The 102,430-nt window shown below is 55.3% G+C and overlaps 4 protein-coding genes across 8 annotated transcripts; 1 reads left to right on the top strand and 3 right to left on the bottom strand.

Moving 5' to 3' along the window:
• Positions 1 to 1,804: 1,804 nt before the first annotated feature.
• Positions 1,805 to 11,241, bottom strand: EEF2 (eukaryotic translation elongation factor 2). Of its 2 annotated transcripts, none has more exons than XM_081077496.1 (15): positions 11,121 to 11,241; positions 9,935 to 10,149; positions 8,875 to 9,056; positions 8,577 to 8,788; positions 7,904 to 8,082; positions 7,643 to 7,748; positions 7,106 to 7,219; positions 6,732 to 6,870; positions 6,387 to 6,582; positions 5,393 to 5,651; positions 4,888 to 4,995; positions 3,624 to 3,977; positions 3,243 to 3,425; positions 3,033 to 3,165; positions 1,805 to 2,512 (listed from the first exon to the last, which is right to left on the bottom strand). In XM_081077496.1, exons 1-15 carry the CDS (start codon positions 11,121 to 11,123, stop codon positions 2,319 to 2,321), a joined length of 2,577 nt encoding a protein of 858 aa, XP_080933622.1. In that variant the 5' UTR covers positions 11,124 to 11,241; the 3' UTR covers positions 1,805 to 2,318. The 2 variants fall into 2 exon arrangements, with proteins under 2 accessions (XP_080933622.1, XP_080933623.1); XM_081077497.1 differs by lacking the exon at positions 11,121 to 11,241 and adding an exon at positions 10,668 to 10,871.
• A 6,518-nt stretch (positions 11,242 to 17,759) lies between these two features.
• Positions 17,760 to 40,022, top strand: PIAS4 (protein inhibitor of activated STAT 4). Its single transcript, XM_081077495.1, has 11 exons — positions 17,760 to 17,866; positions 23,153 to 23,579; positions 30,898 to 30,982; positions 31,781 to 31,822; positions 32,124 to 32,214; positions 32,325 to 32,453; positions 32,582 to 32,687; positions 34,840 to 34,913; positions 35,014 to 35,174; positions 37,777 to 37,907; positions 38,277 to 40,022. The coding sequence occupies exons 1-11, from the start codon at positions 17,840 to 17,842 to the stop codon at positions 38,540 to 38,542; spliced, it is 1,539 nt and encodes a 512-aa protein (XP_080933621.1). The 5' UTR covers positions 17,760 to 17,839; the 3' UTR covers positions 38,543 to 40,022.
• Positions 40,023 to 42,640: 2,618 nt separating this feature from the next.
• Positions 42,641 to 60,452, bottom strand: ZBTB7A (zinc finger and BTB domain containing 7A). 4 transcript variants are annotated; one of them, XM_081076941.1, is made up of 4 exons: positions 53,605 to 58,684; positions 51,947 to 53,484; positions 49,138 to 50,423; positions 42,641 to 47,006 (listed from the first exon to the last, which is right to left on the bottom strand). In XM_081076941.1, exons 3-4 carry the CDS (start codon positions 50,406 to 50,408, stop codon positions 46,508 to 46,510), a joined length of 1,770 nt encoding a protein of 589 aa, XP_080933067.1. In that variant the 5' UTR covers positions 50,409 to 50,423; positions 51,947 to 53,484; positions 53,605 to 58,684; the 3' UTR covers positions 42,641 to 46,507. The 4 variants fall into 4 exon arrangements, with proteins under 4 accessions (XP_080933067.1, XP_080933065.1, XP_080933066.1 ...); XM_081076939.1 differs by lacking the exons at positions 51,947 to 53,484; positions 53,605 to 58,684 and adding an exon at positions 60,058 to 60,452; XM_081076940.1 differs by lacking the exons at positions 51,947 to 53,484; positions 53,605 to 58,684 and adding an exon at positions 58,809 to 59,233.
• A 13,033-nt stretch (positions 60,453 to 73,485) lies between these two features.
• Positions 73,486 to 98,805, bottom strand: MAP2K2 (mitogen-activated protein kinase kinase 2). The gene is made up of 11 exons (XM_081075643.1): positions 98,376 to 98,805; positions 94,943 to 95,153; positions 89,136 to 89,282; positions 84,614 to 84,691; positions 83,800 to 83,851; positions 83,590 to 83,714; positions 82,753 to 82,966; positions 80,819 to 80,883; positions 79,307 to 79,368; positions 78,063 to 78,108; positions 73,486 to 76,186 (listed from the first exon to the last, which is right to left on the bottom strand). Exons 1-11 carry the CDS (start codon positions 98,465 to 98,467, stop codon positions 76,076 to 76,078), a joined length of 1,203 nt encoding a protein of 400 aa, XP_080931769.1. The 5' UTR covers positions 98,468 to 98,805; the 3' UTR covers positions 73,486 to 76,075.
• Between the last annotated feature and the right edge of the window lie 3,625 nt (positions 98,806 to 102,430).

The raw sequence follows: 102,430 nt of genomic DNA, 5'->3' as shown, positions 1-102,430 counted from the left end.
AGTTGGTATTAAAATTGTGCAAAATTCTACTTGGCCCTAAGAAATGAAATCTTACCTTTTGCAACGATATGGATGGACCTAGAGAACTTTAAGCTGAGTGAAATAAATCAGATGGAGAAAGACAAATACCTTATGATCTCACTTATATGTGGAATCTGAAGAATAGAATAAATGAGCAAACCAATCAGAAACAGTCTCACAGATATAGGGAAAACTTGAGGGTTACTAGATGGGAGGGGGGTGGGTGAGGAAGGTGAGGGGATTAGAAAGCACAATCGGTAACCACAAGATTGCTACGGACATACGAAAGACAGTTTAGGGAATATAATCAATCATGTAAAGATTTTGTAGGGTATTTGACGGACACTTGTCTTATTAGGGAGACCAGTTCAGGGACAGTGTACAGGCCTGACCACTGCACCATACACCCGAAGCAGAAGCTGAGTAACAATGTCAACTATAATTTAACATACATATATGGTCCTACAATGTGGAGTAGAGTAGGGAATAGTCAATGGAATTGTGTAACAGCTATATACAATGTCAGAGGGGTAGTAGATTGGGGGAGGGGAGTTATCACTTTGTGAGGGGTGTAAATGTCCAACTATTACATCGCTTTCTACACCTGAAACTAATTTTTAAAAAATGTGCAAAATGAAATGCAATGTGGTATCCTGGATTGGATCCTGAGAGAAAAGGACATTAGTGGAAAACCAAATAAACTGGATCCTGAGAGAAAAGGACATTAGTGGAAAACCAAATAAACTGTTAACAGTCATGTCAAGTGTTTCTGAGGTTTGACATAGTGGTTACGTAGGATGTTAACATCTTTGTAACAGCTTTGCAACTTCTCTGCATGAAATTAGTGTTTTATGTGTGAAACATCAAGATGACAAAAAATTACCAACACGGAACATCTGGTGGGACTGTTGGAGGGTGCTGGGTGTCTGGACAGACTGCACAGGTCAATTCTTGGATGGGCAGGGATTCCACATATTTGGGACATCCAACCGCTCGTGTTTTACCTTTTGTTTTTCCAGGACCCATCTGCTCCAACTCTAGTTGTTCCAGTGTAATTGTGGAGAGTGCAGGCCATTGGCCCATGTGGGAATCGAACAGACAACCTTCTTAAGAGAACCGTGCTCTAACCGAGCTAACCGGCCACCACCCTGTTCCTCTCTAAATGCCAATGGGGACTTTCCTGTTTGAGAATACAAAATGGCACCCAAGGGGCACTGTCATTGTTTCAGCTGTCTCAGGGTTGCATTTGTGATGCTTATCAAAGATGAAAAAAAAAGGTCTTGGACCCACATTACTTGGTCTAGAATTTCTCAATAACCAATCTGGTTGGGCAAGAGAACGTGTATCATGCGTGGTTTATTTGTGGTTTGTCCTCATCGTACCGTGAACTTTGAGAGCAGGGACAATTTAATTGCCCAAGCCTGCGCTGACCAATAAGGCAGCCCCAGCACCACGAGACTATGGAAATTTAGAGTCAAAGAATTCAGTTCCTTGGCTTCGCAGGTCTCATTTCAAGTGTTCTTGTAGCCACACGGGGCCAGTGGCTGACCCTCTGCACAGCACCTGCGTAGGACAGTTCCATTACAATATGTTCCATTGGGTGGAAGGGCTGTTCAATTGCCTTGGGTCATGTGTCTGAGCCCAAGCCTGACATTTGAAATGACAATTTGAAGTTACACTGAGTTTTCTGTATCGCAGTGTCACAGATGCCATGTGTGCTGGCATGGGGCAAACCCACCCCAGCCTGAGTGGACTGAAGAGGAAGTTGCGTGGACACACACGGTCACCACCATAATCAAATTTATTATTCCAATGGCACTAATACAGCTGGAGGTGCTCATGGTGACACTGCACAATTATTTCCTGCCTTCTAGCTTCTGTCCGATGAGAAATGTCTACTGCTTGTTCCCTCCCCCTTTCTGGGGGAAAATCCACTAGGGGCCATTTTACCCAAATAAACCTCTTAATGCATTTACTTAAAATTTTTTGACATGAATTTCTCTCTGAAATGGAAAAAAAAAAGTGTTGGGTTTCCCATCCCGCCTCCCCACCAGCCAAATAAGTCCCTGCGACTAGGGCATGTCTGTTGCCTCTTAAATCTTGAAATAAATATCGAAAGAGACGGCATCAAGTGGTCATGTTGAGCGATGGCACGGAGTGGCCCCAGAACCTGCCGGGCGCGCGGCACTAGGTCTGGACAGTCTCGAGGTGTCATGAGAATGTGAGGGCTTGCTGTTGTGGTCGATTGTGGGCTGGTGAGGGGCTGTGCCCGGGTGGCAGGCTGCAGGAAGGGCAGTCTACAATTTGTCCAGGAAGTTGTCCAGGGCAGGGATGCCTTCCTTCAGGCCTTTGCGCTTGCGCGTCTCGGCCACCACCTGGCTGGGGCGACTGGTGCTGTCGAAAGGGTCTCCAGGCAGGATCTGCCAGTGGTCAAACACGCACTGCGGGAAGGCCTGGCCACCCGTGTTGGACCTCAGGTCAGCGGTGAAGCCTGCAGGAAGAGGCAGGTACAGGGCTCACTGGGCAGCCCAGACTTGGTGCCTGCCAGCTCCCTGGCCAAGCCCCAGAGGTGGGGACACTTGGGCACACATCAGAGATCACCGAGTCTAGACAACCCAGGTTGGGTCAGACATTGAACCCTTAAGCCTGCTCCTTCCCGGAGCCGCGCTCAAAGACCACTCCTTACTTCCCAAGTGAGGCAGTGCTGGCTGAGCTGGGCCGCCATCTGCTTGCCCTCAGCACAGCTGCTTTGCTGGCCTTGACCTTAAGATCTTACTGAGTTACATACCCGAGGGCCTTCTGCACCCAACTCAGCGATTCAGGGGGCCCACAGGAGTGAGCTACCTCCTCTTTCACAACTATGCTGTCCCCACCTTCTCAAATTGGCGGGGGAGAGCACAGCAATCTGCAGATCACATGACGGCTCCCATCAGGGCCACTCTGGGTCTGTCCTGTACCAGGCTGGCTGCGGGCCAGTGGGTGTCTGAAGGCCACCCTAGACGGGCACTTACCAAAGGACTCATTGACGGGCAGGTAAGCCTTCACAACAAACATGGGGGTGCCGGCCACCTGGGACTCCTCGAAGACATGGCCCCGCTTCCTGTTCAGAACACCGTAGATGCCACCGACCACTTGTTCTGGACACTGTCAGGCAATGAAAGGCTATTAACAACTATTAGACAGGACAGAATAGAGACAAACGGAGGACCAGGCCTCCCTACCTGAATCTCCACAAGGTAGATGGGCTCCATAAGCCGGGGCTGGGCGGTCAGCACACTGGCATAGAGGCAGCGCCGGGCTGTGGGGATGATCTGGCCACCCCCGCGGTGGATGGCGTCAGCATGCAGCGTTACGTCATGGACATCGAAGCGCACAGCCCGCATGTTCTCCTCACACAGTGCCCCCTGCAAAGGGAGGGGCCGAGTGTACCGTCAAGCTCCTACAGGGACCTCGCAGCCTCACCCTGCTGGGTCCCTCCAGGGGCCCCTTCCCAGGAGAAAGGACCATTGGCTCTACCTCGCTAACACAGAACTGGACAGGTAACCCCGAGCTCTCCCACAAGGGTGCAAAAGTGTGACCAGTGGGCCTGTGCCAGGACCCACCTCTTTCGTGGCCCACTGGAAGCCAGCCACCACGCTGTCCTTGATCTCGTTGAGGTACTGCACACCCTTGGTGATATCCGTGAGGATGTTGGGCCCGGTGCCATCGGGTCCAAAGCACCAGATCTTGCGGGCCTCGGCCACGTCCCACTCATACTTCTCAGCCAGGTAACGGGCCCGCTGCTTGAGCTCCTGGCGGGAGGACACCTCGCCCTTGTCGATGTCCTCGGCCAGGCCGTCGGGGAAGGGCCGTGCCTTCATGTACAGTCGGTTGTGCTTGTTGGGGGACTTGGACAGGCAGAGCACGTTTGACTCCTCGCTGACTGTCTCTCGGTAGGAGACGACTGGGTCCGATTTCTGCAAAAGGAGCATGAGGGTCAGGCCTGCCCTCAGGAGACAGTGACCGCACAGGAAAGGCGTCTCCTAATAAGGCTCAGGAAACAGCCTGGCAGTGGGCACTGGCTTGGTGGCACAGAACCATGCACACCTCACTTCTGAGTAAGTACAAGGTGTGCAGCTCTCCCCCTGTAGGAGGCTGCCCGTGCCAATAGGACCGGCTATAAAAATCACTTGTCTTACGAAATCCTACACAGTGTTCACTGGAAAAAAGCAATGTGCAAAAGGTAGGCACTGGCCTACTCCCAATTTAGTATTTATGCAAGATTTTTTACATGGGAGTTGACGTGGAAAAGCAGATCATTAGGTAACCAAAGAAAGAACAAACTTGGAGCAGCCGGGTGGCTCAGTTGGTTAGAGAGGGAGCTCAACAACGAAGGTGCCAGTTCAATTCTAGCATGGGATGGTAGGCTGTGCCCCCTGCATCTAAAGATTGAAAACGGCGACTGGACTTGGAGCTGATGGATGGGTCCTGGAAAAAACTACTCACTGTTCCCCAATATAAAAATTGGAAAAAAAAACCACACCTTGTTTCTATAAGAAAAATAAAAACCTTATGGGGCTTAACAAGGAGAAAAGCACATAATAAAGCACATAGTAAGATCTAAGACCATACAGATCTGAGCTCAGTTCTGTCAAACAGCAGAAAACGAAAGCCAGCACGCGGGCAGCAGAGCCTGAGGCTGCCTGCTAGTCTGAGCTCCTCACAAGCTCGTGTTTAGATGGGAAAGCAGACTCCCCCCGCTCCAACCTCCAAGCCTGAGGATGTGTGAACTGTGAAGTCACCTCATCTGGCAGAAGTGGATGGGAGGAAGGCGGGATCCTTGAAGCCCTGCCTGGACCACTTCGTAAGGGGGACAGAGGGCCTCACCTTGATGGGGATGCAGGCGTGGTCCTCCTCCAGGTCCTTCAGGCAGATCTCCAAGTGCAGCTCACCAGCCCCGGCAATGATGTGCTCCCCCGACTCCTCGATGATGCACTGGAAAGGTGCAGCATGTCAGCCACTGGGGACCAAACCTGGACAACTGCTCAGGGAACCGAGGGGATCTGGGGGTGATATTGCGGAGCAGGCTCCAAGCCTCCCTCCAGCTGGCGGTCTATAGGGAGTTGTCAGGGCCGATCGGAGGCAGCAAGGAGCCCCTTGAGCCTTTGCTAGTTCTTAGCATTAACCTAAAGCCCTAGTCTACAACTGGCCTGTAGAGATCCGAGGCCTGGTTAAACGGCAGCAGCTCTGCCAGGGAAGGTGTGTGTCCCACACACACCTGACTTTCCAAACGGGCAAGCCTGCTTTTATGAGAAGTCACCCCATCTTTCAAACTCAAGTACCAAGAAATGAGCCCACAGGGCTGGTGCTGCCTGCCAGGGTGCCTACCCACCTGCACCATGGGGTCTGACTTGGCCAGCCGCTTCAGACCCTCTACCAGCTTGGGCAGGTCGGCCGGATTCTTGGCCTCCACAGCGACCCTGACGACGGGGCTCACGCTGAACTTCATCACCCGCATGTTGTGGGCGTGCTCGAAGGTGGTGATGGTGCCAGTCTTCACCAGGAACTGGTCCACTCCCACCAGCCCCACGATGTTCCCACAAGGCACGTCTTCGATGGGCTCCACGTAACGGCCCATCATCAGGATCGTTCTGGGAGAGACACAAAAGTAGTCAATGCGCTAACATTGCAGTGCCAGGTCCTCAAATAACAAAACGAGCCTCCTTCCTTTTAGAGCCTGTGGCCATCCTTCTTCCTGGAGTGGCGGGGCCAAGCCCCCAAGGCCTCAAACTTTGGCTCTACTGTAACCCAGGTGACCTCAGTGACAACCTTAGCTACTATGGTCCAAGACAGAGCACCACTTGCCTTTCCTACACCCCCCATGCAGCACTCCACACCTCACCCAGGGCTGCGGCGAGGGCACCCAATAGTCCCTGAGCAGTTGGGACCCTGAGGAGGAGGAGGGGATGGGAGTTCCGTTTTCTCAAGACCGATGCCTAGAGCAGGGTAGGGACTACCAGACACATCTCTGGGGTCAGTAACTATCCTCTGGGTACTTGACAACAAATAAACTGCTGCCACCACCCTGAGAACACAAACATCTGCATCCAACTCAGAGCTGGGACTTTAGCCCGAGTATCACTAGTGTGGGGACCCTGCCCCCACTGCGTCCCGCTGTGCCTCACCCAGAGTAGCCCCACACCTTTCCTATTGAGTTGACACATCGTTCCCAAGTTGTCAGGACAAAGAGGTGGCCAAAAGGCTCAGTACTACATCCTGGTAGCACTTCACATGCCTCCCTGAACTCCAACTCCTCCTACTACTTGGAGCAGGGAGGGAGGGCTGGGATCAGCCCTGGGTCACAGGTGACCAGCCAAGCACCTCACCTCTGGATGGGCTTCAGGTATAGGTCCTCCTTCTTCCCAGGTGTGTAGTTGGGCCCCATGATCCTGACCTTCAGGCCAGTGGATACCAGCCCCGAGAAGACCCGGCCGAAGGCGTAGAACCGACCTTTGTCAGAGGTCGGCACCATTTTGGAAATGTACATCATAAGGGGCCCTTTGGGATCACAGCTTTTAATGCCTGAGGGGTGAGAAGAATCCCCCAAAGGGGAAAGCGTGATGCCCTTGCAACTCAGCCTTCCAGAATCCTGCTCAGAAATAAGCAGCCTTCAACCGCAGCCACTGGCTGCTCTGGGGCCCCCACCCAGCATCCAGGTGCACCCCATGTACCCATGGCTGCCTCATCATCGGGGGGCCCCTCATATAGGAGCTCGCAGCGGTACTTCTGGGCTGTCACGGGGGAGGGCAGGTGGATGGTGATCATCTGCAGCAGGGCGTCCCCGGCGGGCAGCCAGCGACGCATCACAGCCTGCAGGAGGGGACACGAGGTTCAGGACAGAGTCTGGGGGAAGCCCACACCCCCGGCTCTCGGCATCCCATCCTCAGCAAGGTGATTGAGATGTGTGGTTCCTTGCAGAAGGGTCGTGCAAACGCCTGAGGTCTCCTGACTACCCTGGTGAGGGCACTAAAGCAGGCGCGGCTTCCAACAGCAGGGCCAGGGCAAGCCTGCAGCCCTGACGGGGACTCGAATGCTGCGAGCTCACCTTCAGAAGCGGTTTGCCTTCTTTGTCCTTATCTTCACTGTCCAACTTGATGTCCAGTTTCTCAATCAGTTTTGCTGTCTCCTCTTTCTTGAAACTCATGATTGCGTCAAACACCTAACGTGGAGAGGAGAGGAGAATGTGTGGCAAAGTGGGTTTGGGAATGTACTGGGTAGCCTGTAGCTGCTTCCTGCTGAGGAAACTAACGCCACTGACAGAGAAGGGGTAGGGCTGCAAAAATCCTCGCTTTTCCACAGAAGACCCCACACCGACTAAGTATATCTTGGGGGAACCCTCCAGTATTCGGAGACCCATCATCCCCATTGTGTGGTCTTGCCTAGCTTGTCAGGGTGGAGCCCTGGGGACCAATCCCTCACTGTGGTGTTTCCTCACTCTCCTGCTTGCAGCCACTTTGAACCTTGCCCCGCCCAGCCCCAATGCATCTTGCCACAGAGCAGTGAGATAATGGGTCTTCCAGGAGCCGCAGGACCAAGGGCAGCCGCAGGGATGTGTATCCATCACGCATACGCAGCAGCTCACCTTGAAGATGGGGTCCAGGATAAGCTGGCAGAATGTCCGCGGCAGCTTCTTGCCATCAGGACTAGTGGCGGACTTGCTGAATTTGCCGTTGGCTGGATCAAAATACCTGGCAGGAAAGGCCCAACCAGGTTAGGGGGCTGCCGGGTGGAACCAAGGCAGGATTTCCGGTATGTGGTCCCAAACCCCATCACCACCACCAGATCCCTGCCCATCCTGCATGTTTGTGGCAAAAACGCCCTGGTCTTCCCCCACTGCACTCACCGGTCGCCCCACAGCTTCTTCATCATGTCCTCTACTTTCTTGGCCCGCTCAGCAGGCCCCAGCTGGCCCTCGCCCTTGGCTGCAAACTTGGCCACATACATCTCTGCAAACTGCTTAAGGGTGAAGGCCCAGCCGTGGAGACCAGAACCAAAACCGACAGTGCCGAGGACAGGATCAATCTGAGACGACAAAAAAAAGCTATGAAAGGGGATAGATGAACAGAAACCACAGCTACCAAGTCCTTGGGCACCGTTGGCCTCAGACATCAGATTTTCTTCAATAGCCATCAGGTCAAAGTGAAGAAGTTTTAGTCATCATGTACAGGGTGCCCAACTCTGCTTCCCTTCCCTCCACCAGTGAGGCAGGAAATGTAAGCAGTAACCCGAAGGGCACTGCTCCACAAGCCTGTGCCAGCAAACAGGGTGCCTCCACCCCCAGCCTCCCCAATTAATTGCAGCTCCTCCTTTGTCACCGCAACATTCCTAGAAACCCCACTAAGGCCCAGGGAGCCAGACTCACAACGATAGTTCCCCCAGACAGCCCCCAGTGAGGGAGGTCACAGCCCTTCCAGTCCGTGGGAAGAATGCAGCCCCCCAGTGGAGAGGATGTGGGTAACGCAGTGGGGAAGACAAGCTTGCCAAGGGACCCTGACTTTGGCAGGCAGGCAACCTACCATGATGTTGCCCATGGGGCCACTCTCGCCCTCCCCATAGGTGGAGATGATGACGTTGACATTCTCCACGATGCGCTGGAAGGTCTGATAGAGCTCCTCGGGCTCCAGCTGCAGCTCAAGCAGAGCCCGGTCCATCTTGTTCATCATCAGCACAGGCTTGATGCGCTCGGCGATGGCCTGCCTCAGCACAGTCTCTGTCTGCACACACACACCTAGGGACAGGGGAGGGACAGGGCGTCCCCGTCAGCCAAGGGGGGACAGCCCCGGGTTCCAAGCCACGAGGAAATCTGCTGCTTACCAGATACACAGTCCACTACCACCAAGGCACCATCGGTGACACGGAGGGCAGCTGTCACCTCTGAGGAGAAGTCCACATGCCCAGGGGAGTCAATGAGGTTGATAAGGAAACCGGAGCCGTCCTTGCTTTGCTTGATGAAGTTCAAGTCATTCTCTGAGAGCTCATAGAAGAGGGAGATGGCCCTGAGGAGATTGACACAGCTTGGCTGGATGGAAGGCGTGTGTCAGCCTAGCTCTCAACTGTCCTCCCCAGACTTAGCCTGAGGCTCCTGCCCAAAGAGAGTCAGGGCAGATGCCTTTAATCCCTCAGTGAGGCTGCGATGCAGTAAAACGCCAAGCCCACAGCCGAGTGGACACTGCAGTGTCTTCTCCCCCGGCATTCCTCACCCCTAGGAACAGACCTCTGACTTCCCAAGAACCATCCCACCCAGGGGACTCTGCCCACCTCCCAAATACCAACTGCAGAGATCAGCTCCCCGGGGTCCACCCAGCCAGCCTCCCAGGCTCGACACACCTGACTCCAAATAGCAACTCATGACCAGGCAAGACCCAGAATTCCCCAAGACTACTTTACACCCTTCCCTCCCTCCCCAGCCCTACTGAGTCAGAGCATATGACCAAAGAGCTCACAAATTCCCGACAAAGAGAGTTAGCAATTTCACTTTGCTTTGGTCTCTCACCCCACCGACATCTGGGCTCAGGAAACTGTCATGGGGGTGGGAGAACCGTGTGCAGGTTTAGTAGCAGCCTTAGATGCCAGTGGCATCCTTCCAGAGGCCTGGAAACGTTGCCAAGAGCCCCTTTGCCCCAGGAAGGGGGAATCGCTGGGTTAAGCCTAATAACACCTCCCGTCACGGTGCCTCTCCCACTGGCTGCAGAGCTTCCTGTCTCACGAGGGTAAACCTTACTCTCAGTTCACAAATCCAGCCCTCCGTTCAAGAATAGAGCACCGACTGTACCCCAGAAGCCTCAGGAAACTGCCGGTGCCTGCTGCGTGTGCACACCCAGCTCCAGGAGCGCACCCCCCTGCCCCGGTCCAGAAGGCACCAGAGCTTGCTCACGTTGACTTGATGGTGATGCAGCGCTCCTGCTCATCCTTCCGGGTGTCAGTGAAGCGCGTCTCTCCAGCTCGAGCAGAGGCGATGATACCAGCCTTGCACACCAGGGAGTCCGTCAGCGTGGACTTGCCGTGGTCCACGTGGGCGATGACAGACATGTTCCGGATGTTGGCCTTCTTGTCCATGATGGCCCGGATCTGATCCACTGTGAAGTTCACCTGAGCCAGGGGAGGGGCAGGCTCAGGCCGGTCCAGGATTCCCGGAACCCGGGAATTGACCCCAGACGTCAATGGATAGACGCACTGCCAGGCACAGCCAGGGGGGGGCTAATCCCACCTACAGCCCCCCTCTCGGCGGACACCCTTTTAGAAACGCCACTCGCCCCGTCTCTAAAAACCCCGATTCCAGTGGCCATTTACAAGTGACAACACAGAACCTGGGACTGGGCAGTATGTCTCCGAGAATGACGACCCGTTTCCTGTAGCTTGTAGGTGCCACGGGCACCCGACTCAAGGATGTCCGCGTGAAGCCCCCCCCAGCTGTCACCGGGGCCCCCCCACCGCCACCCCGGCTTTTCCCAACCCGACGGCCTCTTTTACACCCAAGGTCATGTCTCTGCCCGAGGCTCAGGCGGGGCCGCCCCCCATGAGCTTCCTAAACACCTGCAGCCGGCCCGGGGGGCTCGCGCACCACCGGCCTCCACGCCTCGTGGTTCCAAAACCGGCTTTTCACCCACCAAAGGCCAAGGTTACACCGCGTTCGTAACGGGTGGGGACGCTTTCTGGGCCTGCTTTGCCTCATTCTGCTATTTCCCTGCCGCCCACGGCCCCCGACAGAAAATCCAACTCCGGGCTGGCGACGCGGGTTACATAAGACGGCTCCCCGCTCCCCGCTGCCATCGCGGCGCCCGCCATTACGGCATCTGCCACATCATCACACCGCCCCCCCGCCCCGCCTTCGCTCAAGCCAGGCTCCGGGTTCCGCGAGGTGGCGGCGCCCCCGGAAGCGGAGAAGGAGCTCGGCAGGGCTGCACGGCGCAGACATGGCGGCCGCCGCTTTCCCAGGCCCGCCAGCCTCGCCGCCATAGTTCCTCCCGGTCCCGGTGGCCCCAACACTCCAGGTTCCGCAGCGCCGGCCGCGCAGGGGCCCCGCTACCGTTCCAGGCAGCCAGTTGGACGATGTTGCTCACCATGGTGGCGGATGGCGATGGATTCTCCCAGGCAGATCCGAGCGAAGCAGGTCGCGCCGAGGATGGCGGCGACGAGGGCGGAAGAGATCGCTGACGTCAACACCCGACTTTTTATAGGGCGACGCCGGTTGGGCGGATCAGCTGACCCAGTTGCGGAGGTGGGGCCAAGCAACACCTTGCGCAGGCGCGTGCACGCGCTCTCTCCGTTAACCCATTAGGTGCCGGCGCAACTGCCTTAGGGTACAGGTTCTGCGCCTGATTTCCCGGGGGCGGTGGTCAGCCCGGAGCCGGGTGCACGCCTCCGAGATTCAATACTCGGGTGCACAAACCGAGGAGCGCCGTTTTAAACGAGAATATTAATCATAGCAACTATATTATCTGGAAGAATGCCAAACACCTCCATTAAAAGAACATTACAATGGGGATTGTACCAGTTTTCTGGGTTTGATACCTCTGGGAGAAGCCGGGGGAAGAGTACTCGGGATCTCTCTATACTATTTTTGAAACTACCTGTCTATAATTACTCCAAATAAAAAGCGTTTTTAAAAGCAGGTATTCATCACTTATTTCCACAAAGACAGATTGAGCGTCCACTGTGTACCAGGATGTTGGTACATACATGCCTCTGTTGTGAACAAAACATCGTAGCAGTTCCGCCACTTTACGTGTTCTTACACTAGTTACTCTGATTTACCTGTGCCTCAGTTTCCTCATCTGCACAATGGGGATAGTAATCAGTACTACTTCACTCGGGGAGACTAAAATTAAATCCATATAAAGGGATTAGTTCCACGCCTGATACAGTGCTCAATACAACTATTTTAATTAAGTATCATTGCTATCAATAAGACATTTATTTCAAAGGTTGGTTTACCATGTCTCAGGCACCCGGCTAAGCGCTTCTTTTCCGGTGCGACCTCACTTTCTATTTCATTTCCTCCCCAGGAGGAGGCGCAGGAAGACTATTTTGCATTTGTGTCCTAGTCTGACCCTAAGAAACAGTTGTAGTTCTTTGGCTCCAGGGAACCAATTGGTGTTCAATTCAGTTATCCTTATTCTTTATAAAGAGCCCAGCTCAACTCCTGGTAGGCGCTCCTTAAGTATTTCTTACATTAATTAATGATACTCTCATTATCTCATGTGAACCCCCTTGGGTGAATCTTACCCAAAATTCACTCCGTCAAAAGGAGAGGAATTGCAGTACTTTTCCTGAGCTGGGAAAAGTGAACACCTGCAACATACGATGTAAACTTGAGTATGGACCCTAAAATAAACCAGTGCATTCCTTCCACTCCCCCACCCTCCACAAATGCTTTGAGCATTTTGTAAAGTGCTGTGCCAGCCCTGATTTCGTTTAATCAGATTGCTATCACCATCCCGCGTTTAAACCAGGGGGAAACCAAAACAGGCAGGAACTGCTCAATAAACATCTATTTTTTGAGGCTCAGAGACGTAGAGGCATTGACAGGCAGCAGAAGTCAGTTTCACAGGCTCAATGGGGGGGGGGGCGAGCGGTCTTCAAACACCTACACTTGTGTTAATTTTACAAGGCAAGCACATGCGCCATTTGAAAGACGAGTTTTCAGCAGATAAGCATCCGGTTTTCCATTCTTAATAAATTTTCCTTTAATCTTAGTTTTTGGAAAGTCTCTGAATGCACTGAGCACCTACTGTGTGCTGGGCTCCGTACTGGGCACATCACAGCACTTCCTTGCAAAGGCGGGTATTTCAGAGAAGAAAATCAAAGGCTTCCATTAAGAATAGGTTGAATTTGCTCTCAAGTGAATAGATTGCTTATTCAGAAAATTTAATTTAGTGTAAGTTGAAGAAGCGGGAGAAAGTTTAAGGGGAACAGGGAAATTTTAAGTCCTGCGCGCCCTCCTTCCCCTTCCCCTTCATGGAGAGGTGTTCAGCCGCACAGCTGAAGGGATGTGGCAGGTGTTGCCTGGAAATCTCTTCCCATCACCATCCCCAGACCTACATTTAGCAGATGCCTGAGGAAGAAGCGGGGCTTCAGCCCAGAGCAAAAGCACACACAGCTAGGTTCAGGGTCTGCAGTAATAAACACGAGCAGGGGGAAAAACACGGGGAAGAACCAGGAGAAAAAAGTGACCTCTGCAGGGAGGCGCGACTGCGCATGCGCCCGCTGCGGGCGCAGGGAGGGCGCAGAAACGGCCAAAGCGGCCCCTGCTGACATACAGCCGCCAGTGCAGCCCCTTGGATCTGCCTTTTGATGATTCTTTTTTCAAAAAAAGATTTTATTGGGGAAGGGGAACAGGACTTCACTGGAGAACAGTGTGTGCTTCCAGGATTTTTTCCAAGTCAAGTTGTTCTTTCAATTTTAGTTGTGGAGGGCGCAGCTCAGCTCCAGATCCAGTTACCGTTGTTAGTTGCAGGGGGCGCAGCCCACCATCCCTTGCAGGAGTCGAGGAATCGAAGGGGCAACCTTGTTGATGATTCTTGAGTGCTTTTTAGAAGCTGCCAAATGCTCTAAATCAATTAATTCACTTAATCCTTCCTACACCGTTGGCTTTGGGTGGGCTTGTTTATGCAGGAGCAAACTGAGGATCAGAGAAGTTAAGTGATTTACCCAAGGTCACCAGCTAATAAGAGGTGGAAACCGGTGACTCAAAAAGGCCTGGTTTAGAGGTATATACATACAATGGAATGTTACTGAGTCTTGAAAGGTAAGGAAAGTCTGACACATTATAACAGGGAAGAACCTGGACATTGCACTCAGTGAAATATTATATGATTCCACTTAGAAGTCCCTAGAAGAGTCAAATTCAGAGACAAAGTAGAATGGTGGGAGTCGGGGGAGGGGAAATGGAAAATTAGTCTTTAATGGGGACAAAGTTTCAGTTTGGGAAGATGAGAAAGTTCTGAAGATGAATAGTAGACATGGTTGCACAAAAATGTACTTAACACACTAAAATGTCAATGTACTTAACACACTAAAACTGTACAATTAAAAATGGAAAAGTTTATGTTATATATATTTTACCACAATTTTAAAAAGGTATGGTTTAACCAAGGAGCAACTCTTCCCCGCTATTTCCTAGGAGTATTTCTGATTTGGTTGACCCAAGCCAGACATCCTGAGTTTAAATTCTAGTTCTGCCCTCACTGGCTGTGCGACTTTGGGCAAGTTATATAACATTTCTGAGCCTCAGATTCTATATGTAAAATGTTAAAGAGAAAATCACTGGCCCAAAAGACATCACTCATACTAAAAGCCTATGATACCAAACCTAAATTTAACACTTGATCTGAGTTTCAACCCCTCCCAGAAATGTAATCTTAATCAACCATTCTAGAATATTTTGGTCAAGCACCAGTAAGGTAATCTGTCATATGGGCTTTCTCCATCCCTCATAGAAAGAAGAGGCAATCTGTGATTTAAAAAAAAAAGAATGCTTTCCCTTCTGTTCCCAAAAGCAAAGATGTCCCAGGCCAAAAATAATCCTCTTTTCTTTGGTCCATACCCCTTGCTCCACCCTTCTCATAGAAACCTTCCATTTTGTACATCCCCCTCAAAACACTCTTCTTGCTTGATGGGATTCTACGTGATTCATGAATCGCTTGATAAAGCCAATTAGATCTTCAAATTTACTCAGTTGAACTTTTTAAACAAAAATATTGAATATTTTCCCGTGTATAAGGCAGCATATGAATAGAGACCCCAATGAGATGAACCCCTGATACATCCTGCTATAAGCCTTGCCCTACATCACTGGATCACAGCTGGGAGCAATTCTGCCCCCAGGGGACACTGGGTGATGTCTGGGGAAATCTGTGGTTGCCACCACTGGGGTGTTCCTGGCATGGAGTGGGTGGAGGCCAGGGACCCTGCTCAGTACCCCATGGTGCCCAGAACAACCCCCACCCAGAGAATGATCCTGCCTTGAATGTCCACAGTGCTGAGGTTGAGAAAAACCCCGTAGGTGATTCTCTTTAAAAATAATATGCTCTAAACTTTTAGAGTTCGGATGGTATTCATTCATCCCACACATATTTAGTGAGCACCGCCTGTCTTCCAGACATTGACTGAGGTGCTGGGGACACAGGACAAGCATCTCTCTCCTGGTGGGGCAGACAATAAGGAAATGAGTAAAAAACATTTGGGATGTCAGATGGTGAGGAGTGCTGTGGAGGGAAATGAAATAGCATTACGAGGATGAGACTACGGGGTCAGACGGTAGTATAAGGAGATATCAGAGCAGAGACTTGAAGCTGGCCAGGGAGGAGCAATGTGGGCGTCCAGGGGAAGGGCATTCCAGGTGGGAGAGACAGCATGGCATTAGGGCCATGCCTGGAGTGTTAGAGGAACAGGAAGGAAGCCCCTGTGGTTGCAATAGAGTGTTGGGGGTGGGTGGCGGGGAGAGAGGGGGACAGGTCTTGCAGGACCCTATGTGTCTCGGGGAGGACTTGGGCTTTTACCCAGAGGGAGGTGGGTGCCCTGGAGGGCTGTGGGCAGAGAGACGGGATCCGACTCAGGTGCTCACAGGCGCCCTCTGGTGGCCATTTATAGGACACCCTGTAGGGGGCAACGGCAGAGGGGACTGTGCTAGTCCAGGCAGGAAAGATGATGGGGGCTGGACACAGGTGGCCCTCACGGAGGGCGTGAGAAGTGGGCAGATTTAGACGACGGAGCAGTTTTGGTTGACATATTGAATGTGAAAGATGAGAGGAGAGGAGTCCAGGCTGACTTCAGATTTTGGCCCAGTGAAGTGACAGGATGGAGCTTCCATCAGCTGAGAAGGGAGGTGGCAAAAGGAGCAGATTGGGTGGGGAAATGGAAAGCTTAGCGTGGGCATGGTGTGTGTGAGACATCGTGAGATCCCACGTGCAGACTCAAGGGTAGCTGGTCACTGAGTCCAGAGCTCAGGGGTAGGCAGGAGGTTGGAAGTATTGATTTCTCAGTCATGTTAAGGTTGCAGGAGATAGAACACACGTTGCAAAATTCCATTTACATGAAATGTGCAGAACAGGCAAATCTGTAGAGACAGAGAGTGGACTCGTGGTTGCCAGGGGCTGGGGGTGGGGGTTAGTGAGTGACTGATAAGGGGGAAAGGGGTTTCTTTCTGGGGTGAAACGTTTTCAAATTAAAATGTGGTGATAACAAAACTCTTCATGTATTGTACACTTAAACTTCTTGGTTCTGTCCATTTCTCTCCATTCCCTCTGCCCTCCACCCCTTCAACCAGGTCCAGGATCCTATCATCACTTGCCTGGGTTACACAAATCCTATCTTACCATGTGTGCTGGTTAATTTTATGTGTCCACTTGGCTGGACCACGGTGCCAGATATTTAGTCAAACATCATACTGGATGTTTCTGCGAAGATTTTTTTTTTTCATGAGATTGATATTTAAATCGGTGGACTGTTAAGTAAAACAGATTGTTCTCCATAATGTGTGTGGGCCTCATCCCATCAGTTGAAGGCCTCGACAGAACAAAAAGACTGACTGACCTCTTTGAGCAAGAAGGAATTCTGTCAGCGGATGGCCTTCGGACTTGAACTGCAACATCAGCTCGTCTCTGGGTCTGCATATTCAGGTGCTTATCTGTTTATACAATTGTGTCCTTGTAAAGTGGTTAAACTCAGACCTCACTTATCTCATTGGTAAATTGGAACGGATAATAATAGGACCTATTTCATGGGATTGGCTGGCATGAGGGTGAAATAGCACATTAAATGCTTAAAAACAGTGCTTGACACTTAGTATTAGCTAGAATTATTACCATTATCACCATTATTGTTATTTCCTAGGGAAGTGGAATTGGTGGGCTAAAGGTTAATTGACATTCTTTTTCTAGAAGGCAATTAACCCAGCCATTTTCCACAATGGCTCCTTTAAATGGTCTCAGCTTCTCCTTTTCATTATTTAAAAAAGAAAAACTAATCACCTGGAACGGGAAGAAAGTTTGAGCTCCGCTGCCGGCGGGCACTGGGGAGCCACGGAAAGCTCTAAAGCTGGGGGAGGTCCCAGTTAGTGCAGATTCCAAAGGTTTCTTGGGGATGAGGAGGCGGGACTAGCGGGGTGGGGGGGGTCACCCGCAGAAGTGAGGGATGGTGGAGCTCCAGGGACTGGGGGAGAGAGTCCAACACTTCACCGCCCGAGGCCAGACAGTGGGTGCAGATCCCGCTCCCCCTATGTCGCGCCAGGACCCGGATGTGCAGCGCGCGGAGCTCTCGGGCCGCTGAGGCTGCACCGCGCTGCGCTACAAGACGCCGCATTGCACGCACTGGCGGCCACTGCGCTGGGGTAATCGTCTCTTCCCCAACACCGCCCATGGAGGGCGTCTTTGCACGCACCTGGAGGCCTCCTTACATGGAAGGCCTTGGCACCTGGCTGCATTGTGCTCGCCATCTCCTAACCTTCCCTCCCGAGACAGGACTCAGCACCCGCCCCAACCTGTGCCGGGCTCGTGCCCCTTTAAGAAGCCAGACGCCGCCAGGGCTGGGAATGGTTGCCGCGAGCGGGGAGGGGGGGGGGACAGAGGAGGGGGCGGGAGGGGCGGTGTCGGGCCGCCGATTGGCCGAGGCCCGGGCGGCGGCCACGCGCGCCTGCGCGGCGCGCATCAGCGCGCGACGTCGGGGGGAGGTGGGCGCGTGGGTGCTAATTGGCCGCGGCGGCGGCCCCGCCTACGAGTGGAGGGCGGTCACGTGACGCGACGGCTGGGGGCTCCCGGCGCGGGGGACGCTGGTGGCCAAGATGGCGGCGGAGCTGGTGGAGGCCAAAGTGAGTGAGCCGCGGCGGCGCCGGCCGGGGCGGGCGGGCGAGGGGGCGGGGGCCAGGCGGCCGGCCGAGGTCTGCGCCTTCCGCCCGGGGCCCCACAGCGCAGCCCGCCCGCGGTTCGCCGCCCGGTCCCCTCGCCTGCCCCCGGGGCTCCGAGTGCGGGCGGGGGGCGGGGAGGCCGGGGGCGGGGTCCCCAAACCTCACCCCAGTCTTTGCTCCGGAGGTCGGCTCCTGGAGTTGAGGCGGGGTTCCCCCACCAGCCGGAGCAGTTGGGGTCTGGAGCTCCCTAAACACGGGCCGAGCCTCCCAGCTCTCGGACAGTGTGATGGGCTGGACGGTCGTCTCCTCCTCCCGAGCTGGGGTCTGTGCTCTTTGGCCCGGGGGAGTGTCTTCGCCTCCCTGCCCCCCATGGCTCAGAGAGCTGGCATCTGAGTCTCAGCCTCTCCGCCCGCGGGCCAGGCTGCGGTGGGCGACTCCCTGCTCAGACCCTTCTGCCACCGCTTCCACAATCCGGGGTGATGAACCGGGATCCTGAACCGCCCGCAGACATAGCGTGTCCTCTCGGCGTGTGCGCCTCAGGCTGGAGTTAGGGGCCCAGGCGGGCTCCCGCGTGGGTCCCGGAGCCCCGCCCCCTCCCGACGCCCTCTCTCCCCCCGAGTGTGCGCGGTGTTAATTGAGCTTGCTCTCCCCCCTGGGATGGCGCCCTGACCCCTGTTCTCGGTCCACAGCCTTCCTACCACCCTTCTCTCCGTCTTGAACCCCTCAGGACAGCATCTGTGAGGCTTTGGACTCTGCCTCTGGGGGCTCTAAACTCTACCCTTGCAGTTATCAGCCCTGTTTCCAAACCTTCGCGGCTTCCCTGTACTCCTAGTATAGCATGAGAATAGCATAGCATCAGATCAGGCGCCCTCCCCACACAGCCCCCAGAACCCCTACTTTACGTCCATTTATGCACCCAGTTCTGGCTCCTGAACCTGCACCCCGCTTCTGCTGTTCTCCTTTGTTGATCTTGGGAGGGTCCCAAGTGGTTCCGGGGTAGGTCTCTTTTTGTAGGGTCGCTCCTGTTGCTTCTCCCCATATTCCAGTTTGGGGTCCAGGTTCCACATCCCATAGATGCCATCCCCTCTCTTAGCTTGGGGCCCCTTTGCCTCTCTTGGGACTGAGCTGGAGCATTCCCATCCCAGGGAGGTACCTTCTCGCCGATACCTCCCAGGTCAGACTCCAGAACCCTTGCCTAGGCAAGACTAGGGTTCTCCCCTTCCTGCCTAAGAGGTTTACTAAAAGCTGATGATCCCAGGGAAGTGGGGCCTTGGTTCTTCACAGAACCGGGGCACTGTCCCCTTCCCTGCTTCTGGTCTCTGCTCCCCAAGGTTCTGACCTGTACATGTTTTCTTTCTCTGGCTCCTCCCTCTTCTTACGTCTCCATTCCCTTACCGCTGGGACCTAAGATGCAGCCTTCTAGGTTCTGTGGTTGTAGGATATTACCCTCCCTTCACTCCAGAGTGCTCCCCCTGCCCCATACCTATACGACACACACTGGTGCCTTTCTCCAGGGTTTGGAGAACTTGAGACTTGCCCTAGAGATGTGGAAGTCTGGACTCTGCAAGCCCAAGGTGACAGCCTGCAGGCCTGAAGTCCCTGGAGCCCTGAAATTTAAGCTCCTCCTGGGGCCATCAATGTGATTCTGGGTCCCCGCCCCCACCCCAGCCAGAGGGTAGGGTCTGAAGTCTTTTATACCTTCCAGGGCTTTGAAATATGATCTGATGAACTCTACTTGACCCTCCGATGGCTGCCCCCCTCACTCCCATTAAATCAAGTGGACCCTTTTTTCAAATTCTCTAAAACCAGAGCCAAACTTCCTTTTAGGTGAGCTTGAGACTTAGCACCACTTGCTCCATCCCAGGGAGCCTTCTTTTTCCTTCAGTCTTTTGCTGTCACCATGGAGTGCCTGCCATGTAATTGAAATGTTTGTCTCTTTTAGGCGCTTTCCCACCCTCTCATATTAACAGCTGGAGATTTTCCTTTTGGGGTGCAAAGTGGCCTGATCTGGGGGGAAATGAGGGGGGCTTGTTGATAAACTTGGAAAACTGAGACCCTTCACCGGAGTCCCCTGAGAGGTGTTGGGGAGGAGGGGTTGGCCGGTCAACTGCTGAGACACTGTGTAGCATTTGTGGCGATCTCCTATTTCCTGGAGAGAAGGGCCTTAACTTTTCTCTGTGCTCATGCTGGAGAGAGGTTAAATTAAGCTAAACTAAGCCCAGCTTCTCTATCCAAGTTGATGCTCCTCCATCCAGGGTGATGTCTCTCCACTGGGCTCCCCACAAGCCTGGAGTTGCAGACTCTGGAAGCCGTTGGGGCCTGGTGCTGTTTATAAACACAGATCTGAGGGGTAGGCGGGTCAGGATGAAGCCTCGCAGCAGGAAGTGATCTGCCGAGCAAGTGCTTGGGGTTTCTTCCTGAGTGCTGGTGCCCCCCTCACCCCCCTTCCCCAGTGTCAAGGGCAGGCTCCTCAGTGGTGGCAGCTGCTGGGAAATCTGAGTCGTGAGCATATGGCAGCTTGAGGGGTGTGCCCCAGGATGCGGGTGTAGCAGCTTGGGCTGTCCAGCCTGGTGGACAGGGCTAGGCCTGGCAGGAGCAGGGGGCTCCCAGGGAGGGGATGAAGTGTCATGGGCAGACTCGAAAAGGCCAAGCCCACCTGCCTGTGTCTCCATGGCGTGTAGTCAGCTTCCACATGACAGCGCCTCTCCCCTCACAGGCCTTGGGCCTCTTCCAGAAGAAACATCTTGTCTGCAAGCCTTTTTTCTCTGCTCAAGGTGGGAAGTCAGGCCGAGGGAGGTTAAGCCTCTCTGTTTTCAAAGCATTCCAGACTCTTTGAGGGCTAGCAGACTGCTTAGGTCCCTAGGCAGGGGGTGTGCTGGGGAGTGAGAGCCCTCCAGGCCCCCAGGCAGCTGGATGTGAGTGGAAGATGCCCTTAGGAGCCTGATGGACCCAGGTCCAAATGCCAGCCCTGCTACTGACACACAGAGAGGCCTTCTGGCAGCCATTTCCCTCTCAGAGCCTCAGTTTTCTTACCTGCATAATGGGCACGTGTGCTTGTGAGCTTGGTGACTGTGAAATACCCTTGTGGTGCTTGGCACATGGTAGACACCCCATGTCTGTAGTGCACGAGCTGGAAAAGGCTCCCCCTTGGGGTTTTGCAGGCAGGACTGAACAGTCCCTTCTGCCGTCTGCAGGCGTCTGGTGTTGCACAGCTAGAAGGAATCGTAGAGAGTATCCACCTTGCTCCTAAAGTGCAGAGAGGCCTCACAGCGGGCCCGGGGTCATCTGGGACACCAGGACAGAATTTGGATTTGAACCCAGGTCCTCCTGAGTCACCGGGCCGCTGTCAGACTCCACGCCTCACCCCTAAACAGCTAGGAAACGGGAAACACCAGAACCTCCTGGCATTAAGGCTGCTACGTAAACCCTGGCAGGGTTCCCACCCACCTCCGACCGTCAGACTTTCTCAAGCTGAGTTGAAGCGATTTATAGGTTTCGTTGGGTGCTGTCCTGCCCCACACTCGCCAGCTTTCCATTGCCACTCTTGTCACTTGCACTGTGTTTCCCCCATTTCCCCTGGAAGTGTCTTTCCCACCACATTTCATTCATCCCAGGCCAGCTCAGGGATCAGTGTGGGTGGCCCCGAACCCCTGCTGGCCCATCCTTCAAGGATAACTTCGCTTATGAAGCACATTGGGGAGCCCTCACTCCCCTTGGTGTCCCAGAGTTTCACGGAAGGCAGGCCACCGCCAGTCAGCCCCAAAGAAAACATCGGGATCAACTGAGCTCTTGTGTTTGGTTTGATTTAGTTGGAAGGACCCTGCCAGACCTCATTCATCACTTTGCCACAGCTCAATTAACAGCCTCTCCAGCTGTCGGATTCCCAGAGCCTTCCCCTCAGACCCATGGTTCTTAATTGGGGCTGATCCTGCCCCCAGGGGACACGGGGGGGATGTCTGGGGACATTTGTGATTTTCACGACTGCAATTTGGGGATGCTCCTGACATCAGTGGGCAGGGGCCAGGCTTGCTGCTCAGCCCCCCACAGTGCCCCAGACAGCCGCACTAATCCAGCCCCCATGTCCACAGTGCCCTGGTGAAGAAAGTCTGCTGGAATGGTCAGCGGGCATTTTGATGGCCCCCACAGTGTGCAGCTCCAGGTCGATGCCAAGGGCAGTGTAGTAAAGAGCAACCGCCCGGCGTCAGATGCGAGCCTGGGTTTAAATGGTGGCTGTAACGTGGAGCTCACACCACCCAGACAGGCGTGTTTTAAGGGTCCGTTAAGTATATAATCACACGTCCAGCTCGGTTTCCGGCAGGTGATTTGTATTAAGTAAGTTGTGGCTACCATTCTCTCGAGCAGGGGTGTCCAAACTGCGGCCCGCGGGCCAACTGCGGCCCACGATCCATTGTTAATTGGCCCGCAGCAAATTCCAAAAAAAATATATTTAGTTTACTTAAATAAACCCGGTGAGGCAATACGTACTTCACCTCGAGTGAGTGGCCCGGCTGTTTGTGTATTTTACTGCGTATGGCCCTTGGTAAAAAACGTTGAAAAAAGTTTGGACACCCCTGCTCTAGACCGAAGGGAAAACATGTCCGTGGCTGACGTTGGTTGAGCACTCACTCTGCTTTACATGAGTTACTTCATCTGGTTCTTCCCATGTCCCGATGAGGTAGATCCTGTCATCCTCCCCGATGAAGAGACTGAGGGTCAGAGAGGCCATCGGTGTCCTCTGTTAGGGAGTGGCTGAAGTTGTGTATGGGTAAAGCAAGATTCCCAGTTCCTACTCTGGGGATGCTTTCAGGCTTGAAGATGGGAAAATAGAACCTAAAATAGAAGGTGCGTGTGGGGGGAGGTAGTCAGAGGAACTTTTGCTGCGTTGGCGATGCTGAGGAAGGTTGGAGGAGGAGGAGGGCAGCCCGGCTGAGCTGGGAGGGAGCTTCACATAAATGGCGAGCCGGCAGTGGAGGTGGCACCAATCCCAGGCCAATGGGACTGGTGCTGAAGCTACATTCTCCTGGGTCCCCCCACCACCCGCCAGCCAGAATGAAGGGGGCTTCAGGGTGGGACTGGGTGGTGGCTGATGGGGCCTCATTTCACTGACTCTGATGTTTCAGAGTCCAGAATGATCTTTGTAATAGGGAGACCAGCTTCCTGGTCCAGCTTTCCAGGAAGCTTTAGGAAAGCTCCACACCCCATTTGCCGCCTCTCCCTCTGAGCCCATGTGTCTGGGGTTGCTCTTCACAGAACATGGTGATGAGTTTCCGAGTCTCCGATCTTCAGATGCTCTTGGGTTTTGTGGGCCGGAGTAAGAGCGGACTTAAACACGAACTTGTCACCCGGGCCCTCCAGCTGGTCCAATTTGACTGTAGCCCTGAGCTGTTCAAGAAGATCAAGGAGCTCTACGAGACGCGTTACGCCAAGAAGAGCTCGGAGCCTGTCCCCCAGCCCCACCGGCCCCTGGACCCCCTGACCATGCACTCGACCTATGACCGGGCCGGCACGGTGCCCAGGACTCCTCTCACAGGCCCCAACATTGACTACCCCGTGCTCTATGGAAAGTACTTAAATGGACTCGGACGGTTGCCCGCCAAGACCCTCAAGCCAGAAGTGCGCCTCGTGAAGCTGCCCTTCTTTAACATGCTGGATGAGCTGCTGAAGCCCACTGAGCTGGGTGAGTGCCGCCTTCCCCGGGGCCCCACCTTCCATGTTTTCCTCCTGCCTACGGCTGGCCATGCAACTGACCCGGAACACTTTCTGGGGAGCAGCAAGGTCCCAGGGGTAGCAGAGGTCTTATCCCCCCCAGAAACGACAGGGGCTCCCTTTGGGTCTTTAGCTTAATGACCTGGTGCCGTGTAATAAATTGCCCCAAATTCCAGCAGCTTAAAACAACCGAGGGGCTCAGTTTCCAAGGATTACAAGTCTGGAATGACCTAGCTGGGTGGTTGTGACTCCGTCTTTCATAAGGTCACAGTCAAGGTGTCAGCCGGGGCTCATCTGAAGTCTGGACTGGGGCTGGAGGGGCTGCTTACGCATGTGGTTGCTGGCCGTTGACCAGAAACCCCAGTTCTTACCACGTGGGCCTCATAGACTACTTGAGTGTTCTCACAGGGTGGCAGCCTGGCTCGCTTCCCCTGGAACCAGGGACTCAGGTGGGGTGGAAGCCTTGGGCCTTTTTATAACCTGAGCTTGTAAGTGGCATATCTTTGCTTCCGCCATAATCCACTGGTTACACAGACCATCTTTGGCACAGTGTGGCTGGACCACCAGGAAAAGGGTTTACGGGGGGCTACCTGAGAGGCTGGCTGTTATGTTCACTCCCTGGGACAAAGGGCTAGAAGGTGGATCTCATCTGCCCTCTTCCCCCACCCCCTCCGCCAAAAGGCTCGCTTTCTAGTCGGCGGCCCTCAAGAGGAACCTTCGGCAGCGGGTTCCGGCCAGTCCACGTGGGCCACTGGACAGGGCTGGAGGGGATAATGCCAGGGCCCTGTGGCTCCTCTCTGTGCTCGTTGTTCTGTCCCCCATGTTGATGGTGTGCCTGCTGTGTGACAGGCCTGCCTAGTCCTTGGTCCTTGATGACAGGGCTGGGGGTGGGTGGCAGCCTGGTGGCAGTCTCAGATGGTGCCCGAGCTCAGGCTGGGAAAGGCTGAGCAGCCTCGGCTTCCTGGGCCTCCAGGGCTCTAAGTGGAAGGCCACAGGCCTCTTGTCCCTGAGCTCCTGGAGACCCCTCCGGTTGTCTCCCTGTCTCTTAAATCTCCCTTCCCCCATTCATTCATTCAGTTTATTCTTTCACTCACTCATTCACTTGCTCGCTCATTTCACAGTATGTATTTGAGCGCCTGCTGGGTGGGAGCCCCCGACCCCAGGACCTAGCAGAGAGCAGCCAAAGCCCGCACCGCCCTGTGGAGGTTTCCTTCTCAGCGTGCCCAGCCACCTGCGTCCCATCATCTGCATCTCCTGCTCAACACCCTCCCCCAACACACACATTTTTACCCAGCCCCTGCTGCACGCTGGGCTCGGGCCCTGGTCAGGAGTTGGTCCCTGTGTGCTGTGGCAGACGTCGCGGTCCCTCCACACCCTCGCCCATCATGCCCCTGGCTGCGCTTTTCACTCCCTCCCATCCTGCTGACCCAGCGTCCTGCCTTGCTCAGCCAGGGGGCCCCTCTCTGCATGCAGACTTGAGCTTGCGCCTCGTGCCAGCCGCCCCCCTTTGTCCTGCCTTAAGTAGGGGAAGAAGAGTGGGGGTGCAGCTGCCTCTCTCCTCCTATATAGCCCTTGGGCTTTGTGAAGTTGGGCCGAAGGGGCTGTGATTCTAGGGGAGGCTGCAGGAGATGAGGAAGGAGTTGCTGGTGGTGCCAGGCCTGAATCTGAGGCCCTCCCCTGCTTTCTCCCTGGCTAGCCCCCAGGTGGAGAGCAGGTGGGTCCAGCAGTACCTGTCGTGGGGTTGACCTGGCAGTACTGGAGACCCAAGGCCCCTTCCTGAGTTCCGCCGGGATGACTTCCTGTCTCTGCTCCCCCAACCTCTTTCCAGATACTGGAACCCATCTCCCTCCACACCGTTGGGTTCTCTAGGAGGCTTTGGGCGGGAGGGGCCCCAGGACTGGCTGGCTCACTGGTTCTGAAGGTCAAGCTGACGTTTCAGAGTCCAGAATGATCTTTGTAATAGGGAGGCCAAGTTTTCACTGGGAAGCCACAGGCAGGCTTGTCACAGGGCGGGAGACGGGGCTGGAGGTGACTTTGAACTCAGGGACGGCGGGTGGCCTCCCTTCCCCTGCCTGGACCATGGGTTTCCTTCCTGCACAGTGAGCGTGCAGTCGCTTCCACCCCACAATGCATCGCTTTGCCCAGAGCCCCCAGGGACCCTGGTCACCTGATCTCCGGGAGTCTGCTCCCCTGTCTACACCAGGAATTACTCTGCTGGCGGCTCAGAACAAAGAGGCTGACCCCGCCCTGCCCCCACTCCCATCCACTTGTCGCCCTTGCTCCAGGGTGTACCTCTTCTCTGGGACTCCTGTTCTCTTGGGGACCCCTGAGGGCTGCCCAGCTTTCTAGGGAGAGGCCTTACCAAGCACAGGCCCTGACCCTGAAGCTGTCTGGGCCGCTGTGTTCCAGGACCAGCGGTTCTGTCTGCCTACCTTGAACCCTGGGTGCCTTTTCATGTGAATTCTGTGAATTCTGCCACCCTGGCCTTGCCCAAGAGCCACGTCAGGAGGCTGTGGCTTGGCCAGCTTCCCTTTCCCCCTTGCCATGACCCGCCGACCATACCGAGGCTCAGACACTCTGGTCTGTTCCCCCAGAAGAGCCGCTGGCTGGCTCTCGGATGGAGCCTGCGCCACAAGGACAGGGGACATAAATCACACGGAGTGGAGTGTCGGGTGGGGGAGGGGAGGGGAATAATAGAGCCACAGACCAGAGCTGGAAGGACCCTAGGAGACAGATGATCTGCTCCGGTGGCGTGGGGGCTGGCACCCAGAAAGGTCAGAAAACTGGCCCAAGGTCATACAGCATCCTGAGGAAGAGGCTCTGGGACCCCATGCTCAGCCGCCTTCCCCATTTTGAACTCTCCCCGCACCGTGGGTGCCTGTACCCCTGCAGGGAGACACCTGTTCTCAACCACACAAAGGTTCTGGGCCCCAGGCCTCCTTTCTGCGTGAGGAGCCTGGCCATGCTCCCCTTCCCAGCGAGGACGGGGGCTGGCAGTCAGGCATGCCCGGGCCAGGGGCACTTGCTTCTAGACTGCAGCAGAGTTCAGTGGGGCCAGGAAAATGGTCCTGGGTCAAGCTGCTTTAGCTTGGGGTTCACTGGGCATCTTATGGCCTGAGGGTCCTCCAGCTCAGCCACGTGGGGTGTCAGTGGCCAGAGTCCGACTAGGGAGGCCCAGGCCTCCTCGTCAGTGTTGGAGGAGTGGCCATCATGAGACTTGTGGGCGGAAGGAAGGAAACGGGTTGACCTGGTACAGCGCTGCTTCGAGAGGCATCCTGTGGTCAGTGCCTTGTGGTGTGGGGTCACTCAGCCTGTCCCCACTGCTGCCCTGTGTCTTGACAACTCCAGAAACCTACCCCCCCCCCCCACTTCTCCACATGCTTCCTAGAGGTGGGCAGCACCGAGGGGGTTGAGAGCTGCTGGTCTGGTGCCTGCCACGTTGTTCAGGGCACACAGATGTCCTTCACTCAGTCTCTGAACCCTTTGGCTGGCATTGCCTGAGCAACAAGCTAGGTAGTGCGATCCCTGGCCTGGCACATTTTGCCAGGAAGCTGCCCTGGAGGTGATTAAACAGTGCCAGGTGAGGAATACTCTCATCGGAGAATGCAGGTTTTTAGGGAGGCTGGTCAGTACCAGGAGCCCCTTATTATGCATTTGTGGGGAGGTTGCAGTCAGGAAAGCTTCGTGGAGGTGGCATTCCCATCCAGACCTGAGGGCTGAGAAGCAATAAACTGGACAAAGAAGAGTGAGAAAGGGAGTGTGTTCTAGCCAGAGGCTGAGCAGTGAGAGAGGGCTTGTGAATGGAGGCCATTGTGACCAGAGTGTGGTGTGGCACGGGGGAGGGAGGGAGGGAAGGAGAGCAGAGGCCAGAAAGTGTGAGAAGATTGAGTGGGGACTGACTGGACTGTCCTGAGGGCTTTGGAGCAGCTGAAGGTCCGTGAGCTTTTCCAGGTCTTGTTTTCTCAAGTGCGTTCTGAGGCAGGTGTGATCCCTCAGGTGCAGTAGCCTGCTGTCGCCCCACCAGGTGTGGTACATACCCCGGCCCATCCCGTGTCCTGGGAGCCCAGATAGTCATAGGACATCCCGAGTCCCAGGCTGCCAGCAGACAGGCTCAGGCCAGGGGGCAGGGAGACCAGTCCCATCCAGTGGACTTCTTCATAGTACCTTTTCTTTTCATTTAAACTCTTGTAAAATCACGTGTTCATCATAGAAGATACAGGGTAATAGCTGAGAAACCAGCTGTGCCCGCCTCCCCCCACGGCCCCACCATCAGTTTGGGCTTGTTGTTGCCGCCTTTGTTTTCTGGTGGTGCGATCCTACAGAGGCGGGGCTGTACCTGACTGCTGTTTTATCCCCTCCCCAGCTTCTTGTGAGCAGCTGCTCAGGTCCTTAAACGTTCTTTGCTGGTGGCAGTTTGCAAGGTTGCCTGGCAGCCCGGGATGGGGATGTGCAGGCCCTCTTTGTCGGCAGTGTATCCGATCTAGCTCGGACGGTTCCCAGAATTCCCGCTCCCTGGAGGACCCTGGAGCAGGGGCTCCCCTGCCTTTAGTCCCGAGGGGCTTGGAGGCCCGTGGGTGTACGCGGGGGCTGGAGAGCCGTGTATCCATGGGCCACCCAGCTTACAGCATTGCAGGTGATGACAGAAGTACTTTTTGGTTATGTTGGTGTCTGCAACGACCTAAAGACACCGGACATTACATTGATTCTTAGGAGGTAAAGTTTTGGAAAAGAAATGGAATAGGAAAGAGGTGGGGAGCATCAGAATTGCTGGGGTGGCGGATATAGTTTTTAAATCAAGATGCTCAGGGAAGGCTTATCATTCTGATGGCATTTGCACAGACTTAAAAGATACCAGGGCGGTAGAGTTCCTTGGGGGAGGAATGTTCCGGAAGAGGGGGTGGCACATGCAAAGGCCCCAAAGCAGGATGGACTTGGTAGGTGGAGAGCATGATGTGGAGGCCAGGATGGCTGCTGTGGAATGAAGGCCACAGGAATGAGGACAGAGTGTCCCCTGAGTCTGGATTCGGCAGACGGTGAGCCCTGGAAGCCTAGAGACCAGCAGATCTGTGTACTGACCACATGGGCCGTGGGAGAGGGGCTGCATTAGGTGCCAGCGGAATTGGCCAAGGGCAAATATATGGTGATGGAAGGAGAACTGGCTGGGTGGTGAGCACATACTGTGAGATACAGATAACATATTACAGAATTGTACACCTGAAACCTGTATAAATTTACTAATAATTATCATCCCAATAAACTTTAATTAAAAAAAAAAAAAGTTGGCCAAGGGCGTGGCTAGAGGTGGGTTCTGCAAGAGTCATGGATGCTGCTCACGTGCGAGCCCTGAACAGCTGAAGGTGGAGCTGGCGAAGGCTCAGGTGTAGGAGACCCCCACCCCCAGCCCCCAATGGTATGGGTGTGCCTTGTGCCAGCTGAGGTGACAGCTCGCCTCCCGCTGGCCACCTGGCTTCCTGGAAGATCCCTCAGCTCCCCTGGGCCAATGACAGTGGAGAATGGGAATGGGAAATGCATCTCCTCCCCGCGGCTGCCTCGCCTAGAAGGAGAAGCCCTCCAGGGGACGGACCCTCGCTTTTGGGCCCACACCTGCTTGCCCGCCTTTCTAGCACTGTTTCTGTTGGCAGTGGGTAGCTCTGGAGCAAACTGCTGCAGTCCCTTCCCGTGCTGCCCGGGGGACACTGTGGGGTTGGGGGGGGGCTGTTACCTTTGACCTCCCACCCAGCTGAGATACCGTGAGGCCCCCTCTCCCCATAAATAATTGTTCCCAGGCTCTTTGCGCAGGTTTGGGTGTGTCTGCAGGTGGCCTGCGAGCCTTCCCCTCCCCAATTAGGTGGCCCTCCTCAGGGGCCCAGCCAGGACTCTGCAGGGACCGACCAGCTGGGTCCTCAGCAAACAAGCATGAATCGGCAGTAGTGAGGCGATCCCAGCAAGCACCTTAGTGAGCCCCAGCAACAGACCTGGCTGTATACCCCAAAAAGTGGGTTCTGTGCACAGAAGGCACCCAGGCTTGGGCCAGGATGGGGGTACGTGGCCCCTCAAAGCTGGGGTGCAAACCCAGGCAGTCTTGCTTCTGAGCCAGAAGTGGTTTTAAATTCAAATCTCATTTTCTTATTAAATAGGTTACCTGTTGTGGAAGTTTGGAATTCAGAAGGTTCTAAGGCAGGGCTTGGCCAACTTGGGTGGGGACCAACCCCCACTGACGGCCTGTTCTAAACTAAGTTTTACTGGTGTGTGGCCACACCCATCTGCGCACTTACTGTCTCTGATATAAGGCAGAGTGGGGACATCAAGGCAGAGACCATGTGGCTCAAAACCAAAAATATTTACACTCCGGCCCTTTATAGGAACAGTCTGCCCACTGCTGCTCTAAGGGGTTCGCAGTGTAAATAAAGCAAGCTCTTTCTTCTCTCCCAACAACTCTGAGGCTGCGACTGTGGCCGATTCTCGCACCCCATCCCCCAGAGTCCTTTGTACAGATAAGCAAAAGTGCACTTGCACAGACCCCCTTTCTCCACTTAGTTGCACAAGTAGCAGCGTGTTAAACACACTACTCTGCACCTGCTGTTTTCACTTAACCAAAACAGCTTGCGAATCACTCCTTATCAGAATGCAAGGAGCTTTTCGTTCTTCGTGATCTGTTTTCACAGTTACATAGTATTCCTTTGTGCAGGGTCCTGGAGCATATCTTAACCAGACCACAGTGGCGGGCATTAGATGGTTAATGGTCTTTCTGCTGATCGAAAGCGTTCTGAGTAGAATATGCTCCTGGGCGTTCGTCAGCCTGTATGTGTGCGCATGTCTGCACTGATGGGCACATGCTCACCGGCTGCCCCAGAACAGCTGTGCGAGGTGGGGCCGGAGTTCTGGCTGGTGTGTTACAGACCTGGAGAAGGCAGGCTCGCCTGAGGGCACACAGCCTCTCCCTGCTGCATCCTCCCCGCCCAGCGCAGCTCCTCTCCCCTAGCTGAGCAGTTCTGTCTTCCTGAATAAACCCCTGAACCACGCAGGGATGAGAAGGCTACTGCTCTGAGAGTTGCCCTCAGTGGCGGGTATTGGGGGGGGTAAGTGGATAGTGGTCCCTGAACCACAGGCTCAGAAGGGGCGGCTCCTCCCTCACCTCATCCCTGGTGGCTCCACCTGGGTGGCACCCAGCCTGCCATTTCCTGCTTCCCAACCTGTAGAGCGCTGGCTGGGCAGTAGAAATGACCATGACCATGGTCGGTGCCCTCGCCGGGAACCAGACGTGACCCTGACCCCATGTTTGTCTTCAGTTCCACAGAATAACGAGAAGCTTCAGGAGAGCCCGTGCATCTTTGCGTTGACGCCCAGACAGGTGGAGCTGATCCGGAACTCCAGGTGTGCTGGGTGCTACCCTCTGCTGACCTCCATGGCCAGGGAGAGGGCGGGGGTGGGGTCCAACCGCCTAAGAGAGCCTTCAGCCAGGTCCAGTGTAGACCCTGCACTTGTCAGGGGCACCCCCACCCCACCCCGCACAGGGGGCCATGTGCACAGTCTGAACACTCACCACTTTTGACCTGCAGCTCTGAGAGGAGGCCGTGTTCCCCTTTACCAGGGTCTACGCACCTTAGCACTGTGGACGTCAGGGCTGGGCCGTTCTCTGTGGGAGGCCGTCCCGGGCACTGGGGGGTGTGGGGCAGCATTCCGGGTCCCCAACCCCTCAGTGCCAGGAGCACCCCTAGTTGTGACAAGTACAGATGTCCCCAGACGTGGCTAGTGTCCCCTGGGGCAGAGTCGCCTGTGTGGGGACACTGGGCTGTGTCCAGGGCTCTGACTACTCTCTGAGGCTCTCCATGTCCGGGAGAAATGGCAGTTAACCCCTGGAGCAGCTGCTTATTGTGGCACTTGGCACATGCCAGCCCTGTACCTATCAGCTCACTTAATGTCCACACCAAACCCCCACTGTCCGCAGAAGGGAGGTCATTGGCCTGAGTCACCAAGTAAATGGCAGGAGAATGTTCTTGGTGGCACCTAGTGGCCTTCGGTTGCCGAGGGAGGTAGCAGGTTAGGCCGTCTGGCCGGCCCAGGAGAGACGAGTGTCACCCTGGCTGAAGGGCCTGCGTGGCAGCTGGGTGTGCTTTTTCCACCTCGTTGACATCACTTCCTTTCCTTCCCTGTGGTTCCCTTGGCGCACAGAGAACTGCAGCCTGGGGTCAAGGCCGTGCAGGTCGTCCTAAGGTAAGCCCAGGTGTGCCTGGACCCCACGGGGCCCTTTGGCTCCTCCTCCCACCCTGAGTGGCTACAGCCCTGCCATACCCCACCCAAGGGCGTCACAGGCCCCTCCCTTCTGACAGCCCCTCTCAGGTTCCCAGCTATAGGTGGACTGCCCCTCTCTTCTTTTTGCTGGCTGTCTTTGGCTGTGCACGTACTATGTCCATCCCCACCAGGGCCAGACACCGGGTCCCTGAGGCCCCCATGTACAGCCCAGCATTGGCCAGAAATGACCAGAAATGGCCCATGGTTACCATTGTCATTGCAGAATCTGCTACTCAGACACCAGCGGCCCTCAGGAGGACCAGTACCCACCCAATATCGCTGTGAAAGTCAACCACAGCTACTGTTCGGTCCCGGTGAGCAGGGTCCCCGGGCAGCTTTGGACCTGTTTGGGGGGGTGTGGGGTGTGGAGGGAGGAGCAGGGACGCGGATCATCTGCAGTGGCTGAGCCGCTCTCTGCTCCCAGGGTTACTACCCCTCAAATAAACCTGGAGTGGAGCCCAAGAGGCCCTGCCGCCCCATCAACCTCACCCACCTCATGTACCTGTCCTCGGCCACCAACCGCATCACTGTCACCTGGGGGAACTATGGCAAGGTGAGTGGGGCGGTGCTGCCTGCTTGCCCGCCATGTTGGCCATGCTGCCTGCTCCCCAGCTCTGCTCACCCTGCCCAGCCCCTGCTGGGCCCTGACACCTCTCCCCCCTCTGCCCCCTCTGCCCCCAGAGTTACTCGGTGGCCTTGTACTTGGTGCGGCAGCTGACCTCCTCAGAGCTGCTGCAGAGGTTGAAAACCATCGGGGTCAAGCATCCGGAGCTGTGCAAGGCGCTGGGTGAGCACTGTGGGGCCTTCCCTGGACTTACAGGGCTGGCGCCAGCTCTCACTGCTGACCTGCCTCTGCGGGGGCCTTGTCGCCTGTGGGGGACACCCACACGGAACCTGTCAGCTTGAGGTGGTCTCTAGGGGACGCTAACGGAGCGGGGAGCCAGAGGCAGGGCGCTGAGGTGCGCTCAGGCTCACAGACGTGCTGCGGGTCACAGCAGGGGGTGCTGAGCATGGGGGGCTTGTTTGGAGCCTCGGAGAGGAAGACCCCAGGTGATGGATGAGTGTTCTAGGCAGAGGCTTCTGGCTGCTGTGCAGGGAAAGGGACAGGCAGGGTCAGGGGCACGGAGGGCGGGAGCAGAGGGCAGGTTCGTGAGTGGAGGCTCGTGGTGATGGATGACAACGGTCTGACCAGAAATGGTCATTTTTTTTCTTTTTTGTACTTTTTAACAGTCAAAAAAGGGAGCGGAGGGGGGACGTAGAGCATTAAAACACACCACCAAGACTGGCAGACAGAGCCAGTCGTGTCTCTTCCAGTGCCCTCGCACCAGGGCCACGCAGCTGTTCCTCAGGAATTCCTCTACTTGGCGGCTGTGTGGCCTCGGGCAAGTTGATGGCTCTCTCTGGTCATTGGGAGGCCTTCATGGGGTGACTTCTGACCCTGTCTGACCAGTGGGACACTGAAGTGCAGAATGGCCGAGTTAGGGCTCTGGTGACCCCAGGGCCTCGGCCTGTGTACCACGCCCCACTGCCTCTCTTTTTCCTCAAAGAGCCCTTTCTTCACCACCACCCCCCGCCCCCGCCACCTGCCTGTCTCCCTGTAGAGACAATGGCCAACTTGACCAGAGTGTCTGTTGAGCAGGGCCAGGGCTTGGCATGGGGACTGGGCAGGGCTCATCCAGGCACCAGCAGCCCACAGGGTGGGGGGAGGGCACCTGGAGGCCTGGCCTGACCCCTCAGTGGTGAGCCAGGGGCCCTGCAGTGCTGTGAGCTATAGGGGTATATGTGGCAGCCAGGGCCCCTGCTGGGGCAGGTGGCCAGGTTTCCTCTCTGAAGGAAGCCCCTGCCTTCCTTTCCACAGCCAGCCCCAGGCTGGGCAGCATCACCACTGGGACTTCTGGTAACAACCTCAAAGTCCTGTTCTTTGTCTCACTTGAACCCTTCCTGTTGCACATGCCTTGTTTCTGTCAGGGGAGGAGCCAGGTCTTGCTTCAAAACCCAATGCACACCACATCCATTCTTTTTGATGCCATGGCTTCTGCGCCCTTCATTAGCACTTGTTAGCTAGAGAGGGGAAGCATGGGGTGGAAATTCATACTAAGACGTGAATGGCTAGGGTGGGGACAAACCTGCATGCTCACCCTCACCGCCAGCCCAGTGGGAAAAGAGAGGAGGCTTCCTGGAGGAAGGGATGCAGGAGTCGGGGTCGGGGGGGGGGGGCAATTCCGGCTCCAAGCAGGGCGGCCTCCACTCTGCAGGGCCCAGGGTCAGTTTGTCCTGAGAGGGGGTTTAACTGCCTGTACCTCTGAGCTTTGTCTGCCGGTCTCCCTGCCTTGAACAAAACAACCTATGGGAACCGGGAAGGCGGGACACTGAGCGCCCCCTGCGGGCCGTCCCAGGGCTGCGCTGGGTTCATTTCCTTCCAGACTTTCTTCCAGCGTTGAGTTCAGTTGAGAAGGGAGCCTTGCGTGTTGTGAGCAAGTTTCCATGTTGCGGGTGGCTTTGGTAGGCCCTGCCGCCTTATCTTAATTAAGAAGTAACGCTTGATTGTGTAAGGGGAGCCATACTGGTGGGTTTGCTCCTTCCCTTGCAGGGTTTGTGGTGGGCGTGTTGGTGCTTCCTCGTGGGGACTGTCTCAGAGCAGGGCTGTGCCTCACTGCCCGCCGAAGCTTCGGGGCGGTTTCCATCAGAATTAACAGGCACATTGAATAGCCCTGTTGGATCTGTGTGTTGCCTGGATGTTTCCAAAAAGTCCTGTGGGTTGGGAAAAGTCCCCGCAGGGTGGGCTTGCTGGGGGTTTGGCCCGCCTAGTGGGTGCACCCAGGTTATTGTCAGAAATGCCTGTGGCCACTGCCCAGGGCTTTTTTTCCAGGCGGGTGATGAAGAAAACCCGCCTCTCAGTGCAGCCCTGCAGCACCTCTCTTCTCCCCACTTCTCCACAGTCAAAGAGAAGCTGCGCCTAGACCCCGACAGTGAGATCGCCACCACCGGCGTGCGGGTCTCCCTCATCTGCCCAGTGAGTTGGTGTGCCAGCCCCCCTCACTTTCGCATTAGTGGGGTCCCCCTGGGGTGGGCAGCACCGGGCCAGAGGCCTGCTCATGCCCTGTCCCCTGCAGCTGGTGAAGATGCGGCTGTCGGTACCCTGCCGGGCGGAGACCTGCGCCCATCTGCAGTGCTTCGACGCCGTCTTCTACCTCCAGATGAATGAGAAGAAGCCCACCTGGCTATGCCCGGTGTGCGACAAGCCAGCCCCCTACGACCAGCTGATCATTGATGGGTGAGCGGTCAGGACATGGGGACCGCACCGCCTTCTAGGCTGCGCTGGGCTCCGCCTCTCACCTCTCTTGGCCTCTGTGGGATGAGCAGCAGAGCCATGCAACTGCCAGGCCTCTGTGCCTTTGGCAGCACTGAAAATCCGGGTGATAACCGGGCAGATGTCCCTGTAGGACTTCTCAGGGCCTTTGCTGTGTGGGTGGCCCAGGAAGGCCACTGCTCCTTTGTGACCTTGTGTTCTTAGTCTGTTCTTTCCCACATAACACGGGGACCTGAGAACCCCTGGCCTCGAGGCCGTTGCACAATTCAGGGTGTTACTTTCTCAGTTGCATTCAGCACAACCTTAGTGATGCCCTCCGTGTGGAAAGGTGAAAAGTACACAGGTGTCCCCCAAATTCTGCTCATGTCCCACTTCTCCCTTTCTAGGTGGCACTGGTGTGTGGCCAGGCTGTCCTCTGGCCTAACCAGCAGGCCCTCCCCACGCCCCGGGGACAAGGGGAAAAAGGCCATTCTCCCCAAAAGGGAAACTTTGCTCAGGTCTTAGGTTTCCAGAAACCGAGCCCAGCACCTGACTGAGCAGCTCCTGCCAGGCGCCAGCCACACCCACTCGTGTCCCCAGAGCTGGGCGGGGGCAGGGAGAGGCAGTGGCCCAGGCAGGAGCTGGTGTGCAGGCGGCCACCTCTGGACCCGCCAGCCCTTGAAGGCCAAGTTGCGCAGCTTGCGGCGGGGTGGGGGGGTGTGTGCATGATGAGGACAGGAACGACCCCCGGCCTACGTGCTGGGCGCAGATTTGTTCCCACGTTCCAGTGAGTGTCTCTGGGCACCGTGCTCAGGGTCTTGCCAAGCCCTCCCTCCCCACTATATCGGGAGGTGGGCCTTGATCGTCCCCACCTAACAGATGAGGAAACTGAGGCTCAGAGGGGACAGCTGCCTGCCCTGGGACCTTCCCCCCATCCCTCAGGTAGCCAGGCCAGGACTTAAATCCAGGTCTGGCCAACTCTGAACCTGGGTGCCCTCCCTGGAGGGGCCGAGCCACAACCCCCTACGCTTTCCAGCCTCCGGGTGGTGTGAGGAGGCCCCTGGGGCCGGGCATGAGGGCTGGGCCTGAATGGCCGCTCTGTTCCCAGCCTGGCAGCTGTGCTGCCCAGCGCCAGCCTCCCCTCACCCCTCCCCACCCCAATAGGCCTAGAGTGGGTCACTCAGTCTCAAGTGGTGGTAACTCTGAGAGCACCAGGGACAAATGGGAATGGGGATGGGAATGGTGGCGCTACCCCACACAGACCACGATCCCAGCAAACCCGTGGGGCCTGGATGTAGCCAGGCAGACTTTCTGGAGGAAGTGTGCTTTGATTTGTATATTTATTTCTCAAGGCTCTGCCACCTTGTCCCGAGCCCTGAGCGGGGTCATCCATAGATCTGTAAAAGTACTGTGTCCCAGACCCTACCTTCAGGGAACTCCCACCTGAACACGATGGGGGAGGGCGACTGAGCCAGACCCATATATTCTATTGCTCAGGCTCCACCTGGAGGAGGAAGAGGAGCTGTAGGGTGGGGCTTTGGAGGGTGAGTAGGAGTTTCCAGGTAGAGAAGTGCGTGGCAGTCAAAGCTGTGTTCACACCAGGGTGACCCTGGGGTGGTGGGTCTGTGAGCATGACAATGGAGGGGAGGCCTTCGGGTGGGGGCCCGTCAGCCCCAGAAGGTGTCTTGGGCAAGACAGCCTCTGTCCTGTGTGACTGTGACCAAAGTGGTCAAAGTGACCTGCAGGCAGGTCCATCTTTGACACTGAACAAATGCTGGGGGCCATGGTGGCCCCATCGCCACTGCAGCACGTGTGTTCCCTACACCAGGCGTGGCCTGGCCTGGGCATTAGTTATTCCTCCGGTCCTCCCGGCTGCTGGAGATGGTGGGTGCTGTGCCACCTCATCCTACGATGGGGAGACCGAGGCCTGTGGTCAGGAAGTGACAGGGGGCAGGACTGGAACCCAGACCTGCTACTTCCTGGCTTTGTGGCCTCAAGGAGCTCACTCCGCCTCCCTGAGCTAAGTTCCTTCGTTTCTAAAATGGGCCTGGCTGGCAGTACCTCAGTAGAATGGTGCCAGGGCCAGAGCAGGCCGCATGGGGCCTGGCTTGCCACGGGCATGCTCTGGGAGATGCTGTTTTCTGTATGGGAGTCAGGAGGCCCCACTTCTCTCTACTCTACCCCTCGGGGGCTTTGAGTAGCATGCACCTGCCCTTGAGCCTCAGTTTCTCATCTGTAAAAATGGGGGCAGCACAGAATCGGGCTGGATAGGCAGGACTGTCCTACTGCCCCCCAAGCCCTGTGCTCTCAGGCTGTTGGAGGGAGGACTACCCACTGTGCCATGAGTGGGCAGCTGCAGCTCCTCACAGCAACTTGGCAGAGCCTCTTGGGGGCCATGTGTGCAGGCCCCGTACAGCAGAGACCGGGCCACCCCCTCCAGGACCTCAGGCCACCAGGCCCTGGCTGCTGCTGTCCTGAAGCCACTTTTGCCAAGAAGGGAATGGCCTAGTGACCATCCCATTGGAGTCCAAGGGAGCGGGGAGGGGAGCTTGCCTAGGAATCAGCCCCCCTGCTCCCCCCACCCCAGGCTCCTCTCCAAGATCCTGAGTGAGTGTGAGGACGCCGATGAGATTGAGTACCTGGTGGACGGTTCATGGTGCCCGATCCGTGCGGAGAAGGAGCGCAGCTGCAGCCCCCAGTGCCCTATCCTCGTGCTCGGTGAGTCCCGACCCAGGCCCCCGACTGCCCATGGTATGGCCCAATCCCTGTTCTGGCGGCTTGGCAATTTCTGAGTTTGACTCTGTCCTGCTGTGTGGCATTATTATGTAAAACACAGCCATCCCGGTGGAGCCCATCCCCCCCACACCCCGCCCCCCAGGTGGGGCAGGCTGGGGCTCAAGACTGCGCTAGAGGCGGCATGCAGTTATTGAGTGCCTGCTGTGTGCAGGGCCCTGCATCGCGTGCTCCCAGCGTCAGGGTGCCTACGCACTACCAGGCAGACGTGACGTCGCCGGGTTCCCCCTGCCACCTCGATTTCCCCCCTCTAGGCCAGCAGCCTTCCTGAGCATCTGTCCCTGTCACCCTCAGGTACCTCGGACACCAACGGGCTCCTATCCACTCCTAATGTCAATGGCGGCGGTAGCAGTGTGCTTGGGGGCTCCGGCAGCGGGGGCGGCACGGTGGGCAGTGTGGAAAATGGGAAGCCAGGAGCTGACGTGGTGGACCTCACACTGGACAGCTCTTCATCGTCAGAGGAAGAGGAGGAGGAGGATGACGAAGAGGAGGAGGATGACGAGGGCCCCAGGCCCAAGCGCCGCTGCCCCTTCCCAAAGGGCCTGGTGTCGGCCTGCTGACCGCTTGCCACCACCCACCGGCCGGACACTCGACTTTCCTGGTGCTCACCACGCGGAGGGGCGCAGGCGGGCCTAGGGGTGCAGAGGGAGGAGTGAGTTTTCTTTTTGTTTTTATTGTTCATATGGTTTTTCCACCCCTTTTCCTGGCTCCTGGCACCTGTACCTCTGGACTCTCCTATCGGAGGATTAAAAAGTAAAATGACAAAAAAAAAAAAGGGTACAAAAAAAGAAAATTGAAACAAACAAAAAAATCAGACTCAAAAAAAATGAGGCAAGCCACCCACCCACACAGCTGCTCCTCCCTCCAGAGTCGAAGCCCTGAAGAGGGGCGGGCGGGACCCAGGACACTGCCCCCTCCCTGACGCCCCGCCTCTTCCGATGACCATTCCAGCTGGTGCAGAGGGACCTGGGGTTGGTGGGGGTGGCAGGGAGGACTGACCCACAGGCTCCCTGGTGGCAGCCATGACTTGGACATTCGTCTGTTCCTTTGCTTTTCTTCTCTTTTGCGAACGTGTCCTCTCGCCCAGAGACCCTGGAGCGTGCCGCTGAGCAGCGAGCGTTTTAGCCAAGAAGCCATGGAGTGGGTTGGGGCAGGGAGGGGGGCGGGGGGGGGGGCGCAGCGGTCGGTCGGGGTGTGGGCGGGCTGGGGAGGGTTTAGCCACAGATGTGTTGTATTTTTTGAAAGTGCAATAACTTGGTATTTTGAAGACCCAGCATGTGGCCAGGACCCCCAGCGGCAGGTGGGGTCCCAGGGTGCTGCACCGTGTGGCGTGGGGGGGTTCTCAGTTTTCTAGCCAGCTACCTCGGTAACTCCAATTCAGGTTAACTTCCCTACGGAACAGCGCAGATGTCCACAGGTGCCGCCACCGCTGGGAGGACGGCCACCTCCGAGGGGCAGCAGGGACTTTCACCCCTTCCTCTTGATTTGAGGTGGTTCCTTCTCCCTCTTCTTGCTCTTGGGTTTCCCAACGGGTACGAGGCCTGCCCGGCACCCCTCCCCTGGGAGCCTCACTCTCGTCTTCCAACAGGACTGGGCTGGGGACAGCCCTTAAGCTGCCCCCTTGGCCTCGGAGGTCCAGCAGCCATGGGGGCTTCCACAGCCGCCCCACATGCCTCCAGGGACTCGCAGCTGGGTGCCCAGCCCTCCAGAGGCCACGCTGGCTTCTCCAGACCACCTCTGCCCGCCCTTCTGTCTTGCTTTTTTCCTTCCTCGTCCTTCCCCGCCTCCCCCACAGCTCCAGAATAATTTTCCTTTGTATAAACAGAACTCTTGTTAGTCAGGAAGCAATATCATTTCAGGTCTAAAGACTAAAGGGACGTAAATCTGGTTGAGGGCAAATTCAGTTTTACTGTATAAACTTGGTTGCGCAGTCCGGCACCCCTCCATCTGCACTGGCAGCTGAGGGCCGCTGTTTTCTAATATTTGTATTCTAATTTAATTGTTTTTAAAAAACACAAATAAAATGGTCAAGGTGAAGCCACTACGGCGTCAGCTTCTCTGTATGTCAGGGTGTCAGCTGGGGGTGAGGGGACCAAAGGACCACTACTTTGCCCTATCCACAGTTCTCTTTCCCTTTTGTTGTGTGACATTCAGGATTCAAAAGGTGCTGCATTTGGTCAAATGAGGAACATTTAACTTTGAACTGCCAGGCCCAGTGTCCATCTGCTGGGCTATACAAGGCATTCCAGCTCCTAAAAAGATGCTCAATACCAGGTCACCATGGAAATGCAAATCACGACCACTAGGAGGGCTAGAATCCAAAAGACAGTGAGTGACAAGTGCTGGCAAGGATGGGGAGGAGCTGGGACCCTCCTGCACACCGGGTGGGAATGGAAGATGGGGCACTGCTGTGGAAGCAGTCTGGCAGTTTCAAACAGTTAAGCACGGAGTTACCACGTGACCCACAATTCCACGCTAGGTATCTCCCCCAAGGGAAATGAAAACCTACATTCACATGAAATATTCATGTACAAATATTCACAGCAGCATTACAGTAGCCAAAAGGCGGGAACAGGCCCAGTGTCCATCAACTGAAGAATGTGTAAAACGTGGTTCATCCATGCACCGGAATATTACTCAGCCGTGAAAAGGAATGAAGCACCGACACGCTACGTGGGAGGACCTTGAGCTCAGTGACAGAAGCCAGACACAAGGCCACACGGTGTGATTCCATTTATATGACATATCCAGAACAAGCAAATCCACAGAGATACAAAGGGCATTTGTGGTGTCAGGCTGGGGGAGAGAGATGGGGAATGACTACTGATGGGGATGGGGCTTCTTTTGGGGGTGATGGAATATTCTGGAAATAGTGATGACAGCTGCACAGCTCTTCCAATATGCTAACACCATTGGTTTTGCAAAGGTGAATTCTGTATGAATGATAGATATCTCACTTAAAAAACAAAGCCTCTCCCTCATTTGAGGACGTGGGAGCGTGAGTGAAGAGACTGCGTGCATGAGCTGAGAGGCTGCCGAACCTGGTTCCATCGCTGTCCTGATCAGAAAACTCTGGTCTCCCTTGTGGCTGGTTCAGGTCCCCTTGGTGTCTGGCTGTGGAACTGCTGGCCCCCAACCTCCACCCAGCCTGAATTGGAGGCCTGGGTTCCCGTGTCTGCAGCCATGTGACAACATGAGCAGACAGGTGAGTGACCTTGCCGCTTAGGGAGGACGCCCAGAGCTGTCACCCCAAATCCCCACCACTTGGTGGTGTTTCCTGCCAGGGGCTGGGCCAGGCCCAATTCCCTGTGGCTGCCAAGAGCCCACTTCACAGAGCCCGCCTGTCCTCTCCCAGGCTGTGACCACTGGTCATCCTCGGACACCCACCTACTCCGGACCCTGCTGACTGGACTCCGAATGGAGGACAGGAGGGAGGACTCTCCCCAGGTTCCTGGAAGTGGTTGTTTGGTGACCCCAACCCAGAGACGGGGGCTGCAGCCCACGACCCCCTCCCCAGTGAGTAGGCCCCAGCCTGACGTCCTGGGGATGAGGGGAGCAGTCAGCTCAGATCCTTGATCATGTCACTGGAGCCCAATGTGGGGCTGTCTGGCAGACTTGGGGTTCCCTGGCACAGGACACCCCACAGGGCCTCCAGAAACCTTGTAGTTGGAGGTGACCAAGGAGCCCGCCTGGCCGGTTCTGCCTGCCCGCCCCCACCATCCCTTGGGCCCCTTCCTGGAGCCACCGGCCGAGCCTGGGGGTGTCACCTCCTCTTTAAGGGCCTAGGCCCTGGTACTGCCAGCGACACCCACTCCACCCACCCCACCCTGGAGCCCAGAGGCGGGGTCTCTGCATCCAAGCCCCTGCCTCTCCTACTCCACCTCCCAGGCCTGGCAGGAAGGGTAAGACTGAGCCTGGGGTCCTCTCGCTGGAACCCAAGTTGGGGACTCCTAAGTGGTGTGGGTGAGGGGCCCAACCCACAGGTAAGGGACCCACCAAACCCTCCATCCCCACTTCCCAGCCTCCCCCAACAAAACACAAAGAACATCAAAATCAGGCAAATGAGGCGGCAGCGGTCGTAACAGGCTGCGTTTAGTGGTTTTTTATGTACAAGAAAAATGATTTTTTGTCCGGTTTTTCATCATCTTTCGTCTTTTTGCTTTTGTTTTTATTACTTTTAAAGCTTCTCCCCCCACCCCCAAAAAGTGCATTTTTATCAATTGACTTTTTTAAATCTCCCACATTTTATAAAGACTCTCAAATACAGTCTATGGAATGTCTGTGCTCTATGCCCCCAGGGGCACCGCCCCGACCCCCCATTCACCAGACCTGGCCCCCCAAAGTCCAAGGCACCTTGTGTCTGGGCCTGGGAGGAGTTGGGGGGCATCTGGGCATCAGGACCCCTGGCCGTGGCCTCCAGGCAACCCCGGCTGTGAGATGGGGGTCTCCCCAGCCCCCTCATCTCCTGGCCCTGCTCCCCAACCCCCATGTAAATCTATATATTTAGTGCGAGCTAGTCTTAACTCTGAGGTTATGACTCCTGGGCGCTCGAGCCCCCAGGCCCCGACCCGTCCTGCACCAGCCAACACCCCCATTTCAGGAAGGCTGCTTCCTCAGCTTAAATAACTTTTTAAAATAAAACTGCAAATATAAATATCTTTCTTTCTCAAAAAATAGGATTTTTGCTTTTTTTGTTGGTTTTTAATTTTTTTTTTTTCCTTTCACTCTGTCTCGCCTCCTACAATCCTGGCTGCCTGGATGGCCTCGGTCCTAGGGGGGCCCTGGCCCATGTGCGACATGGCCACTCCTGTCACGGCAGATGGGTCTCAGTAGTGCAGACTCCCCAGAAGACCTGGGAGGGGGCTGGGGGACACTCCCCTCCACCCAAGACCCCCCTCAAAAGGAAGCAAAGGGACAGCCCTGTATAAACAGGGTGACAAGACGGGATGGCCACATAGGGTCTCCTGGGTGGGCCACCCGAGGGGGCAGACTTTGGTACGGCCCACTGGAGCCCAGCTGGGCACAGACCCACACCGTGCCAGGCTGGGCCTGGTCCGGCACTTTACATTCACTGGTTTTTAATTTTTTTTTTTTTTGCCTTTTTTTTTTCTCTTAATCTCAAAAGGCGGGGTTGGGCTTGGGGTGGGGGGCTAGGCAGGGAGCAGCAGCAAGGGTGTTAATCTCTCTCTCCCAGTCCCCAAGGCTGGAGACCACTCCAGGTGGGGGCTCCGAGCCCCCCATCCCGCCAGGCCCACTGCCCCCGGCCCAGAGCCCCTGCCTGAAGTCCCCAGCCTGGACCTCACTCTCGCACACACACGCATACACACATCCACGCAACTTCACCAAGATGATGGAAATAACAATTTCGCTTTGTCTTTTTTCTTGTTTTTTTTTTTTTTTGTACCAGGCAGTTAAAAAAAAAACAACACCCCAAAAAAGAAAACACAAAAAAAAACCCAAACAACCAAACAAAAAAACTTTTTGCTGTGTCCTTTCCAACCAGTCAGCACGTTCCCCCTCAAATATTTTTTGTTTCCTGAAACGCGAGAATTCAGCAGTATCTTTGGCAACACTTTATCACGACCTTAATTTAAAGAATAAAAATAAAATTGATCCACGTCTATATACAGTATGTGACTGCGCGGAGTTGGGGGTGCTGGGCTGGGTGGGCGGGGGTCCCGGCTCTGGGCCCATGCAAACGCTGTGGCCCCCGGGACAGGCTGGCGGGCAGAAGAGGGGTTAAGGCGGAGTGGGTGGGCAGGGCTGGCGAAAGCTGGGCGCAGAGCTGGGGCAGGGGTTTAGTGCAATTCCCAAGGAGCTTTGTGTTAAAGTGTGCTCGGCGAGGGTCAGCCCTTACCCCCGCCATAGTCCCAGAGGCCTCAATTCCCCCAAGTCCAGTCGCCCCTACTGGTCAGGACGACAGCTGTAATTTTTCAGTTGGTTTTATTGCAAGGAGGTGTGTGGGTAGAGGGAGAGGGTTGTCCCCTCAGGGAACCTCTCTGGGAGCTGGGGCGGGGTGAGGGGTGGGGGTCCCTGGCCTGGGTGCTCTAACTCTCTGCTCGGCCTCCACAGGTGGTTCTGTGAAAGAGCTCGCCACGTGACTCTGGGGTGTGAACGAGGCCACCCGGCCCTGGGCTCCCCTGCCACCCCCCTCAGGAGGGGGTGTCCTGAGACATTTGGGGGGCTGACGGGCTGGGGGGAAACCAGGAGATGAAAACTATCCTATAGAAATAATGATGAAAGTTGCCTTCTGAAAAAGTTTCCCTTTAAAAAAAAGAAAATGAAAAAGATGAGAAGACGGGGTTTGTCACAGAGCAAAGGGGTACCAGATGGGCCAGCAGCAGGACAGGGGAGCAGGGGCACCCCCTACCTCGGGCTATGACAAGGAAGGAACTCAGCTCAGCAGTGTTTATATACAGGGTCCCACACTAGGCATTGCATATGCAAGAGGGAGTTGGGGTGAAGGGTGCCCTGGCCTCTGGCAACATGGTCTCCCCTGCCCTGGCCTGTCTGTGGCCTGTGGCTCGGTCAACACTGGGCCTTTGGGGAGCCAGAGGCTGGGGGAGGCTGGTGCCAGCCCCCAGATGACAGTCAGTGCCTTTGAGTAAAAAGAGGGGTGCCTGGGGGGTGTAAGGCCCTCGAGGTGGGGCCCCCGTCACCCACCTCAACAGGGATGGCATATCCAAGATGGCAGCTCCTCAGTGGCCACAAGGAAGGGCGGCCATGTTGGAGGGTGGGAAGCCCTGAAATGGGCAAGGGTGGGGGTGACAGGATAGGGGATCAGGTCGGGGGGACTGGATTGCTCTGGCTGGTTGAAAGGCCAGCCCTCTCTTGGGCCCATCCCTGAGCTGGGGAGTCAGTAAAGAGGGTCCCCACAGACATGGGTGGCCATTGTATGGCTAGTGGGTGATGAGACATCTCTAAATCAGAATTAAAAAAGGGACAGAATGGGAGTAGGGGACATGGCAGAAACACAAAAATCCCACAGTCCTGCCTGCCAGGCAAAGCCCCAGTGGTGAAGCACAAATTCCCTCAGCAGGCCCTGCCCTCACCCGTGGCCTTCCTGACCCCCTTCTCACCTCCGGGAACAGAAGTGGATTCTACGTCTGGTGGTGGGTTTTTTTTTTTATTATTTTGTACAAAAATAAATCGACTTTTAGGAATTTCTTTTTGCTCTCTCTCTCTCGCTCGCTCGCTCTCGCTCGTCTCTCGCTCTTTTGTTTTTTTTTTTTGTCTTTTCGACTTTTCATAGAAGTTGCAACTTGTAAACATGTTTTTAAATTAAGATAAAGTATAGTACCCGTTCTGTTACAAAGTGCCAAGACTTCTATTTGTGGTTGGTTGTCTTTTTTGTTTTTTTCCTTTCGTTTTGTAAAATCTTGTTTTTATTGCTTTTGTGACACTGGAACTTCTGGACTCCTCTCCCCGTCATCCCTGCCACCATGAGACCCTGGGTTCCCTCTGCCCTTGGCCATTACACCCCACACTATTGTCTGCTCCTCTGAGGAAAAATATTTTCTGTATATATATATATATATATAAATATATATATATTTTTCTGTTTTTAAGGAGGGAAAAACAATCTAAAAAGTGCTTTAAAAAATTGGGACAGGGCTAAGGGGAGAGGTGAAGAGAGAGGGTGAAGACAAGTTTTGAATCTCCAAATGTCTCGTAGGGGTCTGGGTGGCCTGAGTCAAGGGACACAGACTGGAGTGGCGGGGGTGCTCTGAGCAGTGGCCCTTGGGTGCCCCGCCAGGTTGTTTAAGTGCCATGAAGGAAGGCGGAGGGAACCCCTGGGAGTCATCCTAGTCCCCCTCTTCCCCTGTCTTCTCCCCTTTCTCCACACCTAGAAATCAACAGATTTGTGTAGCAATGGTCAGGAGATACAGGGGACCACAGGCAGGGACGGGAGGCGGGAGGCCATTGGGGAGATCGAGTGGGGAGACCCCCACTTAATAAGTGCCCTGAGGAAGGAGGGTGGGGTGGGGAGGGGGGCCATTTTAATGTCCACTCACGGTGGACAGAAATCATTTAAGGTCTTATCTAAAAGACTCATAGAAACCAGCGAGGGAAGGAAAACTAAAGCCTACCCCAGTCCCGAGTCCCCCTCAGCCGCCTTCACCCCTGCCTGGGGTCTGGGGCCCTGACCACGCCTTGGATGGGACCCCAGACCCCATGCCGGGGTCACCTGGGGGGGGGCTCAGAATCCTTGTGTCCCACAAAAACCTCAAACAAGGCCCCGAAACCCATCAACGGGGTGCGGGGAAGGGGAGTTGGGTGAGGGCGTTGCAAGGGTCCCTGTGGAGGGAGAGAACATCATGAAAGAGAAAAATCTGAGAAAAGCACTATCCTAGATTCTGTGACACTTCATATATATATATATATATATATATATATATCTGTATATATATATATCGATATAGATATCTGTATATAGATAGATTTTCTTTTTTTGTGTTTTTGGGGGGTGGTGGGTGATTTTTTCTCTCTCTTTCTCTCGGGTTTCTGTTTTCTCTTTTTGGTTTTCAGGCGAGTCCGGCCGCGAAGCTGCCGTCAGCAGGGGCCCCAGTGGCCCCATCGCCACCCCCTCCGCCAGCACCCGCTACATTCAACCTGCTCAGGCCATCGGGGCTGGTCTCCTCCTCGTCCTCGTCCTCGTCCTTAAAGTGCTTCTCCTGGCCATTACGCCGGGCCTCAGGGGAGCCGGGCGGGGCAGGGGTGCAGGGCGGCGCAGTGGCCCCGGGGCCGGGGTCAGGTCCCCCGAGCCCCCCGCCCCGGACACGGGGCTTGCGGCCACGGCGCGAGGGGACGCCGTTGCAGCCGTCCTTCTTGAGGTGTCTGTGCAGGTGGTCAGAGCGGACGAAGGTCTTGCAGCAGCTGTCGCACTGGTAGGGCCGCAGGCCAGTGTGCACACGCATGTGGTTTTTCAGGTCGTAGTTATGAGCGAAGGCCGCCCCGCACTGCTGGCACAGGTACGGCTTCTCACCTGTGTGCTTCCTCATGTGCACCTTGAGCTTGTCCTGCCTGTGGACGGGGCGAGGGTCAGTGGGCGCTGGGCCAGGCCCCCTCCTGGGACAGCCCTCAGACCCCTGCTGGCCTTAAGGCTGAAACCTTAACCCTTTCAGAAAGGCGGGCTGTGGCTAGGCACGGTCCCAGGCAAAATGGGAAAAGGGGGTACACCAAGGGCTCCAACAGTCTGAAAAGGGCCTTGGACCCCGCTTACGGTATGGCCTTGGGCAAACAGCTGAACCTCTCTGAATCCCCTTCTTATCCATATAAGGAGGAGGATAACAGGCTCTGCCAAGTCTCCCAGTTGCCCTGCCCAGGTCCCTGCACAGGGCCGCGTCACACATGGGATAGCAGTACTCAGACTGTTCTAGCACTATATTAAGATTTCCCCAGCTGAGGCTCAGAGGCTCAGAGAGGGGAAGTGACTTGCACGGAGTTGCACAGTGGGTCGGGGGCTACGCTGAGGTGGGGTGGCGGTGGAGGCAGCTCCGGTTTCGTCACCCCAAGCCCAGGCCTGGGTAATTATAGCCCCAGCCGCCACAGGCCCTGCTTACTCAACTCTCTAGTGTGACTCAGAGGGGCCCCTGGGCTCCTGGGCCTGGAGGGAGGAGGTGGGGGCTGGGGCCCTGGGTCAGGGACAGAGAAGAGCGGTGGGCATGTGAAGGGAAGAAGGCCTGGCGTAGTGCCCCTCTCTGTGCCCCAGTTTCCCTAACTGGCAAAGAGGATCAGTCCTGGGTTGGGATGGCCAAGAGAACTCCAGGACAGAATGAAACTGAGCCTCAGGCCTGTGGTTAGGGTCACAGGTCATCCTGGCCAGACCCTGGCTTGCTGGGGCCTCACCAAGTTACTCCCTCCCCGGGCCCAGAGAACCCTTAGGGCAGGGCCCACAGCCATCTCCACGCCGTCTGGAAGATGAGGGAGCCCCCAAGACTACTAGCACCACAATCACACCAAAGGTGGGGGGCAGGCCACCAACTAGACTGCCCGCCTCTCCCACAATGTCCTTTGCCCCCTGCCTGGCACTCCTGGGCCCTGGAGTCCAGGCCACACCCTCCTCTCCTGGCCTGCTGGGGAGGGGACCAGGGGTTAGCCCCCAGGTCCTATCCCAATGGGACAGGTCTGGGAAGCTGGGACAATGGCTTCTTTCTTCAGCCTGGTGGGTGTGGCTGGGGGAACCCCAGGGCGGGTGGGGGTAGGGGCGGTGCTGAGTCACCCAGCCTGGCCAGGGCCCTGCACGCCAGCCCCCTGCCTCCACCAGGCTGCCCCACAAAGCCCAGCCAGCTACCTCTGGACTCTTAAGACCGAATCACAAATTTCCCCCAGCCCAGTCTCAAACTCCTGTCCAGGGACTAAGCCCAGAGGCTCCCGTGCCAATATCCCTCCAATGACTGTAGTGATCCTCAAAGCTGAACTGGCCTCAGGGCCTTTGCACTGGCTATTCCCTCTGCCTTTCCCTTTCCCCACTACTCCCTCCCTCCCCTCCTTCAGGTCTCAGCTCTCTGTTTAATGCAGCACCAATAGCCATTCCCTACCTCACACCTTGTTCTCTGCTCTCTTTTCCTCCCTAGCGTGTTCCACCAACTAGTGTTATCAATTCTGTAGTTTTATCTCATACATGCTCCATGGCCCCATGAGGATTTTGGCCACTTTTGCGTCCCCAGTGCCTAGAACAGGGCCTGGCACCCAGCAGGTGCTGCATAAATGCTGGTGGAATTCACCAAGTTCCTCAGGCTCATGGGAGACTCAAAGTGGCTCATCAACCAGAGCTCCCTGCTCCCTGCAGGGCTGTTGGCCTCTCCCAAGGCAAAAATTCTCCTCCAGTCCAGAGAACCATCCCTGAGAAAAAGAAGAGCAACTCAGGGCACTCTTCCTGCCAGCCTCACCGAGCACGCTCTATAGTCTATGGCGCTATCTGGTTTAGTGCCTCCACGCCCCACCCGAAGGCTGCTATCAAGGGGCACACGGGGGGATCCCGAAACACAAAAGGCACCATTCCAAGCAAGGCAGCACTGCCACTGCCTATGGAGGTGACGTGTGTGTGTGTGTGTGTGTGTGTGTGTGTGTGTGTGTGTAGGGGAGGCGGTCCGAGTGTGGCTGTTTGGGCACAGGCTCCAGGAAGCCCCCTGCCACAGCGGTGCTGGCTTACCTGGTGAATCGGACCTTGCAGATGTTGCATTCGTAGGGCTTCTCGCCAGTATGGGTCCGGATGTGCCGCGGTAGCTTGCCGGCGCCCTGAATGACCTTCTCGCAGATGGGACACTTCTGGAAGGCCTTGGCCCGGATCTTCTTCTCCACCTTCTGTGACCAGGCCGGGTAGAAGTCACCGTCATGGGTGCTGCTGAAGTACTTCAGGTAGTAGTCCACGACGCCCTTGTCATCCGCCCGCGACTCCTCGTCGCTGTCCCCCGCTGCCGCTGCCCCTGCCCGGCCCACTGACGACATCATCTGTTGGAGCAGCGTGCTGGCTGCCAGCCCATCGGCATCAGTGCCGTCCGCGTCCTCACCCTCGGCCGTGCCTGACAGGAAGCCCGGAGAGTCGCCTGGCTCCGGGGCTGCCTCTGACAGTGACGCCACCTCCTCCTCCCCACCCCGGCCATAGTGGCCATTCTGTGTGGTGGCGGTCGATGAGGCCACAGGGGGTGGAAAGAGGCCCCCGGCAGGGGCATCCTCGTCCCGCTCTGGCCACAGGCCTGGGTTGCTGTCGCCCTCATCCCCATCCCCAGTTGAGGGCCGCTCAGCCGGAGGGCCTGGCCCATAGAAGTCCAAGCCATTGCAGTCGCCTGCGGCCACGGCAGCCACAGCAGCAGCCACTGCCTCCTTGGTGGCGTCCAGGTCCTCCTCAGATGTGCCAAAGGCAGACCACGGGAAATTGGCGGCAGCGGCAGCAGCAGCCGCGGGGGGCAAGCTATTCATGGGGTTGCTCTGGAAGAATTCGAGGTACTCCTTGGCGCGGAGAAGGTTTCGCTGATCAATTTGATCTACGAGGTCCAGCTGCCCGGCATCGGCGCCCGCGTCGGCTGCCAGGATCTGCCGGTCCAGGAGGTCGGCGCAGACGTGGCTCACAGCGGGGATCTCAAGCAGGCGGGCGGCACTGAGGATGTCGCCCACGTTGGCCGTGCTGACAGTGAGTGTGGCTGTGTAGGCGAAGTCCATGAGGGCCGTGAGCGCCTCGGCGCTGACAAAGTCGATCTCGTACACGTTCTGCTGGTCCACCACAGCGCCCGACGTGAACAGCTTCTTGAAGTACTGGCTGCAGGCCGCCAGCACTGAGCGGTGCGTGGGGAACTCGCGGCCTTCCACCAGGATCACCACGTCGCACAGCAGGCCTTGCGTCCTCTGCTCATTGAGCCCACTCAGGATGTCACTGCTGTGGTCAGGGAACGGGATCCCGATGGGGCCGTCCACGCCGCCGGCCATCTTCCGCGCCGAGACCTGCAGTGCCAGGAAGGAAGGCATGGTTGTGAGGATGGGGAGGAGCAGGCCCACCGACCAGGGCTTGAGACCCTCAGAAGGTAGTGCCGCACCCTGCCCTCCCAGACTCACTTTTCCCCAGAGCGGTCCATGTCTGGTTCTACATTAGACTGCAGAACATGAGATTATGCTGGCAAAACCCACCCTGGGTACTTGAGAGACAAAGACTGGCACCTGCCCCTCCATTAGAGGGCTCATAGGAGTGCCCGTCCAAGGGGCAATCTGAGGTGGTGCGGGAGCACACAGTAGGTGCTTAATAAATGCTCTCATGCAAGGTGTTTCCCGATGAATGTGAGCACAAGCTTCTGCCCACACCCTCTCTAGGCCACAGTGGTGACACTCATGAGGCTCCCACTATTCACTGCCATGCCCAAGATCCTGGCAGCACCATCTCCACTGCAGAAGCCAGAAGACAGGGCTCAGGGAGAGGAGGCCATGTGCCCCAACTCAAACCTGGGGAATCGGACCCGAGAGCCAATATTCGATTGGCCTCACCATCCATCCGTTAGGCCCCTTGGCCTCCCCGACCCTCACTCCTGCCTCTTGGGAGACCCAGTTCTTTTGGGGTGGGGGCTCTGAGTCAGCAGGAAAGGGCAAGGCCAAGACCCAGGGACCCAGCCAAGGTCACTGGGGCCATGGGCATGCCCTGGCGGGGTAATGTTGTGAGTCTGTAGGACAAACCTCTTCCTGCCCCATGGAGTCCACAGGACTCAGCTCGGCCCTAGCAATGAGTAATGGGGGAAACCAGGCCACTGCCTGACACTCTTTTCCTTGCTGCCCTGGGCAATCCCACCAAGGAGGAGTAAGGGGCCAGGGCCTCTTGTCCACCTCCTGCCTGCCCAGGCCCTCTCCAACTTTCAGCCCCCCGTCTGCACTATGCAGCTGGGACAAGCCCTGCCACTTTCTAGGCCTCAATCTCCTCATCTGTCAAATGGGCAGAGGCCTTTGGGAGAGCCAAGCCGTTGAGAGGACTCATCCCACCTCTCTTCCCACCCCTCCTTTTTTCCGCCCTCCCCTGGGCTGTGACTCATCCACCCACTTGGGCGCTTGTGCAACCCTCTGGCTCCTGTCCCCACCCCTCCACCCTCTCTGGGGAGCCCCCAGCTGCCCCAAGCCACCCAACACAATCCACATTCCTCCAGGCCTGGCCAGGCGGCTCTTGGGCCAGAGCCCCTGGACAGCAGGGAGAGGGCCAAGCTGGGCCTTCCTCAGCCTCCTAAGGACCCTGCGACACCCGGCCCCCACTGCTGTGCTGTGAGCGAGACACAGGCAGCTGGCCCGGCAAGGGTGCCCGGGGTTGGTCCGCCTGGACTCAAGGCCAGGATGGGACTGTCCCCACCCAAGGCCGCACTGGGATCGGGGTTCAGCCCTCGAGACTGACACAGAGGCCTTTGTGTGGCACTCAGGCAGGCACTACACTTCCCAGGACGCCTCTCTCCGTGGCCCGCCCTCTTTCCCTCCAACTACACCAGCTGCTCAGTTACCTCCTCTGTTCTGTCAGCCCGTGGTGGTGCGGGGGGAAGGCTCAGATGTGGCTGCTGCGCTCAGCAGGATGGGTGGGGGACGACCCCATCTGAGGCTCAGCCATGAGAAGTTTTGGAGGAACCCCTGCGGCGAAGCCGCCATCTGCCGTCTGGCCCCGGGCCCCAGGGAGGGAGCAGGCAGATGGAGCTCCGGATCAGAATGGCCATGGCCCCTCCTCGCCTTTCCCCTTTCAGGCCACCAAAGCCCCAATATGGCCACCTCGGTCTAGCTTGTTGTCCCCCTGGGACCCTAGGGTCCCCTTGGACCTCGAGGTGTCTCCAGGGGCCTCTAGGTCGAGACCTGAAATAGTCCAGGTGACTCACCTTTACCCATGGTTGCTCCAACCTCCCTTCCCACAGGCACTGAGCCCGTCGGGCCAGGGGGCTGGCACAGCCCTACTTCAAGTGTTAAGATGCCCAGGCTCCCACTTTGCTGGAAGCCACCTGGCTGGAAAGGAGCAAGCTTGGGCTGTAAACATGGCCGAAAGAGCTGGTCTCTACTGCTGGATGAGTAGGGCCACATGGAAAGGGCCTGTCCCTGTGTCCATGTCCCTGTTTTCTCCTAGCTGGGGCCTCTATTTCCTCAGATAATCACCACAGAACCTCCCCTCAAAGGTTGGGGTCTGGGGAGGTGCCAGCCAAGGAAAAGCCCCCGTGAGTAGCATGATCCCCATTTTACAGATGGGGAAACTAAGGCTCACAAACTTATAGAATCATGGCCAAGTGTGCCCAGTATGGCTGATCCATAGGGCCTGGAGTCCAGGAGCTGATGGAGGGGAGAGGCTGGCCTCTGACTTCCCTACCACCCCCCCACACACACACTCAACACTCTATTGCCTCCTCCCTCGCCCTGAAAACTAAACTGGCTCTGCAGACACCTGACCCACACCCTCTCTCCAGGAACACATGCCACCTGCCTGCCACACCCAGGGCCACTGCCCCCACCTGGGCCTCTTAGAGCCCTTTCTCTAATAAAGAGGAGGAAGACCCTGTGAAATGGGAGAGGAAGATCGACCGAGCCCCTTCTCTGGGTCAGGTAGGGCCTGGCAGTAAAATACCCACTATGTGTCTCAGTATCTTCTCACCAGGAGCTTCTGTTTCCCTTTGATCTCAGAGGCCCGCCTGGCACCTGAAAACCTAGTAGGTACCCCCCACATGTGGTGGCTTCCTTGGTGGTAATAACCCAGTGAAACTTCTCTCCTCCAGGAAGCCTACCCCCACGCCGGCCAGGTCCCCACCCTCAATGGCCAGGGCCAGGGTCAGGGTCCCCGGAGCTCAGGCCCACACCCACCAGGGCTGTCTTTCATCACAGCTCCACCCCCATGCTCGCCTGCCTCCATGGGATTTCCGGGCCTTGGTGCTGACTCGACGGTGGAGGGGCAGGCCTCAGCAGGCTTCTCCTAGGCTGGAGGTGGGGTGCCCTCCTCCCTCTGGCTGCTCCCAGGCCCCTGCGCTAGGGCACTCCTTGGGGCGGCACACAGTAGGGACACAGCATTCAACTAGATGAACCAAAGGCCAAACAGCTATGGGCTCAAGAAAGCCCACACCCAGCCCCACCCACTCGGCAGTCGGGCACACCCAGGACCAGGGGATGGTGCTCGTCCCACCTCCCATCTAACCTTAAGGTCACTTGCTACAGCTTCTTTTGAAGGCAGCAGGACCCAGATCGGCTTTTAGCTGTCCTTAGGGGGGCCGCCTCTGTGCCTCAGGACTTTCAGGAACCAGGCACCTTCATTTCATCCTCTCCACTGTAAAGCCCTGGGCTTTACAGACGACGAGAGGCTCAGGGAGACGACAAGACCAGTGAGAGGTAGCAGAGCAGACCAGCCACCACTCAACCGCTGAGACAAGCACGGGGTGAGGTCAGGAAAGTCCTGACCTGGTCCCAGGAGCAGCAGGTGTCACCCAGGAAGGACCCCAAGATTTTAGGAAGGGTGTTCTGGGCATGGGAAACAGCAGAGAAAAAGGCCTAGATGTGGCTGCTTAGGAGAGGGGACCAGGGAAGGAGGCGGCCGGGTTACCAGGAGGCTTCCCAAGGTCAGGCACAACGTGAGGTTTGGGGCCAGGCCTTCTCCTCCGACCCACACTCCTCAGGATGGAGAGGGGGTGGCCAGCAGAGGGGTGGGCAGGTAATCACCACCCAAGGCCTTCCTGCAGGAATGTCTGGGGCGGGTGGCAGCTTCATGAAGGGTCAAGGTCCCTACACCCCCCCATGGAGAATATGAAAGGAAACCAGAGAAGGGACATTTAATACCTACTATGTGCCATGCATGGCAGCCAGGATCCAAATCCTAGCTCCTCCACTTTTAAGCTAGGTGACCTTGGGCAAGAGGCAGCACCTCTCTGTGCCTCAGTTTCCTCAGGGGTTGTGACAGTGGCAAGGGGACTGGGAGTGCTCTAGGTCCAGAGTCCCACCCTCGTCCATTCAGTTGCCCAGGGACCTACTGTGCACCAAAGGCCCAATGAGACTGTTCACTGCCCCTGTAGATGAGGAGCTTTTTGAACTTCACTTCTGAATGCTATCCCAGCCCCCTCCACACCTACTATATGCCAAAGAAACGGGTCGTGGTGATCGAGGAAGAAGCCAGGGGAGTGAAACCAGGCCCAGAGAGGGTAGGCGCCGGTCCAAGGTCACACAGCAAGTCTAGTACCCAGGTGCGGCTGCCAGGCCCACACCCAGCCACCCCGCCCCCTCCCAGGCAGGCAGCTTGTGTTGCAAGGTTGGTCCCGACGGGTTACCCCGCCCTGACCTGGTGCCAATCCCTGCCTGGCCCAGTCCCTGGCTGGGGTTTAATGGGACAGGAATTTATTGTCCTGATATGGTGGTGAGGGGCACCAAAGGCCCAGGGTGGCTGCTGGCTGCCCACTGCCACCCCACCCCCTGCTCTGACAGGCCTCCCTCCGGCTAGTCACCAGCAAACCGGCTAGTCACCAGCAAACAGGCCCTCGGCCATTTTATGTGTCCATTTATTGCCCTAAATGGGGAGGGGCTTCCTGCCCGGGCCTTAAAGGGCCAGAGGCAGGAAGGCTGCAGGCCCAGTGGGAAGTGTATGTGTGTGGGAGGGGTGAGAGTGGGGGGATGAAGAGGTCATGGGGATCCCATCTAACCCCCAGCTCATGGGTGGGGCTCAGGCCCACCCTGTTCCCACGCTCTGCGTGCTGTCATGGGCCAGGAAGTATAGCCCTGACACTAAGAGTGGGTTCCAAGAGGAAGCTCCAGGAAGACAACTATTCACAGTGATGTGGAAGGAATGAGCTTCCCGTCACCAGGGTAAGCAAAGCCAGGCTTCGCAGAATGGCATCACTGTCTACCCCACCCTCGCTCACGCTGCACCTGCTTATCCAAGATGCCCAGAAGAGGCCAGGTGACCTCTAGAAGCCCTGCTCTTCTCTGCCTCCAGACCTCTCCCTCCCTCCCCTGAGGGCCAGCTTGTCACCTGGAGGCACCTGCACACACAGCCCCCACCCCAACCTCCCGCCTGAGCAGGTGGATGGCTCAGCCTGAAAGCTCCAGACAAAGGGGCACTTAGCCTGTTGGGGCCCTAGTGTTCTGTGCCCACAAAGCAGGCCAGTTCCCTCCCACCAAACACATCCTAATAGGAGGTGGGACCCGGCCTTGTTTTCCAGTTAAACCAGAAAGGCGTGGGTGGGAGCACTTCCACCAAGTGGCAGTCCACGGCCTGCTGGGGGGACAGATGGAGGGGCTGGCCCTTTGGCCACACTCCTCAGGTGCGCCAGATTCTCCACAGGGTACCTTCTGTGCTTTGGTGCTCCAAACTTGGGCCTCAGGACCCAAGGGCAGTAGCTGCCCCTCAATGGGGCTGAGGGGGAAGTCAGGCCTGGGCTTGATCATCTCAACATCCATTCGCACAGCTCTGGAAACTGAAGCTCAGAGACAGAGCAACTTTTGCCCAGGTTCACACAGCAGAGCTGAATTTGAATACAGGCCACCTGGCTCTAGCCTGCCTAACTAGTCCTCCCAGGGCTTCTTTGCCCTCCCCACACACACTGCCTCAGGTACCAGCAGGTGACTTAATCCCCCACCCTGGGGGCCTTGGGGCTAAGGATGGCTTATTCTCACGCCTCCTCAGAGCTGCCTTATGATGGCCCAGAAAAGGGAGAGGCTTGCCAGAGGTCACACAGGGCAACTGGGGTTAAGGCTGGAGTCCAGCTGACATCTGTGAACCTAGGGCATGGGCCCTGACCCCACAGATCATCACCAAAGGCATGCAGGAGGGGCTTCCCCAGTCCTTGATACTACATAGCAGTCACTCAACAAATCCTCACGATGACACTTGGGCTGAAGGTAATCTCCCCATTGTACTGATGGGAAAAGTGAGGCTGACAGATGGAAGTGACCTCCCTTAGTGGACCACAAGATTGGACCACACTGGCCCCCACTCAAGCCTATTCCTCTGGTCCCCACTGTTCAGGGCTATTGCAGGGCAATTTATGGTCTCTCAGATGCCTGGAGCACAAGGTGACAGGTAGGGGTATTGCTGAGTGTGTCAGTCTCAGGCATCCAGCCGGTGCAAACTCCAGTAGAATCCTTGCCATGCCCCAAGCTGACCCGGGTGCTTCCTCCAAGAGGGAGGGAAGAGAACACAGGTCTGCAGGCACCACCTGGGGGGACCCTACAACAACCCTGTGTTACGGGGGGCATGTTCAGGCTCTGAGAGGCCAAGAGTCATGTCCCAAGGTCACAGAGCAAGTGCACTGGCACTGGAAGCCCCAGCAGAACCCCTCCTTGGGCAGGCTCTGCATCAGAGGGACTGGCCCTGAGTCTTGGCTCTTATGAGGTGACCGCCTTGAGTGTAATGGGTCGTAAAACCCAGAGCCCTGCCCATGTCCGGGGGCCAAGGTGCCAAGGTGCGGAACTGTGGCTTGGAAGGGGCAGGAAAGGGCCTTGCAAACCTTAAAATCGCCTACCAGGGAAGGCTGGGAGGCAGGAGGACTGGGACTCATGCTGTGTAAGCTTGGACACCTCAGGCCCTCTCTGACGCCTCACTAGCCTCTTTGGACAAAGAGTTTAATAAGCCCTGGGGAGGCTCCATTTGGCCAACAGGTACCTGCTGTCAACCTCCTGGCCCTCTGGAAGACAGGGGGGCAGGTGCCCCTCAGCTGTGACACAGGGAAGACTTTGGATAAATCCCGAGCCGGAAGGCAGACTACAGGGGTCAGACTCAGCTTTGGCTGGGTGACCTTGGGCTGCTCTCTGCTTTCCTCTGGGCCTCAGTCTCCCCTACCCAACACCAGCACCGGTTCTGAGACTTGCTCTAAGTCCCTGGGTTCCCACACTCATGTTTGGCTTCCCTTCTGGGCCTCAGTTTCCTCATATGTCGATGGGGACCGCCACCAGCCAGACCCAGCTGTGGGTCATAGGGCCCCAAGGAAAAGAAAGGAAGTAAAAAAGCAAACACAGGACTTGCTACTGCCCTAGAACCTTCTCTGCTGGGCAAAGGCTGAGCTCTGCCAAGCCTCAGTCTCCCTCACAGAGAAAGGGGCACGTCAGCTCCCTGCAGCCACCCAGGCAGCTTTTCCAAGGGCCTCTGCTGAGAGTTGCAGTGGCTCTAGGCCCGGCCAGGGTGCTGAATGGCCACCCTGCAGCCAATCAGAACTGAATAATAAATACCCCCCCAAAGTGACCCACGAATTAAAATTTCAGTGTCCCCGATGGCTCCTCTTTCTTCATTAGGCATGCGGATCCCAGGGCTTCGCTCTTCCAGCCACTGGCTCCTGTCCTCCCCCCCCCAGGCTCTGGTCTCCACAGCAATGGCTGGCGGTAAACAGAGCCCCGAGCCCAGCTGATAAGTGCCAGGCCCAGGGTGCTCTAGGGGCCCCACCAGGGGTGGTCCTAGGGGAAAATGCCCCCAACCTGGAGCCCTCCGGCCCAGGAAGCAGCAGGGCCCAGTCTAGACTCCTCCGACCTCTCCCAAAACCAGCTCTGCCAATAGGAAGTGATCGGCTCGTCGTGGGGAGGGCCCCCTCAGTGTGGGAGCGGCACACTCAGGGTTACGCCCTAGCCCTGTTGGGGGGGGGTGACATGGAATCCCGGACGCCCTCTCCGGCCAGCCCTGCTCCCGGAGGCAGCTGGCATAAACGGGGGGAACAAACCAGGCCTGCCACCCATGGGTGAGCCAGGTGGGCACGCCCGGGAAAGGGGCACCAACACCTCTCTCACTTCCGCTGCCTGGCTGGGGGAGAGGAGTTGCCTGCCTACCCCTGCCACTCTGCCAACTGCGTTCCTCAAACGTTTGGTGGGCGTCCACTGGGTGCCCGGGCCTGGCTGGACACCAGTCTATTGCTGCGGTGCACCGAGCTTCCCCCAGCCAGCACCGGTAGTGTCTCCCAGAACCCGCAAAGGCCTGAGCCCTGGGGTGCACCGGCACCAGAACTCGGCTCAGGCTCCTGCTTGGTTCCCAGGCCCCGCGCTGGGTGAGGAGGCCGGTTCCAGGCCCGGGAAGGAGGTAGAGCGAGGGAGGGAGCCGGATCCCACCAGCTCACCCTCTCCCCTCTGCCTGGGCTCAGGGTTCGCACGTGGTGGTGGCGTCAAGGGGAAGGAGGGGGGTCCGGGCCAAAGGAGACGGGGTCACGCGCTTGGGGGCACGGGCGGGGGAGAGGGGTGCTCTCTGCCCCCTCCCCGGGAGAGGGGGCCGGCAGGCCGCGCGGCCAGAGCAAGGGGCCAGTCGGGTCCCCCCACCCAGGGCTGAGTCAGGCCAGGGCGGGGGCAGGAAGCGGCCCCCTCCTCCGCACCAGCCGCAGCGCACAGCCCCCGCCCCGGCCCGCGGGGCCCCGCCGCACAACCAGCGCAGGGGGTTCCTACCTCCTTCCCGGGGCAGCGGCGAGGGGGCCCAGCCCCGGCGGCGGCGGTGGCGGCGGCGGCTGCGGCTGGGCTGGCTCCCTCCGAGGGGCCGGGAGGCGGCAGTGAGCCTGGCCCCGCGCCACCCCCCGCCGCCGGCGGCCAATCCCCACCCGGGCTGGGGGGAGGGCGATGCAAATTACCCCGGATCTGGGTCCGCCCGCCCGCCTCCCCCACGCCCGGGCCCGGCCTGCACTAGGCCGTGCATCCCCGGGCTCGCCTGTGCTGCCAGGCCGTCCCGGCCGCCGCCCTTCCCGGGGAGCACCCAGAGGGTGACCCCCCCCCGGGCAGGGGGCCACGGAGAGGGGGGGCTGGGGACGGTTACACAACCAGGCGGGGAGGGGCCCCGGGGCGGGGAGGGGGCCGGCCCGCGGGCCGCACAGCCGGAAGCTGGGGACCGCCACCGGCCCCCGGCAAGGGGAGCCTAGCTTTAGGCTCCGCCCCTAGGCCAACTGGGCCCGCCCCCGCGCCGCGCCGCGCGATCATCCCGCGCCCATTGGCTCCCAGGCCCGCCGCTCACCGCCCCTCCTCCGCACCGCCCCTAACCGCGGGCCGCAGCGAGCCGCTGGCGCGGAGCACTGTGGGACTTGTAGTTCGAGCCGCCTGCCACCTGCCAGTCTCAAGCTGCGGGAGGACTACAAGACCCAGCGGCCCCCGTGGACGCGGCCGCCCACCCGGACACCCCACCCCTTCCCCTCCTTTGCAAAGCCCCCCTCCCTGTTTTTTCAGCCCCCTCCCCCCCATCCCCCATGGAGCTCAATCCTGGCCAACTCCAACGTATACACGCAGCACCGATTAGGCCCCCGGGGGGCGAGAGCGCCCCTAGTACCCCGCTGCAAACTTAGCACGCGACGCGCCCCCCTAGCTCCCCACGCCGGCTCCCCCCACTCTCAATGCAGCCCCGCTTCCCCTCCCCCGCTACCCGCGCGCTTGGGAGCCCCGAAAAGCCATGCACCCGAGGGGGGGGGCTGGCGCACAAGCCCCTACACTTCGCCCCCAACCCCCCATCCCGAGTGGCGCCCCGTGCCCGCGCTCGGGATCCAGGGAGCCTCCAGCCTCCTGGCAGCTGCCAACCACCCCCTCCTCTGAAACTTGCGGAACGTCCCTGGCTCCCCAGATCTCCCCTTCCCGAGAGCGCAGGGGTGGGCGCAGCACCCCCGGCCCGTCCCCGCCCTACACCCTGTGCTGGGGGCCGCGCCGGGCGCTGACTTACCTCGTGGGGCCGGGCCAGAGCCGGGCCGGTCCGTGGCGCGCGGGGCCGGGGCCCGGAGTTGGAACTGGGCTCCTCGGCCGCTTGCCTCCGGGGTCCGCGTCTCGTTCTCCCCCTCGCTCCCTCTCCCCTCGCAGCTCCCTCGCTCCGGCGGCGGCGGCGTCACTGCCCCTACAGTAACTGTACAGTACAGCCAAAGCCCCGTATGATGCTCGCGACTCCCTTCCTGGTTTCTCCGAGGGCAAGAGGGGTCCTCCCTTGTCTTAAAGGTGCCGCAGCCGCCGTCCCCCCCCACGCCCAGCCCGCCCCCCCCACCCCGGCCTCGGAGGCCAGAACAGGCTCGGCAGGTCCCCTCTTGCCACGTCTCTGCCCTCCCGTGGGGCTTCGCCCGCTGCGCCGGGGAGACCGGGCTGTTATTAGGTTTTGTCAAGTTGGGGGGGGTCCAGCCCGCCCCCGGCGCGCCCCCCCTCCTCTGACCTCTCCGCCCCGCTGCGCGGCGCCGTGCCAGCTTGCCAGCTTATCTGGCCCCAGAGCTCCCCGGGGCGCGGGGGGAGCGGGCCCCCCGGGGTGGAGGGGGGTGGGGGCCTCCAGATAAACAGGCCCCCAGCCTCTGCGCAGGGGCGGGTGCGGGGGGGGCGCGGGCTTTGCCCCCGACGCCTGGGGCGTGGCAGGATGGCAGCGGGGGCGGGGAGGGCTGTGCGCACTGCGAGGACCGACGCGGGCGTGGGTCGCGGCTGCCCGGGCAGCGGGAGGTGGGTGGGAGCCACGGGTTGGGGCCCCCGGGCCAGCCGCCGGTCCTCCTGGGGCCTCAGTTTGCCCAGCCGCAGAAGGGACTCGGGGGCGGGCTTTCGGATGCCCGCGCGGGTCCGCTGGGCTTCTGGGTCCCTAAATGAAACAGCCAACCTGCCCGCCCGCGATTATATAAAGCAGTCGCCTCCGCCCGCTGCGCCAGGGGCGTAGCGGGGGAAGGGGTTGGCGAGGGGCGGGCTGGGCGGTTGTTTTCCCGGCTTTCCGAGTTCCCCCACCCAACTGCGGGCCTCTGGGCGGGACGGGGACCCGGCCCCGGACGCCTGGGTCCTGCGGGCCGCTCCCGCAAGGATCTGCGTGGCTGCAGAGGGGTGGAGGTGGGGAGTGGGGAGGCGTTGGCTCAGCCCAACTTTTTTTTCCCTGTCCATTTCTCCCACTTCCTCCCTGGTCGTGGGAGAGGTCCGGCGGGGGACGGGGGAGGGGAAGGAGGGGACAGCGGTGAGAACAGCCTGGCCCGGCCCGGTCCGCTGCCCGCTGCACACAGTAGGCGCCCAGGGAAGGGATGGCTGGTGCAGTCAGCTGCCTGGGGGGCTTCGGGCGTCAGTTTCCCCTTCCTCATTCCTTAGGGCGAGGAGGGTTGGCACCTGCTTTATAGCTGCGGTTTACTGAGCGCTTCTCAAGTGTCTGGCTCTGTCCGGGGTCCTGTTTACCTCCATTCTAATATCTAACACAGTATTAGTATTAGGAAGAGTACTAGTAGTAGTATCACCATTACTTTACAGGCAGGAAACTTCCACTGCCATAGGTGAAATGGACCCAGTCTTCTCTGACTTCAAAGCTTTCCTCCCCCCGACCCCCCCCCGCACTTTATTGCCTCTTCACGCAAAATATTAAAAGTGCCTGCAACTCCCAAACAGATTGAATCGGCTTTTGTAATAATAATTTGGCTTCAAGGGGAAACCTGGGAGGCCCCCAAAGGGGAAGTGACAGCCCAGGACTTGCAGCCTAAACCCAGCCCCAGTTAAGTGGGAAGGGACTGAGGGAGGGGCCACTGGGTACAAGGCAAGGGTGGAATTCGGGGACTTTGCTCTAACGACCCTGCCTGACATATAAGTCCTGCTTCCTTCCTTAAACCACCCTACTATCAGCCTTGGGACTAGAAGTGCCAAGTAGAAACACCATTTGCAGGTCTCAGGATTGTGCTTGGACTCCTGCAGGTAACCCAAGCTCAGGCCTTAGTCCCATGGTCTTACTCCTACCACCAAGCTCCCAGGGGTGACTCAGTTTCTCTACCACCACCATCCAGCCTCAAATATCCTTCATTGTTTCTCCACAATTGATAACCTGACTCAGAAGTCTCAGGGAACTCCTATGTGAAATTGGCTTTGAATCAGATCCTGATTACACCGTGGGACAAAGCAGGGTTTCTATGATTTCCACCTTACATTTGAGGAAACTGAGGCCCAGAGGAGAACCATGAGCAAGGATGTTGAATCCAGCATTCACCTGGCTCTGGACCTTGCCAGAGGGGCTAGGGGTGGATCCTTCAGGGAATGCCAGGATGGCATACCCTTGACCCATATGCACTTCTGTCCCTGACATGAAAACAGAATGAGGGAGGGAGACAAAGATTTGTCCTGACCCCCACACTTCAGCCCCTACTCGTTTACCCTCCCCCACAAAAATACTCAAGTAGATATTATTGTAAAACCTAATAAAGTGAAAAATATTGATTTACTGTGTGACCTTGGGCAGGCTACTTAATCTCTCTGATTCTCAGAGTCCTTTGGAAAGAAAAATGGTAGAGACTTCCGAGGGTTGTGACAAGGAAAAAACAAGGTGGTACATGTAACATGCTTAAACAGTACAGTTCCTGCAGCCTGCAGGAGAGAAGTTCTCAATCCATAATAGATGTGATCGTGTTGTTATTGTATCATCATCATCATCTGGGCAGGGATAAAACCCCCATTTCCAAAGGTGAGAGAGAAATCCACACACACTCAAGACATTTTTTACCTCATCAGCAGACCCCATGAGCTGCTTGGCTAAAGACTTCTTGGACTGTATCAGGACCAGCTCCATCTTAGCAATAAAGTGATACAAAAAATGACAAATGCTTGACACTTGTCTCCAAACAGATTTTTTTTCAGGGTGAGTAGTAACTCCAGCTCTTATTTGCAGAGTTCCACTTTTGTGTGTAATTTGAGTTCATCTGTGTAGCAGGGGTTATCATCCCTGATGTACGAAAACACGGAGACTCAGGAGAACTTGCCAAAGACACATAACATGCAAGAGGAAGGACTTGAATTCGAGTTATGTTGGCTAGGCTGCAAAGTTATATAATATTTTAAACAGGTAATTCTTGTCACCATAAACAGGTATTGCTTCTGGGTTAGGGAAAAGGAGGTATGGGAGCAGGGAGAGAAAGCGTCTGTCCACCCTCTACTCTTTGATCTTTTGAATTTTGTATTATGCATACATTACTTATGATAAATTTTTAAAAAATCTTTAAAGTAGCATTCCTTAACTTTTCTGCTTCAAAGGACACCATCGAGAAAAATGAAAGAAAACCCTACAGAATGGGAGAAAATATTTGCAAATCATAGCACTGATAAGGGTCTACTACCTAGAATATATAAAGAAACCTTAAACTCAACAATAAAAATACAGCCACATTTTTTAAATAGGCAAATAATTTGAATAGACATTTCTTCCAAAAAAGATACACAAATGGCCAATAAAGCTCATGAAAAGTTGCCCAACATCCCTAGTCGTTAGGGAAATGCGAATCAAAACCACGAGCAAGCACTTCACCCCTGCTAAGACGGCTAGAATAAAAAAGATAGACACTACCAAGTGTTGGTGAGAACAGCCCTAATGTACGGCTGGTGAGAATGGAAAATAGTGCAGCTGCTGTGGAAAACAGTCTGGTGGTCCCTCAAAAGGTGAAAAAACAGAGTGACCATTTGACCCCACTATTCCATTACTAGTATCTACCCAAGAGAAATGAAAACATCTGTCCGCACAACACCTTGTATATGATTATGTATCCATAACAGCACTATTCACATAGCCAAAAATTAGAAACAGTGCAAATGTCTGTCCATGAATGGATGAATGGATAAACAAAATATGGTCCATCCACACAGTGGAATATTATTCAGACATGAAAAGAAGGGAGGCGCTGACACTCGCCACAACTTGGATGGACCTTGAACACATGATGTTCACAAAGAAAAGCCAGACACACAGGGACACACTGTGTGTGATTCCACTTATGTGAAATATCAGAATAGACACACCCATAGAGACAGAAAGTTGATTAATGGTTTCCTGAAAGCTGGGAGGTGTTGGGGTTGGGGGGGAAATGAGACTGACGGCTATTGGTCATAAAGTTTCTTTTTGGGGTGATGAAAATGTTCTGGAATTAGTGGTGATGGTTGCACAACCTTGTGAATACACTACACCACTAAATTATATACTTTTAAAGGGTGAATTGTATAGCATGTGAATAATATCTCGATTAAAATTTATATATAAATATCGTTACTTTTTTTTTTTCAAGGAGTGCACAGCTCACAGTGACCCAGGTGGGGATTGAACCGGCAACTTTGGTGGTATTAGCACCGCGCTCTAACCAACTGAGCTAACTGGCTACCCCCTAAACATCATTACTTTTTGATTGGGGAAGATTTTGCAGCTTACAAAACTCTTCTATCTTCATTGCCTCATTTAATCTTCAAAATACGTGAGCTATTTTAAGAGGTTGTGTCTCAGTTGCTACAGAATATCATATAGGTGCTCAGTGATGAAGGTAGGACTGGAACCCAGGTCTCCTGAGGTTGGTGTGTTCACCATGCATGACTCTCCCCACCCCACCCCACCCCCACATACCACAGAGTCCTGCTTCTATCACCTGCCCACCCTCAGAACCCAGAGGATGGGGTGAGTTGGAAAGGTTTCAAGCTTCTTGGAGGGTCAGATTGACTTTCTGAGAGTTACCTCCCTCTCGGGGGATGACCTGGGAAGAGAATCTCAGTAAGTTCTGGGCATGAGGGAACCCACATTTCTCCAGACCTGAGACTCCCAGCTGAGTTTGCCAGGGGTACGTACCCTGCCACTCTCCATCCCAGACCCCAGCTCCCCCACAGCCTGTAGGGGCAGCTTTCTGAACTCTTACTGCTCCCATGCATGAAGCTGGTGTTTCTTAAAACCAACCTTTTTGTTCTCAGGTTACCCTCTGGCTCTAGGCCTCAGTTTACCAATGGCAGCAAGTGCCATATCTCTTTTGCATGCTTAAGAAGCAGCCACAGAACAAGGGTGAAGTGTCCTTGGGTGCTTGGATCCAATGTCTTTAGGTTTTTCAATGAGTATTGACTGTTCTCTCAACCACAACCAGAGAGGAGATAAGGGGTTTCTTCTGGCTGCTGTGGATTAATTTGGCACTACAGGTCCAGGAGGTTCACAGCTCAAGGTGTTAAAAGCGTTTGCACACGCCACTGGGAATCCTGGTTTATTGGTATTCCTGGAGGAAGTTTTGAGAAAGGGAGCCGGGGGTAAGTGTTCCAGTTTTGAAAAAGGGAGGGATGCAGGCAGAGACACAGGTAAATTCTAGAACCCAGGGGTCACTGAGCTTGATGTGGACCCCATGAACATTCTAGAACATTCTGTTCAGCAGTTGATCTGCCTAGAAACCCACATAGCCAGCCCTGGATGCCTCCCATGGGCCATGTCCCTGATCTCCAGCTTACATTCTAGTGGAGGATAAAGATAATAAGCAAATAGACAAATAAATAAAAGAATTTCAGACAATTATCAGTTCCTCTGGCAGAACCAGAGGAACTGAATAGACAGTGATCAGGACCTGGAGCCTTTCTTTTTCTTTTTCTTTTTTTTTTTTAAATGAAAATGTGTCAACAGATTTCATATCACTGATTAATTAATGAAGAAACCAGTAAGATATTACAAGGGGTTCAGAGGAAAATTCTAAGAACATTCATATATAGGCAAATAAGAAATGCTGAAATGAATTTACAAACAGAAGCAAAATGTGACTATGCACAGTTAATTTGTATTTCTACGTACAAGAATCATGGCCACAGCAAAGGAAAGTCCAAGGTGGCGGAATAGCAAATTTAGTAAATGCATATCATGGCCCAACTACTATTTTTAGGTTTTTATTTTTTCTGTTAACTTCACTGCACCTAAAATGGGAATAAGTATAACACTGATACCAAATAAATTATTATTCGTTGCTTGCCAAAAATAAAAATAAAATAAAATAAAGAATCATGGCCATTATTATCAGTTTTCTACAGGTTATACAGTTGTAAAATAGCTCAAAGACAGAAAAAGATTCAGGACCCCATATAATCAGACATCTAGTTTTGTCTGGGTGCTAGTTCTTTTTTTTTTTTTAATGGTCATCAGGGAGAATTCTTCAAGGAAGTGGTATTTGAGCAAAGACCTGAATGGGGATCTGGAGACAGGTTCACAGGTGTGAGGAACTGGGAAGGTAAAGGCCTGGAGGTGGGACTGAGCTTAGTGATGGAAAATCAGCCGGGAGAGAGTGTGGCTGGAGCAGATCATTTACAGGGCAGTGAATGGGCACCTGTAGGCCAGACAAGTCCTTTGGACTTTATATGAAGTGTCATGGATTCAGCCATAAAAAGAAGGACATTTTGACATCAGCTACAACATGGATGAACCTGGAGGACGTGATGCTCAGTGAGATAAGCCAGTCACACAAGGACAAACACTGTGTGATCCCACTCACAGGAGGTCCCAGAGGAGTCAGATTCATAGAGACAGAGAGTGGGTAGTGGGAGGGGGGGGGTAGGGGCTGGGGGAGGGGAGGGAGTGAGTATTTAATGGAAACAGAGTTTCAGTTTGGGGAGATGGAAAGTTCTGGAGATGGATGGTGGGGACGGCTGCACAGCAGGGTGGATGTGCTTAGTGTGTTAACGTGCACTTAAAACTGGTTCAGATGGCCAATTTCATGCATGTTGTACCATAATAAAAAAAGAGTCAGAGTTCTGATTGTCTTTTCAAAAAGACTGAAAAAAAGAAAAGAAAAGAAACTGTATTGGGGTCTAACTTAAGAGGGGCCAGTCTTTTTTACTTGGCAAGTGAAGACATTAGGAAGAAAGGAACATTCAAACTACCACCTGCAGCTACAGAAACAAGTGGCTACCAGCTCAGCTTCTGGCGTCAGACCCTTGAAATCCTGCTGTGACCGCTTGTAGGCGCATCGCTGATTTGTGGGCAGAGTCTATGCAGGCGGTAGGTGCCTAATAAACAAGGAATTCGTGCACAGGTACAAAGGAGGCCAGGTTAGTTGCCAGAAACCCCTCTGATTTTCCTTTTCTTAGAAATCTCCTCCCATTCAGGCCCCTCCCAGGTCCTGGGGCCCCTCCCAAATAGTGCTCTTAGGCAGAGCTAACATTTAACCAGCACACCTCAGGGTGGCCAAACCAGGTGTGCAAGTATTGAAATACTTCAGTACTCCTTGGCAAATCGCTGCCGCATAGAGCACTGGAGTGCCCCCCTGAGCCCTCTCCTGGGACACCCCCAGAGTATCCCAGGAGAAATAGTCTCTGAGCTGCAGACACTTCCTGCAGCCTCTGAACTCATAACATTGGGGAGATGCCTGGTCTATTTGCACTCGAGGGCTGGTGCACCTCACTTCAGGGGTTACTTAGACTGAGTCCCGAAGGTGGAAGAAGGCGGAGTTACCCTGGTGCTGCTGCTGCTGCCCCTGCCTCCACCCACAGTTCAGTATTCCCACCTGTGCAATGGGCCCTTTCAGCCTGAAGTTCCCAGTTTCCATTTAGTTCCAATCCCTCTCTTCACCTTCAAGCTGGTCTCCTAGATGCCCCCTCACTTCCAGGCTGGACCACAGTTCCCAGGGGCCTTTCAGAACCTCGGTGAAGTGCTCCAAAGCTGGGGGACCAGCCTGCCTACTTTTGAGGCCTGGTCAGAGCTTTGTCTCTGCCACTTTCTTCATGGCCTGGCCGCACACTATGGGAATTTGTTTAGGGCAGAGGTTTTGTCATGACTGGAGGTGCTCCTGGCATTGAGTGAATGGAGGTCAGGCATGCTGCTCAATGCCCCACAGTGCCCAGGATGTTCCCCCCCAACCCCATCCCCCAGAGAATGACCTGTTCCAAATGTCTACAGTGCTGAGAGGGAGAAACTCCGGTCTGGCCTGGGTCTAATTTTTTTTTCTTTAAAGTTTATTGGGGTGACAATTGTTAGTAAAGTTGCATAGATTTCAGGTGTACAATTTTGTACATTATCTGCATCTCACATTGTGTGTTGACCACCCAGAGTCAGTTCTCTTTCCATCACCATATATTAGTACCTAGGTCTAATTTTAATCCTGCCTGCTGCAATCCTTGCCTACTTGCTTCTCCCTGTCTGTGCTCCGCTGCCTAGCTGCCTAGAGGCCTCCGGACAACTCAGCACTTGAGCCATCCCGCTGCCCTCCACTCCCACCCCTCAATAGCCTGTCTCCACTCTCAGGGGGCCTTGGCTTTCCATCTGTGCAATGGACCCTTCCAGCCTGAAGCTGGGTAACCAGCAGAGATGGCTCCTGGGTCAGCTTCACCCAGAGAGACCCCTAGTGAACAAGGCCAGTCCCGTCCCTGCTCTCCCCCCACCATTGCCATACACAAGATGGCATTTCCTGGGGCAGTCAGAACAGTGGGTACCCATAACCAGGGAACGTGGAGGGTGGGAATGGAAGGGAGAACGTGGCAGCATTTCTGGTCGGCCAGATCTCCCCTCGGTTCTTTCTTTTTATAAAATCACCGCAATTTATAAAACGACTCCTCCCTCCCTCCATCCCACTGTCTGCCACGTGGGCTGGCCAAAGGAATCACCCTCTCTCCTTCTCTCTCCCCCTCGTCAGGGGCAGGCAGGATTGGCTGCCAGGCAGTAGCTTCAGTTTCACTTTGGTGTCACTGGTTTCACTTTCAGGCCCTGGAGAGAAAAGAGGGAGAGGGAGAGGGAGACGGAGATGAGGGAGAGAGAGATGAGGGAGAGGGAAATAAGGGAGAGGGAAAGGGAGAGGGAGAGGGAGAGGGAGAGGGAGAGGGAGAGGGAGAGGGAGAGGGAGAGGGAGAGGGAGAGGGAGAGGGAGAGGGAGAGGGAGAGAGGGAGAGGGAGGGGGAGAGAAAGGTTGTATCAGGTGCAGCCTCTGCCCCAATCCCCTCAGGGCCACTCACTCCTTTTCCTGACCTTCTGGTCTGGGAAATCTTGGAGTCAAGGTCAAGGGGTCAAGGTCAATGTCAAGTTCTTTCATTGTGCCCTTGGGCAGAGCAAGTAACTTCTTCGCTCTGGGCTCCTTTCCCTGAGCTCCCTGCCCCTTGTGAAAGTGGGGCTGAGAATCACATCCCCCCCACAGAAATCCCACTGACCAGGGCCAGCTAATGTCAAGGACAGTCCCACAATGTCCCCAGTGGAAGGGGGCGGGGCAAGGTCCAAGGCAGAACAGGATGTCGGTTGCCTTTACCCAGGGAGGGACCCTTGGCCCAGAAACCACTAGGAAGGAGGCTTCATGTAGCCTGAGTCTGGGGCCCAGGTGCTGGTGAGTGTCCCCGGAGGCTGCCTGCAGTGGCTTGAGGCTCCATGGTCTGGCAAAGCAGGGCTGGAAGTCCAGCTGCTCTACTTACTTTCCAGCTTGCCTGCCTGTCTCTGGGACTTGAGTGTTTTCATCTGTGAAATGGTTGGGCCTGTTCCCCTGTCCCACCCCACCGGGTCCCTGGCAGACAGATTGTCTCCCATCTAAGCCTGCCTGAGAGCCAGGAACCAGGCCCATTGACCTCTCTCCCCAGCGCTCCACTCAGGGCCTGGTTAAGGACTCGCTAGACAGGACAGGGGAGTCACCCTGGGCATGTCAATAACATTGTTCCTGCAAGACAGTGGCTATGTGTACACACGCAAGAGGGCAGTTTGTTTTCTTAATAACAGCTTTAGTGAGATATCATTCACACATCATACAGTTCACCCACTTAATTTCACTGCGCTGTTCGACTTTTGTGGATTTTTGACACATTTAGGAGAAAAAACTTGAAATCCATTCACGCAGTGAAAGGGTTAAAGTGTGCAATTCAATGGCATTTAGTACCTTCACAATACTGTGTAACCATCACCACTAGTTCCAGAACATTCTCATCACCCCAAAAGAAGAAGCGCCATCGCCATCAGCAGTCACTCCTCATCCCCCTCCCCCGCCCCTGACAACGTTGGAACCCTACTTCCTGTCTCTGTGGACGTGCCTGTTTGGACACTTCACATAGATGGAATCACACACCGTGTGGCCTTGTGTGTCTGGCTTCTCTCATGAGCACCGTGTGTTCAGGGTCCATCCACGCTGTGGCGCGTGTCAGCGCCTCCCTCCTTTTCACGGCCCAGTAATCATTCATTGTGCATTTATCCATTCACCAGTCGATGGACATTTGGGTTTCCACCTTTGGCTGCCGTGAATCATGCTGCTGTGGAGGGCAGGTGTTAAGGCAACCAAAACGGGTAGATCAGTGCATGTCCACCCACAATAAATAATGTATGGGGACCTTGCGTTTTCCGGGGGCAAGAAGCACACCCTAAAATGCACAAGAGAAGGAGCACCCAGCAGAGGCAGCCGGGCACCAGGTTCTCTGGGTCTCTACTGGGCTCTGCGGAAACCCTGTCCCCACTTCCACCCAGGTTGGCCCGATTGTGAACCCGGGACTTCCAAACAGAAGGCGCTGAGAGGCTTCCAGAACCTCAGACACGGAAGGGCCAGGCGGGCTGGGACGTCAGCCCTGGAAAATGGCCCCTCCCCTTTAAAGAGGAGGATCGTTGGGTTGGGGGTGAACAAGCCAAAGGGCGAGGAGGGGAGGGGAGAGGAAAGGGAAGGAGAAAGGAGCGGAGAGATGGAGAAATAGGGGAGGGGAGAAGAGAGGCGGGGAGGGGCCTCCGCAACGTCGCAGGTGGGCAGGCGGCTTCTCCGCACCTGTGCCTCGCCTCCCGCCTCCCCTTGGGCAGGGGCAGAGGAGGGGGAGTCACACAGGATCCGATTCCTGTCACCCCAGAGCCACTTCCTGCTCTTTAATGTGGGGTGAAGACAAGAGGCAGCGCTCCTCCGGGTTTAGGCATCCCTCCCGCCCGTGGGAGGTGGGGCCACCCCAGCCCCACTCCTCCCCGCCTGCAGCGCTCCTCCCACCCCGTCCTGGGACCTCGCGCCACATCCCTGCTAACTCACCTCCCTGTCCCCGGCGCTGAGCATCCGGGCCGCGTCTCCTCCCCTCTGGGGGCCTGCCGGGCCCCAGGAATTCTGATCCCAACCGTCGGTCCCCAGCCCAGCTGCAGGTGCCGGTCCAGCCCTTGGGGAGACTAAGTCCGGGACGCCCCCTGTGCTCACTGGCCACTTGTGCGTCGTCTTTTGGGAGACGTCCATTTACATCCAATTCGCGAGCTTGTCTCTTGATCGGCCGGGTTCTAAGGATTCTTTATATATTCTGGCACCAGACCTGTCTCACAGCTAGGATGTCCAAGTCTTTTTCTCCCACTTTGTGGGGTGTCTTTTCACTTTCTTGTTGCATCCGAGTTTTAAATTTTGACCAGTGCAAGTTCACCTTTTTGCTTTTGCTGCTGGGGCGTATGTGCCATGTTGAAGAACCACTGCCAAGTCCAAGGCCAGGAGACTAGGGCTGGCTGGGGGCTGGAGTTTAAGCAGCAGCGGTGCTTTGGTTTACTGTGGAGGTCTGGCAGGGCCCTTGGCAGTCCAAGGGGAAGGACGTTTGTCCGGAGCCTGACGTGTGAGCAGGAGTTAGGGTTGGGGATGGAAGAGTGAAACTTCCAGAACGGGGAACAGCAGGTGCAAAGACAAGGACGGGCAAGAGTAAGTGAAAGACGTGTACCTCCCCTTCTCTCTTGCTCCCCTACAGCTCCTGGGCAGCCCCTACCCCAGTACTTTGGGTCCTGGGGTGGGGTAGGGGGTTCTGAGTAAGCGGGGAGGTCATTCCTGGGGGTACATGAGACACCAGCCGCCTCCTTTAGTCTGTGATGACCCCCTTTGCAGACAAGGGAACTAAGGCCCCCAGGGGCCTACCTTCCCTGAGGCTGCAGAACCCGGGGTGGCTGCGATGCCAGTCCAGGCGGTGAAGCTCCTGCTACGACAGGGTGGGTGACACCGGGGAGGAGACAGGACTCATGGCCTGAGTCCCTCCCTCACCTGAGGCCTCTCTCATTCTCCAGGTGCTTCTCTGTAGGCCTCCCTCCGTCCCCTGGGAATCCTAAGCAGAAACCGGAGACTGGAGCCTCGGGCCTCCCTTCAGGCTGCCATGGGGCCCAGCCCTCTCCCTCCCGCCCTCTCTCCTGGAGAGCCACCCCATCGTTGCCAGGGGGCCTGCAGAATAGGCAGGTCCTCCACCCACCTGGCCTGCGGTGCAAGGTGCAGCCTCCAGCCTTGGGGCGGCCTGCCTGGGGCTCACACACCTGGTCAGCTCAGAGCCCCCAGAGGAGTGGGTGGGGCTTGAAGGCCCTGGTGGTTTCATTTTAAGCGAGGTCTCTTCCCCTTCCTAACCCCCACTTCACCTCGGACCCAGCTTTCTGGGAAACCCTGCAGCAGCTTCTCTGAACTCTGCTAACCCAGAGTCCATGGCAGGAGAGGGAGGCTTCCTGCCCTGTGAGGCACACCCTCTGTCCCTGGTGACTTCTCTGGATTGCCCACCTCCCAGAAAATTCTGGACCAGCCCTCCCCCCCGCCACACTACATCCCAGGTTCTAGATACCAGAAGCCTCATGGCTTCAAGAAGGGCAACCCCAAGACATAGACAAGTCGGTGTCTGACCTCTGCTGCTGGGTGACAGCGTCCAAGTCGGGGAGGGGTATGGGCTAACTCAGGCTTTCTCCCCTATGCGTCATGGACGTTGGGGCCAGGTCATTCTCTGTGGGGCCGTCCTGGGCACTGTGGGAAGTTGAGCAGCGTCCTGGCCCCCACCCACTTGATGCCAGGAGCACTCGCAGTTGTGACCATCACAGATGTCCCCAGACATCACCCAGATTCCCTGGATTGAGGGTGTGATAGGACTGTCCCCACTGAGCCCTAGTGGGTTAATGACAGCTGGGAGAGGACAGAATGCAGGAAAGATTTAGACGCGGCCCCGTGTGTGTGCCATGGAGCACCTGAGACGTAGTGGGTCTGAATTGAAACGCGCTGTGAAGGCAAAAGATCCCATATGATGATGTCATACAAAAGGGACAAAAAGAATGTAAAACACAATACTGATTTTTCATATTGATTACAAGGTGGAAATGGTAATATCTGGGCTCTACTGGGTTAAACAAAACATACCATCAAATTACCTTTACCTGTTTTTTCCCTATTGTAACTGCAGCTGCTAGAAAATTGAAAATTTGGTTGATCCCTTTCCCTGCCATTTCCCCCACTGCCCCACCCTGGAACAATTGTTATGCTCACAGAAGGGAATGCGACCTAGTCTGAGGAGAACGCCACGGATGAAGGGGGTGGGCTTAATAAATTATTTGGACAGATCTGGCCCTATCACATCTGATGGAGTTGGGTGATCACTTTTTCTGTGGGTTACCCGCGGGGCTGTTGGCTGAGCTGCTCAGGGCTCCAAGGCACAAATGCCATGGAAAGGAAACAGGCGGGGACACAGGGGACAGCACACGTGGTCATGTAAAGTGCTGTTTATTATGATGAAACCATTGAGCTGAAAAAACCTGCACTGACAAGACGCTCAATATTTTCTTCTTGCAAACCAAGCACCAAAAAGAAAAAGAAAAAAAAGAGCAAAGAAAACACAAAAATAAAGAATACCCATCGTGCAAGATTCTAAAGCTCTCCAATTTGTTTCCTGATTGATATTTTGGACAGAGAGGTCAGAGGGGTGTTAGGGGTCACAGGCATTGCCATGTTCACGCCCCTCTCCCCCCCCCACAGTGGCTGTGTCATCTCAAGTACTTGGCCCTCTGGGGTACTTGAACAGCCACGAGAAACCTCGACAGGAGTACGAAATCCTCGTTCTCTCAGAACCAGGGGAGAGGCCTGACATCACTTTCTGCCTGGACCTCCACATGTCTGGGGACCCCCAAACCAAGGGCTGTTTGTTATGTGTTTCACACAGAAGAGCCTGCTCCCTTGCAACAGAGAACCTATAACCACATCACTGGGATGGGAAGTGGGTCCCCAGGTCTGTGGCTACCTTAGGCCAGGCCATTGGGAGCAGCTAGGGACCTGCAGTGACTGGGGTGTCGGATCAGAGGGTTCTCAAGGAATGGGGAGCAGGGAAGGGAGCCACCAGGAAACAAGGCTGTCAGCAGTGCAAACCTTTCACCACCCATCTCCAAGGCTCTGGCGTGCTTCCCGTTTACTAGGAGCCTGGTTCTGACGCAGAGTGGGAAGAGAAAGAGCCAGTTTCTCTCTAGACCTTCCCAGATTTGAGGGACCCTGGCAAAAGCAACAGAGCAGAGCATGAAGAGGGGCCTGTGCTGACGGCCTTAGGGGAGGTACCTAGACCTCGCAAAGCCGGTGGAGGCGCCCAGCTTCCCAATCCTCCATCACCCCCTCACCAAGCCTAAATTCACCCCCAGCAGCCCCATCCATGTGCCCTTTTACTCCCTGCAGATGCCGGCTGGTTCCACATGAACAGTTGGCTGGGGTTTGGGGCCCTGACGTGACTGCTCGCGCCAGGTATCCTCGGGCCAAGATGCTGAATCACCGTCCCCTCTGAGAAGCTGGGACACCCACATAGCAACACCTTCATAATTTCTGGTTATCTCTTATTCTTTTCTAAACCAGGGGAAACTATGGAGTGGCTGAAACCTGGCAAGCCGGTTGAAGGAGCCACCAACTTGTCTTCTCTTTGGTGTCCACAGGACAAAAAACAAAACAAAACAAAAAAACCACGGGAGACTAGAAGGGTCTCCCTAAGAATTCAGCAGTTCCCACAGGGCCACAAGCCACCACCTTCCGCTGTACCTTCTCTGGAAACCCAGGGCCAGCTTGGCTTGCACCAGGCTGCATCTCTTTCAGAGAACCATTCCTCTGCAATTTGCCATAGATAAGTATCAGCTTGTTCAAACCATCAGGAAGTATTGAGGGGGGCAGCTGACAGCTTCATCTTCAAAGCTCGGAGGAGGGGAACCTTAGAAGCAGTCCTGGCCTCCCCCACTTCCTACTGTCTGACGGCACAGAGGCAGCCTTCTCTGAACCTTGAAGGCAGACAGGCTGGCCTTGGGTCTCAGAGGGCCTGGCTGGACACCCCGACAGACACAGGAACTAGGACAAGCTCCCCGCCAATGTTTCATTTCCAACCAGCTGTGGCTGAACGGTTTGAGGGCCCCAAAGAGTGACGTGCCGGGGCAGTCACTTCTGATTCGCTGGGCTAGCAGAGGTGACAGAGGGTGCCACCCGCCCACATCTGCAGGCGCCAGGGGAGTACAGGCCTTATCGAAGGGATCTGCTGGGGGTTTCAACCACACCGATGGTTTGGAAACCCAACACTTCCTTTCTGCTGAGTCGAGTGTCAGCACAGCTGCCACGAAGAGTCAGAAGTGTCTGCTCCTGAGGCACAGGCGAGAACTAGACCCTCCAAGGGACAGGTCACGCTCTGCTGAGGACAGGCAGGGTCAACTGTCCCAGGCTGCATGACGAGAGGCAGCAGTGGCCAGGAAGAAGTGGACCCCATGACAAACAACAGGTTGACTGCTTTTTGGGACAGCTTGAGGGGTACCTCCAAGGGGGCAGGTGTCAGGCGAGGGGATGACGCACAGAAACATCTCTTTTGGAGAAAGACGCCAACGTCTATGCTCTGTGGGTTCCCTCAGAGGCTTCATCCCTTGAAAACAGCGCAGCCAGTTCCCGATGCCACTCCCACCCCAATTTCTCTGTGGCCCAGTCCGCCAGGGGCTGGGGCTGCCCTCAAGGGACACTGACCTCCTGGGGTTGGACCGGAGGCTGACACCCAAAGAACAAATGGAACAAGAAGTACAATGGGCTCGGTTTGCTTTTTCTTTCCCTGTTTTGTTTTGGTTTTTTTTAAAACCTAAGTAAGCAGATTCTCAGACGACAACATGAGCAGCGTCACCCTTCCCCAGAGACTAGAGGACCCGCCGGCTGCAACAGGTGGGAGAGGAAGTGAATGTTCCGCCGTGTGGATGTCTTCTCCACGGCAGCGGCGCGGCAGGCGAGGGGGGAGGAGCTGGTCTGTCCCGGGTGGGAAGGGCGGGTGGACAGCACGCAGACAAGTCACCAGCCCACCCGTCACACAGCGGTGCGTGTGGGTGTGCTGGGCTGGTTCAGACGCAGCGTTTTACACAACCAACCGGCAAAATCCACTTCTTCCACCTCGGACCGTTTGATGAAGGCGTGGTTCTGCAAGGGAATAAGAGGTGCCGTGAACAGTCAGGTGTCTGCGGGGAAGAGGAAGGCAGCAGCCTTCCACTCGGGTCCAGCAGGCCATCCGGAACGAAAACCCAAAACACTGAAAGAGAACAGGCCCCTAGCCACAGGAAGACACACTCGGGAAGAGGAGAAAAACCAAACCCAGAGCAGGGAGGTGCCACGCCTGGGGCCTTGCACGCCTGGGACAGGGTCTCAGGGGAGGGTGAGGCTGCTGTGAGCTCCCCTTCAGCACTGGGGGCGCTGGGGCCAGGTCATTCCCTGCGGGGAGCCATCCTGGGCACCCTTGGTCCCCACCCACTCTTCGCCAGGAGCACCCCCAGTTGTGACCACCACAGGTGTCCCCAGTGTCCCCTGCAGGCAGAGTGGCCTTGGGTTAAGAATACCTGATCTGGAAGACAACACCCTGTGAGGACAGCAAGTCCCCTACGAGTCCTGTGCGGTAGGACGTCCGCCGGCTAAAGGAGCCTCCTGGGCCCTTGAAATAAGGCTTGAGGCTGAGGAGCAGATCTGTGCATTCCTTTTCGTTTCAAGTAATTTAGAGAGACACCCATGGCTGGCGGCTCCCATGGGGACAGCAGAGTGCTAGAGCTTCCTGATTCTGGCCTAGGTGGGGTGAGCGGACGCCTTCCTGACCAGGGCAGGAGGGTGGGGCCTGGAGTCCACGGAGGGGTCTAGTCTCCCCACATGACAGCAAGGGCCTGACTGCCGCCTCTTGCGCGAGCTGGGGGCAGGCGAGACCACCCTCATCTTGCTGAAGGTGAAGGCTTGGGTGACAAACCAAAGAAGAGAACAGGACTCCTGTGGCCCAGGGCGACAAGAGGGGAGGCTGCAGCGTTAACCCCAAAACGGCAGACAGTTTTACTCGGGCAGAGAGAGACCTGGGAGTTTCTTGCACAGTATGAATGGGAGAGCCAGGGGCGGGGAGCACACCACAGGCGGTTTCAACGTAAATGTGTTTCTCTATTTCATGTATTTGTATATTTTACAATGGACATGTATTTTTTTCTTTTTCTTTTTTAAGGAGGGTGCAGCTCACAATGGCCCATTTGGGGATCGAAGCAGCAACCTTGATGTTATTAGCACGACGCTCTAACCAACTGAGCTAACTGGCCACCCCCTGAACACGTATTTTTTATGTCACGCATTTCTTTAGCACATGGTACTGGAAAACCTATGTTAGACACCAGAAGAAATTTCTAGAAAGAATCAAGCAGACGCAGACCCCCTTCCCATAGGGCGCTCCAGGCTAGGTTTTCTAGTGTGACCACAGCAAACAGTGACTACAACTGAGACACAGCCTGTGGCCACAACTGCTAGTGGGGTGGCATTAGACAAGGTGCCGGGGACTTTGTCAGAGGGAGTGCTGGCGCTGAGACTCACAGATGGGGAGTAGCCAGCCTTGAGAAGAACAGGATGTGTCCCCTAGGCAGAAGGACTGTCCTGTGCAAAGGTCCTGAGGGGAGGGCGAGTTTTGGCGGCCACCTTGGTTTCCAAGGACATTGAATGGTGTCTGACAGTAAGACACCAACCCTGTAGCCTCCCCGACCTGCGGGGGGGTTTGACAAGCCCGAGGCAGGCATAGCTCAGAAGCCGCAGGGCCCGTCATTCTCCAGGAACACCCGCACCAAGGCCCTTCTGGTCTCCTAGGAGCTGAGAGGCTGTTCTGGGTCATTTCTGCTCAGGGACCGGGGACCCAAAGGAGTTCTCCAGCTCAACACACCCCCTTGACAAGAGCCAGCTTGGGGCAAGAAGGGCCTGATGGAGTCTCCCTCTCCCTGCAGAGGAGGAAGGGGCCCTGCGTGGCAGTCTGTACCCCGGTGCCCCCAGAATCCCCAGCGTCACTCACCATGAGCATCTTCAGATCCGCTCGCTCGGCTGGGTTCTTGATTAGGCTGGGGGTTCCGTGGGGCGGGCCAAGGACACAGGGTAGGGAGACAACACAGGCCAGTTAGTCGGTGGCCGTGGGGACTTGTGTCTTGAGCTGTGGCCGGGAAGCCTGTGCTAACCCGTCCCCATGCCCAGGAACCTGGCCAGGAAGAGAACCTGCTCTGCTGTCACTCTGCTGGCTGGTCCCAGTGGGTGAGGGCCCCAGTGCTACCCTGTGGTGTCAGGGCAGGCCACCCCGGGGAGGGAATGGTGAGGGTCTGAGCCCAGGACAATAGGGAAAAGGAGAGAAGGTGGGAACCCCCCAGCTGCTGCTCAATCAGAGGCCCACCAGCAACCGTAGCTCCGTTTCTAATAAAAATCCCAAGTTTGGGAGTTTGAGTGTCAAAACAGAACTTTTTCCTTCCCAAAAGCAGAACTGCCTAAAGGCAGCTACTCAAAGCAGCTTGCGGTTGAATGATAGTTCTTCAAACACAGAGAAAACCTTGAGTGGATATAAAAACATTTACATGGATCATGGACACGTGGATTTCTACCCCACAGCGCCGTCCAGAGATTGTGCAAAGGGCCAGTGGCACCTTCGCCACCGGGAGCAGGAATGCTGCTGAGTCACACAGTCACGAGGTGGCAGGGGGTTGGCCGTGTCTGCTCATCCTGACATGTACGATGACTCTAAAGGTAAGTAGGGTGGCCCTGGCCCCTCCCCACTGGTCCCCAGCCCACTTGCCCCAGTCCATCTCCAGAGGGCAGGAGTGTCCAGAACAGCTGACCACCTCCCAGAATCCTGCTGGGAACGCTTGTTTGGAAACTGGGGGGTTGCAGGGCTCAAGGGATTAGGATACTGGGGGACCCGCTGGCAGAAGGCAAGGTGGGAACAGCATTATTTCCAATGTGCCTGAAAACCTGTTTGCTCTGTGTTTTGGGGATAAGCTGGGGATGACAGCCAGACGCTGTGACTCAGAAGCCTTGGAAAGGGACTCTGGGTCCTAAGGTGAGCACAGGTGGCCCACTGGATACTGCAGCTGCCCAGTATTCCAGACCCGCAGGCTCGGCAGAGGGGCCTGGGTAGGGGCCAAGAAGGAAGAACGCATCTAGGCTGATGGCTGGGAGCGATGGCGGCCCACCCCAGGAGGCAGGCAGGGCTTCTGAGGGCCTGGCACACGGCCCCGCCCACCCAACACCGAGCTGGAGGCTGTGGCACCTTACCATTTATTCACAAACTCCTGGAAGTCCTGGGTGAAAACACCACTAGGCAGCTTGGGAGGAGGCTGTGGGAGAGAACAGATGGGTGGGAGTCAGAGGCTCACAGATGGTTCTGGAATCACAGAGGGGAAGGCGCTTCCCAGCTCTGCACACATGAGGCTGCACCTTTCCTGGCCTCGCCCCTTCGCCCTGCTAGAGGCCGGCAGCCATCCCCTGTCCCTGCAGGCACTGCCACCCACCCTGCCAGCCCGGTTGGGCTCTTCCAGGGTTTTCTTTCAAAAGCTATGGTTTGGGGATCATACTGGTTCTACAAGGAAGGAGAACAGGGCTCACCCTAATTGTATGGACAACGGTGGTCACTCTTGACCGTGGGTCATCCTGTCTGGGCCACCCACCTGTGTGGGTGTCTTGAATGAGCTGTGGGTCTGGACCACAGGAGGCAGCTAGTTCCAGGGTTTTGGGATTGAAAGGAGCCTGGGCTGGCACAGTGTCCCAGGGTGAGGACTGCCACGTGCAGGGGGGGGCCCTGTCAGCAAGGCGGTAGGCAGGGCCTCCTCCTCGGCTCTCTCCACCTCCTCAGCTCTGGGACCCAGCCTTTCCGCTCAGAGTGGGAGGCGGTGTCCTCACTGGGAGGACGTGCTGGCTGGGCCTGGGCGGCACTGCCCGGTGCAGGGAGAGCTGTGTACACCGGAGCCACCCCGCACTGTTCTATCGCCACCGACCGCTCACCCTGACGCTCAGCCCTGGGCCAAGCCCCACACTGCAGGCAGCCCTGCCGCCCTGTTTCTCTGACCTGCCTCCAAAGGGTCATCTAAAACATGTCAGCCGCCAGAGGCCTCGTGTGTGTGTGTGTGTGTGTGTGTGTGTGTGTGTGTGTGTGTGTGTGTGTATGTGACGAAATTGTGCCAAGATGGAGGCTTTGGGGTCAGGTCCTGCTTCACCCCTCCCCAGGTACAGGCCTCTACGGAGGCGGCTCCCATCCTTAGACCTCAGTTTACTTGTCAATAACTGGGAATATTCATGCTACCCTTCCAGGCACTCTGTGTCTCCTTCCAGAGAGAAGAGGACATCTGGACTTTCCCTGAGGAAGTGAGACTCATTATGACTTTGAGCACATTAACTCAATGATGGAAAGAGAGAGAGAGAGAGAGAGAGAGAGAGAGAGAGAGAGAGAGAGAGAGAGAGAGATGCTGGGTGACAGAGCTCTGAGACTGGCCTGGCTCCTTGGCCCAAGTACCTGGTTACTGGCCTTGGAGGGAGGGAACTGCGGTGGGAATTCTGGGTTCATCTTTATAAATATAAAAACAATGTCCCTTGGGGAGGGGTGGGCTTCTGCAGCATGGCAGGAAGTAAGGCCACAGTGATTTTATACTTGATAACCTCTGTCTCTTCCTCTCGCCCCGCAACAAAATCCAGTCTATGTGTTGAATTCCCTTCTTTTTGGTAATGTATTCCCGTAGCAATAGCTTAATTCTGCTGGCATGAAGACGTGCCTAAGGGCCTCCAGGTATGTACCTCATTTACAATGTAGTCCAGCAGCTCGAAGATAGCCATAGCTGGCCGGCTGTCCATCCCGTGACCTGCACGGGGAGAGAGAAAAACGGTGAGACGGGAGCAGCTGCCGCGTCTCTGTTGGGCATCAAGGTCTCAGGGTACTGCATACAGCCCGGAACTTCCCACACTGGCCGAATGGTCTGGCTACTGAATTCCCTTCCTAGGGACATAACTTTACTCCCGAGTCTCCGGTGAATTAAAAAAATTAAACACCCAAATGAACAGAAGCATTTTTTGAGAAGTCACAACCCCCTGCTTTGTGGGGTAGAGGCGGAGTGTGGTGGGAGAGGGTGTGGCTTGCAGACCACAATTAAGGACAGTAGCGTGACACTGCATGGAGCCACACGTAGAGGCAGCAGCAGGACCCAAATGCAGCTCAGGACAGGTGGCCGGCTGACCTGTCCTAGACCCAGCTGGCCAGGTCTGGGTTTGGCAGTTGGACTTTCCCCTTTTGTCCTGTCCTGAAATGGGCGCTCGGGCTGGGGCTGGGGGAGGTGCTAGAGGGCTGAAGTGGCCTGGCATGACCCACTGCTCCTCCCGGCCGGGAGGGGGGTCACAGCAGCACATGTGGAGGCCATCTGGAAGTCAGACTGGGAGGACATGGCCAGGCCTGAGGATACAGATGGGGGCAGGATTCTCCCCTTAGAGGAAACCAAGACACCCCAGCAGTCTGGGTGTGGTCCCAGGAAACGGGAGGGTCTAGGCTTGAAAACACCATGAAAATCACCATCTGACAGCCCAAGTGTCCATCCAAAGTGAGCAGATACACAAAAACGTGGGCAACCCACACACTGGAATATTACTCAGCCACAAAAAGGAGTGAAGGAAGCACTGACACTTGCTACAACACAGAAGAGCCTTGAACACACGGTGCTCATGAGAAGCCAAATACACAAGGCCACAGTGTGTGATTCCATGTATGGGAAATGTCCAAACAGGCACATCCACAGAGTCAGGAAGTGAGTTCGTGGGTATCAGGGGCTGGGGTTTCCTTTTGGGGTGATGGAATTAGGTAGAGGTGATGGTTGCATAACATTGTGAGAATACCAAAATCCACACTATTATATGCCTCAAATGAGTAAATCGTATGGTACTCAAATTCTATCTCAATAAAACTGTCACGAAACCAACCAACCACAGTCCACTGCATGTTCCCTTGGACTCTGATTTAACTCGACTCTCTTCCTGTCACTTGACTTTAAATAAAAAGGAATCACAGAGTCCTAAGTGCTGCTTCCAGGTTAGGCCACTTCAGCGGCAACCCTCCCTACCTCACCATCCCCAAAAGTGGTGGAAGTGTCAGCCTGAGCCTCTCTGGCATCGGGGAGCCCCCCACCTCACAGGTGGCCACTCTAAGCATTAGGGATTGTCTGGGAGCCCAGCTGCACTCTGGCCTCCTGTCCCCTCCCACGCTGTGCTGCCTGTGTGTCCAACAAGCCACCCAAGGAAATTCGGAGTCAAGTTCTTTTCAATTTGGGGGCTTCCTGGAAGGCCTGGCCCAAATGCAGCACAATGTTCCGCGCCGCATCTCAGAGGTGGGCATACGGGCATTCGTGGGCAAGCCTTTCCACTTTTCTGTACATTTGGACATTTTCAGGATAAAATGTTGGAGAAACCAACCAACTAGTGGCTTGGCCGAGCGGTTGGTTTCCAGATCCCACCAGCTGGTGACAACAGGTGCAGCTGTCCTGACTGGGACAGGTCGGGGGTGCTTCTTCCAGCCCCGTCCCCAGAAGGCTCATGACCATCTGAGGACTGCTGACCACAGTTAGCACAACCAGGGGGACAGGTGGTGCCGAGAGGGGCCGGAACGGAGGCAGCTGCTATCCCAGGCATGGCATTCCCCGCTTGGGTCACTGCCCATCCAAACCGGAAGTGCCAGACGCAGGCCGTACCACTTATGGGGCGTCCAGGGGGTCTCGGCCGCGGTGAGATGCTGTGAGGCTCTCCTTCCGCCCCATCGACCATGGGCCGGCCAAATATGGCCTCCAGCTCCTTAGCATCTGGTGGGGGGATAGGGTACCTTCCGATGGACAGTTCCACCAGGGACAGGCCCATGCTCCAGATGTCCGACTGCACCGAGTAGTGAGTGCCTTGCAACCGCTCTGGCTGTCGGGCGAGACAGAGGAAAGAAAGGTCCAGAGGGAGACGGATGGATGCTGGAATCCAGGGGAGCTCATGGGATTGGGGTGGCATTTGAATGCCTCTCCATTGCTCCCCCACAGCCCCATCCTGACCGCTGCCACCCTCTATAGACCAAAGCGATTCTGTCTCCTTTCACCTGCCTCAGGAGAGAGAAGCTTCCAGCCAGTGCTGACAGCAGCTCTTTAAAGACCAAAATCCTTGGTGGTTTTGTAAAAGGATGAGTGGCCCAAGAAAGACCATGGAATGCCTCCTTCTTCACACAATCCCAAGACTAACTTCCCACATCTTTTATCACCCACATCTTCCCTAAATACCTGAGGGCTAGTTTCTTGGCTCAGAAATTAACTGACTACTCTCAATATGACTGGGTTTTTACTACCAGTGGGAAGGAAACGGCAGGCATTGCCAGAGACAAACCTGAGCGAGAACATGGTGGAAATTAGAATTTCGAAGGACAGGAGAAATCCAGCAAATAAAAAAGGCATTTGGAAAAGCTTCGGGAAAATGGGGAAGCGCTGACGGGGTGGTGGTGGTGGCGGGAGGTAGGTTATGGCACGTGATGTTAAAACGCCTCTTGAGGGACTTACAGACATGTAGGATCGAGTTCCCACGAAAGAGTTGGCCATGGAGTCAATGAGCTGCCCGCTCACCCCAAAGTCACACAGCTTGATCTCCCCTCTGGAGTTGACGAGGATGTTGGACGGTTTCACATCTGTGAGCAGAGCCGGTGGGTGAAGTGTCGTTCAGGCCCGCTCGCCAGCCCTGGTGGCCTGCGAGGGTGCCCCCACGCGTCTTACCTCGGTGCATGATCTGGTGCTTCTCCCGGAGATATGCCAGGCCCCGGAGAACCTGCAGGGAGCCATGGAGAGAGGAGGGGTCAATAGGCCACTGGACAGGTCTTTGGGACAGAATGGAGTGGCCAGGGTGTGGGACCAGCTCGGGAACCAGCTTTCAGGTGGGGGTGAGCGAGAGGAGAGGAGAAGTGACGGCAGTGACACCCTATACTGGTGGGTACAGATGCCTAACTCACTGATTCTCACACGACCGCCCACCTGCCCACGCCACCCCCCAGCAGCAGACACTGCCATCCCTTCCGTCTCAGAGGAGGAGCTGAGGCCCATGGGAGCTGAGACAAGGCCCGAGGCCTTGCTATGCTAGCAGGGCTGTGAATGCCTGGCTGGCCAGCCTGCCTCGGAGGTGGCATCATCCAATGGGCATCACCTGAATGTTTTGGTGCTGGGCTGTGCTAAGGAACCCACCCCCCTCAACTGATGGAGGGATGGGTACAATGGCTATGTCACCAAGTCAGAGAGGAAACATCACAATATGGCACTGGGGGACCCTGTGTGCCGGGGACCATGCCACCAGGTTCCATGCAACCCCGACACCTGTACGGGGCAAGAAAGCATGACCCCTATTATATGGGCAAAGGGACGCCAGGGCTCAGTGCTCCAGCAGGTGGAGACTGGCCTCGGCACTCTCCTTCCTTGTAGGGGCTGCACTGATGCGACCACTGGACACAGAGGGCAGGAGTAAATATAAATGGGGCTAGGAGCACGTGCACGCGCCCAGCGCTGCGACGGCTGGGGGGAGCAGTGCCTGCACACTCACCGCGATGCTGACCTTCCCCAGGATCTCTTCTGGAATTCTCTTGGCTTCTTTCAACACCTGGTCCAGAGAGCCACCATCCTGGGGGTGGCACAGGAAAGAGAAAGCAAGCGCTGTGAGCAGGCAGCCAGATGGGGCTGCTGCAGACATGGACCTGAGGGACGCCGGAGTGGCAGGTATAACAATGCAGCATTTCCCTGGTGCCCCATTTCCTCCACAGGAACCAGAGGCCAGCCACAGCCAAAGGCAAGCCTGGGTCCAGTGCAGAAGGGGAAGGGTGCCCGTGCGCGCCTCATGACTCAGCCCTCCTGAGTTGCCAGGGCAGCAGCCGGCAGGACAGAGCCACAGAGGTGGGCACTGCTTATGGCCAACGAGGCGCAGCCCCCAGGCTTGCAGCCAGAGCAACCTCGAGTGTGCCCAGGCTAGACCTGTCCACTTCTGGGGCCTGAGAGCAGAGGCGATTCCCGGGAAGCGCCCAGAGCAGGAGACAGGCAGCCAAGCAGACTGGTCTCTCCACTGCCCTCGGCCTGAGCCCAATCGTCCTCAGCCTTATTAGAAAGACTCCTACTGCCGAGGGACAGAGGACAGCCGGGGTTGGTGACAGCTCCGCCCCTTCCCTTAGGTCGTGTCATGTACTCGCCAGCACTGTACACAGGAACATCCTGCAAAGGACCTGACACAGGTCACAGTGGATCCCCCACCCACCCTGGGCGTGGCCCCAAATCCACCTGACAATGAGGAAACAACAGAAATCCAGCGTCTTGTGCAAGGTCACCTGGCAACAAACCTGGAGACCAAAACCCAGGGTGTTGCCAGCTCTGGGGAGGGTGCCTCTTCAGGGGTGGGGCTCCGCTGACATGACCAATGGGCCCCCTCAGATGTTAGGTAGACACGGCCAAGTTCCAACCATGGGCCAGAGCCTGCCTGGGTCTCCTCTGCACTACAGAGAGGAAAGCAGAACCGAGGCTGAGGGGTGAAATGGGGTAAGAATCTGAAGTGGCGGCCAGGTGGCCCCAGAACCGGCAAATGTGCTACTGTACGAGTCCCACAGGCGCCCCTTTCTAGGGACACTTTCTGCTTCACCTGGGGGCAGGGGTCAACCTCCGAGATGCCCAGGTCTCCCCTCTCTGGCCATGCTTGGTGAGAAAGGCCGTGCTGGAGAGTTCTAGAAAACCCAATGCACTTTGAAGCTTAGGGAACCTGTGCGTGACTGCAGCTAGAGAGGGACAGGCACACACGTAGAGGGTGGGTGTGGCCAAGGAGGAACCCGGCAATCCGGGGAGCCTGGTCTGGCCAGGGCACCTTGCCTGCCCCACTCTGCCTGTAGGGTGAGATGGGAATTCCTCTATTCTTCGCGGTTTTTTGTTTTATCAATCAACCTTAAAAGAATTTAAAAATAATTTTTTTTCTTAAACTGTAATCCCTGCTCCCTAACACAGGTCCTTTCACCCTGAACTTTTCATAGAGTTGCTAGTTAACTCAAAACATCCCCACGACAGATACTACTGCCCTCTCCATGGCAGGGTCTCCCCCTCGGCGCTGGGGACACTAGGGCCGACATTCTCTGTGGGGGCATTCTGGGCACTGTGGGGTGTTGAGCAGCATGTCTGGGCCCCACCAGCATCACCCTACTTGTGATAATGTCCCCCCAAACATTGCCCAGTGTCTTCAAGGGACAGAAGTACCTCAGGGTGAGATCCCCTAGCCCACAGCTAAGAAGCGGGTAAGTCATTTGTTAAGTCACAGGCACAGGATGTGGTGCAGATGTCACAACGAGGTCTTTTTGACCCCACATCTCTCGTTATGCATGACCATACACTTTCATGTTGTGTGTATGTGTTCTAAATAGTCTTCAAATCCTACTTTTATTAAGCAGGTAGTACACGAATACACACGCCTTACAAAAATTTCAATGCAGATATATAACACTCTGATCCCCCAGCAATGCCACTTGCCGCCCCTGAAGTGTGACTTATGTTCTTCTAGATCCTTCTGTGCATTTGCATACACATCCATATGCATAGGCAACTACAGAATTTTAAAAATACATATAAGTGGGCTCCTATCATGTGTATCTTCCTCCTCGGGGATTTTCTCATTCGGGTCACAGGCTGATTTCATTCCTCACCGCAGAGCGGCCCGGTGGTGTTGCGTCTCTGTCCCTGACTGACAGGTGTGCCTCATTTTTCATTATCACAGAACAAGGGAACACATTCTTCCTATTTGACTAGAGCCCAAGAAAGACCAAGAGGTGCCTCTGAGCAGTAAGTGGCTCCCCAGTCACTGCTGTCCTGAGATCCCCACTGTCCACTCAGTCCATGCCCGAGTTTTCTTCATCCCAGGTTTAGGCCACTGGGAAACCGCCGGCCCCACTGACCCGGAGCCCTGGACGCCAACACGCACTGGACAGGTAAAGTTTAACCTTCCATGCTGAAATAAGGGATTTGTCGTCAGTTAGGGGTGTTTTCTCAAAAGCTAGAGTTGGAACCTCCCTGATGGGAAAACAAGGGCCAATTTGCACATGACCCTATGTAGAAATGACAACTTGCCCTCCATCAGGGAACAGTTCTGCAGCATGGGACATCCACTAGGTGAGATGTCACGATGGTGAAAATAGAAATGAAGGTGACAGAGAAATACGGGGAACAGCCCGAGAAACGATGATGGCTAATATTCACTCAACGCCCTGCGTGTCCTGGGCCCTACTCCACACATCTCATCCTCACCAGGGCCTGGAGGGCAGCCACTACCCCTCTTTGGCTTGATAGGCAAGAAGGGGTGAGAATCTCATTCAGAGTCACGTAGTGAGAGGTAGGCGGTGGGGCTGAGGCCCAAATCCAGGGTGTCATCTCCACCGCCATGTAGGGCGCCCCCCAGTAATGACACATGAACAAGTAAAGGAGAAGTGTCCCACAAACAGAAAAAATCTGGTGCCCATGAGGATCGATTCTGGGGGACCGTAAGGAGTGGTGACAGCAAAGCCCTTTTGTTGCTTTAATGTCATTTTGTTCTCCTCATGCCTTCCTCGCTGAGTCCCCCTCCCAAACTTCTACCTCATGCTGGAAACCAATGCTTTACATTCATCAAGAACAGAAAGGGGAGTGAAGGGGAGGCAGACTGTGCCCCTCCCCCTTTTCTATAAGGGAAAGAGGTGCCTTCACCCTCCCATGATGTTCAGGGAGAACAGGGAGGGTGGCTACGAGCCCTGGAGAGGAGAGAGGAGGGAGGAGGGAAGAGGGAGCAGGCAGGTCCTACAGTACAGAGGCTCCCCTCAGACCACAAAGTTCCTTCTGTCCTCCCGTGACCCTTTGATTCTTCTGTGCACTCTGACTGCCTGGCGGGAAGGCAGATATGATCTCCCTCTCCCAGGTGAGGAAAGGGGCTCCTCCAGTGCACGGCCTGGCGGGATCGCTCAGCTGGGTAGGGGCAAGGAGGGCAGGCAGCACCTTTTCTGGGGCACTCCCTCCGAGCTGTTACCCCACACAGCCGGCTCACCATGCATTCCTTGTGGGCGCTTGCTCAAATTTGTTTCCTGCCTTTGTTACAAAACGGTCAGGAGCACAGAGAGTTTGCAAGCCATAACCGAAAGCCATGGTGCCTAAAGTCACGTCGCATCCTGGTTTTGCAAGGGCCCCGCCGGGCCTGAGCCCACGCGGCCTGGCGGCAGGCAGTCCGGTACCTGACCAGCTGGGCTCGGCAGAGGGTCGGCGGCATTTCCCCCCAGGGCCTTCAGCTCTGACCACTTCTGCTTTCGTTTCTCCCGATCCCACCCATTTCGGAGCCTCAAGACCAGAGTTTCTTAACCAGGGAGGCGGGGCACAGCCAACTCCACCGTGGTGGTTGAAAAAAAAAGACGGGTGTTCATGCTCCACCCCACAGCTTCTAATTCTACAGCTCTGAGCTGGGTGCAGATGTGCGTCTGCCTTTAAAACAGCTCCGCAGACCGCTGCACTCTCTTTAGAAATATCCACCAAATTTTCAATCCCGTGTACCCCTGGGCCCTGCAATTTCACTGGCAGGACTTTACCACTCAGGGATGCTTGCTTCCACGCAAGGACATTCAAGGCAGCATCATTCAAAACGGGGCCTGGATCGGAAGCAACTTCAGTGCCCACCAACGAGAGAATTTACTGATTTACCTCACAGGTATATGTGGCCACCGGGATGCTAGACAGTGGGGAAAAAGATGGAGGGAGCTCTCTATATGCTGCCAGGAAATTATTTCCACCTTGTACCCAGTGAAAGCAAAGCTGGGAGGGAGGAGGGTGTCTGGTGTTTACAAACAAAGGAATCTGTACACACATCCTTGCACAGGCATCAATTATTACCAGAAGGATCCCCTTGGAAACAGGTGTATGTGGCCCCAGTGGACGGGATCCTGAGGGGCATAGGCAGGGGGAACCTCTTTTTCACCAGCCACCCTCTCGTTCTATGTGAACCCTTTGTCCTGTCACATCTCCCGGGCTGCAAGCCTGGATGGCTCTGGGGACACTGGCTCGGCGCCCCTCGGCCCCAACCCACTCACCATGTGCTCCATACAGATGCTGATCTCCCCATCGCTGTAGAAGGCCCCGTAGAAGCCCACGATGTACGGCGAGTTACATTCGTGCAGCACCTGCAGCTCGCGGATGATCTGGTTCCGGATGGCTGGCTTGATCTCCAGGTGAATCAGCTGAAAGGGGACAGGGATCAAGTTCAAGAGCAGGGCCAGGAAGGGGCGGGGCTTCAGTCGTCTGCCCTTGAGGTGCTCACAGCAGCGATGGAGACCAGCAGCAATCCACTCCTGAATATACACATCCACGCACACACCTGCACACACACATCCACAGCAGCATGATACACTCATACGGAGAAGCAATCCGAGTATCCAACAACTGCTGAATGGGCAGACACAATGTGCCCATTCATACAGAGATGTATTACTCGGCCACGAAAAGGAGGAAGGCGCTGACACTCGCCACAGCGTGGATGGACCTTGAACACACGGTGCTCATGAGAGAAGCCGGACACACAGGGTGTGATTCCATTTACGGGAAATGTCCAGAAGAGGCACATCTACCGAGAAAGTGGATTCGTGGTTGTCAGAGGCTGGGGATGGGGCTTCTTTTTGGGGTGATGAAAATGTTCTGAAATTGGCGGTGGTGATATACGTACAACTCTGTGAATGTACTAAAAACCGCTGAAGAGCTAAATTGTCTCGTATGTGAATTACATCTCAATAAAGCTGTTAAAAAAACCCCGAAAACCCATGAGCACAGCTAACATTTTTCACTTGGTTACAGGGGGAGGTAAGAGCTTTCTTCACACCAAATCCTATGAAGTGCCATCCTTTCCCAGGACCCAGCCCAAGGAATGGCCAGGCAGAAGGGTCGATTACGTCACCTCTGCCCACCTCCTCAGTCAGGGGTGGGTTTCTCTGGAGCCCTTCTCACCTCCGGGCTACAAACGAGGCACAGAGAGCTTCTGGTCAGCACCCGAGGATCTCAGCTGCCCTTTCACTCCACTAGAGTTCAGGTCAGCAGCTGGGATTGTCACCAAATTTATTACAACATTTCAAAGCAAAAGATCATCTCGAGACATGCAGAAAAGACAGCTGACAAAACACCAAGAGCAATGCCTAGCTACAAACCCTAAGCAAACCAGGAGCCATAGCCCCGCGACAAAGAGCGAAGGTCATGGATCACATCCTGGCTACTCAGAATCCTAGATGCTCTGGTCATTGTGATGAGACAAGAAACAGGCGTGATTTCTATCCCTTTGGCAGAGAGGCAGAGCCAGATCACAGGTAGCTAAAAATGACTGCCATCAACTCAACAGACATTTTTGTAGAGTCAGTTACAGCCGGGACCAGTGATGGGGAGAAAGGCAGGAAAGATGACCCTATTCAAAGGAGACGTGCCGTCGGGAGGCAAGAGGAGCAGGTGAAACCACCCTGGTATGGTAGAGGAACCCGAGTGGAGGAATCAGGGACAGGGGACCCAGGGCTGACAGACCAGCCTTGGAGGATGGGTAGGAGCTACGGACAGGTCGGGGAGGGCATTCCAGGAAGAGGGACAAAGAGCTGCCTTTTTGAGGGCACCAAGGCATGAAGGGTGTACGGAGTTAGGGGAGGGGGACACAGAGTAAGCGTGAGGAGCTCACAGGCCCATGCCGATGACCCTTGTGACCTTGAGAACTGGGGCAGGTCCTGGCAGCACAGTGCCATGTGCCTCTGAGTACGGCCCCTCAGGTACTCACATCTCCACCCATGCCAGCCTTCAGAGCCAAGCCCTGGCCATGCTCCCAGGACACTGTACGCCCCCGTGGCCAACCCAGGACGGCGAACACAGCAGAACCCCAGGATGCTCTCTCGTTTGGTGGGACTGCATCTGTGAGGAGACGCCCAATACGTACATGTATACGTGCTTTGAAGGCGTGAGATGCTGAGTCTGAAAATGAAGTGCTGACCTTTGTGTGGAGGGTAGGAGGTCGGAGGGTGGGCAGTGCAGGGTGATGGAGCCCAGGGCTGTCCAACAGAAATATACCGTGAGCCACATACGTTAAATTTAGAATCCTTTACTGCCACGTTATAAAGTAAAAAGAAGGTGAAATGAGTTTTTCAGGTATTCTGTTTAACTCAATGTAACATATCAAAAAATTATCGTTCAACATGTGATCGATGTAAAAATATTAATGAGATTTTTTTCACAAGGAGCTCTTAAAATGCGGCACATGTTTTTTTGCACATATAGCACACCTCGGTTCGGACTGACCTCATTTCAAGGGCTCTACAGCTGAGTCTGACCAGGGGCAGCTCTCAACCAAGAACTTGAAAGGGACCATAGATGAATGAGTAGCGGGGGAGCGAGAGTCCACCAGGCTTTAGAGAAGAGGGAGGGCTGGACAAAACTGGGCAGAACTGGATGGAATCCCAGAGGCCCTGGGAGCCTGGAGTCGGGTGAATGTGAAACAAGGCCCCAGGAAGCGAGAGGCTTATTGGGAGAGAGGTGGTAGAGAGGACGTAGGAGTTGCTGCTACGTGATCTCAGTTTTAACGGGTCCGTTATATGTGGGGCTTGTAAAGCGAGTCTTCCGGACTGACCAGTAGCCAGCACCAAGGGAGTGCAGAGAAAGCAGGAACTGGAAGGCAGGGGCTCGTCTCTGAGTGTGTGCTCACAACATGCCCTGATGACAACCCTGGGTGGAAGAGGACGGGGTAAGTGCCCCTACTGCACTGATGAGCAAGTGCAGGTTCTAGGACATTAAATCATGCTCCCAGGGGCACATAGCTGGTGTGAGAGCAGGTCAGGGTTGGGGCCGGGCTCACGGAACGCCAGAACCCATGCTATTTCATGTCTCTCCTCTGGGGTCGTACGAGCTCCGATCGCTGATTAAGCCAGGAAGGTACTGAAAGTTCAAAGCAAACACCAAGACTGTCTGGGAGGAGCTTAAGGCAGTTCCTACTGCAGGATGAGGGGTCTGAGCTAGGGACGGGCGGAGGGGTCCAAACTAGGGACAGAGGGGCATGGATTCTGGAGGCAAAGACCTGACAGCTTCCACTGGGTCAGGGTCAACCACAAAGGGTCAAACCCAACTCAGCCGAGACCTAACCTAGCCTCAGTTTTCTCATCTGTTAAAATGCAGCTGTCATTCCATTCAAATGACAACACACACCAAGGTTTTAGAACTGGCTTTGACATAGGGCAATCACCTGAAAGATGGCAGCTAGTTATTTTGTGGCCTTCGACAGGTGACACGACCTCTATTCTCACTCAGAGTAGACGGTCAAGGAAGCGCTGTGCGTATAACAAACATGTCAAACTCTTCACAGGTCTGCCCTGGCCCGAGTCATGCAGAAGTTTTGTTCCTAGGACTTCCAGAAGGATGCAGGAGGCAAGCCATGCTGAGTCAAGAAAACATTTACGAACAAGCGTGACTGTACAACTCAAAACCAGTTTTCTGGGGCCTATGGAACCAGTCTCGCTGCTCCCTCAGCACGTCCTACCGGTTAGGGTGCTCAGGGCCAATCCCAGGGACCCACAGAGCAGGAGCCCCACCCAGCCCTCACTCTCACACCTGCGGGCAGGCTGCCTTGGATAAGCTTACACACTGGGAATGCATGGAATTCACACCGAGCTTCCCGGGGAATTTTAAATTCCACCCAGGGTAATGGAGAAAGGACCGAGTCCACTGTTTCTTAAAAACCACTTTGTCTCATTCATTGTCCCATCTGTGCCCTCAGCTAAATAAAAGCAACAGGCCTCCAGGGTCGACTGGCATTCCAGAGGGACTAAAACAGGCTCTTGACCCCCATCAACCCCTCCAGGGTTCCTGGCCCTCAGGAGTTACAGTCCCGGTACAGGTGACCCCCAGGGGACAGCCTTCTCATTCGGTGTGTTCGCCACATGTCCGTGGGCGCCTGCGCTGTTCCCACACTCTGCTGGGAGGAGGTTATGATCAACACCCCTATTTTCTGGAACGATTTTACAAAACACTTTTATTTTGAAAGAATTATAGAAGCATGGGGAAGTTGCAAAAACAGCAGCGAGTCCGGCGTGCCCTTCACTAAGCTTCCCCCCGACAGTGACATCGCCCATCAGTGAAGGACCGTATCAGGAAACTGACATGAGCACAGCACCACTAACTCGACTACAGAACTTATCTGTCCCCTGTTTTAAACTCCTACGTCTTACTTCAGGCTTTCAAAAAGCTGTAGGCAAACTCTGGGATTCACGTTTATGTAAGGCACGTCGGGACCGCCCGGAAGATGCCTCGGTGGGCCCAAGAGAACCCGAGTCTCTGACACAAACTCTGACCAGCTCTGTTCTCAAGTTTCCCAGTCGCTGTCTGAAGCTCACATCCACCTTTTCATTCCCAGTGCTTCGGGAAATGGCAGACCAGATATGGCTGCGGTCGCTCTGGTTTTGAAAAGGCTGCCTGCGGTAAGGGGCCAGAAAGAGGCTTCAGCAAAAAGGGCGCTGCTCTAGAGCCAGGAGAACTAGCTACAGAGACAAATCCCAAGGGAAACCAAGCCCATTGTTCCCAGGAAAAGCAGGACCTGCATCCATCCACTGGGCATGGGGTGGTTGGGTTTCCAAGAATACAATTTGGGAATGACAGGATGGTGGGCTTCCAGAAAGAGGACGCTTTCTATGTCTGAAAGAGCATGATGCCGTGTTTCCCTGAAAATAAGACTGGGTCTTATATTAATTTTTATTCCAAAAGATGCATTAGGACGTTCAGGGGATGTCATCCTGAAAAATTATGCTAGGGCTTATTTTCAGGTTAGGTCTTATTTTCGGGGAAACACGATAGTATGAGCTAAACAATTTGTCCACATGAAGTGCCCCCTCGCCCCATGTTTAGGAGCCACTGTCCCCAGATGGTCACATAGCTGTCTTCCCCACTCCCTACATCTCCCAGGGGTTACCCCGCATGTTTATCAGCAGGCTGCATTGTGACACAGGAGCCCAAATGAAGGAGGCTTGGGACTTCTCAGAGCCAGGGTTTGCGTGGAAGGGGAGGTGATGGTTGATTTAATGTGTCCACTTGGCTAGGTAGTGGTATCCAGCTGTCTGATAAAAAACCGGTCTAGATGTCACCATGAAGGTATTTTTTAGATGTGATTTAATATGGAAATCATCCCATTCAGAAAAGCAGATGATCCTCCATGAGTTGAAAGCGCTAAAAGATGGAGGTCCCCCAAAAGAGGGAATTCTGCCTCCAGACAGCCTTTGGACTTCAGCTACCACATCAACTTCCGTGGGTCCCCAGCCTGCTGGCCTGCCCTGCAAACCTCAGACTTCCCGTGAGCGCATGGGCCAATTGCTTAAATACCTCTATCTACTTGCTCGCGCCCCCTGCCCCTCCCCACACGCACCCTAGTGGTTCTGCTTCTCTGGAAAACTTGGACTAATACAGGTGGTTTGCTTATCCCATTGCCAAGGGACCTTCCTCAGTGTGACCATCGCAGCAGAAGCCCTGTCTTGGGTCTGTAGTGCTTTCTCCTGGTTGTGAAGTCAGGGTGCTGCTGTCTCTAAGGGCACCTGAATCTCTTCCTTTCTTCCCCAAAGCTCCACTCACTTTCTGGGAATCTGAATTGAAGCCGACCCCAAAGGCAGAACTCAGTAATGGGAGAAGCTGCCTGAGGCAAGCCAGCCTTGCCACATTGTAACCAGAAGCCAGGCTCTTTCCCAGGACCAAGAACCCATGGCTGACAGAAGGGCATTTGAGTCCCGGAGCCCGTCAGAAGGCAAAGGCCAGCACCTTTCAAACTTCTCTTCCGTTTCCAAGGGGACCTGCCCACACCACAGCACGGGGACAGAACTCATGCCCTGCACTGCCTGCCACTCACCTTTCTCGCCATGATGAGGCCTGAAGGTCTGTGCTGGACCTTGGTGACCACCCCGCCGTTCCCGGCTCCCAGCTCCGAGATCCTTTCAAAGTCATCGTCCTTGAGCTCCCCAACCTTGGCTTTCTGGGTAAGGAAGGCTTCCAGCCGCTTCTTCTGCTGTTCGTCAAGCTCTAGCTCCTCTAACTTCTTCTGGAGGTCCACCAAGTTTGCTCTGCAGAGACCCCAAGGGCAAAGGTTGTGAAGAGTGTGAGAGCTGCTGAAATGACTCAACCTAAACCAAGGGTACCCTGTGGCTACTACACACCAGGCCCCGGGTTTGCAGCCAGAAGGATGCAGAGACGAATCAGACCTGATTCTTGGGTGGAGGGGCCTATGATCTCGCAGGAAAGAAAAGACTTCCTGCAGGCACAACTGACCAGAAGAGAAGGCCGGCTCCCTAAGAACTGAGGCCACTGCCTCTGTCCCCACTCACCAAGGTTAGGAGACCTCTCTGGGTCAATGGCCCTGGTCTCGGACCCAGGAGCCCTCCTTACTGATACAAGGGCTCCAGACCACACTGGAAGGAAACTGGAACCGAGGCCAGGACTGGGGATCAGGCAAATGAAGGCCCAGGCCAGGGCACTTGTCTTCACAAGGACGGAGGAGCAAACTCGTTTTGAGTGGCCTCAGAGCAAAGAGCGAGAACCAAGGGCAGAAGACAGAAGTTGTAATGTACATGAATTACACATGGGCTCTGGAGGGGAGAAGGAGGGGGCCTAATTTAAATAGCGCAGACAATTCCAGGGCATTCCACTCAACCAGCATGCTTGTATTATATCCCGAGCACCGCTATAAACATTAGGCATTTATACACACACGTTCCTGGACCCAGTTATTTAAAAGCCATTACATAGATTGCACTTTATTGGGCGATTCAAAGAATCTTCAAAGGAAATTGTGACAATCAGCTGTTCTCACTAATGTCATGACTTTGAATCAAATCCTGGAGTAAAAGCAGCTCCCTGTAACAGGCCAGCAGACTTTAGCTCGATGCACACAAGAGCTAACCCAGTGCTGTCCAAGACAGAATGTAAGCAACATGTGCAATTTAAAATTTTCTAGCCACGTTAAAAAAATTTTATATATATATATATATATATATATATATATATATATATACACATATATATATCTCAAGTGAAATTAACTTTAACGTATTGGTTTAACCCATCAAAAATGTAATTTTCAATGTGTAATCAATATAAACAAACTGGTGAATATTTATTTTACTTTTTCAGATTAAGCCTTTGAAATCTGGAACGCATCTTGTACTTACAGCTTCCCTGAATTTGGCCAAGACACGTTTCAAGTGCTACCTGACAGTGAGGGCAGCTCTGAGAACTAAGTCTCTATAGGAGAATGAGCCACTTGGGGCGGTGCTCAGTCACCAGTTACTGAGGGCAGTTAAGCCAAGGTTCACTGTCCACCTGGGTGAGACCTCATAAAGGGGATCAGAATCCCCTGCTAGAGCAGGGCATGAAGAGGAGCCTGGATGTTTTCTCAGGAACCTTCCAATCCTCAAGTGACCATGACTTGACTACTACAATTTAAAGAGGTATAAGCAAAGGGGCACACAGGCCAGGAGTGAGATGGCCTGCCACTAGGCGATGTCACCTGAGATGGTACTGCAAAGAAGTAACTGGAAGGCAGCGGGTGGGTGTCATTTCCTGAGCAAGTACCAGAGCTTTACAAACACCATCACACCGTCTTGTTTAATTCTCACAATCCTCCTGGGAGGCAGGTACTTGTAGACCCAGCCCACAAAGGAGAGAACAGGTCCAGAGGTTAAGTAATTAGCCCAAGGGTCACAATGAAAGGAAGTAGCACTGACTGGAATCAAACCTGTGTCCTTCCTGATTGCACAGCCTGCGCTCATGGTCCCTGCTCTTCACAGTGTCCCCTTGAACCAGGATGGGAGCCTAGTAGGCGTTCACTGATTGCCTGGTGCTCCAAGACCTGGATGAACAAGGAATGAGGACTCTGATGGATGGAAGAGGGAAGGCAAAGGAATGAATGGAGGTGACACGGTTCCTTCACTGTAGTTGAGAGGTAGCTTTTGAGGCCAGACTCTGGAAGGTCTCCAGCACTGCCCTACGACATCTAAAATGCATTCTGGAGTCAGCTGATTAATCCATTTTAAATGTAATGGCAACTCAACTGTGGTTATAAAAAAACCCTAGAATCTCAATGGCTGGCTTCCTGTACTGGGGGAATTTTTGAAGGGATGGAAATCAGACACCACATAAAAGAAAGAAAAGAGAATATAAAGAAAGAGCTGTCCTGTAAGAAAAGGAGTGGGTTTTTGAGTATAAGGAACACATGTGTCCCCACATTGAGCTATGCACTTGGGAGACAGAGAAAGATGTCAACTAGTACACATAAATATCAAGATTCCTCCTTCATCTGGGTTGCAGAAGGCCAAGTCCCCTGAGAGGCACCAAATATACAATTCACCCATTACACCTGGTTCTCATGGGGTCACACCACCAGTACAGGAAAGGGACCCTGGACAGAGGCCTCTGGGACCGTCCTGCTCTGCTGCACCACGCAGGACAGGAGTGGGGAGGCCATAGGGACTTCTGGGGCCAAGGAGTCAACCCGGCGTGACCGCACAAGCATGTTTCCCTTCACACAGTAAGATTCTACCACTGAATAACGCCACCACCCTGGACGCTCCTTTCCCTGTCCCCTTTCCCACGAGTCCGCCTGTCTCACTCAATCATCTCAAATCCTCAAACTGCCAGCATGTCTCCAGCCCCTGGAGGCTTTGCTAATCCATTCCATGCAGAATCTCTGCTCATCTGCCGTCAGGGGTCCCAGCAGGCGCCCCCACTTCTTTCTTCTAAGGCTCTTGTTCCCCCCCCACATGCACTCCCGGCTTCCTCCGCCTCCTGCCTCCTCACTGCTCTCCCCAGCTTCAGGGGCTCCACCTCCCCCCCCCCTGGAAATGCAAGCACCCCTTCCCTCCACCTCACTACTCAGGGACTCCCCCACATTTGATTTCACTACTAGAGACCCCCGACCCGTCCTCTCCCCCCAGGAACCCTCCCTCCAACCCTCACCCTGGATTCACTATTCAGGGACTCCCCCTAACTCCCATCTCACTACGCAGTGGCCCCACACCCCATCTATTTCCTGCAGGGACCTCACTTCACTCCGATTCACTACTCAGGGACCCCCTTACCCCAGTTCCACTACTTAGGGCTCCACACCTCCCTTCTCCCGGCAGGGACCTCCCCAAGCCCCGACCTCACTACTAGGACCCCCTCCCCACCGACTTCACTGGTCGGGGGACGGGGTCCCCATCCCCTCCTCTCAGGGACCCCTCCTCCCGATCTCCCTACTTAGGGACCCCCCACCCGTCCTCACCCCAGCCCCGGGGGGGCCCACTCACTCGGAGGCGCCCTCGGTGGTGGGGGACGGACCCTCGGCGATGGCGGGGTTGATGGTGAGCGCCGGCAACACCGGCTTCCTCCGGGCCAGCATCGGGGCTCCGCGGGCCGGCGGCAACGGCGTCTCTAGCCGGGGCCCATAGGGGGCGGGCCGGGAGCGGACGGCGCCGACGCGATCCCGGGGCTGCGGCCGCGGCCTAGGCCAGCGCCGGGGCAGCAAGGGTGGGCGGTGCTGCGGGCCGGGGCCGATGGGCGCCGAGGGGCGCCGGGGCTGAGGCCGCTGAGCCTCTGCAGCCACCGAGGCCCGACGGAGGCTGACGCCGCAGCGGGAGCCCGGGAGGCAGAGGGCGGGGAGGGGAGCGGGGAGATCGCGGGCCGGCCTCTCGCGAGAGCCAGCTCTGGGAGCGCGCACAGCCCCGCCCCGCCCCTCGCCTCGGCGCGCGGGCACCAGCGCGAGACCGCCTCCGTGGAGAAAAGGGGCGGGGCGATCCGCGGCGGGTCCCGCGCGTGCGCATTCTCTCCCAGCGGCCGCGCCTGTGCGGTGGTGCCTGGGCCGCGGGGCGGGGCGCGAGAGGAAGCCCGGGGAGGAGGCGGCGGCGGTGGGGGTGAGGAGCCTGAGCCGGGGGAGCGGGGGGCGAGGTCCGACCCCCAGAGCCTTGCGGGGTCCCGGGCTGGGACAACATGAGACGCTGAAATCCCCCAAAGTAGTGGGAGACAGACCAGAGTCAACGAAGTCTTTTTGCCAGTTATGGACACAGACACACGCGCAGACCCTGGCACCCACGATTATCCCCATTCGTTCATGAAAGAAAGGTGTTTTTATAACACTTTTTTTTTTGGTAAATCTATGTAACAAAATTTACCATTTTTAAGTGTACAGTGTGGTGGCACTGAGCACATTCACCTTGTTGTGCAACCATCGCCACCATCCATTTCCAGAAGTTTTCCATCTTCCCAAACTCTGTGCCAATTAAGCATTGACCTCCCACTCTTCTCCCCCAGCCCCTGACACCATCATGTGCTTTTGTGTCTATGAATTTGACTCCCCTACGGACCATAACTAGAATCATACGGTATTTGTTCTTTTGTGTCCGGCTTATTTCACTCAGCATAATGTCTTGGTAGTTCATCCATGTTGTAGCAGGTGTCAGAATTTCCTTCCTTTTAAGGCATTTTATGGATGGACCGCTTTCTGCCGATCCATTCATCCGTTGGTAGACATTTGGGTGTTTGCACCTTTTGGCTGTTGTGAGGAATGCTTCTGTGCACATGGCTGTACACATACCTGTTCCAGTCCTTGCTCTCAGTTCCTTCAGGTAGCTGCAGAAATGGAACTGCTGGGTCCTATGGTAATTCTATGTTTCATTTTTTGAGGAACCACCATACTGTTTTCCATAGTGGCTGCACCATTTTATGAGTAAGTTCATTTTAACGACAATTTAAAAAAGAATGGAAGTACGTGGTGCAAAATAAAGGACTGTCATTTAAATGGGAATGAAAAATGAAACATTCACCACATTGCTTTTCGTTTTGTCACATCTCCCAACAGCCATGTACATTTCATGGTGGGGTTTACCTTTGAGAACCATGTGGGAAGAAACAGAGGGAAAGGCTGTCAATGCTCTTTTCAGGGTTCAGCCCAGGTCCCTTTGTCTCCCTGACTCAGTCCAGCCCACCTCCTGTCCAGCTGCCACTGTCATTCTTTTAACAGTTGATTTGAAATGCCCTTTATGTGCTAGATACTGTGCTGGGCACCAGAGATACAATGTTTAAAAAATAGATACACAATATACATATACATAGTTACAAAATGTGACAGTGCTTAAAAATGCAAAGATGTAACTATCGCCCATCTCTGATTAAAACTGGCCCCAGACATGCCAATTCCTCAACTTCTACAATCTGGGCCTTTTGAATCCTGCCTCTCACTGCTCACACTCACCCAGAATTCAGGAGAATGTTCAGCTGGCTTCAGATAATGCCATGACCTTTCCCATTCCTGGGAATTTGCATCTTCCTTTTGTTTTGCAAAGCGATCTCTCCGTCATGTTATTTTATTTTAGGCTATCTATACATATAGTCGTTTTTTTATTGAACTATAACTTACATGTAATAAACGCACTGTTCTTGAGTGCGTTTAAAAGCTCAATTTCTTGAGCTTTCACAATTGTGTGCAGCCATGTGACCACCCAGAGGTTCCTCAGTGCCTTATTCAGTTAATGCCCCTTGCCCCGCCTAGCTGTGGTGTGCTGGTAAATGTTTAACAGTGGGCTTTTGAAATTGGGGGGAGACAAAGAGAGTTGTAATTTGCAGCATTTACCCACTTTTGTGGTGTAAATATTTACACCATGGCTGATTTCCAGCTACCCTGAAGTTGGAAAGAATGTTAACAATAGGCTGGTAGGAGCCAGGACAAGTGGCTGCACATCACTACCTAGAGGCACCCTGGATTCTGATTTCAATCCCCACAGATTTGTTTTGCATATTCTAGAGCCTCACAGAAATGGAATTATATGGTATGAGCTCGTTTGTGTCCCCACTTCTTTTGCTCTGAACAGTATTTTTGAGATTTGCCCATGTGGTTGAATCTAATAGTAATTTGTTCTTTTTCCTGGCTGTATGATATTCCATGATGCGTAGATGGGGATGGCCCTTCCCAGAGAACAGTAAATTGGTTTATCTTGAGGAGGTTAAAGAGATCAAAGCTTTTCTAATGATCAGAATTTTCAGTTTTCCTCAGTTCTTATTTGGGGGGGGTTCTCAGCTCACATGCTACCTTTTCTATAAAGTCTGATTCTCCCGCGTCCTGCTAGTTCCCTACTTGTTGGCATTCCCAGTGCACCCTATTTATTTCTGTTTGATGGCTCGTGCTGCATTCTGATTCACATCTCTGTTCTTTCACTATGCTTTCCCTACTCATTATGAATGTTTTGAGGGCAGGAAGATGTTGGATTTGTCTCTTTCTCTCCCTATCCTTGGGTACAGTTGAAGCTTCACCTATACGTGGTGTGATCACAAAATATAGTGAATGCTGCTGCCGAGTGCCACCCAGTGGAAAGGCAGGGACCTTCTATACAGGAAGTGGCGTCGAACCTTAGTAACAATGTGTGACAAGTTTCAACTTGTTTGGTACAGTCATTCGGGTGTGAGCTACGGTTGAGAGAAGATGTATTTTAAAGTGTGCCGTAAATCATGGATCACCAACAACGCATTAACATGAAATGGACAAGCGGTTTCATTTTTCCTCATGACAGCACTCCATGTCACACATCACTTCTGGTATATGGCAATTTCTGTCAAATAAAAATGTTACAGTGTGTCCTCATCCATCTTATTCACCAGGTTTCGCACCGTGTGGCTTCTGGCTCTTCCCCAAAGTCAAAATGACCATGAAAGGTAAACGTATCGAATCGATTCAGGGCATCGAGGCAGCCACGACAGTGCAACTAAAGACACTCATGAAAGAGGACTTCCAGAACTGCTTCAGAAAGTGGCAAGAATGATGGGATAAGTATTTTTGAAGCAAGGTGAAGTATTTTGAGGCAGATTAATGGCAATGGGTCTTTTACTGTAATACGTTTTTTATTTGACCATTCACCGTATTTTCTTATCACACCTCATACAGTAGGACCTCGGTTTTCGAACATCTCCATTGATGAACATTGCGGTTTACGAATGCCATAAATTTTATGGATTCATGGTATCATTAGATAGTAAAATTCATGCTAAATTTGCAGTTTTAGGGTTTGATTTTAAAGGTTTGGAACGGATTAATCCATTTTGTATTACTTTCTATGGGGAAACCGTGCCTCGGTTTTCGAATGTTTCAGAACTCGAATGGTCTTCCAGAATGGATTACGATAAAAAACCGAGGTACCACTGTATATGCTACTTGAACGAATGAAATGGGTATTCCTATCCTTGGGGAGATGTGTTTCCTACTAGTCACCTGATTCTCAGTGCTTATTATAGAACATGAGGGTTTATTACTGAGGGTAGAGTACAGACGCATGCCCTCTAACCCTCCTCTATCTTTATTAGCTGCTGCATTTTGCTC

The sequence above is a fragment of the Rhinolophus hipposideros genome (assembly GCF_964194185.1).
Source record: "Rhinolophus hipposideros genome assembly, chromosome: 16".
NCBI classification, from domain to species: domain Eukaryota; kingdom Metazoa; phylum Chordata; class Mammalia; order Chiroptera; family Rhinolophidae; genus Rhinolophus; species Rhinolophus hipposideros.
This window is presented reverse-complemented; position numbering and strand designations above follow the sequence as displayed.

Coding starts and splice junctions, on each gene's coding strand:
- EEF2 (XM_081077496.1), bottom strand. Junction 9,057..9,934: donor TGCATCACCATCAAGTCAAC/GTGAGCAAGCTC, acceptor CAATCTCCTCAG/GGCCATCTCCCTCTTCTATG. Junction 5,652..6,386: donor TACCTGAAGCCCATCCAGAG/GTGAGGTGCTTG, acceptor TGTCTCTCCCAG/AACGATCCTGATGATGGGCC.
- PIAS4 (XM_081077495.1), top strand. CDS start 17,840: ATGGCGGCGGAGCTGGTGGAGGCCAAA. Junction 17,867..23,152: donor CGGAGCTGGTGGAGGCCAAA/GTGAGTGAGCCG, acceptor TGCTCTTCACAG/AACATGGTGATGAGTTTCCG. Junction 23,580..30,897: donor GCTGAAGCCCACTGAGCTGG/GTGAGTGCCGCC, acceptor GTTTGTCTTCAG/TTCCACAGAATAACGAGAAG.
- ZBTB7A (XM_081076939.1), bottom strand. CDS start 50,408: ATGGCCGGCGGCGTGGACGGCCCCATCGGGATCCCGTTCCCTGACCAC. Junction 47,007..49,137: donor TGCAAGGTCCGATTCACCAG/GTAAGCCAGCAC, acceptor CCCCGTCCACAG/GCAGGACAAGCTCAAGGTGC.
- MAP2K2 (XM_081075643.1), bottom strand. CDS start 98,467: ATGCTGGCCCGGAGGAAGCCGGTGTTGCCGGCGCTCACCATCAACCCC. Junction 83,715..83,799: donor GCACCAGATCATGCACCGAG/GTAAGACGCGTG, acceptor CTCTGCTCACAG/ATGTGAAACCGTCCAACATC. Junction 78,109..79,306: donor CAGGAGTTTGTGAATAAATG/GTAAGGTGCCAC, acceptor CGGAACCCCCAG/CCTAATCAAGAACCCAGCCG.